Source organism: Myotis daubentonii, chromosome 7, assembly GCF_963259705.1.
Source record: "Myotis daubentonii chromosome 7, mMyoDau2.1, whole genome shotgun sequence".
Classification (NCBI taxonomy): Eukaryota; Metazoa; Chordata; class Mammalia; order Chiroptera; family Vespertilionidae; genus Myotis; species Myotis daubentonii.
In genome coordinates this window covers 36,461,239-36,583,510 of record NC_081846.1, presented here as the reverse complement: position 1 = coordinate 36,583,510, position 122,272 = coordinate 36,461,239, and the positions used below count along the sequence as shown (strand labels likewise).

The window sequence follows — 122,272 nt, the reverse complement described above, 5'->3', positions numbered from 1 at the left end:
CCCCACGGGGCCGCGCAGAGGCCAGGAGAGGACAGGAGGCCCAGGATGTGCGGCATCGTTTCACAGCCACCCGACGGCTTAGGTGGGAGACTTCTGTGAGAAGAGGGAACGGAGAGGCTTTCCCAATCTCACACGCGTTACACATTACGTTATTACACCAGCAGCACGCGCTGCACGAAACGGCGACGCACAGAATGGGTTATGATGGTATTGAAGACAGGCCTTGGGGGACTCACGGAACTTAATTAAAGCCATTGCTTAGACTGCATGGCTACTTCGGTCACACGTGGATGTGACAATGAAAGGAGGAGGGCGGACCTCCTCCCCCGAAGGGAAAAGCCTGTCTTCACTCTGGGGGATGCCTGGCCCCTCAGGGTCCCCGCTGTGTAGGTGAGGACCCTCTAGGCAAGCCACATGGTTGGCACCAGCGGCCAGCCCTCTGCACCCGGGTCCCAAGGTCGAGGATGGGGTGCAGCAGGACCCCCTATCAGGGGTGGGCAAACTTTTTGACTCGAGGGCCACAATGGGTTCTTAAACTGGACCGGAGGGCCGGAACAAAAGCATGGATGGAGTGTTTATGTGAACTAATATAAATTCAAAGTCAACATCATTACATAAAAGGGTACGGTCTTTTTTTTTTTTTTTTAGTTTTATTCATTTCAAACGGGCCGGATCCGGCCCGCGGGCCGTAGTTTGCCCACGGCTGCCCTAGATTCAAGTCACATTGTTCATCCAGCTTTGCCGTCCCATGAGTCCGTGCGTGGATCCTTCTTATCACTCGATTCCGAGTCTAGGGTGAGGAGGGGAAGAAACACAGAGCACCCCTCCGGTCTCAGGAACACTTCAAGAGGCCTGTGGCTGCGAGACTAGGGGAACGGAAGGGCCAAGGGTGGTGCCCGGGCTCAGGGTGGCTGGGAATGCCCTGAGCAGGCCCCTTCGGCTTTCTGGGCTAGGTGGCTCTTTGCCCTGGGGCTGTCCTGTATACCGCTGGCCCCTGCCCAGCAGATGCCAAACACCCTCCCCAGCCGTGACAGCCAGAGAGAGATGAGTCGGGGCACGATCCACGCTTTACAATTTGACGCAGCGGTGAGCTCCTGGCCATGTTCCCCAAACAGCCAAAGGCTGTGACCAGGAAAACTCCCCGCCTGGAACAGGGGCTCAACATCCTTGATGTGGAGTGGAAGTGTTACAACCTTCCTCGCTTACAGTGAATGAGACCTGTGGGGACAGCAAGCTTATGAGGGGCCACTGTGCCCCCACTCAGTGGTCAGCCGTGGCCAGTGCTGGGCGGGGCTTGGGCGGAGTGGGCTGAGCCTCAAGGCTGTAGCGCACGTAGCAGAGGCCCAGGAGCCCCGGGCCCAGCCGACCCAGCAAGCAGGGCTGGCTAAGGGGACAGCCTGGTCCCCAGGCTCTCGGCCACTAACCTGTCAACAGCTCAGTGCAGTGGGAGGTCCCTCCTCCATCAGACATTTTTAAAGCAGACAATCAGAGGGGATGTGAATAACTTCCCATATGTATCAAAGTAATAGGCACGTGAAAGCCTACCCCACAAAAACATCACTTCAAATCCCCTAAATTCTAACTGCAATGTTCAGTTTCCGGAGGCAGAACACTGAACACTGACATGGCTTCCAGGGAGCGAGCCCATCGTAATTAGATCTGCGCTCCTGAGTGACTGACCGTGACTGTCCAGCAGAAAGTGTGGTGAAAGTGCATTCTCCCTGCTCCTGGAAGCAGATTTCATCATTCTGAGTGGACGTGCTGGTGGACAGGCCCCATCCGCTCAGGCATGGAAGCGGAGACGGGCTTGCAAGTCCCCGCTGGGGTCCTTTCTAGTGGCGTCTCCACAGAGTGTCCCAGGCACAGGCAGACACTGGAGAAGTGCCTTGAGTACGCGACTCAGTGAAGAATGAGGAGGACCCTTTGCCATCACAGGGGGACGTGAGGAAGGAGGAAAGGGCAGAGTGAGGGTAAGAACCGTGACCCAGGCAGGAACGAGATAACAGAAGGCCGGCCTCAATGCCCAGTAGCAGCTCTGCCCCAGGGCCAGGATGAGGCTGAGCTTCAGAGGCAGACTTAGCGGGGTGCGGTGGGTCACTAGACCAGAGAGACCCTCTCTCTAGCTGAGGCAATCCCTAAAGATGCCAAGACCAGGGTGCTCAGCCCAGTGTTTTGGCAACTCCAATCCAGAGGTTGTGTTCAGGGACCTCGCAGTCTGGGGACAGGAGCCTTCCCCATGGGACCTGAGAGTCAAGAGAGCCTGGGGGACGGGCATGCACACAGGTGTTGACAGAAACATGATGACATGGTTTCTGAAAGACACCTCCATCACAAAACGGAAAGGCCTCCAGCAGTGCACCTGGGGGAACAGACAGACACCGGGACACAGACAACTGTGTGAAGATATCCAATGCAGTGTCATTTATAACACTGAGAAAGTGGGAATATCTAACAGGCATCTCATACTTTCCTCTCTCAATAAGGGGGAAAGAAAACACGTAAGCAGAGAATCAGCAAGGACCCAGCAGGCTTGAGCACCACTCTAAGCAGCAATGTTAGTTGACTTAACTAACATTCAGGGAACATCCACCCAAAAACACCGGAATAGGCATTCTCCTCACAAGCACGTTTGAATCAAGACAGACCTCACTCTGGACTGTGAAATGAGCTCAATACATTTTTAAAGATTCAGGGAATACAAAAGCATGTTGCCTAACAAAAGAGGAATTAAAATAGAAATCAATAGCAGAAGGATACTAGAAAGTTCACAAATATTTGGGAACTAAATAACACACTTCTAAACACCCCATGGTTCAAAGAAGAGATAAAAAAAGGAAGTAAGGGAAAATGTTGAACTAAATGACAATGAAAGTGAAGCCTGTCGAAACTGGATAGGATGCCGCGAAAGCAGTACTTACATAGCCCTACGTGCTTGTCTTAGAAAAGCAGCAGGACCTCACATGATGGCCTCAGCTTCCTCCTTAAAAACCAGGAAAAGAAGAGTGAGCTCACCCAGTGTAAATAGATGGGGAAGAGTCAAGATTGCAGTGAAAATCAATGGCATAGAAGAAAAGTAAATAGAGGAAATCCATGTAGCCAAGGCCGGTTCTTAGAGCAGATCAATAAACGCGGTAAACCTCTGGTTGGACCGGCCAGGGATAAAGGGGACAAGACAAATAACCAATATCGGGAATGAGGAGGTGACAGATTCTATAGTGAAAGAATAATAAGGGAATATTTGGAACAACTTTATGCTAAGCTGACAGCTTAAATGAAATGATTCAAATTCCTTGAAATCAGCAAAGCTTGCTCGAGTAGAAACACGCATCTGAATTCATAACCTTGTATCTATCAAACAAATTGAATTTGTAGTGAAAAGCCCTCCCACCAACAAAACTCCAGGCCCAGGAGGACTCACTGATGCCTTCGACCAAACAAGAAGAATAATAGTCTCTCCACAAACTCTTCCAGAAAATTGGAGACAAGGACACATGTCCCGGCTCATTCTATGAACCAACATTCCTTCGTTACCCGAACCAGACAGAGACTTTATAAGAAAACAGCAGATGAGTATCTCATGAATAGAGATATTCCTATCCGTAACTAAATGTTAGCCAATTAGGTCCGCTATCCTCAGCCTGTTGGGAAATTAAAAATCATCTCCGTAGACAATAAAAACGCATTTGACAAAACCCAGCCTCCATTTCTGTGAAAAACTGCGCAAACTTGTAATAAAACACAGCATCACCAACCTAACAAAGCCGTCTACGAACATCGCTGCTAACGTCACTCTCCATGGAAACTGGATACTTTCTCTCCAGGATCAGAAACAAGGCGGGTGCCGCTCTCACCCCCTCTTCAACATGATGTGAAAGGGCTAGTCAGTGTAGTAAGTTACGAAAGAGAAATTAAAGGGTTCCGACTGGAAAAGAAGTTGAACTGTCTTTAGATAACCTGATCACCTGTGGAGAAAAACCCACCAGGATTTACACAAAAGTTATGAGAACTAACAATTGAGTGGAGCAACGTTGCAGGGTACAAGATCAACACATTAAAATAAACATCAAAATTCTATCTCCTGCCCGGCTGGTGTGGCTCAGTGGTTGAGCCTTAACCTATGAACCAGGAGGTCGTGGTTCCATTCCCAGTCAGGGCACATGCCTGGGTTGCAGGCTTAATCCCCCCAAATCAATAAAAATATGTATATATTTAAAATTGTTTTCCATATCCTAGAAACAAACAATTGGAATTTGAAATGTAAAGAACATTTACAATAGCATCAACAATCCCATATAATAAAAGCCCAGCGACCATAACAGCAAAACAACCAGAACGACTGCTCGACCAGTCACTATGAGGTGCACTGACCACCTCTTGGTCTCTTTTCCTGGCCGGCAGGCTCCGATTGCCGATGGTGAATGGGGAACCGGAGTGCATGGCAGCAGGGGGCGGGACTGGTGAGCAGGCAAGAACTGCAGACCTCTTGGTCCCTCCCCGCGGCCCGCAGGCTCTGATCACCGATGGCAATGGTGAACAGGAACTGGGGTGGGTGGTGGGGGATGCAGGCAGTGCCAGGCCAAGACCCCTGCCCCACTGGTTGCCCCACACACAGAGGGCGACCTGCAGCAGGGGTTGGGCCGGAAAGCAGGCAGCAATGGCCAACCTCTTGGTCCATCCATTGGCCGTCAGGCTCCCATCGCTGGATGGTGAACAGGGAACTGGGGTGGGTGGCAGCAAGATGGCCCTGATCGCAGGCTAGGCCTAGGGACCACACCCACGCACGATTTCATGCACCTGGCCTCTAGCATGAAATATTTAGGGACAAACTGACAAAACCTGTTCTCTGAAAATCATAAAATAGTTGCCGAGGGAAATTGAAGAACTGGAAACGAAGTAGTATTCCGTGTTCGTGGACAGAAATATTCAACGTGGTCCAGATACATAACACTCCTCGTTTTGATGTACACTGTCAACGCAATCCCTCTCAGAAATCCCAGCGGGGTCCTTTGAAGAAAATGATGAGCCAATTCTAAAATTTGTATGGGAATGTAAAGGACCTAGAATAGCCAAAACAACTTTAAAAAGAGGAAGGAGTCCGAGGACTAAGACTATTGGTTTCCAGACTTATAAAGTTGCAGTAAGCAAGGCAGCGTGGTATTGGCATAAGGATAGATAGACCGAGGAAACAGAACAGGGTGTCCAGAGATAGGCCCAAATGTATGGACAACTTGCCGGTGACAAAGGGGCAAGTACAGTTCAGTGGTGAAAGGAGGGGTTCAGAACCAATCCTGGAACAGCTGGGTGTCCATCTGAAAAAAGGAAACCACACCAGGCAGGAGGGAGGGGCCAGGGTTGCTCAGGGCCCAGGAGACTTTCATTGGCGAAGTGTCTGCCCATTATCAGGATTGTGGTGATGATTTTACAAGTGTCAACAATGACCAATTGTACTCTCTAACTAGGTGCCGTTTATCATATGTTAGAAGTTGCCTTTAAAACTCTATGTGAGCCGAAACCGGTTTGGCTCAGTGGATAGAGCGTCGGCTTGCAGACTGAAGGGCCTCAGGTTCGATTCCGGCCAAGGGCATGTACCTGGGTTGCAGGCACATCCCCAGTAGGGGGTGTGCAGGAGGCAGCTGATCCATGTTTCTCTCTCATTGATGTTTCTAACTCTCTATCCTCTCCTTTTCTCACTGTAAAAAATCAATAAAATATATTAAAAAAATTAAAAACAAAAAAAACTCTATGTAATCTGTCCCCCATTTACTCTCTGACCTAAACTCCTATGACTCTGTCCCTTGCTCAGTCCACACTGACCACAGAGGACGCTGCTGGTTTTTGGCCATGCCCTCACCTCAGGGCCTTTGCACATGCTATTCTCAATGCCTGGGATGCCTTTCTCCTAAGGCTCATCTCTCTCTCTCTCTCATCACCATAACTTCCTTAGTCCTTGTCTCTAATGTGACCTGTCAGAGGCTTATTTGCAATCAACACTCTCCACCTGCCCCAACACACACACACACACACACACACACACACACACACACACACACACACTCCTCATGCACTTTGCTGCTTTACTCTTACCTGTATCACCCACTAACATCCTAAATGTTATATTTGTTCCTTTGCTGTTACTCCCCTGCATCCTCCCCCTCCCACTCACTCTCACCCCCCCACCCCCACCCCCACATGCTCATGTATGAGTTTCACAAGGGCAGGCACGTTTTGTCCCTTCTGCTTCCTGCTGTGTTAGAAAATCTCAGAACAGGGCTGGTCACTTTCAGACACTCAGTACGCAGGGGCTACACAAGTGAACAAATTAACCAACTCAGTGCCCCTCAGCCAGGGTCCCCAGAGATACAGTTTTACACAGTGGGATATCACACAACTATTTAAAAACAGACAAAATGGGTTTACTTATATTGACCTTCCCCTCCTCGGGAATGGGCTCACGGAAGCCTTTATTTGAAGAGCTTCTCTGGCTCCGCTGCACAGAGTCCCAGTGGTCCCGTCCCAAGAAAGCCTCAGGGAGCAGTCACAGGCCCTCCTGCCAACAGCTGAGACCGCCTCCACCTGCAGCAGCCAGGTCTGTGCCGGGGGCCCTGAGCCCTGACTCTCCTCAGCGCTGGACCCGAAGCAGACGCACCCTCACACCGTCCTCGTCCCATCTTGCCTTCCACTCTCCCAGAGCCGTTAGATCAGAAACAGGGGAGGGGCGTCCAGAGTAAGAAGGGGCAAACTTAGCATTATTTCTGGCTCAACTGATTTTTTAAAAATTTAAGCAGAAAAGTTTAACAAATCAGAAACTTGTTCTGGTTTACTTGTGATGCAGTTTGAGTCAAACTATAGTCTCTCTCTAACTCTGAACATTAGCAAGAAGAAAAAAATCTAAATAAAAAATTCCCACAATTAGCCCTAGCCAGTTTGCTTCAGTGGATAGAGCATCAACCCACAGACTGAGGGGTCCTGGGTTTGATTCCTCGGTTTTAGGCTCGATCCCAGCCCTGGTCAGGGTGCGGGCAACCAATTGGTGTGTCTCTCTCACATCAATGTTTCTCTCTCTGTGTCACTCCCCCTCCCTTCCCCTCTCTCTAAAAATCAATGGAAAAATATCCTCTGGTGAGAATTAACAAAACAAAACAAAACAAAATTCTACAATTAGATAAAAATCCACTTCCCTAATTTTTATTTCAAGTCCACATTGGGTTAACATGCTGTCTCTGTACATAGAAAGGCATCCAAAAACTAGTAAGAAAATACAGAACAAACACAGAGAGGACTTCCGTTACATAATGAACTTTGTGCACACAAAAAATATGTGAACGATTGTTGGTTGCAGTTAACTAGATGAGGGTGGCATTGTGGGGGACTTGCGCTTTTTTACGTCACACAGTTCTGTAAAGTTTAAACTCTTTGTTAAGCTTGCATTATACTTGTCATCTCAGAATAATAACAGTGTTTCCATTTTGGTGGGAAAATAAACAAAAAGTTTGCAAACTTTTCTGGACCTTCTAAATATTCCAAATAGGCCGTTTATACAAATCAACTAAAAATAAGAAGACTCTTATTTTTTGCCCCTAAAACCTCTTTGTTATTTCAAGAATGCTTGAAAAATCAGTACTGAAATCATCTCAGTTCCCCGAAATGTCTCATTTGGTACACATTCTTTTCCTCTTGGCAAATGCTCGTTTGCACTTAGCTGGCCAGGGGACACATGACTGTCAAAGATAAGCGTCGGAGCCCTGGAGGAAAGAGGGCACATGCAGAGCCCTCCTCGCAGGGCCCCTCCCTGCCGCGGGAATGTTCTGCTTAGTGGACGTTGTCCTCGTCAGCCAAGCCTGTCCCTAGTGAGCAGAGCGCACAGGCAGAGGGCCACGGTGTGACACGTGTCCCCCGTGAACCGACACTTCCACGGCGGGATGCTCAGAGTCTACCTGGAGGCCTCACTCAGGTAAACACCAGAAACTACCCTAAAGGTAGAATGCCCAGCTGCCAGAGTCTGATTCACTCATTGCCCTGAGGTCTGGATGGCCCGGGAAGTCACTGGAAGCCATGGGCACTGCCCCAGCACGGCTGCTGCAAGAGGCTGGTTCAGGACACTGGTGGGAGCTCGGCAGCCCTCGGCAGCTGGACTCCAGGGGTGTGAGTGGAGGTGGGGTGGGGTGGGCTCATCCACTCAAGGTTCCATAACCTGAGCAAAGTCTGGTTTCTGGCCCAACCCTATTGTCTACCTAAATTTATGTTAATGTTCAAAAAAAGGTTCCAAAACCATGATTGGCTCCCACTGTTCATAAAGTAAAGTTTCTCAGCCCAGCACACTCACGTTCTCAGCCTTACTTACCATTGCCCACCCCCCAACCTCCCCCCCCCCCGCCCCCGCCCTCAAACCTGGCCCTCCTGGCTGGAACTACCCCTTTACTCAGCCTGCCTCCTTTACTGTGTGTCACGGAACCTAACGTGACCCCCAGTGGGTCACACACTTGCATGATCTGCCCCTTGAGTGTGGCTGACGCTATGACTTGCTTCTAGCCCATGCATTGGAGCAAAAGTGGTGAGATTGTCACTCCTGTAACTGTGATCTTTGCAGCCTGGAGTGGAGACTCTCCTGGCCTTGAAGAAGCAGCTACTGTGAATCCTTCTGTCTCACGGAAACCAGTTCTGCAACAACCTGCATGTGTTGGAAGAAACCCTTCCCCAGACAAGCCTTCAGGTGAGACCTCAGCCCCACCAACACCTCAGTTACAACCTGGTGAGACCCTGAGTGAAGAACCCAGCTGAGCTGGGCCTGGGCTTTGGACCTACAGAAACTGTGGGATAATAAATGGGGTTGTTCGAGCTGCTGTGCTGGTGGTAATTTGTTACACAGCATAGAAAACTAATTCCTACTGCCATCCACTCATCAGGCTGTTAGTGTGCAAGCTGCCCTAGAAGAACTAACTTATTATTTCATGCACAATTAATAGCATAATTTTCTCAGTAACCCAGATGAGCACACACTCGCCTGACCCATCAATGTCTCCAGTGCACGGCGCACAGGGAACCTCAGCAACTTTGATCAGCTGGTGGACTGTATAAAACAGACTCCCTTACAGGCAGGTGTTCCATAGGAAGGGACACAATTTCTGTATTTAAGATGCAAAAAGATGGTTCGTGCCTGCAACTGGAGACTGGCCCTGAGCGCCCTTTTATGACAGCTTTCCACTTGAAAGAGGCCTCATACCTGATTCTCCAGCAGTCAGACCCCTGACACCCACCTGAGTCTCCACAAAGCCAACTTGGTTTGCACAGGACAGGCCCTGCAGCAGTCGCCCTCTGCTTAATAAAAAAGAATTTACCATTTCACGCACAATTGATAGCACAATTTTCTCTTAATAACCCAAATGAAGCCCCAGTATTTGGTTTAACATGAAATGATTAAAGGAACTACTACCAAAAACTAACACAGCAACCAAAACATAATGTGATCATAGTTGAATTATTAATCTTTTAACCAGAGCCAAGTGAATGAAGATATGTGAATAACCGATTCACCTTTCTCACGGTAAACTTAGTTACATTACCAAGCTTCTACATCAGCCCTGAAAATCAAATGCTGGACTGACTCAATAATGTTGACTGAATAAAGTAGCAAAATAAGTCTCAATTTAATAAACAACCCTGTAATCACATTTGTAACCGCATACCACTTGAGGCTAAAGAAAACGAAGCATTCTGTCTCTTCAGAAAAGCTCCGTAATCTCCCGGCATTTCTGCTCGGAGCAGAAAGACACGAGTCCTCTGGGCCGACACATTGGGTGCCCAGCCCAGCGCCTCTGAGAGGTCAGAGCCGGGTTCCGAGGACAGCAGGTCTCGAATCCTGGGATGAGGGCAGAAGGGCGGGGTGTGCGCCAAGGGGAGGTGGCTGTGCTGACACTCCTGGCCTCTCACAACAGGTTCCCACCTGGTCACCAAGTTGACATTCACATCCTAAGTGCCCACGGCCTTGGGACAACATGTAGTTCCTCACTGGCCAGGGCACTTTTGAAAGTGAAAGGGGAACCATTCACAATCCTGCCAGGACGATTGACACGCACAGGCTGCCTCCGAGAGGCCAGGATGTCCAGTCACCCTTCTCAAGCCACCTGGGAGGTCCATGTCCACCTGCCCTCTCTGGCTGGTTCCTGTTCTCTGACCCCCTGTCCCAGTCGTGTGATAGTCCAGCACCTGGCAGGGACTGTCTCAGGGCCGGGGCAGAGGGACGGAGGAGCAGGGTGTTTAAGGAGGCCCCTAATGGTCAGCCTGTGGCATCCACAGGACTCCCCAGGCCCAGGGCCCAGCCCTGGTGCTACTGTGCCAGCAGGACAGAGCTCCGTATTTCCAGGTCACTGTGCCCACCTCCTGTTCACAGGTGAGAATCCCAGGACACACAGGCCCCTGATGAGTGTGCCCAAGGCCCCTGGAGGGCACAGGTGGCCCTCCCCACAGACTGAATAACAGCCTGTGGCCACAGCCCACTGAAGCTGGGTGGGCTCCTGACGTAGGGAAGCATCAAAGTCTCTCCAAGTCGTGCAGTGACCCAGCGGGTCAGCTGTGTTTGCACCTGGAGCTGGAGTCATACAGAGTCACCTCCATGAGGGCTGGTCACAGCCATGTCCAAACCCAGTGGCCAGAGAGCAGAGACACGGTTGGGGTTGGGGCAGGGGCAGCAGTCATGGGGCGGGGGTGGGTGTGTGTGGGGGGGGGGGTGGCGGCAGAGGGAGGAGACCAGCCATCCAGAGAAAGGGAAGGGGAAGGAGGGGCAGCTGCCTGGTGACTCCCTGGTTCCCACAGGTCCCTGGAGAGTCCTGCTGCAGGATCCATCATGGGACCCCTCAGAACTGGGCTTCTTCCAGCATTTACCCTTTGTGCCCACGCTCTTTTGAAAGGGTTTCTCTTTCTTGTAACAGCGGGCCCGTCACCAGGACTGCTGCCATCTCTAAGGCTGTGCGCTGTGCCCCAGGCTTCTCCACTGAATCCACCCCCCACTGGGAGCTGCTGGGTTGTTACCTGGGATCTCAGGGCCTCTGGAAGCAGTTACCCAACAGGGTCAGGCAGGTCCCCATATGCACCCCTGTCTTCCATCAGGGTCTGCCTGGCCCCTCTCCCTCCTAGGCTGGCCTTCCGCCTTACAAACCCTGAGACTCCTCCCAGGCCCTTCCCTCTGCTGCCCCTTCTCACAGCCATGCCCAGAGGTTCTGTCTCCAATGCCTTCAACCCCAGTGGCCCTCTCCGCAAACCCCCCCACCTCCCCCCGCCTCCAGCACTCCCTCCCACTCTGCGGCTCCTCACCCAGCCCTGGCCCCTTTGGCTCCATCCCCCCACCTGGATTCCAAGGTTGACGGTCTGTGACTCAGGTCAGGACAGCAGCACAGAATCCCAGGAGGGCTGGGCTGGGGTGCTGGTGGCAGCAGGGCAGTGCACCTCCATCCATGGACACCCCAGCCCTAGGCCCCCTTCTCCAGTCCTGCCTGATCACTCCTGGAGAAAGGCCAGGCTCCAGTTTCATCAAGAAATGAGGCTATCTGTCACCATGCCACCTGGCCACTCTAGGCAGATTTGCCAGAAATCAATTCCCTGAAAGCCAATTTACTGATGGCCAAGTGAGTGATCGATTGCTGAGAGCCACCAAGCCTCCCACGGGAGGGGCACATATCTGAGATGAGAGCCTCGCAAGCCTGCAGGAGATGGGGCCTCTGTGTGCTCGGGTGGGCTTGCACTTGGCAGGCCTGGCAGTGAGGGAAGCACAGAGCCTCGAGGGGGGTGGGAGCTGACTTTTGGAAGAGCTGCCAGGGTGCAAAGACTGTCCAGCAGGCCCTGAGCACCGTGGTGGGCACGGGAGGATTCTGTGATCTTGGAACAGGCCCCACCTGCAGCCTCAGCCACCAGCCAGGGGCGGGAGCTGTGGGCAGGCAGCAGTTCCGGGCAGGCCTAGCCCCTGGGTGGCCTGGCAGTCCCACTTTACCCTTAGGCCCTGTAGTCAGAGCCAGTGCCATCTGGGCACCCCAGGCAGGGCCCTCTCCGAAATCCTTGACATATTGAGGCAGCCTCCTTCAGTGTTGAGACCTCAGGGTCTCCACTCACAAGCAGGCCGCTTTCCAGACTAAATCCGATCGCTTGGGCCGGCAGCCACCAGGCAGGGATGAGCCTGAGCGGGAAGAATATACAGCCCCAAAGATGCCCACTGCCAGTTCCAGAGCCTGAGACGTCTTCGTATGTCACACGGCAAAGGGGACTTTGTAGCTACAGTTCATTACATTAAGACCCTGAGGGTGGAGGTAACCTGGGTTGTCCAGTCCGTGCAGTGTCCTCGCAGGGTCCTGAAACGTATAGGGCTGGAGTCGAGTCAGGGAAGGGGCTGTGATGGGGCAGGCAGGTCAGAGGGAGGCACTGTGGGAAGTTCTGGACCCAACGCCATGGCCTTTGAAGATGGAGGAAGGGGTGGGCCACGACGGAGGAATGCAGTCTTCCTGGAGCTGGGAAAGGCAATGAAGGGGACCGGCCACGCTGTTTCCATAGTGGCTGCACCAGTCTGCATGCCCACCAGCAGTGAATGAGGGCTCCTTCTTCTCTACATCTTCTCCTACACTTGTTATGACCTGTCTTGTTGATGATAGCCATTCTAAAAGGTGTGAGGTGGTATCTCATTGTGGTTTTGATTTGCATTTCCCTAATCACTAGTCAAGTTGAATATCTTTTCATGTATCTGTTGGCCATTTGTTTGTCTTCTTGGAAGAAGTGTCTCTTCAGGTCCTTTGCTCATTTGTTAATTGAGTTGTTTGTTTTTTGCTGTTGTTGTTGAGTTAAATGAGTACTTGATACATTTTGGATATTAGCCCCTAATTATTATAGGTAAAAAGTTAAGAATTGAGCTACCGTATGATTCAGTAATCCCACTTCTGAGTATCTACTCAAAAAATGTCAAAACAGCCTGGCCAGTGTGGCTCAGTGGTTGAGCGTCGACCTATGAAACAGGAGGTCACAGTTCAATTCCCGGTCAGGGCACATGCCCGGGTTTCGGGCTTGATCCCCAGTGTGGGGCATGCAGGAGGCAGCCAGTCAATGGTTCGCTGTCATCATTGATGTTTCTCTCTTTCTCTCCCTCTCCCTTCCTCTCTGAAATCAATAAAAATATGTTTTTAAAATGTGAAAACACTTTTTTGTAAAGATATATGAACTCCTATATTCATTGGGGCATTATTCATAGTGGCCAAGAGATGGAAATAACCTAAATGTCCATTGACCAATGATAGGTAAAGAAGATGTGGTGCGTTGAAATACTACTCAGCCATAAAAAGGATGAAATATTGCCATTTGTGGCAACATGGGTGAATCTTGAACGTATCATGCTAAGTGAAATAAGTGAGATGGGAAAGGACAAAAACAATATAGTTTCACTCATATGTGGGATATCAGAAAGCAACAAACGAACCAAACTAAACCAACTCATAGACCCAGATAGCAGTATGGTACTCACCAGAGGGCGTGGGGGATGAAGAGGCTGAAGGGGTCAGATACATGGTGATGGAAGGAGACTAGACTATGGGTGATGAGCACACAGTACAATATTCAGATGATGTGTTGTAGATTTGTACACCCAGAACTTGTATAATCTTATTAACCAATGTTACTCTAATACATTTAATTTTTTTAAAAAAGAGCAATAAATCATTAGGTGCAGGAAAATGTTCAGCTCTTCTTTTGTTGTTGTTGTTTTGTTAATCCTCTCCCAAAGATATAATTTTTCCATTGATTTTTTTTTTAGAGAGTGTGGAAGGGAGAGAGGGAGGGAAAGAGAGAGAAACATTGATGTGGGAGAAACACATCAACTGGCTGCCTCCTGCATGCCCCCCCACAACCGGAGTTGGGTATCAAACCTACAACCCAGGCACATGCCCTTGACCAGGAATTAAACCTGAGACCCTTCGGTGCTCGGGCCAACACTTTAACCACTGGGAATCACCAGCTAGGGCTGCTCAGCTCTTCTTGAGGGACTGGATGGGGGAGTGTGTATGTGTATTGTGTGTGTGTGTATGTGTGTGCATGTGCATGCATGTGTATGGGTGTGTATGTCTGTGTTTCTGTGTGTGTGTGTGAGAGAGAGAGAGAGAGAGAGAGAGAGAGAGAGAGAGAGAGAGAAAGAGAGAGAGAGAGAGAGCGTATGTGCACAGGAACACTCCATGCAAGGCCACTGGGGGGGCAGGCTGACCCCCTGCAGCAGAAACGTCCAGTGAGGGCCCTTCCTCTTCCTGCCATGGGAGCCCTGCTCCGGAAGATTCCATCATCTGAGGACACAGTTGGTAATTAGTGTGTGGTCCTCCTCTCATCCTCCAGGGCCCATCCAGGTGCTGGTCTCCATCAGTGTGGCTGCTAGGAGCTCATCTTTCCTGCAAAAGAGGAAGAAACGGTCCCTTGCATTGTCTTGAGTGTATAAGCAGTGTCTCCCCTGTTTTTGAGGCTGAGGCCCTGCTGATCAGAGGGCGCTGGAGGATCCATGATACAGAGAGAGAGCAGCCAAGGCAGCGGCTCAGGACCAGAGACGATGCGTGCAGACGTGCTCCTGCTGGTCCCGGTGCCCGGAGCCGGGAGACAGCAGGTACAGGGGAGGGGCCTATGGAGGAACCGGATCAGCGGCTTCTCAGAAATCGATCCCAGAATGGGCAGAGAACAAGTGGGCCGTAAGCCTGGGACTGGTGTGGTCTGTGCCCAACCCATAGCCTGATATGCGGGCCCTGCTGCCTCAGCCACAGGTTCCCCTGGGCCTGCTGCCGGCCAGGGCGAGGGCCGTCTTCTTCACGCAGACTCCTGGTTCCAGTGCCACCCTCTTCGGGACGCACCCTCACAGACACCCCGAAACAGTCTTCTGCCAGCCCCTGCGCTTCCGTCAGCCCAGTCAAGTTGACAGATCAGTTAGCCCAGCCTGTGGCAGGAGAGGACTTGCCAATGCCTCGCTGAGAACTGAGCCCTCCACTTCAAACGATCTTCTGAGTTAACTTCTGGCTGTGTGCGTGTCAAGCCTTGCCTTCCTCGTCTACCCACACTTAGTTCAGGTGCCAGGCGCTGGAGGGCACCTTCGTGAGGTGGTGTGGCCTCTGTCCCCGCCCCTTTCCCAAGAGCACAGCACAGGGCTGGCAGGCCCACTGCTTCAAGCTCATCCTTGTTCCCAGGGCTGCTGATGACAACTGAGCTCCTCCCAGAAGTGACTGTTGACCTCATAAATTCGTCCCACGAGACCGCAGGTGCCCATGGCGCTGGGCACGGGCAGCAGAGCAAAGACAAGGGGCTCAGCTGGTTGCCAGTAAAAGGCAGGGTTCCGTTTTTGTATTTGGCAAATACTGCAAAGCTCTGTGACTGTAGGAACACAGCCCTGGGCTTTCCGGGGCTTAGGAGCAGGTTCTCACACGTGCTGGATGTGTGTTGCTTGCCTTTCGGGGGACACCTGTCTGGGGAGCCGATCCAGTGGAGTCTGACCCTGAGTATAGGAGACAGTTCAGAATGCGAGCTGCACCGCTGCTCAGAGAGACGAGGTCCTGGAAACAACCGGTGTTCACAGGCCGCGAGTGCCCAGCAGGTGTGGCCTCGTGCACACAAACAAACGTCCCCAGGGGCATGTGACATTTGGGGTTGTCTTAAGTTGGGGTGCTACTGGCATCTAGAGGGTGGAGGCCAGGACTGCTGCTGACCTTCCCGCCATGCCCGGGCGGCCCCACCACCAACTCCTCACCCCATGTCCGCAGTGCCGAGGTTGAAACACTCCAAGCTGCAGTCTTGCCAGCTGTTGGAAAGAACAGTGACTCTAACATAGACCTGGCAGATGTCTGAAATGCAGCATCCGACGAGAAGCTGCAGTTGTGGGTGAACATGTGGGGTCTGGGCCTGTCTCTGTAGCACGTGTAACAGTCACTGCACCCCCCTCCACACCTCCACCCCCACCCCCTCACCCTTCCGTGCTGGCACGGCAGGAAACTGCGAGGGCTGTCCACACCGGCACTGACATTGAGGACTCCCTCAGAGAAGGAGACAGAGTGGCAGGCAGGGGTGTCATCTTCTTTCTTCTTTTTACTTTAAACATCTTTCTTTACTTGCGATGCGTGCCCGTTCTTTGGCCTGCTCATGGGGAGAGAGGCCGGCGTCTCCCTGGGAGGAGCCGGAGCTGAGCTCCTGCTCTGAAGGCGGCGGCTGCCTCTAGACATCCAAGGAGACAGATTTAGCGCGTGTTTCAAAAGGCATTTCCAGCCTTTAATTCCAAAATGCCATTCTCGGCCGCCCGGCCCCTGCCGGCTGCCAGCCTCCCAGCTCCCCAGTTTCTTTCTGGGCTCACAATACCTGCTCTTGGATGAATCACGAATCTAGGACAACCAGCTGGAAGTGGGACAGGCAACCCGCTCTTAATCAACATCAGGGAAGGAAGACCAGAAAGTCAGAGGGAGGAGGTGGGCGGCCACCCGGGAAGCAGGTGGTGGTGCCCGACTCCCAGCAGGGACCTCAGGCAGGAGAGCACAGGAGCCCCCAGGGTGGCGGGACAGGCCCTGTAGCCTGGATGCTCCGCCAGGCTGAGAAACACGCGGAGCCCTGGTTCCCATAAATCCGGCTTTTATGCGGCGATGAATGAGCTGAACAATGGATCTGCCTCAGGCCGCAGAGAGCAGGCCCCGCCTGGGTCTCCCCCCCCCCCCCCCCCCCCCCCACCGCAGGAGCCTCAACAGGGTGGGTCCTGTGGTCTCGGGGCCTGTAAGCCTCATGAAGACAGACGCCTGCTTGGGAGTCAGCGAGGACAGTCCTGGTCACCGGGGGTCTGTGGTGGCCCGGCCTCCTCCGCAACCACAGGAGGAAGTGGTTTGGCGGGGCCAGCTGCCTACTGGCCCCTTCGTCCCATTGTGGTGGGCATGGATTGGCCCTTGGCCTTGGGTGGTATCTCCCAACTTTCCCCAGGATGGGAACCCCTCCACTGACCCCTCCCACACCGCGCCAGCCTCTTCACAAACCCTCCTCCCTGCTGGAGCCCACCCTGCAGACGTCTCACAAGCTGCATCTGCTCCACCAGCCACCACCACTGCCTCCCTCTGCTGTGGCCCTCAGCCCTCCCACACCCCTGAGTGGACACAGTGTGCTGGGTGCAGGGGGAGCCAGTCAGCCACTTCTCCTGGGCAGCACGCCCTGCAACACACACCATGGTCCAAAGGGCACAGATACTCTCCCCCAGATAAGTGTCCCTGTAAAGTTCATGTTCTCCGGACTGTCATCACGATGGCCCCAGCCCTTCCCCAGGTGAGGACGGCAGAGGGACCTTAGCACCCACTGCCCTCGCTCAGCTCAGGGCCTCACTGGTTTATTTGCACCAAACACCCATGGGGAGAAATGCTGCCAGCCTAATCCCCAGCTCCCAGCCTCACCCCCCAAGCAGCCGCTCTCACTTCTACAGCTGGTCTGCTCCTACACATTTCCAAAGAATAGGTTTATACTCTGTGATGGTTAACTGTATGTGTCACCTTGGCCAGGCCATGATAACCGGTTGTTTGGTGAAACACCAGTCTAGATGTCACTGTGAAGGTATTTTTTTAGATGAATGTAGATGGCCTAGCATTATGTGGGGGGGCCTTGTCTAATCAGTTGAAGTCTTTAAGAGAAAAGACTGAGGTTGCCCAAAGAAGAAAGAATTCTGCCTCCAGGCTGTCTTTGGACTCAAGACGGTACCATCAGCTCTGCCCTAGGTTGACGTCAACCTGCTCTGTAGATTTTGGACTTGCCAGCCCCCCCAATCACATGGACCAATTCCTTAAATCCTTAAAATTCTCTCTCTCTCTCTCTCTCTCTCTCTCTCTCTCTCTCTCTCTCTGTACACATACATCCTATTGGTTCTGTTTCTCTGGAGAACCTTGACTAATACACACTTTGTGATGAGCAGCCTCTGAAGTGGCCCTAGGGGCCATCCTGCTCTATCCACCGCCCCCCCCGCACTTTCCCCAACTTCACACACAGTCTCCCAAGCCTGCCTCAGACCACCGTCTTCCCCACCCACCCTGCCAACCCCCTCTCCTGGCCATCCTTCAGTGTATCTGCTCCAAGTCAGCCCCGAGACTGAATTCCCAGGAAAGACCTTTTCCCTCCAGCCTTGCAGAGACCAGACCCCATGCCCCAGCCACGGCTGCAGAAGAGAGGGGTCCAACAGGGACGCTCAGAGACCAGGCAGGCCACCCACACCGGGAGCCTGGGAGAGCGGGATGGCAGCACAGAGGGGCCTGTGGAGAAGCTTGCCCACACAGAGCTTCCAAATGCAATGAAAACACACGCCTTTGAGGACTAAACATCCCACACGGACCCACCCTGAGGGCTGCCGGTGAGCCTCTGCTCTGGCTTTGCTGCCTGGAGAGAGAGAGATACCGGGAGCTGGGCAGGGGCATCGGAGCTGGGCATGGGCATCGGAGCTGGGCAGGGGCATCGGAGCTGGGCAGGCGCATCGGAGCTGGGCAGGGGCATCGGAGATGGGCAGGGGCATCGGAGCTGGGCAGGGGCATCGGAGATGGGCAGGGGCATTGGAGCTGGGCAGGCGCATCGGAGCTGGGCATGGGCATCGGAGATGGGCAGGGGCATCGGAGCTGGGCAGGGGCATCGGAGATGGGCAGGGACATCGGAGATGGGCAGGGGCATCGGAGCTGGGCAGGGGCATCGGAGATGGGCAGGGGCATCGGAGCTGGGCAGGCGCATCGGAGCTGGGCAGGGGCATCGGAGATGGGCAGGCGCATCGGAACTGGGCAGGGGCATCGGAGATGGGCAGGGGCATCGGAGCTGGGCAGGGGCATCGGAGATGGGCAGGGGCATCGAAGATGGGCAGGAGGAGAGCGCTTCCCATCTGACCCAGGACCTCGCTGGCCCCTCTCCTCCAGGGTGAGGAGGACCTGGCGCAGGCTGCCTCCTCTGTGGCCTGGAACCCGTGGTTGGACAGATTAAACTTGAGTAACTGTCCAGTAGCTGCTGTCCTTTTCCAACTGCGGTCCATCCCAGCTGAACCGGGACTGATCAGAAATTCCCACAAGTCAGATGAAGAGAGGGGAGATTTTTAAGAAGCATCATATGGGCTGCAGACGCGTTGGCTGTGAAACCTGTACTGTATGGTACCTTCACTGTCTGGGCTTGGACCATCTATTCTTCCCAGGGATTCTGGGGGAATGGCGCCCCCTGGAGCCCACTCCTGGGATGTACAGTCCCTGCTTTCAGGTTTGGGTTTCAAAGCCTGGATCTGAAGGCTCTGAGGTCCAGATTCCTACGGCTTGGGTCCCAGCCCTTCAGAGTTGTCATACCTGCATCTAATGTGGCAGTAGTTCCTAGCAACATTCACCCCGAGCGGGCCTCTCCAAGGCAACGTGGTTTTCATCCAAAAACTCTTCGAGTTCATTAGATTTCATGACATTTAATTAAATCCTTTTCTCAAAATGACAAGTGCTGTCGGAAGTTGTGGCTTTGGGAAAAAAAAATAGGCGACTGTGAGAGGCGTCCCCTCACCTGGTGGGAGCACAGGGGCAGGCCGGGGTGGGTCGCCGGCTTTGTGGAGGGAGCAGAGGCCCCTGCCCGGATGCCCAGAGACAGCGGCGTGGGCGGCCTGAGGACCTGGCTCTCACACTGACTGGGTGAATCCGGTGACCTCATCCCTGGGCTCAGTCCATCTGGTTCTCAGTGACCCCAGGTTCTCAGTGACCTCAACAAGAGGCCGTGCTGGGTGCTCCTGAACCAGGCAGCAGGGGGCGCCCCAGACCATCTAATGCAGTGGTTCTCAACCTTCTGGCCCTTTCAATACAGTTCCTCATGTTGTGACCCAACCATAAAATTATTTTCGTTGCTACTTCATAACTGTATTGTTGCTACTGTTATGAATCATCATTTAAATATCTGATATGCAGGATGGTCTTAGGCGACCCCTGTGAAAGGGTCGTTCGACCGCCAAAGGGGTCGCGGCCCACAGGTTGAGAACCTCTGACCTAATGGGAGCATTGCAGCGCTGACTGAGGAGGACAGGCCCCAGGCCGCCCCTGGTGTAGGTGAAGCAGCAGAGAAGGTAAGGGTCCCCAGGCGGTTGCCCTGGCTGGATCCCTTCCCGCACCGCTGCTGGGCTCTGCAGCCTGCCCTTCTGTCGGTCGGCCCAGTGGACTTGGGAGGGAAACAGACAGGGTGGCCTTTGTCCTCTCTGTCCACCAAGACCAGCGCTTCTTCTCACCCAGGCAGGTGGGACCTTCGGAGGCTCTGGTGCATCCTGTGCAGGTGGGGGCAGGGCCTGGGGGAGCAGGGGAACTGACCCCTCCAGGCAGTGGTAGTCACCCAGGCTTCAGAGCAGAGCCACCTGGAGATTTTATAAACACTAACCTGGGCCCTGCCCAGACAGTTACAGTCAAATCCCACCTTAGGAGACTGGGGGCTGGAAACCCCACTGTCTAAAAGATCAGCAGGTGGTCCTGAATGGGTAGCCCGGTTGAGAACCTCTGCTTTGAAAGCCCGGCCCTGGACCTGCTCAAGCACCCTGGTAACCCGATAGAAACGCAGAGTCCCAGGCCCACCACGGAGCCCTTGAATCAGGGCTCTGAGAGATGGGGGCCCAGCGCTCTGCATTCTAAGGTGTCCCCTACGCGACTCTGACCCTGCCCAGGTTGAGAACCTGCCCAGGCCTCGTTATCCTGGCTGCTCTGGGGCCAGCAGCAGAGGCATCTCCTGGGCTGGGATCTTGTTAGGAATGCAGAGTCCAACTTGTTGAATCAGAACCAGCATTTTAACAGGACCCCTGGGTAATCTGTGGCTCTAAGTTCCCCATTGAGCAAGAACAATACAAGGCTGGTGTGTGAGCCAGCAGGGAGTGTTGGGGAGTGGCTGCTGAGTGAGGGGGCAAAGGGGTTGTCCTCCCGGGCGGGCGGAAAAGCAGGCCTCCAGGTGAGCCCTCCAGATGAGGTTCTCCAGGTGGGGCCCTCCAGGTGGGGCCCTCCAGGTAAGACCCTCCAGGCCAGTTCTTCAGGTGGGGCAAGGGAAGGTCTGCAGTCAGGCCAGTAAGGGAGAGTGGCTTGATGGGCTCAGGAAGAGAGAAAAGGCGGGGGGGGGGGGGGGGGGAGGCGGGGGGAGGGGGGGGCAGCATGAGTGGCAGTGGCTGTGGAAGACCTAGGAGGTCAACCCAGGATGGGAGGTCAGAATGCTAAGGGAGCTGGTTTTGTAAAAGTGTTTTTCCCTACATAAAAGTAATAAATTAAGGATAATATATATACCCAGAAAGAGGAAACAACAGGTATACCCCTAGCTCTACCCTCCCACACACCATCATTGCTCATTTTTCGAGGTATAGTTTTCCACTGAATAGTTATAAAGATGCAGTACATGTAATTTTATTTTCATTTCTCACTTGAATGGGGACGTGTGGGCAGACTCTGATGAAGCTGGGGACCTGAACCCTCTAAATTCTGCTGAACCTCCTTTGTCCGGAGAAGCCATCCTTCCTATCCATCTGGGGGGTCAGTCCCCCCTCACCTGAAGAACCTGCACAGTCTCCCCTGAAGTACTTGTCTTGCAAGGGGCTGCTGGTTCCCCTCGGGTCAAGCCCACCGTGTCTCTGCTTGTAGATCTAAGACCAGATCCTGAGGTTCAGATGTGACCTAGAAGATGAGGGACCCAGGAGTCACCACATGTGACCATTTATGTCAACAGAAACCCAGGGAACAGATATGGGGGCCGGGATGGAGGTGATATAAGACTGCATTGACCCGAGGGCTGGCTTGGGTCCACTCGGCAGAGATTCTGGATTCCCTGGTGACAGGGAGTGACTCGTTGACAAGGGGGCCGATGCAGAAGGAGGCTGAGAGGCCAGACTGTTTGTCCCTGGAAAGGGCAGGTGCCCAAAGGCTTGGGGAGCCCAGGTGTGTGCTGGGCGGATCTATCACCTAGGACCTGCTTGCCACCCTTCCCCACCTCCCCCAGCGACATGCCGTGCTCTGTGGCTGTGAGGAACACGTGGGCGAGGAAGCCCTCTGTGGTGACTCGCACTGATGCTGGGGACCGCTGCCCTGGACATGCTCCTGGACTCGGTGGGAGATGGGACCCCTCGGGCAGGGCCAGGAGGCATGGCTACCATCGTGGGTTTAATCAGGGCAGCCTGACCCACAGAGACCCTGGGACAGCTCCCTTCCCGACACAGATTCAATCACTGTGCTTACATAAGCAGGAGGCGCTGGTCTGCAGATGCAAAGTTGGGCTGGACACCCCCACTTCCTGCCTGCGACTCTGCTCAGCCTGTTCTGCGGTGGGGGCCCCTGATCCGGGGCTCTCTGGGGGTCCCCAGGGCAGCTCTGTGATTACCCTGCTCCTGTGAGGAGGGGGAATGTCAGCCCCAATGTCAAACTCAGAACATCTTTCTCTCTTGGCGCAGAGGGAGTGCCAGTGTGGAATTCATTCTAAAACCCTCCAAAGGGGCCTGTCCAAGCATGTTTTTCTCCCAATTTCATCTTTGGATGAGATTGCAAAAGTGCCCCCGTGGGATTCCACTGCCAGCAGGGCCACCGGCGCCCTCAGTCCTCTGGCAGGAGATGAAATACATTCAGTTTGACGGTTCCCGTAGGTGACGTCTCCGTCCTTGTCCGGCCTTTTATAAAGAGGAGCCTGTGTGCTGGTGGCTGACGCCCATCGGGCTGTGGACTGAGACTGAGGGACAGGAGCGGCCAGGTAACCTCGGACAGGCAGCTGATGGGGCAGGGGGAGGGGTGCAGTTTCTTAAATTGTTAAAATTAAGGCCAATGAAACATGGTTAGCCTCAGAATAATGGCTGGACGCCACTGAAACTGAAATTGCTGTGAAAACACTGGGAACTTGTCTTTCCACTGGAGCTTCTTCCAGGAGCTGCCACTTTGGGGGTGGCGGGAAGAGCTGGGGCCCCCGGGGGTGGGTGGCCCCACCTTCCTGGTTCCTCCTGCTGCAGGTGGACCTGACCCAGTCGGTCGGTCAGTCGCAGGGGGATGTGCCTGGGGAAGATGAAGACCTGCCTGCTGCCCGGGGTGGCCCTCTGCCTCTTGCTGGTGCCTCTGGTGGGTGAGTGGCTGCTCTGTTCCTCTTCGTGCCCCTCAGGGCAGCTGGTGCTCGACAAGGGCCCTGCTCTGAGGCTCTCCTGGCTGACCGCTCTCCTCTTTCTTTGCAGGGGCCAAGCCTGTGCAGGATGAGGGAGGTATTGCATCTGCCTCCAGTTTCTTTTCTCCTGTTGGTGGGGGCGGGGGCAGAAGAAGGGTTGGGTGGGCACTGCTTCTTATTCCGAGAAGATGAAGGGGAGCCCTGAGTCAGCTGGAGGTAAAGCCCTGTCCCCAGAGGGACTGGAGCCCCTTCCCCAGACTGTGCCCTCCAGGCCTCTGGGGACACACCAGGCAGGAGGGAGCCAGACTCTGCATGGTGTTCAACCCTCCAAGCCCCGGAGGACGCACATTCACCCTCAGTACAGTAGCATACAGACTCTGGGGGTGGGGGTGGGGAGGTGGGGTGTGGTCTCCTTTGATATCCCACCAGGAGTCCCCCATGATCCCACCACAGCGACCCCTCCCTGTTCAGTATGTCCAGGACAAGGGCTAGACTTCCCCCTTCCCCTACCCTCCTCTGTCCCCCTCACCAGGAGTCAGGGCAGGGCTAGCTCATCCCCCACCACTCCTTGGATGACCAGGCTCCAGGGAGCTTCCAGGAGGCCCCGGGATGACTCAGGCTGTGCTCCCAACTGGGAGGGTCCCTTCACTGCACTGGCCCTGCTGGGCACCTCCACCTGCCTGAGTCCCCACTGGGAGGGCAACCTGGGCAGGACCAGTGGCACAGCCCCTGAGCCAGGTTGTCATGTGTCTTTCAGACCCATATGCCGAGCTGCCGGCCATGCCCTACTGGCCCTTCTCCACCTCTGACTTCTGGAACTACGTGCAGTTCTTTCAGACAATGGGGGCCTACCCCCAGATCGAGGACATGGCCCGCACCTTCTTCGCTCACTTCCCCCTGGGAACCACCCTGGGCTTCCACGTCCCCTACCAGGAGGACTGAGGGGTCCCCAGCCTGGCGCCCTGACCTCATCAATAAACTCCTGACTTAAAATGCACAACACATGCTGTGGCTTTTTTTCAAGACACAGCTGCACTCGGGACCGGTTTGCCTTCTCACCCCATCAGAAACCAATCTAACAAGCTGCAACTAGCTTTTCCATTGAAATAAAATAATAGAAAGGACTATCTATTGAACTGCAGATACTAGTATTTGGACCAGCATCTAACTCCAGAAATTGTTACACCTGATCAGAAACGTAGGGCTTTGTGAAACGTGTGTGTTATGTGTTACGTTTTGGTGGGATGGGTGATGGAACGTGATTTCATGCTCCGAGAGGTGTGGCAGGTGGTCCTTTAAGATCACTGCTGCAGCTGCTGCTGGGAGCCTCACACAAGTTATCTCAAGAAGCAAGGAGATCACTGTGCTGGTTCTCACAGCCACAAAGGGCGGGGGTGGGAGGGGACTCTCCCAGGACCCAGGCATATGCGGTGAGGGACCTGGAAAGGGGGAGGTGGCACTGGGGCCCAGAGTGCAGGCCTGGTGCCTCCTGTGGCCACCCCACTGGCTCCATACCTCCACGAGGCTTCCTGCCCTCTCACCTTCACCTGTGGCTTCTCTCCCCGTGGCCCAGGTTAAATTCTCAAGAGGAAGACTCTGTTGGCCGAGCTGATCCTGTTGGGCAAAGCTAATACATTCTTTGTCTCTCTTTTCCTCCCTTGAGCTAGTTTGAATTTGGTTTCTGTGAATTTTTTTTAAAGTCCTGATTCCTACAATAGCTGGACATGAGGATTGGTCTTAAATTCCTACTGGGGACAACTGGGCCTCATCCAAACATATCAGAAAAAAGACACCCTGACAGGAGTATCTCCATACCAATGACTTGCCTGTCAATTCGTGTGTGTGTGTGTGTGTGTGTGTGTGTGTGTGTGTGTGTGAACATTTACGTTCCACTCAAATTCTTGTATCCCCAGTTAGGACAAGCATTACGGAATGGAGTCCCCAGCTGCCTCTCCATAGGCTGCCCTAAAGGCCGGGTGCCTTTCTAGGCAGACTCCATGGCTCCCTGGCCAGAACTATGTCCCCTCTGGGGTGTCAGCAGCACCCCAGGTGCCCAGGAACACACAGCTGGGCTGCATTTATGGGTCGTGAAAAGCCTAGCAGACCTTCCTTCTTTTCCCAGAGGAAGAACCTCTATCCCCAGGTCACCCTCAGCAGATCCCTACCTCCCCCCACCCCCACCCCAGCCAATAAATAGCAGACTGCCTACCTCACAGCCCCCTGGGATACCTCATTCTGGTGTTTAGGACTCAGATTTGGCTGTGACTCCCCCCTCACCCTAGTTCACATAACAGGTTCAGTTCCCTTCTATGCAACCCTCTCTCGGTTTCCCCTTTCAGTCAGATCCAACTCCTGGTCCATGTCCTCAGCCCCCTTCACCCCTCAACACACACAAAAAGCATTAGCCACTGCCATCATCCCTGGTACCTGATGGCCGTGGGGACCACAATCCATGGCGATGGTTACCTGAGCTGCTTCTATTTTAAGCTATTGTGACTGATGCTGCTGTGAATATGGGTGTGCAAATTATCTCAGAACTCTGCTTTCATTACTTTTGAGTCTATACTCAGAAGTGGAATTGCTGGATCTCATGGTAACTCTGTGTTTCATTTCGCAGGAGAACCGCCATACTGTTTTCCACCACTGCTGCGCCATGTAGGTTCCCACCAACAGTGCTCAGGGCTCCAGTTTCCCCACATCCTCCTGACTCTGTTATTTTCTGGGGTTTTGATAGCAGCCATCCTGATGGCTGAGGAGGTATCACTGTGGTTTGATTTGCATTCCTGGTGATCAGTGCTGTTGAGCATCTTTTCATGGGCTTTTGGCCATTCTTGTACCTTCTTCGGAGAAAGGTCTATTCAGGTCCTTTACCCATTGTCGAAGGGGGTTATTTGTTGTTGTTGTTGAATTTCAGTCCTCTGTACATCTGGATATTAATTCTAATATCAGTTATATATGATTGGCAAATCTTTTCTCCCATTCTGGGCTGCCTTTTGACTCTATTGACCATCCACATTCTTTAATGAGTATTTCTTGGGCACTCTCTGTGCCAGACCCTTTGGGCTGACCTGTCTGTGGCCGTGGGCCACCTGGACGCCACTGAGCAGCTCCCCTTGTGCCCTGACAGGCAGGCGGGAAAGCCCACAGTCCTGTGGGTCCATAGGGAAACATAGAGTCGGGGGTCCTCCGACGTCTAGAAACACCAGATAAAGAGGAGGGAAGGGAAGGGGACTACCATAGAGTCGGCGATCCTTCGGCGTCTAGACGTGCTGCGGCAGGATGCGTACCGGAAGAGGCGGGCAGATGGCCGGAAGTGGGCCAGGGACACCCGGAACGCCTTGGGGGAGATGAAGCCGGCGGTGGACGAGATGTTCCCCGAGGGCGCCGGGCCCTACGTGGACCTGGATGAGGTGAGGCGGGTGGCTGCGGGGCGAGAGAAGGCGACGGTCCAGTGAGAGGTGAGGGCCGTGCGTGTGTGGAGGCCGGCGTCCCCGGACCCGACAGTGCCCTCCATGCCGAGGACCGCCGGTGCCTGCGGCCAGATGTCGGATCGCCCTGTGTGACTACGGAGGCCGCACGTCCGGGGCCGCGGGGCACGCGAGGGGCGTCGGGGTAACGGAGGACGGTAGCGTCTCGTCTGCGGGACGGGAGACCGGAGCGAGGCCGGTACCGCACGGGAGCTGGGGGCGGGCCGTTTGGCGTTCAGTAACTCTGCACTTTGATGGGACGGTCTGCGGCGTGAGCCTCTCCTGCGATTACTAGTACCCGGGGGTACGAAGCGGCCTTGCGCGCGCCACCCCATGGCGGGAATCCAGTCTGCTGCCCGGCGCAGCTCCCGGGCCCGGCCCGCCGCCCGAGGTCAGAGCCTCGTGCTCTGAAAGTGCAGGGGGACGCGCGCCCGCAGGTCGTGGTAGTAGAGGGCCGGTTGCAGAGACCGGTGTGGTGGGAAGTTGGAGGTACCCCGACCGCAGCGCCCTCTGCCCTCTGGGCGGCCCAGTGAAGGCTTAGGAGAGCCGACCGCGGCCAAACTCTGGCCCGTGCTGGCGTCGGCCAAGTGGAGGAGGGTTCAGAAAGGAGGCCTGGCTAAAACCCAGTGAGGAGGGTTCAGAAAGGAGGGGGTCCGGAAGGTCCGAGTGTAGTTTAGCATCTTCGGGTGCCTGAGAGCTGGGCGCGAAGGGAGCTGGGGAAGGTGCCTCGCCGGTCATGAGGCGCGGGTAGCCCTGCTGGGGAGGGTTCCCTGCACCCACTCAAGGCTCTTCCACCAGCGTGGGCTGCTCAGGCCTGTGTTCAAGTCACTGCCCTGGGCAGCCTGGAACCACCGGGGGTATTGATAGGCTCCCATCCCCAGAGTTTAGGGAACAGGAGGCTTGAAGGGGGTCTGAATGAAGGTCATACCTATAGATGGAGGTAGGACAAGCCCCACACAGCACATTAGGGGGAGAGTTCACATGGCTTGTGGTGATGGGGAAGGGAGGAGGTGGAGAACCCTGGAAACGTCTCCCTGCTACTGAGAGCAGGGTGCGGGGACACATGAGATGCTTGCCTACTGGGAGCCAGGAAAGGTGCAGCAGAAGCCCTGGGAATGTTGGGGATCCAGGCGCAGCAGGGACTGGGGGCCAAGGTACAGAATGCTGCCTCGGAGCTCTCTCCAGCCCTCACCCTGGATGCTGAAGGAGACTGCTGATCCTGCGCTCATCGGGTTGCCCAGCTCTGGTTGTGGCTTGGTTTTACTGCCACCACAGAGTTCTGGCAGGAGAGGCTCTGAACCCCGGTTCGCAGGTCGGTTCCCGGGGAAATGGTTTCGTTCTCCGAAGGAGCAGGGAGCAGTCCAGAGCAGAGCAGGGCTCACACTCAGTGTTGTGGGTTTGTGGCCTCTGTGGCAACGCCCAGTAGGATTTCAGAATCCCTGCTGGAGGTTTTGGGAGAAGTGGTGCTCAGGGCAATGGCAGGGCTCTCTGAAGGGCAAGGAGGGCTTTAGGAATGTAGCACCCGAGAAGACCAAAAACATTCACACCTCCATCCACATCCACTCCTTCACCTGGAACGAAATTTGGACTCGGACCTGGGCACTTCTCTGTCCCTCGCCTTCCCCCTCGTGGAGTGGCGCGGGCCCTGTGAGGCTGTTCTCTCTGGAAATGCTGCTGGCACACCTGACCTCTCCCTTCTGCAGGCCGGAGGCAGCACCGGGCTTCTGATGGACTTGGCAGCCAATGAAAAGGCAGTTCACTCGGACTTCTTTAATGGTAAGGTGCAGGGCTGGGTGCCAGTTTTAATCAGGACATTTCTTCTGCAAGCTGTGCAGTGGAGTGACTTGGTGACACAAGTGATTTAGATCATGGAACAGTAAAACCCAGATCCTGTGCCATTCTCATAACACAGCACAGTTTGTATAAAATAAGTGTGGCTGTTACCACTGGCAGCCAGCCCTGTTTCTCAGAAGAAAAAAAAAATAGCATAAAATTGCTCCCAGTCTTACATTCCAGGCATTGAGTTGGAGCCGTAGACACGCTTTTGGACACGCGGCGGCAGCTGGGTTTGGACAGTGACCTGAGTTGCAAAGCACGAGGACCTGTCTGGCTTCCTCATCGCACTGTCTCCGGATGGCTGGTTTTCTCGCCTTTCTGTTTGCCACTGGTCCCATCCCTGCGCTGCCTTCACAGAGAAGCAGCCACTCTCCAGCCTCACCCACCCCACCCCCAAGAACAGAGGCATTGGTATTTAGACCTTCGTTGCCAAGTACACGAGCATGTGTACAGCTTTAACAAAACACAGTGAAGACTTTATATGAGATCTTCATGCACGTTAGAGGAGCTGTTTTTCTTGGTCTCACAGAGTGTTCCTAAGACCTTGTTCCTAGGTTATGTTAACTCTTACTGAGGGTTCAAGTCGTCAGTAGAAACAGATCGTTTCCTTAGGGGGGTTGAGTGGTGTTTTCTCCCTTTGTCATCCTTTATCCCGAGGAGCCTGCCACTACACAGAACGTTTGTCACTCGTTAGTGGCAGCTATGATGTTACCTTGTCCGTCACATGGTTTTCAGCATATCAAAGACCCTCGAAAGCCTGAGTCTGGGCGATTTTTTGGGCTCCTTTTCAGCCAGTCGTTGCCTAAAAGGAGAACTAGTCTGCCTAGGTAGGTACAGACTTCCCAGGGAGCCTGTCTGTTCCCCTGAAGCAACGTCCCGGCTGCCACCAACTCCTGTCAGAACTGGGGGAAGTGACACTTGAGCCAGGCCTTGAGAACAGAATAGCATTTGTCTCAATTCTCCAAGCAAGGGGGTGTGGGAAACAAATTGTGAAAGGGGCGAGGCCTTTCCTGAGCAGCCTGTGCAAAAATGCCAGCTCACATAGCACGGCTTCGGAGGCCCCTTACCCTGGCCCCGCAGAAGTGTGACCTCTCCTAACACCACACATTCTGATGATCTCCTTCGAAGCCGGACTCACCCTCCACCAGCCCATAGCTTTAAACACAACGATGTTCCAGTGTTCATGTGATTTCCAGACATAGCTCCGACGAGAAAGCATCTGTGAGAGGGGCCCAGCGAGCATTTATCAACAGCAGTTTAGGGCCCTTACCTCCTGGAGTCAGGCCAGAGAACACAGAAGAGCTTGTGCCCACGTCAGAGGCCCACTGACTGTTCACAGGTGCACACTGGCTGTCAGCTTGTGAGCATCCCGTGTTCAGAAGCCATCGCTGTAAGAGGGCCATGTGGGCTTTAGATGGGCTTCTGAGTCCTTCTGCTCATTGAGGTTCCGATGGCCTGTGTCCCACAGGCAGTTCTAACCATGGCCGAGGCTCATCCTCTTCACTGACTGCTTCACAAAACAGCAGCACCAGACAGGGCGCAGGTAGGGACAGTTCCATGGCAAGAGCCCTGACAAAGGTGGGCAGCATTGTTTCTAGGAGCTGACAGCTGAGCAGAGGTTCAGAGGCTGTGAGGATTAGGTAGGGTTGAGGATGTGAGTGCTCACAGCTACAGGATCGCTCACCAGGCCAGGCAGTGAGAGAATGCAGGCGTTGGTGGGACTGACTCAGTGTGGCTGGAGAGGTGTGAACGCAGGGTGAGGGGATGCGAGTGGGGCTGCTGTCTCCTGGCACCCCCGCCCACCCTCTAGCTCGTCACCACTGCATCTTCTCAGTGCATAGGCCACATGAATGGGCTTTGTACAAAATTTTCCCCGTTGCAAAAGGATACATGTTTGTGTTAGGGAATTTAGAAGAAAATATATATAAAAGTAAATGAAAAGGGAAAACGATTGTGACTGTCCACCCATCGCAGTGAGTAGAGTGCTGTGAGAGGGTGGCGTTTGGGCCTGTAGGAACGGGGCTTAGACTCTGTTTCTCGAGCTTGTCTGTCGGTCTGACTCCTTTAAAGAGAGTCATTCTCACATGGCTCAGGCCTTCCACTACCTCCTCCCCCTACCCCATTTTCCTTCTCATGGAGAGCGGTGAGGGGCTTGTGCCCTTCAGCTGCCTGGCCTTACCTCCATGTCACCAGGGTGGGGCCTTGGCCAAGGTGCTCACAAATGGGTGCTGGCATGTCCTGGTGCTCAGTCATGGCTGGGAGATGGTCACCATGTGGTCGGGAACACGCCCTGATGCATTTCTTCAGCTTGTCATCTGAGTAGAAACACGACAGGTTGCATTCTAGACAGCACTGCCCTTGGGCTGCATCTGAGCCTGGTGGGTAGAATCGAGTCTGTCCTAGGAGAAGCCCTTCATATAATTAGATTGTCCAGTGTTTTCTGTGTTTTGAATGACCACATAATTCATTGTGAAGTCATCTTTCAGTCATTTACCTTGTGTGCCCAACTGATGCGTGGTTCTGTTCGTTTATGTAGATTTTGAAGATCTCTTTGATGATGATGACATCCAGTGAGGCGCTGTCTCATGCTGCGTGTGGTCAAGCCTTTGCTGCGTGAGCGTGTGGTGGAGCCCTCAGGACAGTCCCATGGTTCTGCAGAACGAGTGGGAACACCTGAAATGAGGAGATGGTTAACTGAGAAAGGACTGTTTCACCCATCTGAGTGAGGTCAATCCATCTCTGAATGTGACCAACTGTTGTCCTCACTTCAATTAAAAAAGCGATGTCATCACTACATGGTGATTTTCATTCTCGCATTTCTGAGTGAATGTTGCAATCCCTAAAGCTCCCTTTGTGCATGTGCGTGCACGTGTGTGTTGGCGTGCTGAGAAGAATGCGGTGGTGGCACAGAAATCAGTGCACTGCTTCCCGTGTGCAGTGCTGAGTAATTTGGATGGTTCACGAAGGGGGAGTTGGTGTGAGACCCGTCAGAAATTTAGGGCATGCAGGGGTCCTAGTTGCACTGTGGGGACAGGCTCTGATCCCCTCCCTGCTGCACAGTCCCCCACCGGCGCCGGACTTCGTGTTTTCCCACCTTCACATTAGAGCAGCTGCTGTCCCCAAACCTGAGGTCCGAAAAATCAGGACAACTAGCTAATGACATAAGGAAACACCTTCTACCTGAGAAATGTGTGCATTGGTCCATTACTAAGGAGAATGTAACATCTAAGGGGATTAAGTTTTTTAAAGTTTCTTATTGGTCCAGCTCAGCAATTCATAATGACTATAAAAATTAAGATTACTATTTCAAATCAATCTCAAAGTAAAGACATTTCTTCGCTAGGAAATGCCCCTGCCACAGGACTTAGAGTCCCCAGAGTTAAGCAGAGCCACTTAGTAGATGAGCCAGATACGCCAACCTCTTCTATGAGAACTTGCTGACGGCATCGCCCTGATGGCCTCTTGATGAGAGACATTCTCACTGGAGACCAGGGGAGGTTTTGCACAGGGAAGTGTCACCTCGGCCTCAGTTGTGAGTGCCGAGTGGGCTTCAGTCTGTCACTGTGACAGTGCACCTGTCTTGAGGGCGTAGCAGCCCCAAGCCCCGAGAATAGTTGTCCAGTGTCCCTGGAGAAGTGCGGACTGTTGTGTCTGAAAACCCTTCACCTGAAGCTCACTTTGCCCTGGGTCGCAATGGAGACTGCTCCTCTGTGTTGGGTCTCGCCGTTCAGACCTCAGGCTAGTGTGCAGCCTGGTTTCAGAGAGTGGTGATTCTCAGCCGGGTTCTTGAGGTTACTTCATGAGCAGTTTTACAGTTTCCTAACTGGGCTCCCAAAACAGGCCTAGGAGATTCAGTAGGAGAGCAAGTAGGTATTTGGGTAAATTCTTTAGTGACCAATGATTACCCTATGGCAGCAATTTTCAACCTTTTTCATCTCATGGCACATAAACTAATGACAAACTGTTGCACATCAGAAATGTTCTTTTGGCCGAACCGGTTTGTCTCAGTGGATAGAGCATCGGCCTGGGGACTCAAGGGTCCCGGGTTCGATTCCGGTCAAGGGCATGTATCCTGGTTGCGGGCACATCCCCGGTGGGAGATGTGCAGGAGGCAGCTGATCGATGTTTCTCTCTCATCGATGTTTCTAACTCTCTGTCTCTCTTCCTTCCTCTCTGTAAAAAATCAATAAAATATATTTTTTTTAAAAAATGTTCTTTTGCAGCTCCAGTGGCGCAATCGGTTAGCGCGCGGTACTTATACAAAAATGTTCTTTGCTGATCTGACAAAAAAATAGGTATAGTTTTGATTCATTCACACTGGATGGCTATTGATTGTTGTGTTCGCTGTTGTCTTTTTTTTTTTTTTAACTTGGAAAGTAAAAGAGGTCAGTACCCTGACTAAACAGTCAGGTATTGCATGTTGTAAAAATTTTTGCAGCACACCGGTTGAAAATTGCTGCTCTACGGTCATCGTTGGGAAATTTACAAGAGTCTGAGGGTCTTGCACTGCACTGTGGATGCAGCTCAGACCTGCCAGTGGCCCCCCATTTGTCCCTGTGGGGTCCTGGGGATCAACTCCCTTCCTGCTTGGGCCTCAGTTTCCTCATTGGTAAGTGAAGCTCTTGGTCTGGGAGGTCCCTTCTAGTTCCCGGGTCTCTGGTCTACAGCAGGAAGGAGTGATCAAGGCCCTGTGTTTCCTATCCCAGACTCTGAGCGCTCCTCATTCTCACATCAGCCCCACTTGACCTCCTAGTGTCTGCCTGGGATCACAGCATTGTGCAAACATGCCCCTCTGCTGGGGCTGCCGCACACACACGTGACGCCTGCCACCACCCGGGGACAGGGAGCCCGACGGGTCCTTGATGTGCTTCCTGATCCTGGGTGAAGAGCTGCATTCCCTGTCCCCGGAGATCATAGTGCCAGGAGACGAATGGCAGACTTGGAAGGAACACAGGACACCTGGCTCACAGACAAAGGGCTGGGTGTTCATAGTTACCGATGTGAAGAACTTAGAATGGCATGAACCAAGTGACATGTGAGAAACGAATGGGCACAGGACACTGAAAAGACAGTTTACAGAGAACCAATCCCAAAGGCCAGTAACTACAGGGTGGGGTGTAGGTTTACACTTGTGAGTACAAAAAACAGAGTTTATTCTTATGTTATTATTTATTTCCACGTGAACAACTGTAGACCTATTTTGCCCAATCCTTACATATGGCATGCGCACGTATATGTACCATTCCACTCGCCTTCTCCTAGATCCCACCTTAGCCCACGGACTGTGATGATACATGTGTGTATGTGATCACGTGTTCGAATTGTTTCACAAAAGTTCAGGCTCATAGTCCCATGGGCAGGATAGTAAATGAATAGCCTGTGCAATCGCAGTGTGAAAGTTGTGAGCAGGGGGCAGGGACAGGTCCTTGGAGGTGAGCTCCAGATGGCAGGAGGAGGAGAGAGAGAATTAGGAGAGAAGCCCGACTGTGTGCACTGTTCAGTGGGGTGGCCGTGAGAGTGGGTGAGGGGGTCCCCAGCAGTGGTGAGGGGTGCTGGGGTGGAGGGATGGCCTTTCTTCCTGTCTTCTGGGTCTGCCCAAGTTTGCAGCTGAAGCAGAGAAGGAAGGCCTACCTTCCAAGGTCAAGGGCCACTAACTCACAGAGCTCCAAAGCAGGGACTGGTTGCACAGCCGAGTCCCCGAGCTTGGAGAGATTGTCAGCCAGGGTCTGGCAGACCCACAGATTGAAGTGCCGGTTTCCCTGAAGAAGATGAGCTGGGCTCTTCCAGAGATGGTGCCTCTCTTCAGCTGGAATCAGCCCTGCAGGGCAGTGATTTCTGTGCAGCTAGAATTCACCTGCGCTGTGGCACTAGAGATGAGTTTGCACAATTTGAGAGTCATTTGTGAGTCGATAGATGGAAGCGCCCTACAGGAAGGGATCTGCGTGGGGACCCAGGGTGATTTGTTCCCACCACTGTCCTTGGACGGTGGAGTTGGTTTTGTTTTGTTTGTTTGTTCTCTTTTTCCTTTTGAATCAACTTTAAACATTATTTTGCTGAGACTTAATTTATCCTGTCACTTGGAAAGCTCACCCCATCCCCAACTGTGCCCAGTGCAATTAAGTCAGTGTTGAAATAACCTGCTGGAACTTTTGCTGAAACAGGAGAACCACTGAGCCTGCCATGATAACAACATTTAGAGAGTGAGCTGTATTTTTTCCTTAACATCTTGCTGACGATTGTAATAATCCCCAAAGATCCGCTCACTGAAGGCCAACTTTGAGTCCAGCACTGTGTCCTCAGCACGTTCCAGGGGAGGGGGTGGGTGGATAGTGCACTCAGTTTGCAGATGAACCCATGACCTCACTGAGGACCGGGCAGAGCAGGACACTCAGGCCCAGGCCATGGTTCCACCCTCCAAGACGTGAGACCTGAAGGAAGTTACATAACTTCCCTGCCTCTGTTTTCTATCTACACAAATGAAGGTTACACTTAGCTCAAGAAAATAAAAATTTCTGGTCAGCAAAAACTGTCATGGAGCCCTGGCCAGTTTGGCTCAGTAGTTAGATCGTCGGCCCATGGACTGAAGGGTCGTGAGTTCAATTCTGGATCAAGGGCATGTACCTCAGTTGCAGACTCAATCCCCGGCAAGTAGGGTGCTTGTGGGAGGCAACTAGTCCATGTGTCTCTTGAACAGATGTTTCTCTCCCTCTCCCCTCGCCTTTCTTCCTCCCTTCCACTCTCTCTAACGATCCATGGAAAAGTATCCTTGGGTGAGGATTAAATAATGATAATAAAAAAAAAAGCCGAAACCAGTTTGGCTCGGTGGATAGAGCGTCGGCCTGCGGACTGAAGGGTCCCGGGTTCGATTCCGGTCAAGGGCATGTACCTGGGTTGTGGGCACTTCCCCAGTGGGGGATGTGCAGGAGGCAGCTGATCGATGTTTCTCTCTCATCGATGTTTCTAACTCTCTATCTCTCTCTCTTCCTCTCTGTAAAAATTCAATAAAATATATTAAAAAAAAAAAAAAAAGCTGTGGAGGAGTCGTCCAGCCACAGACTGAGGAGGACAGTACCCATGGGTGCATCTTGCCCTGTGTACTGAGGGCAGTAGCCAGACGAGTCCAGGTCCTCTCCCGCTTGTATGACATCCCAGTGCAGACAAAGTTCACCCTGGGGACGCAGGTCAGGGAGTGGCTGCCTTGAGTTAGTGGAGGTGGCAGGGGAGGAAACACTGGAAATGTGGGGGGATTACATGGTTGTATTTAACTGTCAACACTCATCAAACCAAATGCTTGAGTTCTGAGCATTTGCATACGTGCACATTGTACATCAATAATTTTTTTAAAAGAAAAGCGCATCAGTCAGCTCTGGCTGCCATCATGAAGTACCACAGACAGTGTGGCCTAAACAATGGAAATTTATCTCTTCAATGTTCTGGGGGCTGAAAGTCCAAGTTCAAGGTCCGGGCAGGGTTGGTTTCTGGTAAGACCTTTCTCCTTGGCTTACGGATGGCCACCTTTGTCCTGTGTCCTCTCAGAGCCTTTTCTCTGTGCAGGTGGGCTCCTGGTGTCTCTTCTTCTAATAAGGACACCAGCCCCGTTGGATGAGGAGCCTACCTGAATGACATCATTTAGCTGTAATTCCCTCTTAAAGGCCCCTTCTCTGCAACACAGTCCCATTGGGGACTGGGGTTTCAACATATCAATTTGGGGGGGAACATGATTCCATAACAAAAAGACTTATTGTCTTAATTAACCCTTTGAGTGCCAACCAATATCCTAGGAACTATGCTAAAATTGCCAAGGCATTTTTGCTGATTTTACAGCAGTTTAGGAAAAAAATTATGAATTGCAAGTAAATGAAGTTACATATTTAAAAATTTAAGGAAACCTTTACTACATTGACATATTTAGCAATATCAGCATCACTAATAAAAGCAGATTTAGAACTGGACGCCATTTTGAAGCTTTGATAGCGCTCCCGGCACTTTTGGCAAAAGACAGGAGAAGCGTGATCGTGCTCCCTGGCACTCTAGGGGTTAATCAATTAAATCTATTTTTATTGATTTCATGGAGAAAGTTGGGGATTTTAGGAAAAATAAAACAAATATAATAAAAGCCTAATATGCAAATCGACCGAACTGCAGAATGACTGGTGGAACAACCAGTCGCTATGATGTGCACTGACCACCAGGGGCAGACACTCAACTCAGGAACTGCCCCCAGCCTGCAGGCCCCAGGCCAGCCAAGGTGGGTGCCAGTGGGGGCCCTCCGATTGCCCTGCCGGTCGCCCCGCAGAGGGAGGCGATTGGCGGCGGCGATGGAGGACGGGGCCAGCCAACAGGCAGCACCAGGCCTGCCAAGGTGGGTGCCAGCGGGGGCCCTTTGATCGCCCCACCTGTTGCCCCACAGATCGTCCCTGATCACCGGCCAGGCCTAGGGACCCTACCCGTGCTCGAATTTCGTGCACTGGGCCTCTAGTAGGTTTATAATTTCACCCTGCTCTAGGTGTCCATAGTCAGAACCTAAAAGAGAAAAGATACTACTCCTACTCTGTTCACAAGGCAGAAAACAACAATTTTCAAGAGGTTATTTCCTGCCTAATTGGCAGGGCTCAGTAGTTGAGTATTGACCTATGAACCAGAAGATCACTGTTTGATTCCTGGTAAGGACACATGCCCGGGGGGAGAGGGGGGAGAGGGTGGGAGGGAGGGAGGGCGGGACATGCAGGAGACAGACAATGATTATCTTTCATCTTGATATTTCTATGTTTTTATTTCTCTCTTCCTCTCCCTGGCTCTCTGAAATCAATAAATATATATGTATTTAAAAAGAGGTTACTTCCTTGTCACTAACTTTATTGAGATGCAGTTTACATGCAGTAAAATGCACCCATTTTAAGTGTCAGGCAGTGTTTTGGCAAATGTTGGCATCCATCTAACTTCTGGCACATGGAAGTACCAGGGCATTTCCATCACTCCAAACCCAAGTGTTCTCTCTTTTATAGTAAGAAACCTCTCCATCTGGCCCTGGCCAGGTGGCTCAGTTGGTTGGAGTGTCAACCTGTACACCAAAAGGTGGGGGGTTTGATCCCTGGTCAGAGAGTGTACGGAAGGCAACTGATCAATATTTTTCTCTCTGTCTCTTCCTGAAAAATCAATTTAAAAAATATCCTCAGGTGAGGATTTAAAAAATAAAACAAACTGGTTATGGTTAACTATATCTTCTAATAAAAAAAAACACCCCAAAATGTGGATGCTGCCATCCTCTTGCTCAGTCAGAATCATGGCCATCCTTGTCTAGTTGGGAAAAGGCACCCCACAGAAGGAGGGACAATTAAAGGTCTCCCCCCAGTTTTTGAAAGCTGACCAGAAGAGCAACTCACAGCCCCTGGAAGAGGTGAACTGGGAGATGTGAAGTATGGATGGTGTTGGCAGCTTTCTCCGCTGTATAGACAAAGACCATCTGGAGGGAGAGATCAGCCTGAGCCCACAACACGTCCAACAAATGACCAAGCCACCACAAGGGTATCTCCACCAGAAGTGACTTCTCCGAAGAGCTTCCAAGTATCCCACTTAGAGCGGAATCTGCCTTCCCACGTAATACAGACGTTCTAGCTCACAATCGAGACGGCATTGCTTTCATCTGGGATCTTTGGGTTTGGTGAGACACAGATCGCCAATAAGGAATCTGAATGGATGATCGAATGTTTGATCTTGGTTGTGGTCATACTGCCCAACTATATTCATTTGACAAAGCTCATAGAACTTTACATTTATAAATAAATTATAACTTCATAAAGTTGTATCAGAAGGAACATTCCAATTAAGAAAAATCTACAGTAAACATGGTATTTGGTAAGATATTAAAAGCCCCCAAACACACGTATTTACTCTAAATTAATTTTTTAAAATTTCCATTGTTCCAGGATTATTTGTCAAAACGTCTACCCTTTCTCCACCTTGACACTTTTCTCAAAGATTAATTTACCATTTATACATGGACAATTTCTAGGTTATAGTACATTCTGTTTATATATAGTTTGTTCTGTTTATAGTATATACTATATATCTATATGCCAATTTCATGGTAACTTGATGACTGTGAATTTACAGTAGTTCTTGAATTAGGTAGTAGATACCCTTCAAATTTAGTTTCTTTTTCGAAAATGATTTTGACTCTCCTAGGACCTTTTCTTTCTATAAAAATCTTAGAGTAAGATTTTAAATTTCTAAAGCCTGCTGGGATTTTGATTGTTAATGTTTGAAATTTATAAATAAATTTGGAGAGAATTAGCATCTTGACAACATTGAAAAATTTAATCCATGAACATGGTATATCTTTCCATTTAATTGTAGGCCTTTGTTATTTTCTTTTAACAATGTGTTATATTACTTAGTGTTTCTCTTATCAGTATTTTTCAGTCTTCAGGATGAGGCCTGCAAAGGGTCAGCGTCTTCTAGCTCAACCGAAGGCATATGCATGTGTGGGATAATGGCCAGCGGGTGGAGAAAAATCTTTTCTGGTGCTTCTGGATGTGAAAGCCCAATGCTGTGGTTCCATATCCCATTGGTAAAGTCAAAATGGGAGATACAGTTGGATGGGGAGACATGGAGCTGGACTGGAAGGCTGGGATTAAGGTGGAAGTTATAAGAACTGGAATGTTTGAATGCACTTCATTGAGTGGCTGCATCTCCTCTGCATGAATGTATTGTTGAGACAGATATTATGTCTGACCAGGGAGCACGTCCCTTACCTAGTATTATAAAACAGCAGGCATGGATGTTCACCCTTCGGTCAGTATTAATTAGACATACTACACGGGAGTACATAGACTTGCCTGAGCCTGCACAGGTTGTTAATTTGAAACAGCATAGAACACCTACCTAGTGGACACAAGGAGATTAGCACTTTAATAAGCAACATGTTAGAAGCTGGAATGCGTGGAATCAGAGTCTCTGTGTAACAGTGCCATGTGGCCTGTGGGAAAGGCAGCGGCTTGTGGAGACTGACAGCAGACTCCAGATTTGGATCAGCAGTTCTCCTGTTAGCGTCAGCAGTTATCACTGTGGCTTCAATAGTGCGAAACTTACGGCACGCTAAAGGAGACTTGTATCACGGGCGCCTTTTGCAAATGCTTTTCTGCAGTCTCAGGAAGGAGCCAGCCGCAGCTTGCCTGCATGTGGGGAGGATCCCAATTCACATTTATCCAACAGCCACATAGCTCTCAGAACTCAGCAGCTTACTGTCGTAAGTTGGTTAGAAGGGATTTGGACTTGATGCAGGGTCTGAGTGTAATAAAACACTACGTTGATATCATGATATCAGAAACTGGAGAGCAGGTGGGGACTGACTTAAGTTAATGCTGATACAGGTGACTAACAGAGTCTGCTTGATAAACCAGCAAAGATCCAAGGGCCCTCCCACTGGCCGAAATTCTTAGAAATAACACAAGCAGAAGCCACCCTCAACATCCCACAGGCAACGGAAAATAACTTCATCCATCGCCTCTCCCTGGAATAAGGAAGAAACAGTGTGTGGCTGGGTTGTCTTGATTTTGGAGGTTGCATGTTTCACATCTGGGAATGTTGCCAGCACCTACCCCTCCCCAAGAGAAGGCCAAATTCGAGTGGTGGCCTGAACAGTAGGTTGTCCAAATATCTCTATGGATGCCCTTGGCCCTGATGATCCCCAAGGGATGTGATCTGGAGGAACCAGCAACTCACACTCCTGCAGACTTGCTCATAGCTAAAGCCCATGAGTGCCACCCAGCGGCAACCACTGGGATTTTGGACCAAAACATTTCCAGGTGCAGGGGTAGGGTGATCACTGATCACTATATGAGAGACAATTACTAGCTTGCTATTAGGCATTGACTGAAAGTGTCCCTAGGACTGAGGACAGAAAGTAATCTTGAAACTCAAAATAACCATCATGTCTTGGGTGATGTTAGAGACACTATGATAAGGAGAGCAGTGCCCAGGAGGCATGTGAGGGGGTTCTTCAGAACCACTTGAGGGGCTGCCAGGTTCTGCTGCCACATGGGCAGTGTCCTATGATCAGCTCTTGATTGACCAACGAGATGAGGGTTTGAGGTGGAAGGACAGCATGTTTGGAAGTTTAGCTACCCTATGACCAGCTGATGGAGAACCCTGATTGAAGAAGGCAGAAGCCAGCTAGCTCAGTGGGGCTGAATCGCATGCTGGTTTCCTTGCCGTGATGGAAGAATTAAACAACAGTGGGTGTCCTGTGTGGGAGTGTTCACTCACTCTTGGGCAGTGGCCGATAACCCGGCTCTGTGACCAGGGAGGTGGGCAATAGAAAACTGGACTCTTAAAGGGATGCCGGGATGGGGCATGGCCCTACGGAAATCTCTCTGAAATGTCACTCTTCATAACCAAATGCCTACCCATCCATCCATCCTCATCTCTTTTGGACTCCTTATTCTGTCCATTTGTCTCTCTGTCTATTCCTGCAGCAACGCTATGCTGTCGCAATTACTATAGCTTTTCATATATCTTGATATCTGGAAGTAAGTCCTCTGTCATTGTTCTTTCTCTTCACCATTGGGCTTGGTTATATTAGCATTTCCTAAGTAAAGGTGGGAGTATGCATTTTAGAATCAGCTTGTCCATTTAAACAGAAGAAAAAATTAGTTGGATTTTTATTGAGATTGTGCTGAATCTATAGACCTTCTTTGTTGTCTTTACAATTCTGAGGACAAGGCATATATCCCTCTATTCCAGTGGTTCTCAACCTTCTGGCCCTTTAAATACAGTTCCTCATGTTGTGAAGCAACCATAAAATTATTTTCGTTGCTACTTCATAACTGTAATGTTGCTACTGTTATGAATTGTAATGTAAATATCTGATACGCAGGATGGTCTTAGGCGACCCCTGTGAAAGGGTCATTCGACCGCCAAAGCGGTCATGACCCACAGGTTGAGAACCGCTGCTCTATTCATTTAGGACGCGTAAGTCCATCACCACCAAGATACTGAACAGTTCCAATACCACGGCGACTCCTCTGGCATTGGGAACTGGGAATCTGTACCGGGGCCCTGCCTGGCCAAGTGCGGAAGCGCTGCGCATCCAGCAGAAGCCGTGCTTGGAGTGTGGATCTTTCCCCAGCTAGTGATAGACGGCCCAGTGTTGTGATGCGGGCAGAGGCAGCTTCGCCAGCCATGCGATCGGGAGGGTCAACAACGAACACTGGACTGTGCTCTGTGTTCTGAGCACCTTTAAGGTGATTTAGGCGAAGCTACAATGTTCAGGGGGTTGGGGGTACTAAGTGCATTTTTGACATTTACCGGGCTGTAACCCTATTTGAGACAAGCAGGAATTATCACATCAGAGAAACATCCATCGATAGCACCGCACGTGACTGGGCGGGAAGGCCCGCCCACCGCCCCTGGTTCCGGCGGCTCAGGCGCCCTGGCTCCCTCCCCGGCCAGCCCCCGGCCGCCTGCCCAGCCTCGGTGGTCTCCGAGCTGCAGACATTTTCAAAGAGGAGATGCGGACGCCGGCTCGGAGGGGCCTGCGAGAGCGGGACGAGGCAGAGACTAAGGGTATCAGGTCGCGCGGCGCAGACGGCGGCCCCACCGCCAAGGCACGCTCTCCGCGCCTGCGCCCTGCGTGATGTTCCCAACAGGCAGCGCGAGGGCACCTTGTCGTGACGTCACGGCGGCGCGCCGGCCCCGAAAGAAGACCCCGCGCGACCGCGTCCCCTCAGGTCCTTGAGCTGGTGCTGACGGCGGAGCTATGGCCTTGACCCTGTTGAGACTGGCTCCCGTGTCCGCGTCCGCGCGGGGCCTCGCGGCGGTGGCCCAGCGCTCGGTGAGGCGGCGGCGGGCGGGGGGTCCGGCCTGCCCTCCCGGCCCCACCCCTTCCCCTGTCCCCGGGCCTCTGGGCGGCGGCTCTCCGTGTCTGTCTCGGGGGGACGCCTCTGCCCCCGGTGCCGATTCGCGGACAGACCTCAGGGGCCGCGAACTTCCCCGGCCTCTTTATCCCAGGGGCCCGAGGCGAACCGGCCGCCCGCTGCCCTGGTGTGGGAGGCCGGTCTGCAGGCCCCGTACCCCGGGCAGGTGTGCGGTGCGCGGACGCACGAGCAGGTGCGGTGCGCGCGAAGGAGCCCGGCGCGCGCTCCCCGCTGCACTGGGTCGCGTAGCGGCTCTGACACCCAGCCCGGGCGGGGCCTGACGCAGAGCCGAAGGCGTTTGGGCTGGATTTGGGAGGACGAGGGGACCCCCGTGGTCGCCAACAGGGACGGCTGGCACTGCACGCGGGGGGTCCGGAGAAGCACAACTGTGGCTGGAAACTTGGGAATACATCGCTGGGTGGCTGTGGCTTGCTAGTCACTTTGCCCTTCGATTGTATTTCTCTGTGTGCGTGTGTGCCCGCGGGCGTTGGAGGGATTGTTATGGTTTTAGTGCAAAAAATAGATTGGGGGTATTGAAGACAGGAGATGAGGCAGGTGTTTGCATTGTGGGTGAGAGAGGTGAGGACATCTGTGGATCCGTGGGATAGGAAGGTGACGCAGGATCAGTAGGATTTTGTGAGTGATTGTGGAGTTGGAGGAAGGAGGAGCATGTGAAAGATGACTCCATACGTGCGCTGTTTCCCTTGGTTGGTAGTGGAAAAGAGAGCTTCTGAGGGATCAGAGTTGGGTGCAGGGTGTGGATGCCACATCTCAGTTTTAGGTCTGTTATCTTTGAGGAATTATCAGGACACCTAGTGGAGCTGTTTGAAGACAGTGAGGCAATCCGGACAGACTAGACTGGAGAAATGTTCTTTATGTCCTTCCTACCTTTCTCCCCCCCTCCCCCCCACTCTCCCTACACTCTGCCTTACTTTCATCTATCCAATTTTTATTAAACATAATCCCCTGTCCTTAAGAATTTACCTTGGGGGTGGGACGGGGAAACCTGTAATTAAACAAATAGGTAGTAAAGTTGTAGATATTGGCATTTTTATAACCAACGGCCTTCTTGGCCTTTTACCTAATAGCTGCTCGTGCCTGCAGCAGCTAGCATGCCCACATGTGTTGTTGTGTTTTTCAGGGAGGAATCCATACGAGTGTACAGGGCCAGAGACAGTTTGGCCCTTTGGCATTCATATTTGGCGACAAAACATCAAAAAAACTGACAAAATTCAGCAAAGTGATAACCGTCGATGGCAATATATGTTCTGGAAAAGGCAAGCTTGCAAAAGCAATAGCAGAGAAACTAGGTATGAATCTGTGTCATGCAGAATGACAATATTTTCTCCGATGTATGGTTGCTTCTCTGAGGTTGATTTTACTTTAATATTGGCTAGGTAGAATTGGTCTAAGGTAGGTATTTTGCATTTAAAAATATTTATAAAAAAGCTGTTTTTAACTTTCATATTTGGAAAATTAAAAAATCCTTGCCATTCTCAGTTTGATGGAAATGGTGCACTTTGACACGAGCTGTCTTACTTGAGCTTTATAATAGCCTCTGAAACGGGGCATATAAAGGCAGTCATCACAGATGGGTAAACTCAGTATGAAGCCAACTGCACAAAGCTCTTTAGAGCAAAGCCAGGTGCCAGCCCCCTCTCCTACTCCCATACCTTCCTGTGATCCTTAACGAGCACCTGCTTGCTTGCACACGGGACTCCCATAGTTGTGGGTTGAGTTCATATGGGGTGGGGGTGCAGGGAGGCTTGTTGCAGTGAAACCTCTGAGCCGACATGCTTCTCTCACGCCTGTTTCAGACATGTATTCAGTGTCTTTAGTGCTCCCTTGAGCACACCTGTGTCTTTGGTGTGCATGTTACTGTCCCCAGGTCCTCACCAGTGAGCCTCAGTGCTGGTGTTCAGATGGGGGTTCCTGTTAGTGCATGCTGCTTGCTGATAGGGTGTGAAGCATCCACCTCTCTTTTCATGTGGTCTGTCTCTCCTCAGGCTTGAAGCACTTTCCTGAAGCAGGAATACACTATGTGGACAGCACCACGGGGGATGGAAAACCCCTGGACGTACAGTATAGTGGCAACTGCAGTTTGGAGAAGTTCTACGATGATCCCAAAAGTAATGATGGCAACAGTTACCGTCTGCAGTCCTGGCTGTATGCCAGTCGTCTCCTGCAGTACGCAGACGCCTTGGAACACTTGCTGAGCACAGGTGCAGTATCCATGGCCAGGTAGCTGGTGAGCGTGTTCTGCACTTGAACCCTGTTCTGGAACTCAGCCACTTTAGATTGCCACTAGTGAGTTTTTCCTTAAGGGCATCTGATGAAGCAACTTCTCTCTTTCCATAAGATCATAAATTTCCCAAGACCCATGTGATCGTCGTTTTAGAATAAATTCACTTCATATTATTTAACTTTTGTGTATTGGAGTGAGATTTATGGATTATATGGAATTTGTCTGGCACATTTGTCAAAACAAAGAAGGGGAAAAAAGGACCTCCAAATGACTGGGAGGAAGTGGAGCCATGTGCCAGACAGAGGTAGGGTTGCAACAAAATAGGGTTGTCACTGAAGCTCAGAGATGGGCTGGAATTAACCATCACTCCAGAGGGTGGAAGTTAACCATCTGGATGATGGCAGTGGTGGAGGAGATGGCATACACAGCAAGGGGGGGGGGGGTGCCCCTGAAAGTTACATGAAGCAGGTATGAAGTGGACAAGGGCTATGTACTGGGGCAGGCAAGGCTCAGAGTCTTGGGGGCAAGTACCAGGGATAAGTACAGGAGATGGAGGGACTCGGGACAAATGGGGCAAGACCACAGTTGTTGGGAATGCAGAATAAGGTTGGAATTCAGGCCGGGCTGCTTCATCCTCCTGGTAACTTGCACATGGGTGAGACTTGGTCCCCAGAACACCCTGAGACTCAGAAGACGGATGCAGCACTGGTACACGGCCACAGTCACAAGCCCAAGCAGTCCTGCGTTCTCGCACAGAAACAGATGCTATGTGTGAGATGGGTGGTTTGTACCAGCCACTGTACCAGTACATGGTTGCCACACCAATCGACTATCAGTTATCTGGTGAGCTTATTTACGAAGAGCCCAGCTGCCACCTAGAGCAGTGGTTCTCAACCTTCTGGCCCTTTAAATACAGTTCTTCATGTTGTGACCCAACCATAAAATTATTTTTGTTGCTACTTCATAACTGTAATGTTGCTACTGTTCTGAATCGTAATGTAAATATCTGATATGCAGGATGGTCTTAGGCGACCCCTGTGAAAGGGTCGTTCGACCACCAAAGGGGTCGCGACCCACAGGTTGAGAACCGCTGACCTAGAGGTTCTGCTTCATGGGGTCTGAGCGTGAGCACAGGTCACTGATGATGATGGTTCAGAAGCCTGCATTTGAGAGACCCTGTCTATGTTCTGGCAGGTCCCACATACACAGATTGCACAATGAGATGCAGGATAATGCTCTTTAATTGGTTTCAGAGGGCCTAGCTATTATCTTACTTTTCTAACATGTTATTAGTGATACTTTTTCTTCTATGAACGTAAGCCCTGATTTTGGTCAACTCTGCTCCTGATTAAACAATGTGGCCTTGATGCTCTGTGCCAGGACCAGCCACAGGAGCCACGTGAAGCCTGCAGGCATTAGTGACACTCCATTCACGCCAGGTTCTTCCTGAAGCATACTTCAGCCCTGCCTCAGGACTCCCCATTTCTTAAAAAGAAACCTTTTAAATGAAAACTTGTTTCCTTTTGTGCTATACTAATGTGTTCATTAAATATTTAGTGAGTGCCAGCTGTGTTCTAGGAACTAGGGGCTACCACAGGAAGTCAGTCCCCACGCCTGGGGCTTACATTTTAGTAGGTGAGACACGGAGTAAAAGGCAAAAATTGATGCCATGTCAGGTAGTGAGTGGTGGGTGCAGGGAGAAAGGGGTTTGGAGCCGGGCTGGAGGCTATTCTTCCAGATGGGAAGGTCAGGGGAGGCCTTTGTCCAGCACTGCAGGACTGGGTGCAGGGAAATGGGCCGGGAGCCCCTGGGGACCAGCACTCTGAGCATGGAGAGCCGCTGTGTGCTGTAGTGACATTCAGGAGGCCATCACGTGGGAGTGCAGTGAACGAGGCTGGGAGTTGAGGGGCAGGAGGCCAGAGAAGTAGCCTGGGCGAGATGGTCAGTTGTTGGTTTTTCCCCTGAAGGAGAGGAAGCTATTGAGAGTTTGAGTGGAGGGGTGACAGGATCTGGCTGCAGTTTGGAAATGCCTCTGTGGGTGAGTGAGAGCAGCCTGAGGCTGGCGGGCAGGTGGGCGGGAACTGAGCTGGAGCCTGGCCCGGTCAGAGGTGAGGAGGCTTGTACTGGGAGGGTCGCTGCAGGAGTGGTGCTAAGTAGTTAGATAGGAATGCCTTTGGGAGAAAGCTGGCAGTTAGCTGTGACTGGGGTATTGGCCGGAGGGGACCTGAGGAGGAGCCTGGTCTTACCAAGGTTGGGGCAGGTGCAGGATTGTGATGGGCATGGTGGGCGGGGAAATCTGTGGTTTAAAGCGGAAATACTTTCTAGTAATCAGATGCTTTTGTTGCAGCTGACACAATGAAGCAGTATGGTTTCTTGCCCAAACTAAAAAAATACTGTTTGAAAATCAGTTCCCACTTAGAAGTGTATCTATGTTCTTTTGAAAATATTTGGACTTGTAAATAACTTTTCCCCCCTTTCTAAAATGAAATTACACGTTTCCAGTGCTGTAGTCATCATGTCTGATTTTTGGTGTCTGTTTCCCTTCTTGAAACAGGGCAGGGTGTCGTGTTGGAGCGCTCCATCTACAGCGACTTTGTGTTCCTGGATGCGATGTACAAGCAGGGCTACATCCGGAGGCAGTGTGAGTCCCTTCTTGAGCCAGCTCCTGGGTCGTCAGGGCTGTGATACACCACCTTTAGCTGGTGTGCATTCTGGGAACGTCTGCCATTATTTAGTAACTCCACAGGAAACAAATGGCTCCTCCACCCTCTCTCCCTTAGGGCTACATCTGCTGTGAAAGCGGAGTGGTGTCCTGGGCCGTGAGCACACAGCTGAACCCACAACTCCTACACGGCCTTCCCCAAGAAACCCCCCCCCCCCCCCCCCGTCTCTCTACTCTGCCTAGCTGCTACCTAAGCTATTTTTCTTTGGTCAATAGATTTAATTTCCCTGAACTGCACTTTCTAGTGTATTTTGTAATTAGGTGTCTTTCATCTCTTATGCCTATACCTGGTGACAGCTGGTATTATCATCACCCTTTCTCTCCAAACAGGGTGCTGCACTGAGGCTTTTAGGAACAGTAGCTCTGTGTGGGGCATTGGTCAGAGTCTGACAAGTGGCATGTGGACAGGAATAAAGACCTGGGTAAAGGTCATCTGACCACAAGAGGTGATAGAAGCCTGCCCTGCCGGGCCAGGTTATTGTACCCAGGAGTGTGCTGGGCGGGGTGGGGCAGGGAGGGGTGGGGCTGGGGAAAGGCCATGTCAGTCTGCCCATGGACCTTTTCCTGTGTGCTCTGCCTGCTGGAGGGGAGGTGGGGGTGGCTCATCTCTGGAGGGCAGAGTAAGCATTGTTGGTTAGTGAATGGGGGAGGGCGGAGGCACGCCAGTGATGAGTGAGGCCAGGCTGTCTGCTCCTGTGTGCCTGTCTGCCCTGCTGTTGAGGGTGTCCACTGCATGCCTGTACAAGGAGCAGCCAGAGCCCTGGCCTCTGACCACGGTACCAACCCCTGCTGGACATACTGAGTGGCAGTTAGAGTCGGTCAGCAGCCTTCTGGAGGGCAGGCTGTGTGCAGGCTCTGTCTCAGGTGCCAGGGAGATGAAGATGTATCAGAGGCTCCCCTGTCCTGCAGTGGGGAGGCAGTGTTAAAGCAGCACAGGTGGCTAGTTGCAGTAAAATGCGTGTGGGTCCTTGGTATTGTTGGGGTGCTGTGGAAGCATACAGGACGTCTAACCAGCTGGGACATGGTGTGTGGTGACCTTAGAGAGTGAACCCTGGCGAGCCATGCACAGTGTAGCAGGGTGAGTGAGGACGGTGCACGAGGAGGGGCTGCCCCTCAGCTTGGTCGCTAGGACTTTTCCTGAAAGGACTGAGGAGCCCCTGTAGTGTTTTAGGCATGTGAGGGATGTGGTGAGATTTGAGTTCATGTATCTGGAGGGATGTCTGGTGAGAGGAAATTGGAGGAGGACGAGTGTACCATAGGGTGAGGGCCACACGGGGCAGTGGGGCAGCCTGCTGAGGTGGGTGGATCTGAGACAGAGCAGGTGCACATGGTAAGCTTGGGGTCAGCTCTGTGGGAGAGTAAAAGTGGACCTACCTGGACTGACGGGGTCACCAAGGGAGGAGGACCCTCAAGGGCAGCAGCTGGGCATGCCGAGTCAGATTCTTGTGAGAGAGCTGTGGTGATGTCCTTAAGGCAGCTGCGTGTCTGAGCTAAAGTCCTGAGCAGTGGTCTGGGCTGGAGATGAGTGTGGGGGGTCAGCACTACAGAGCCCACAGAGTGAGAGGTGAGGCCTGAGACTGTAATCCTTCGGGGCTTCCGGGTTCCAGGAAGGAAGGCCAGTGCAGAATTGCGACTGAATGGTCAGAAATACACACAGGACCAGTAGGGTAGTGGTGGACAGTCGTAGGGTAGTGGGGACAGTCATGAGTGCCACAGCAAGAGTCATTGCAGTGCTGGGTTGGGGGAAAGAGATCACTTGCATGTGGGTGGCGTACAAGGAGGTGAGATTTCCTAAGAAATGGGAGCAGGAACAGGAATATAGAGGAAGCAGCTGCAGGGAGCTCCAACCTGATATGGGAGTGATGGGCCTGGTTCCAGGGTGAATGGATGGGAAGCAAACTCAAGGCCGCGTGTTCTCTGCATGGACAGATGTTGGGTGGTTATGGTCAGGGGAGCAGCATCCACGGTGAGCCTTGGCCATTCACTCTGATTCCACCTCCTCACTGGCCTCTCGCGTTTCCCAGCTGCCTTGGACCAGCGGCCTGCCCTGAATTGCCTTGAAAACCGGAGCTGCCAGGAGTGGTCACCTGAGTGTTTGCTTTAGAGCAAGATAGTTTTCTTTCCATGCATCTTAGTGTGATCACAAAGTTTGCCACTTCTGGAAGTTTCCACCATGTGACAATGTGCAGACCATGCTTTCTTGATAGTGTTCCTGTGTGGGCAAGGGTGGTGTCTTTTACTCCTTAGAGAAGATCTGTTATGATGAAGAAATAAATACACATATAAGAGGTGTATATGACCCATTCCTGGTGCCTAGGAAGTAAGTAGTTTTAGTGCTAGCTTTACCCAATGGCCAGGTAAGTTTCTATTGAACTAGTACAAAAAACGTTTTACATAAATGTTAAAGGCACGCTTTAAAATTAAATACCCCTTGCATTTTGAAGTTATTTATTACATGTTCTTACAAGCTAATATCTTTTTAAAATATGCTTTGTAAAACACTGTGTAATATGAAGTGAGCATTCTCGTGATCTGTCCACAATGTGTTAAGTGTGTCCAAGATGCATTTAAAAATCCTAAGGCTGTTAAAGTCAGGGTTTGCATCCCAGCATGATCTCTCTGGGCCTGGTACTCTAGGACTGTGGAACTGCAGGGTTGCTGTGCTAGGGCCACTGGCACCTGCAGAGCCATCCCACGGCTGGTGTGCAGCTGCACTGACAGCCGACTGGCTCTGAGAAGTGCATATGCCTTTGTCCTTGTGTTTGAAGAAGGGTATGTTTTAGAAACACCTACGTTGGACTATTGGATGACAGATGGCGCCTCTCTTGTGTGTGCCAGGTGTGGACCACTACAACGAGGTGAAGAAAGTGACCATCTGCGAGTACCTACCTCCTCACGTGGTGATCTACATCGACATGCCCGTTCCAGAGGTCCAAGCTCAGATTCAGAAGAAGGGAGATGTAAGTCAGCTTTTCATTGAGGCCTATCTCTCTTCTGCACCCTCCTTGTCTCTCACAGGGACATCTGCAGGAGGCAGAAATGACTGCTGAGGCTCACAAGGTGGGGCACACATGGCCCCGAGAGAGCAGGCACTTTTACAAGGACTGAAGGCCCCTGGCCAGTTGCTGCTCTCCACCAGCGCCCTCCAGTCCCTAGTGCCAGCCCACTCTTGTCCCCTTTGCCTTCGTCTTCTAAACCAGCCGTCGCCAACCGGTGGTCCCTGGACCACTGGTGGTCCGTGAGGTCCGAAAGGTTGGCGACCACTGTTCTAAACCATTCTGTAAGACAGGTGTGCTAACAGGACTTCCCTTGGCCATGTACCTTTTGCTCTCTAATGGGGATTTCATGCCTCTTATTTTCCTATGAATCAAAACTGATTTCTGAATCCCACTACTGTCTGTTTAGCTCTTTTCCTGCTTACTGAAGAGTAAGCATCTCACACATATCCATTTACACTCTGTGGCCTTGGTTGGGACTGGGTTAGAGGCGCTGGCTCTGCAGCATAATGGGGACAAGGGTAACTGATAAGGACCACTCGCCCTGGGACTGCTTCCTGTTTGGAAATGTCACTCCCACAGGGAACATTTTCCTGGGGAAGGAGGACATTTTTTTTTTAAATGTATTTTTATTGATTTCAGAGAGGGAGAGGGAGATGATGAGAGAGAATCATTGATTGGCTGCCTCCTGCACACCTCCTACTGGGGATCGAGCCTACAACCCGGGCATGTGCCTATGCCCTTGACTGGAACCGAACTCAGGACCCTTCAGTCTGCAGGCCGACGCTCTATCCACTGAGCCAAACCAGCCAGGGCAGGACCTTCTTTTTGACACTGAGATGAAGATGAGAGTAATCCTAAGTCGTCCCAAGGCCACTTCCTATCACCCAGAGTCCCTGCAGCGCCCATCACGAGTTCTAAGAAAACACTGTCCACTGATTGTGTCCACAGTTCATACACGCACAGGTAAAAGCAGAGAAGGCTGAGCCTTCACACCTGTACTTCTGTTTGTTTAGCCACATGAGATGAAGATCACCTCTGCCTATCTTCAGGACATTGAGAACGCCTATAAGAAGACCTTCCTTCCTGAAATGAGGTGAGCCAAGGGCATGACTATGAGAGCACAGTCTTTCACACACAGGTCCTGATGCCCCGCCGCCTGGGGAGCTCTCTGTGTGTTCAGGGATGTTGTCTGAGTGTTTAATCTGCTGTTAAGCAGGAATGACAGCATACTTTTCTGTGTGATTTGGCAGGGTTTTTGGTTGGTTGGTTTGTTTTTTGGTTTGCTTATTTTGTCAAAACATTTCTTGTCTTATAGTTTTAAATTTTTTTTATGCTTTAAGTAAACCAGCTCTATTTCATCATGGGTTTCAGCATGAGAAAACTCACATATTTTTACTTTAGGTGGCAACTACACATTCACACTGACCTAGGAGGGTTGTTTGGTGGTGCTCAGGGAACTGGTACAGGCGTGAAGATAAGCTGTATCTGTGGATACTTTAAATGGAATCTAATCAGTGTTTGGGTTAAGTGGCTCCTGTAAATCCATATACCACGAGCTGCTGGGTGGAATCAACTTCATCCATGTGCAGACTGTCTGTTCAAACAACAGGGTCAGGAGTGAGAAATGCATGCAGGAGGCAAGTGTGGACAGGAGGGAGCATGAGCAACATTGTAAAATCTGGTATAGTGTGGTGTTCATCTGGAAAAGTTAGAACACACACACACACACACACACACACACGTACACGTATGCCTACAGCTAGTTCTTACACCACAGAAGTAAAACTGTGAATGAAACAGCAGCCTGTTGACCATGGTCTGCAGAGGTGGTGATGTTTGGCACCATAGTAGTGGGTCTCATGTGGATTTCAGCTTGTGAATTCTTAAGGTATTTATTCTATAGGTTACAGCCCATGAATAGGACAGTGCGCTGGTGTAGGGACACCTAAATGAGAAAATGTCCCTGTGTCTGCTCTGTGGACAATCTGTGGGAAGCATAGTCCATCTTCGGCATTCTGCTGTCCCCTTCAGGAGTGGGCTCTAATGGGTGGCCTTGCTGGCCTCTGGCCAGGTGTGGCCTAGGGTTTCCGTCTAGTTGGTCTGGAGATGGAAGCAGGCAGCCTCTTCACTGGTAAGGTATAGTCTTACCAGCCTGCAGCTTTCAGTCATCTCCTGCTGGGTGAGCAGGTCTCTAATGGCCGTGTCGAGAGGAAGTGGCAGAGTAAATGGCACTCTGTTGTCCCCTTTTCTCTGGGATCCAACCATGGCTTTTCAGTGCCAAGGACAAAGGGAAGGGAGTTGCTGTCCTGTTGCATAGTTTGATTGAAAGAGCTTATTTTGTTGGTTCATTTGCTCTGAAATTCTAGATTCTAGCAGCTCAGGTAATCTATGTGTGTGTCCACCATGACCACTGGGCTGCTGTCAGTGCACGAGTCTCACTGAGGCCCTGGCCTCCTTTGTACTTTTTTTTAAATGAGTGCAGCCTCTGGAGACAGTCTGCATAGCAGTGCAGGTGACTTGTGTGCCCTGCCTTCTGTAGACACAGGTGGCTCTGGTTTCTCACGCGTGTGGGGTGGAAGCAGCAGGGAAGGCAGGAGCAGACCTGCTGTTGTCACTGTCCGTCATGGGCACATTCTTGCTTGTAACTTGTCCTCCTGACCTAGTCAGGCCATGGTGGCCAGTGCAGGCCCAGCCCAGCGCCCAGTTCAAGAATGTGACCTGTGCCTGTTCGCAGTGGCAACTTCAAGATTAAGTGCTCGTTTGTACAGTAATGTAAGCTTGGAAAATTTACACTGGCTTTCCTCTTTATCTACAGTGAAAAATGTGAAGTTTTACAGTATAGTGTAAAGGAAGCGCAAGATGCAGAAAAGGTAAGAAAATGACTGAAAAGTTTGTGATTATTAAATCCAATTCATGTATAAGCTTCTTGCGAATCAGGTTATCAGTTCAGTTCCCAATGGTCTGGGAAACAGCTGTGTTTTACAATCAAAGGGAAGTTCCACACCCATCACACTCTCTGCACATTATTTTCTGATAAATAATTCTGCTTCTGTCATCTTCAAAGGATGGTAGTGGTGGATACAAAGAACCGCGAGTTACCTGTTTCAGAATGTATGATATAGAAGGTAACACTGAAACTTGACTTAGTTAACAAGAAAGATTTAGTATGTCAAGATACCAGCTTCCCCCAAATTAGTTGGTGCTTTTGTAAAAATTCAAGTGAATCTCAGTATAATTAATGAGTAATAGCCAAAGATTTTTGAAAAAAAGTAATATAAGAACATTTGCCCTCCCAAATACAAAAGCATATTACAAAATTATGGCAATGAAAGCACTGTGGTAGTAATACTAGAATAAATGAATAGATGAAGGGAACAGTACAGAGTCCAGAAACAGGTGCACGTGCGCGCTCACATGTGTGTGTGCTTGTGTGTGTGTGTGTGTGTGTGTGTGTGTGTGTGCGCGCACCTGCACATGTGTGAGACTTGATTTGGTAAAGACAGTATTTTAAAGGCTAATAAGGAAGTAGAGGAAAACAGCTTATTTCTTGAAAGGTATTGAGGCAGTTGACCATTCATTCATTTGCTAAAAAAGAAAAGTGCTATCTCACATCTTATATATTAAGCACAGCCCAGCCAGTGTGGCTCAGGAACCAAGAAGTCACCAGTTCAATTTCTGGTCAGGGCACATGCCTAGGTTGTGGGCTTGATCCCTGGTAGGGGTGTGCAGGAGGCAGCCGATTGATGATGTTTCTCATTATTAATGTTTCTGTCTCTCTAACCCTCTCCCTTCCTCTCTCTCTAAAAAAATCAATAAGAACATAAAAAAATAAAAAAGCATAAATTACTTAAAAAAATAAGAATTTTAGAAAAAAAACAAAACATTTTGTGATCTGGGGTTGAGCTGCAGGTGGTGACATAGCAGAAGGATCACAGAGCTGCCTGCTTCCCTATGAAACACCCTGAGCTGCCTCCTGGCTTGGAGGAGAGAGAGCAGGGCTCTCCTATGGGAGGCCTGCGTTCAGCTGGCTCTGGGCCGGCTTCAGAGTTCCTTTTAGGTTTGATTTATTTTGCTCTTCCACTGATTCAGCCACATTTCATTCCTTCCAGCCTTCTGTGTTTGTAGTGCTGACTTGTTTTAGGTTATTGTGAAATCTTTGAGAGAATAGATGGCATGTGTTTGAGAAGAGTGATGCATTTTAGCTCTAAGACTGTCATTATTTGAGTTCTTATTGAATACATCCAAATTCTTGAAACTTAGATGACTTCTCCCAGTTGGGTGTGTTTCGGGAGAGAGTGCATCCTAAAGGTGCTCCTCTGGGAGGCTAGGCTGTCCTGGCCGCAGGCTTTGGGCTGAGAACATGGGTCATGGAACTTCCCAAAGAAACACATTTACTTTCTTATTATTCTGTTGTTCCTGGAATGAAGTTGCTTGGGAGGAAATGAGTGTCTGTCACAAACTCAGGTCTCCTCCCTAGTCTGCCTCTTACCTGCCTCTTTTCTCCCAGACTGACAGGTAATGTCTCCTGTGTTAGCTGGGCAAGACGCCCACATTGAGGGGTCATCACTCATTCCCCCGCTTCACTGAAGGCCATCTGTTTGGACTTCCTTTTTCACTTTTATAGTGTGATTCTTCCTGCCAGATATTTGTAGTTTATGGTGTATTAAAATGTCGTGTCATTTAAAATGAGACTTTCCATTAAAATTGGAATTCCCACTCTCCAGGTGGTGGAGGACATCGAATACCTCAAGTTTGACAAGGGGCCGTGGCTCGACCAGAGTGACACTTCCTTCTACCATCTGCGGATGCTGTGAGTATGGGGACATTGAGAACGGCTGGAACGGGGAGGGCTGGTGTTTGAGTTGGATATGTTGCCTGCTGCAGACACGGATTTGTGAAGGAATTATGTTTCAAGTTAGGTGTTAACAGGCCAACCTGTACTGAGGCAGATTTCCTCTTTCTTTCTAAATGGTGGTCTTATATTGAATTGATTGTGTTATTAATTCAGCAGCTACTTTACTTTCACCACGTGCCAGGCACTGTTTCAGATGTTAAGGACTTAGTATCAAGTAAAACACCTCATGCCATCAAATGTATGTTTTGTTGGGGAGATAGAGTACCCACATCAATAGAACTGTGTCGGTGCTGAAGGCTGAAGGAAGGCAACCCTGGGTAACGGGACAGCAAGTGACTGAAAACGCTGTTGGGGTGGTGCGAGAAAGGCCTGTTTTCTGAAGAGGCCTGAGTGACGCAGGGAGTGGGCCTGTGCTATTTGGGAGTGAGCATGGGACAGGGAGGCCAGGTCACGGACAGGGCCTGGGCAGGAGCGTGGTGGGAGAGTGTGCCCAGCAGCCCAGCCAGTGTGGCTGGAGCAGAGGAGAGTGAAGGAGTGCGCGGTTTAACCTGGTAAGGAGGGCGAGGGACACTGAAAAGAAGGCAGATCGAGGAATCAGAGGTCGAAGTCATATCCACTCATAATGGAAAGCTGGGAAACTAAAGCCCATATTACAATGAAATCGCCTATGATTCTGCCACCACAGAAGCCAGTGCTAACAGTTTAAGGCTGGTTCTTGCAATCTTTTTTTTAAAATGTGTGTGCTTATATATTTCTAAATAAAAATTATCTTGCATATATCTTTGTATTCTATTTTTAGTATCATGAGCATGTCCCTAGTTTATTAAATATTTAGAATTTTGATTTTTCATGGCCCTTCATGTCTGCTGTTGAATCTGTTGGTTGAGATAGAAATCAGGGGTGACAAACCACAGCTTGGGAGCCAAATCCAGCACTCAGCTGCACAGAGTGGTCCTCAAACTTTTAAAGGATTGTAAGGAGAAAGGTATACATGACAGCAACCATATATAGGCCTCAAAGCCTAAAATACTTACTGTCTGGTCCTTTACTGAGAGAGTTTGTCAGCCCTGAGATACACCATCTCTTAAATATTGATCTTTCCAGTCATTTCAATTTCTTCATATCCATAGTACAGTAATGAGCATATTGTACAAGTTACTCGCTTAAGATATAAAAGTGTAGTTACTGGCCAGATTGTATGAATGCATTTTACAACTCCTGATATATTCTAAAATTATTCTCCAGAAAATGTGTACCAGTTTGCAAGCTTGTACCTATCTTCTGAAAGTCCCTATGAAGACAGTATCTATATATATATATAAAAAGCCAGGACCTGAATGCTGTAACACTGGAACTACTGGTCACTATGACTCCCACTGGTTGCTATGATGCCCACTGCGGCCAGCAAACTGGCAGATGAGGGTGGGGCCCACTGGCCAACCTCCCATTGCCCCTCCCCCCCCAGCAAGCCCCGCCCCCAATGGGCCCCCACCACCCTGATCAGCCCGCAGCCCCTTCCCCTGGCTGACCCCACCCCCAATTGCCCCCCCTTACCCCAATAGTGGGCGGGGCCAGCTGGCCAACCGCCTGTGGCCCCTCCCCCTGGATATCCCCGCCCATGATGGGCCCTCCCACCCCGATCAGGGGCAGGGCCATCCATCCAACCACCCACGGCCCCACCCCCAGCCGGCCACACCCCCAGTCAGCCCCCACCACTCCAGTCAGCCTGAGGCCCCTCCCCCAGCCAGCTCTGCCCCCCATCGGCCCCACCCCGATTGGCCCCACCCCCACCCCAATCAGGGGCGGGGCCCGGCAGCCAATCGCCCGCAGCCGCCCCCCCCCCCCCCCCCCCCCCCCCCCGCTGGCCGGGCCCTGATTGGGCCCCGATTGGGGCAGGCTGCCAGCCATCCTCTTGCGTCTCCTCCTCCCAACAGGCCCAGCCCCAATCCACCCCAATCCACCCCAATCCGGGCCAGGCAGCTGGACCCCACCTGTGCGTGAATTCATGCACTGGGATTCTAGTAGTTAAAATAAAAAGCAAACAAAATCTTGTGATTTTGATACCAGAGAAAATTATTTGCTTTATTTTGCATTTTACAAACCCTGAACTTCAAATAATTTGTATTTTTATTGGCTATTTATTAGTCCTTTATAAATTTTGTCATATTTATTGATCTTTATAAAGAATCAGCTTTTTTGTTGATGTTCTTGATTATTTTTCTGTTTTCAATGTCATTGATACTCTAGAGTTTTTATTCTTTTTCTTTAATCTGCTTCCTTTAGGCTTCAGTTGCCCTTCTCACTTTAGTTTCCTAAGGTAGAAGCTTAGAAATTGATTTCAAGTCTTCTTCTAATAGATGCCTTTAGTGCTATAAATTTCTCTAGTTTAATTGCACTGTGATCTGAGAACTTGTTTTGTATGATTTCTACTCTGTTGTATTGGGTGAGATGTTCTGTGTGATCAGGAGAGTTTTTTTTATCTTGATTGATGTTTCAGTTGAACATGAGAAGGTGGATTCTGCTGTTACTGAATGGAATGTTTTATAAATGTGAGGTGGGCTGATGGACGGGTGTTCCGGTCCCCTGTTTCCTCACTGCTCCTGTCTGCTCTGCTGGGTCTGTCAGACACAGGGAGAAGCATTTTGGTCTTCAGCTAGCATATCGGGCTTGTCTTTTTCTCTTGAGTTTTGTTCATTTTTGCCTCATGCATTTTGATGCCATGTTGTTAGGTGCATGGGTGTTCAGGGTTGTTATTTCTTCTTGAAGAATGAGCTCACTTATCATTACATAATGCCCCTCTTTATCCTGGGTAATTTTTCTAGTTCTGAAGTCTGCTTTGTCTGAAATTGATACAACTATTCCAGCCTCTGATTTGTGTAGGTAGGGTCTGTCCTCCTCCATCTCTTCACTTCCAACTGAGTCTTTGTATTTAAAGTGGGTTTCTTGTCGACGACTTGCAGGGCAAGAATGGTGGCTTTCAGGCACTTTACTTCTCAGCTGAAACTGGAAATCCTCTTGGTTTTCTAAAGCTCTGTGGTCAGCTTTCTCTTTTGTCTAAATCAGTGGTCGGCAAACCGCGGCTCGCGAGCCACATGCCCCTTGAGTGTGGCTCTTCCACAAAATAACATGTGCGGGCGCCCATGTACAGTGCGATTGAAACTTCATGGCCCATGAGCAGAAGTCGGTTTTCAGCCTGGGCGAGTCTATTTTGAAGAAGTGGCGTTAGAAGAAGTGGGGGGTGTCGGTCAGTCGGGCGACGGAAGATGTGGAGCAGGCGGGCGCGGGATACGCAGCGCGGGGGAGGTACATCGTTTTGAGGTACGTTCGCTGAGGCCGACCCCTTCCAACTCTCCCATCCACACTCGTCTATCTGAAACAAGTATATAAGGTGAGTGTGGATGGGAGAGTTGGAAGGGGTCGACCTCAGCGAACGTATCTCAATCAAGACTGAGGACGTTTTTAGCAAAGGCCAGCTTAGGAGTACCCTAATTAAATTAATAACAATGTACCTACCTATATAGTTTAAGCTTAAAAATTTTGGCTCTCAAAAGAAATTTGAATCGTTGTACTGTTGATATTTGGCTCTGTTGACTAATGAGTTTGCCGACCACTGGTCTAGATGATTATATTGTTTTGTCTAGATGTTTTTGTAAATGTCCCTAAATGATATTTTATACAGTATTATTCTGAATCTTGCTTTAAAAATCTACATCTTTTCTTTAACTGCTGCATAGTGTTCCAGCTCTAGGTCTGATGTCTTGAGATCTCAGCCTTAATCATAATCACCCTTCGTGTCAACATTGTATCTGGAAGGTGTTTCAGAAACTTTTGATTCCACAGCACTCTTGCCAGGTGGGGGCTCTCCTCATTTCACAGGTAGGGAAACAGGTCTCAGAGCTCCGATGGGCATGGTCCTGTGACAGTGGTCTGGAGGGTGTGGTGTCTGGCTCTTGGCACCTCCCTGTGGTCTTGTGCATGATCATCTTACCCCCCCTCGAGGCTCTCATCAGCTCAGGCTTGTTGAATGTCGCCTCCTAGTTCAGCTGTCACTTTCCTGAACCCTGCTTTCATCTCCTGGCCCCGTTCCTTTCCTGGAATCCCACCCTAAAGTTGTGTGTTTGTCTCCAGTGATTTCTTTCCCTGACATCCTCTTTCATTACTTCTGCTGCTGTTGGGGTTTCATCCCCTCACTCGCCACCTGCAGTCCTCCGGTCAGTTACTCCTTCATCCCACACATCCCCTGTGCACACGCCTATCAGGTCAGTTTTCATCAGAATGTCACAGGGACACTTTTCTCCTCACCCTGGGTCCTGCAGTGGCAGAGCTGTGTTTAGTCAGGGGGCCAAGTCTCATTTCTAGGACAGTTCACAGTCCTAACCCTCTGGTCTGCCCATCAGAGTGCCCCACAAGTCTCCCTCCCCCACCTGCCCAGGAAATATGTGAAAATCTGAGTGATCTTATAAGACTATAGTCACCTTTGTTTTTCCTGGAAACCTCCCCTCAACTTTTCTAGGCTATTATTGTATATGGATTTATATATGATTCTTGTTAATACCAGCTTCTGTTGGGCAAAATATGTGAAATATCAAATAGGAGGTGACTCTCCTGACATTCTGTGGAGACTGGGCCATGTGCAATCACTTTTTGAGTCCTTCCATTGGTAATACAGTGTCATTTTCTGAACACAATCTGGAATCATTCTAGACTGTGTCCAAAATTCCTGTCTTATAATCATAATTTTAGTAGTTATTTAGTTGTGTGGTTATTAGAGCATAGAGAAAGATCCTATAATTCCTGCAAAGCTCACAATTACAACATTCAATTGTTTCAATTCATTTATTGCAAACGCTCTTGTCCTATCCTTCTCCCAGTTTGCGCTCCTCTGCCCTTTCCCCAAAGATATTTCATAACAGTGTATAGTCGTAATGGTGTTTGTTTTCCAGTACTACTTCTTAATTTGGGGGACTCAAGTGAAAATTATGATCAATTTTCTGAGATAGTTACTGTAAACATGCCATTTACTAGTTATACTCATTTATCCAGAACTTGACCAAATTACTAGTTAAGAGCAATGTTGTACCGTCTCAGTTACGTGTGTCAGTGTGTAATTATGTTTGTGTGTGCTGATGCTGAATGGTAACTGGTTTTCAACCTTGAGAGCGCTCTGATCTCATCGCTGTGATCCATACCTGACTGGTGCCCGCGCTGTCGGCTTCACTCCTGTGCTGACTGGTTAGCAGCCGGGCCTCTGCCTTCCTGCTGCTCCCCCAAAGCCCTCCCTCTTTGAGTCCTGTGTTCCGTGGCTCCTGGAGATCATCTTTCTGATGTGCATGTCCAGTGCTGTAGAACTGAGTTGTGAGTGTGGGATCAGAAATGTAGTGCTTCACACAGACCTTTACACTTCAGGAAAGACTAAAAAGATGCTTTGGACATGTTTTAGGAGGAACTATAGACATTCTGTTAATTGGGGGACAGTTAAGTCACAAAACATAATTTACTGTTGTTGTTGTTTTGTCTTTTCCTGCCTCACATTTTGTTTTAAAATATGTGGTCTAGCACCTCATATTATAAACCAAACTTGAGTACATTTAATCTCATTTAAATGTACTTTGGGTCATGATGTTAAGAGGCTATATTACTCTCAGCCAGTTTGAGTTCTCCTTAATCAGATTGAGTGTTCTGTGAACAGAATGTTTTGTTTCATTGCTTTTGCTTCCTGGGTCATAAAATTATGGCTTCCTGTTGTCCTCATTCCTTATCTTCAATCTGTCTAGATGATTAGAGATAAAGATGTGGCTTTACTGGTGATAGGTACACAGGCTCTTCTGAGGTCACAATTCAGGCTCATAGTGAGGCACTGGAGGAGCAGTATAGCCAGTTTAAAGAAGTCTGAACAGTCACAGATAATTTTGTAATCTTCAAAAACAGTTTGAAGCATTTTGTCCAGATCCATCCTTTTGGGGAGGTTATGTGAAAATATAGTTCTGCCAAGTCAAACATAGATGGCGCTGTTGTTCTGTGTATTCCTCTCAAGTTCCCAGGCCACGCCAGTAAGGCCTTTCAAATTTTCCACAATTTTTTTAGGATTTTCAAGCTGTAGAGAAAACCAGATCTTATGTACCTTGATATTTGTTAACATTTAAACATACGAACTTCATTTTTACTTGAAAATGTTTATTGTGAGATCACTTTAAAAATTGTCCTTGTATAATAAGAATGAAATAATTCTATTTGTGTTAAAAATAAAAAGATGTGTATTTATGCATTATTGATACATGCTTATGAAATATATTCTAAAACCAATTACTGTTAGAAGAGAAAAATTCTGGTCTGAGTTGTGTGCACTACAGCCACGTGCATGGTAGGTGAAGTCCACATCAGGATCCTAGGCAAGCAGTCAGTTATCCTGGCAGAATTTCTGGAGTGATGTCTGGTTGGGGGATTATTTAGTCAGTGATGTGACTTTTACTGTGACACCTGGGTATGCCTTTACCTGCTGTCCACACACCTACCATGAGTTCTGGTGCTCTGTGTCCCTCTGTGGGAGAGGGACAGAGGATCACTGAGCCCTGATTCAGATTGGGCTATTCCAAACGCAGTGGGGCCTGCCCGTGGTGTGGGGACAGGCTTGGGTTTGCCTGGTAGGTCTGGACTTGCTCTCAACAAGTGGCTGAGAGCCAGAGACATTTAAAAAACTTCCATTTGGGCCATTACAAGCAGAAACATCTGCCATTATAACTCCTTAATGGGAAAGTGGCCATTTAAAATAATTATTTTCTTTGTTTTGAGCCCTTAAGAAAGGAGACTTTATTTTAATGTTTCTTTCTAAAAGCCCCAAAAATGCTTTTCATCTTCAAGTATAGTGTTTATATTCAGACTAAATTTAATTTAAGCAAATTACAGAAGTATAAATATTTTAGCATCCAGCAAAACAAAATGGAGAAACAAGGAGAGGACCCTATGATTTGTATTTATCGGTGCCAAGAAAGGCAGAGAGCTAGACCTGTTATAAGCACTGGCACAACAGCCCATCCTGTGTGGAAACTCATCCCATTCCCCACGCCCTGAGTCCCAGAGCCGTGATCCTGCAGACCCTGCAGATGGTGTCGGCCTTTGGGGGAGTGGCAGGCACGATGCTGTGCTGGCAACCTGGCGGACCCACCTGACTCAAGTCTCTTTCCTCAAGACTCATTCATTTTGCAAGTTTTTAATGAGGTCATTATGTACATGACATTGAAATATATGGTGTTTGTTGTTCCTTTTTATTCCTGCTATGCCTATATTTAAAGCACACTGTGGACTGAAGGGTCCCAGGTTCGATTCTGGCCAACGGCACATGCCTGGGTTGTGGGCTTGCTCCCCAGTAGGGGGTGTGCAGGTGGCAGACAATCAATGATTCTCTCTCATCATTGATGTTTCTATCTCTCTCCCTCTCCCTTCCTCTCTGAAATCAATAAAGAAAAATATTTAAAAAAAATAAAGCGCACTGTGGCTCTTTTTTTATGTTTCCATTTTGTATCCATTCCCAAAGGTAGTCATCCGGGCACTGAGGCTTTTGAAAGACTCCACTCAGCCTGTGAAAGTCATTCCAATAGCAGCGCCACAAAGAGCAGATGGTCTTTGAGGTGAAAGTTGTGCTTCAAGATGACTGCTTGGGAATAAATGGCATTTATTTGAATGTATTAATGTTTTAATATGGAGGTGTTTAAAAACCAGCCTTACAGCTTATTTCATTATTTATGTTGGTGGTTTAGCGTGACCCATGTTTGTCTTATTTCCTAGGGTTCAGGATAAGTTGAAGGTGCTGAATTACACAACCATTCCAATCTATCTCCCAGAAATCACGATTGGAGCGCACCAGAGTGACCGAGTCTTCCGTGAATTCTCAGAGGTGAGACCTTTGAAGCCAGAGAGCTGACCTGCTGTGGGTCTCAAACAACTGGGGACAACATTGCTTCTCTGAAAAATGGTTCTGGTCATTGTTTCTTTTCAGTGAAAGAGCTTTCGTTTCGTTGAAATGATTCTCCTTTTCTCCCTTTATCCTGGTCTTAAAGCTGACATGGCCATCAGACGGCCAGGCCATGAAGAGGAAGATGTTCTGGGCAGCGTGTGTGCTAGCGACATTCCTCATCAGCATGTTATCTTGGTGTAAAAATGTTCTGGGTTCCTTAGCTTTATCTCCATGTCATTATTATCAGCTTTAACTTCTGCTCTTCATGGCTCATAAATAGTGGAGGGGTGGCCAGTTGGACAGCAATGAGGGCAGAGGTCAGGAGGGTCACCTGCTTTATTGGTCTTATCTGATTTCCATACCTCTTTAGTGAATTATTTTCACAATGGTTTGTGGAGTCATTTCAGGCAAGATTCCATGAACTTGGAGAACATGCATCGGTTCTGGTTTGGAACCCAGTGGGTGAATGGAGAGAGAGTCTTCCCTGGAATGCTGGTGCCAGTGGAATAGTCGGGACATGAGCCATTTCTCCATCAGCTGTGGTTGGGGTTATTAATGGCAAACGTGTGAAATGATTGTATTTAAATTAGACAAGCTAAGCAGGCAGCATTTGGGTAAATTGAAAGTTAAATACTTTCGTACAACTGTAATTCTCAGATTTGAGGCTTGCAAAATGCTTGAAGTGATTGGGTGTCGCAGTCTGTCTCACTGCTTCCTTTCTTACTTGAGGTCCTTGGCATTTTCTTTTAAGTAAGTTCTTCTAGTTGTTTTGAAAGTGATTTTATTCAGTGTAGAAATTTTAGGAAACTCTGAGTTACCTCAGTGGGTGTTTCATGCTGGCCTCTGGGTGTGAGTACTTGCAGTCTGCGTCTGTTTTAGTGGAACTGTGCAGGTCCACAGTTTGGTTGTGGCAAGGCTTAGCTGTGCCACCTCTGCCACTTGCAAAGGCCAGGAAACCTGCTTGGTGATGTTCCACTCACTCTGCGTTTAATGGCTCACCAGGTCCTGTGGAGTCCATCTTACAAATGGCTTCATTTTCTTCTGGCGTCACAGCTACGCCTCTGTGCAGCCTCTATGATCTTACCTCAGTTTGTCCCACAGCTTCCTGCCTGGCGTCCTCTGTGCCCAGCCTGACCCTATAGCCCCTCTTCATAATATGCAGAGGTAGCTGACCACACAGCCCTTCCCGGACTCAGACCGAGTTCAGATCCTGTAACGTGCTCATCTGGCTCCTGCAGAGTCTGCTGTCATCACAGCCCGGAGGGCATCCATGGTCGCTCAGTGCTGTCTGTTAGTCCAGACCAGTGGGGCTTGGGGACTTAATGTGCTGGGTGGAGAGAGGATTTAAAAACATACATAAATTACTAGTGAGAAAGTTTTGCCCTTTAAATTAAATAGTTATTCTGATTACATCTTTAGCATCTGGCTCACTTCTGATAGTCTCACTTTTATACAAAGAAACAAGGCAAGCTCAGGAATTTTGTAGTCATTGATATGTATGTGGAATTAGTAACTTGGCTTCATTTTTATACGTTTTTTTCATGCTCTATTGTTCATGATGAGGGTACTGGCTTTCTACTTGTATTACTGGTGTGAAGTGTCCTTTTAAAATAAAATAAAAGGCAGTGGCACACGGGTATGGAGCCTTGGCCCCAGTGGGGAGGTGGCCTTGGATGATGTCAGCAGCCACACTCTCCTCATGTCAGGCTCTGTGGCGCCAGGCTCTCCGTCTTGTTCTGTCACGCATTGGTGCCATTTGTTCATTAGCTCAGTTACTTGTTCCACTGCATGCTTAGTGAGTGTGTGCTAGTGTCAGACTGTCCTAGACACGGGCAGCAGTGCCTACGATGGGCAAGATCTTGGCCCTTAAAGAGCTTACATCACAGTGGAAGGAAACAAAACAAAAAGTAAAACAGAATTGGTTGAACAGTGGTGACCAGTGCTGTGGACAAAAATTAAATTCCCAGCAGAGGTTAGGACAGAGCCCCTGCGAGGGGAGCTGAACTTAAAGATCTTGGTTGTGGTCCAGGAAGGCCTCACAAGAAGGAGTGTGGGCAGAGATGCAGGAGGCGGGAGTGGCTGGGGCACTGAGAGGGGAGCCCCAGATGAGGGAAGGCTTTTCCTGCACAATCAAGACACAGGAAGGAGGACTGTGCTGGAGCAGAGGGAGGGAGGGGACAGGTAGTAAGGAAGAGATGGCTTACCTGGGTAGGACATGGCAAGAAGGAGGACGTATGTGACACACTATGTCTTGGGGATATTCTGCCTCTAACTTGAAGCAGATTGGCCAAAGGTGTAGGCAAAGCAGGGGGAGCACCAGAAGGCAGTTTGCAGAGTACATGTCAGAGGGCAGCGTCATCATACAACTTTGGAAAAGTCATATTGTGGGTAGAACCTCCAGGATCTGTTGAGATTTGGTGTTGGAAAGTGGGAGAGAGAAGTGAGCTGACTGCTGCATTAGGGCTCAGAAACTGGAACTCTGGGGTGGGAATTGGCTGATACTGGACAACACAGAGGTACAGGCTTCAGGGAAAAATCAAGAATTCACTGTTGGACATGGTACGTTCAAGACACTTAGTATCCCCATGAGGAGATGTTGAGTAACAGGTCTAATGGGTTTGGAGTCTGGCAGTAAGTGAGGGTTGTAACTGAATTTAGAAGACGTCAGCATGTGGTTGACATTTGAAGTCACGGTGCCGGTGATCTCAGTAAGCACAGAGGGAGTGGAAAGCCTAAGGTCGAGAAGTTGAGGAGACCCAGCGAACCAGATTAGTCATGTCTTCACGGAGCTTATGTTTCAGTGTGTGTATTTCATTGATTATAACTGGGAACAGCTCATGCCTCCAGGAGTTTTCATTTCTTCTGTTAATATGTGCCTATTTATAAAGTATAGATTGTATTTATTTCTCTCTGTTTAGCAAGAAAGAGTGAGCCTGATTACCCCTGGGAAAGTAGGCCTGGTATCCAGAGCAGGGGAGACTCGGTCTGTCGTGGTAATCGTGTGGGTCTGCTCCCAAGAGATGCAACAGACTGAAGAGCTGAACAAGAGCCGATTATATAGATGGTGCCCTTTATGTGTGACATTTCTAGGTGACCCTGCACATAGTTGTAACGGCGCTGCTCATAGTCAGGAAAGTTCCAGTGAACCAGCAGCCGAGCCATCATCTGACAACTGTGGCAAACACAGGATGTTTCAAATGTTAACTCTGTATGGAACATGAACATTCAAAAGTCCCATGATATAAAAAGCAAAAAAAAATACAAGCCAGCAAATAACAGTTTTATCTCTCTAATCTTATCCCCCCCTTTTACTTTTCTTGCCTGACTACCCTGGATAGATGTCTAGTTCATACTGAGTGGAGGTTGTCACAGTGCTGTCCTGTCTTGTTTCTGATCTCATGGCCCACCAACCAGTGTCATGTTCGCTGTAAGTTAGTTTTATATACTCTTTCTCAGTGAGGCAGTTCCATCTTAATACTACTTTCCAAAGACTATCTTCAGGTCTGGTACTGAGTTTACCACCTTTTGACTGCCCTGGATGATCTTTCTCCTCTTTCTGTAAATATGGTCAGTTATAGTGACTGATTTTCCATGTAAGGCCACACCCTGAATCCTGGGTAGATCCCACCTGTGGGCACATCTCCCTCTTCGTGTATAGCTGGATCTAATGCACACATTTAATGTAGGGTTTTGCATCTATGTTCCTGAGAGGCTGGATGGTAATTTTCCTTTCTCACAGTATCCTTGTCAGATTTACTATCATTATCCTGCTGGCATCAGACACTAAGCTGTCACTTTTGTTCTCTGGAAAGTTGTGTAAGATGGGAGTTGCTTCTTCCTGCCGTGTTTGCAAAGATTCACTAGTGGGCTCTGTTGGAATATTTTAAATTATTAATTTATTTTCTTTAATAGACAGAATAATGTTCAAGTTGTATTTTTTGAGGCATTTGCCCCCATTTTGTTTAAATTTTCTGATTTCTTGGCATGAAGTTGTCTTTTTTTATGTTTTTAACTTGGTCACACCTGCGAATAGCCACTGCCCTGCTCTCCCTCCCCCTTGGAGGGAGCCTGTTGCCCAGGGAGCCAGCTTCTTGCTTGGTGTTATCTGCTGTACATCCAATTCACCGATCACTGCTTTTTCCTCTTTCATTTACTACTTTTCTAACTTTTTTTTTCTTTTTTTTTTTGGCGGGGTGTGGGGGAGGCTTTCCAGGAGAGGGTTGGGAACAGTTGGTGTAGTACAGAAATTTGAAGACTGGGCTGGGGTTTCCAGGAAGGTTTTAGGGGGAAAATCCTTTTCTAACTTCTTAAGGCAAAAGGTGGGTCGTTGATTTCTGGCTTGTCTTACTGTTCGATATATGCATTTGAAGCTGGACACATTGTCCTCCAAACTTAGCTTAGCTAGATTTCATAATGTCATCGTTGCATAATCATTCAATTTAAAGTATTTTCTCATTATAACCTCATTTCCTTTTTGACCAGTATGCTAATTTGAATTATTCTGGATAACTTAAAAGCAGTGGGGATCTTTCTAATTATCTTTCTGTTACTGATTTTCTGGCTTAATTCCACTCTAGTCAGAGCACACTTGTTACAATTTCAGCCCTTGCAGTGTGATTGAGGCTGACCTTCGGCTCTGCATTTGGTTAATTTTGGTAACGTTCCCTGGTCCTCAGGGAGAGGGTCTCCTTCCCACACTGTGTGCAGTTCAGTTGGTCTCATCGGGGTGAATTCTGTTCGCCACGTTCTCCACACTGTCCTCATTCTCACTGGTCTTTTCTCTCCTGTCAGCTTGTGGTCAGAGATGTGGAGATCTGCCTCCGTGTGGATGTGCCCTTCTCCGTCTGTCTAATTCTGCTCTGTGTAGATTTAGAGGCTGTGTCATTAGAGGAAGACAGATTTAAATTGCTATAAATTCTCAGTGGAGTTACCGTTTTATAGGTTCTGAACTTTTTCTCACTATCTTTGGTTCTTACCTTAAAGTTGACTTCATTCAATGCTTAGGCAGCATCTGTAGTCTTCTTTTGCTTAGTATTTGCATGGTAGAGTTGTTTTTCTGCATCTTTTAATTTCAACCTTTTTGTATCTTCATATTTCCAGTGGGCACCTTGTAACCTGAAAACAGTTGTGTTTTTAGTTCTGTTCAGTCTGAAAGTTGGGAATATTTATCTGTTCACATTTAATGCAATTACAGATACATTTATGTTTAAATAGCTTACCTTAGCCCTGGCTGGTTTGGCTCAGTGGATAGAATGTCAGCCTGCAGACTGAAGGGTCCCAGGTTCGATTCTGGTCAAGGGCACATGCCTGGGTTGCAGGCTCGATCCCCAGTAGGGGATGTGCAGGAGGCAGCCGATCAATGATTCTCTCTTATCATTGATGTTTCTATCTCTCTCTCCCTCTCCCTTCCTCTCTAAATCAATAAAAAAAAATATTTTTAAAAAATAAATAAATAGCTTACCTTACTGTATATTTTATATTGTTCTTACATGTTTTATGTATTTTTTTCCCTGTCTTCTTTTGGATGAAAATTTTAGATCCTATTTCCCCCTCTATTTGTTTACTAGTTAACGTTCTTTTTAAATGGCTTTTAGTGGCTAACCTAGTGATTAGAATAGTCATCCTTGATTTATTAAAGTCTAGCACTAGTTAGTAGTTCTCTCATTCCATAACAGTGCTGGGATCTCAGGAGACTTGTACTCCATTTACCCAGCTCTTGTCACTTGTGCTGTTTTGTCACATCGAATTCTCCGTATGTTTGAAGCCTGGAGACGTAGCCCCTGCTTGATGTGGCTGGTGCTCTTCCCTCCCTGGGCTCAGGCTTGCCCTTAGGATCGGTCCTTGGCCAGAGGGTCCCTGCTGACAGACTCACACTATGTTTTCAGTGGTCTTCATGTCTTCATTCTATCGATGTTTTATTTTAGAATGTTTCAAATTTACAAAAATAACAAGAATAGGAAAATAACTTCTCTGAACCTTTGTGATCAAATGGTGCCAGTTAGCTTCAAATACTTTTCTCAGGTGTGGCTCTTGCACAGCATCTCCTGAGCACCCAGGTCTCAGGTGTGGCTCCTGCACAGCATCTCCTGGGCACCCAGGTCTCAGGTGTGGCTCCTGCACAGCATCTCCTGGGCACCCAGGTCTCAGGTGTGGCTCCTGCACAGCATCTCCCGGCCACCCAGGTCTTAGGTGTGGCTCTTGCACAGCATCTCCTGGGCACCCAGGTCTCAGGTGTGGCTCCTGCACAGCATCTCCTGGGCACTCCTTGGGAAAGCCGGCTCTCAGGTCCCAGGGTCAGGTCCTCTTGGGTGGGCCAGGTATCCCCTGCCATGATGTGTGACTCTTAAGGTCAAGGACCTTCTCCTGCAGTTAGGGGATTGGTGTTCATATGTTGCTGCTGCTAATCCCAGACCTGGTTCCAGGGTAATCAGTCACCCCAGTAATGTTCTCTAGAACAAAAGGGCCCACCCTGGATAATGGATTGCATCTGATTGTCTTGTCTCTGTAGTCTCTTTGAATCTGATAGTTCCTCAAGCTTTCCGTGACATTTAAGACCTTGACACTTTTGAAGATCACAGGACAGGTATTTTTTAGTGTCCCTCCACCTGACTGTTCACTCGCTGCTTCCCATGATCAGATTGAGGCTGCGTTTTGTTTTTGTGGGCCTGTCACAGAACTGCTTGCATCTTGTCAGGTGGCACCTGGTTCCTGTCCGTCCTGTCATGGGTTGTATTGACTTTGGTCCCTTGACTAAGATTGTGTCTTCACTCTTTGTAATCAGTAAATGTTTGAGGGGCATACTTTGAAACTGTCAATGTCCATTTCCTCCTCAAGCGTTCACTCTACCATTTATTGATTTTCTTGGCTAAATTATGAATAGGATGGTTGCCAAATTACACTTTTCCTGATTCTGTGAGTCCTGCATCGTTAGTTAGCATTCTGCTGTGAGGACCTGCTTTCTTTTCTCCCTGCTGTGCCATCTATTTATTTATGTCACTGGGGAACCACCTGACCTTCCTCCCACACTGTTCCTGCCCCTCTGTGTCTCCAGGACTTCCTGAACCCTTGAGGCCCATGGAAGCCAGATGCAGGTGTCAGTAACATGGACCCACAGGGAGCAGCCCTTCTGGCCCAGTGACCACCTGTGGTAGCCAAAGTACTTGTTGGAATCAGAGAGCTGAAATGCGGCTCCCTGATGTCTTCCTGCCCCTTCTGGTCCTGTAGCCCCAGCACCCAGTACGAGCCTTCCCTGCACAAGGAGCGGGCCCTGCCTAGCTGGCCACCGTCACAGCCATGGTCACTGTGCTCTCATGCCGGCTCCTTTGCCCATGGGAATGCCTGGGAGCTGCTGTTCCAGGCCCACCTGCCTGTGTCCTGGGAGGCCAGACTCTGTGGACTGTGTCACAGGGCCCCTGCTCCCCAACTGCCACTAGGAGGAACGGGCATTGAGCCATCTGTCCTCCAACATCATTGCTGCCGTGATAGCCCCTCCTGCCCTCCTGCAGTGGCAGCTCTGGGTCCTGGGCAGCTAATGGCTCCCACCGTGGCTCCTCTGTTGGCTCCTTTACCCACCGCACTGACTACGGCCTTGTGTTAATTGTAGCCCGGTGCTTCTACTGTGCTTCCTGCTGGACAGTGATCACTCAGCTGGGACTTCATCAGTGGGTTTTCACATGGTGCTGGGCAGAGCATTAAGAAGGAACAAGCTGTCGCCCTGTTGTCTGCTGGGTCACCCCCCGTCCAGTTCTCACCCAGGTGTCCCCTCCATGGCCTCGTCACTCTCCTGACAGGATGCGACACTGGGTTGGTTTGCATTTATAGGCCCCCGCCAGGACGGAAGCTCTTTCAGGCAGAGCTATGCTGTGCCTGGTGCCTGTGGAGCTCGTCACTCACAGCAGGGCGTGGAGAACGCAGGGCAGTGGGCTGGGGGACCGGCCTGCTTGTAAACCCATGGTGACCTTGCCTGCTTCCTCCCACAGCTGCCGGGCCGCAAGTACTGCCCCGGGTATAATGCGGACGTGGGCGACAAATGGATCTGGCTGAAGTGACGGACCACCCTCTGCCAGAGCTGTATTGGCAGTGAAGAAGAAGCTTCCAGTCTGCACTCTCGTGGCCTCCTCGTAGCTTTAAAATTTGGGGGGAAGTAAACAGTCTGAACATCGCACCGTGGAGGCAGTGGCAGTCGTCCCTGCAGTGTAGTCGGGGTGGACAGGACCATCGGAGCCTGCGGCTTTATGTGGCAGCGATTCGTAATGACCACGGGGCAAAGGGAGTCCGCTGGGGCCAGGCTCCACTAGAAGGGTTTCTTCTCCCACCTGTGTCCGTGTTGTGCAGGCTGGTACGTGGCTTCTTCAGACTCGAGAAATAAACTGCTTCTGTGGCACTGTCTCCATTAGACTCTGCTCGCACACGGGCATGTCGCGCATGTGCCTACGCTCATTTGCCATTCTGCTCGCCGCTTACTGTGATGTGGTTTGCTTTAATTCAGAAACATACTAAGATTTAACCATTTACTCTGTTTATTCTAACAATTAGAGAAAAGTAAAAAAAGTAAAGAGGGAATACCAAAAAATGGAAGGAATTAGCATAGACTATAGAGCAGATGTTTGGGAGTCTTGTGTGATGAGCATCACCCCTGGGCTCATAAGCCCTTCCTCTGAAGGAAGATCCGAGCTCACAGTGTCGGTAGGATAAAACAAAAGCAAAATAACATGCTCTTCGTTCTCTGAGAGTCCGTTGTCAGTGGAAGAGAGGAGAGGGAGAAAATCCCATTTCCTCCTCCACCTCTAAAACAGGAAACTAGGTGACATGCCTCGCAGCTCATTGTAGAGTTTGGCATTTTAGTTCAGGGGTTAAGCTATACATTGTGAATTCTATCCAGTGAGTTTTTCTATAGAGTCCCACTGTGTTAAATGTGGCTCCTAGCCACGTGTGACCATTACATTTAATGAATTAGAATTAAATGCAGCTAATTCAGTTCCTCAGTTGACACTGGCCACAGTTCAGATGCTCAGTGGCCACGTGGCCCACGGTTCCGTGTTGCACACATCATGAGAAAGGTTCCCTCAGGCATCCCACCATGGAGCGTGCCTGCGTCCCCCCATCCCTTTCTCTCTCTCTGTGGGTTTTAAGAATTGAAAATAAAATTTCCCAGCAGTGTTAGTTGGAGTTCAGATCTAAATGGCCAAAGTTTTGCATTTCACTAAGAACAAGCAGCTTCAGTGATTGGGAGAGCAGCTAGGCTCCGGGCCAGCCAAGGGCGTGTCTTGGTCTGAATGCCTCCCAGGGCCATTAAGGAGGAGGAAGGACGGAGAAAAGCATCCACTTATCTGGGCTGCTCTCATGTCCTGTGTGGTGAGCAGGCTCCGTGCTGCGTACCGAGAGCTCCTCACAGTATGTGAGGGTCTGCTGTGCGCCAGCTTGTCAGACACAGTGCAGACCCTGGTCCAGGTACCACCTTCTAACTACCTGGTGCACCGCCCCTGGTGGCGTGGGCAGTTTGTCATTTTGCTGAGGGAGCACGTCTCTTTCATTTCATGGTGTTTTCTGAGAGCACTGGGCAGAGAAAGCAAATAGTGTCCAAGTCTCCAAACAGAAGCCCTGAGGGCTGAGGCGGCGGCCCCACCTTTTTGGTTCAGAGCAGGACGTGACTTAGTTCCCGGGAATGCTTACAACCCTTAAAAGAAACCCAGGGTTGAAATAAAACTTCATTTTAAAAAATGTTTTTATTTTTTATTTTCTTAGGAAGGGAGAGGGAGAGAGAGTGAAACATCAATTGGCTGCCTCTGGCACATATTCTGACCGAGGACTGAATCCACAATCTGGGCATGTGCCCTGACGGGGAATCAAACTGGCAACCTTTCGGTGTACGGGGTGACGCTCAACCAACAGCCACACTGGCCAGGGCAACCTGCCTTTTTGAATATCTCATGTTGGAATATTCAGTGCTTTGAGGGTCAGGAACTGAGCTTGTTGTAACATGTAGTTTTATGTCTTCCAGCCACTTGTTCACAGTCACGAGAATTTTGTATTAAGGAGAAAGCACTCATTTTTTCTAAAGTGTCTTTCTGTTCCATCAGATTTTGTAACCAGAAGTGTAAGAACACTCAGCTTCTTAGAGGGAATTATGGACAGTTAGTTATGTCCACGTCAGCAAAGCAGGGTCAACTAGGTGGGCAACCAGTGGCTTTCCCAGCCTCACCTGCTGCTGGCTGTTGTTAGCCTCATGCAGACAAGGTGTGTGGTCAAAGAGCAGGTGTCCAGAAAGCTCTGGTTATGTGGTTTTCACGAATCTTAAGTGTTGGATTCTGTAAGATGGAACCAACCCACACCCTCACATGACACCTGCTCCCTCTTCCTGTATCCTGCGTGCCTTCACTGGGGTCCAAGACCTCCTGCCCCTGTTTTGGGGGTGAGGGTACAGCTCCCCATGCTGTGCATCCCACAGAAATGGCCCTGTGACAGCAACATGAACTGGCTGGCTGCCCCTTGAAGTTCTGTAGCTGGTAGGGCCTTGTGAAGGTTTCTGAACTACCTGCGCTCTGGTGTTTCAACTTTTATGCCCCAACTGCCCTGATTGGCAGTACCGCTGTATTGCAGATGGAAAAGGAGGGGTTCAGACAGCTCTGAGGTCCCTAATCATGGTGTGCCGTCACACTAACGGCCGTGGGTACAAGGCCACCTGGGACCTCTCGTGGGTGACAGTGCTGCTGCCTCCAGGTGTGGGGAAGACAGACCCTGTGTGACCCTCTGCGTCCTGCGGCTGACAGGAGGAGCAGGATCCAGACCTGTGCGGATGGACTGGGCAGGACTGTGGTGTCTGGGCTCAAGCCCCAGCGAGACCACCAGGTCCAGGCCCAGCTAAGCAGCTGCTGGACACTGGTGATAAGCGCTTCATGGAACTTGATCTCCTTGTCCCTGCGTAAGCGTCTGGTCCTTATGCGAGGAGCCATCGTACGGAACATGGAATTACTGTGGGAGGTAGCAAATAGCCAGGCTCAGGGAGCAGGCCCCCATAGGGCACTTAGACCCACCTGCCAATGCACCCAGACTGAAGGTGCAAAGCGTAATTGTTGGTCTTTGGCAGGTAATTGCACCTCATCTCTGTTTCTGTTGCAAATGTGACATCTGTGTGGGCACTCCACACCTGTGGGGCTGACATTGTCCCCCAGCCCTGACCTCGGAGGGGCTGTCCACAAAGTGGGTGCAACATGCACTCAGGGGGACGAGATACTACCAAAGGGCCCAGCCCAGCCTGGGAGTTGGGCTTATGAACAGCCTGGCAGAGCTCGTGAGATGATCCCCTGATGCAGAATCCGCCCTGGCCTGCAGTCCCCACCTGCCCCCATCTGCCCCCCAGAGTGGCATGCCCAAGGTGCTGCGTAGTGGAACAGAGCGAGGTGTCTGGTCTGTTTAGCCCACACCCAGGAGCCCTGCGCTTTGTGGAGCTGCTCAAGCTGGTGGGCCCTGCCCACCCATCCCTCCCTCTACACGGCACCTTGGAGGGGGCTGCAGTATTCCCTACCCCCAGCCACGCCCCCTCCCACTTTCTCCTCTGTCCGTGGCACTGGGGCAGGGTTTGGACTGTCTGCTGTGCCCCTGGAACCCGGTACAGAGCTTGTGCAGCAGCTCAGGCTGTACCTGTCTAATTAATCAACCTGGAATTCCCCAGAGAAACAACCAATAGGAGAGAGTTTTAGGTTCCTAAGGAATTGGCTTACAGGGTTGTGAGGCTGGCAGGTCTGAAGTCCGTGGGTGGGGACTTCGAGCAGGACTTGATGCCAGTCTTAAGGCAGAATTCCTTTTCTCTGGAAAACCATCTTGGCTGTCTCTCCACAGCAAAGGCGCAGTCAGGACAGATGCGGGCGGAGGGCTAGGGAGATGCCTTGGGAATGTCCCGGAAGACGGCGTGAGCTAAGAAGGTGCAGGAAGAACATGCAGGTGGAGGGCAAGAAGTGGTGCAGGTCCAGGACTGAGGAGCCTGCACGTCCCTGTGTTTCATCAAGTCCCAGATGCCCAGTGTGAGATGCCTGCGCAACTGACGCAAGTTTACTGCCGGTTCGGTCACTGTGAGACCAGAAAACACGCATTGCTAAAGAGGGCTCCCGGGAGGAGTGCCTCTCACTCACTTTTGTGTTCTCACGCAGGCGCCCTAGTATTTGCAAGCAAGTCCACCCTCAGGGTCCCACCCCTGCACCACGTTCCTTCTCACATTCTCACTTATTTGAAGTCGTCAGTGTCTGCCGCCGCCGCCCCCCGCCCCCCACCTGCCCCTCCATCTCCCATGCCTCCAGCATAGGGGACGCAGTCATTGTATGGCATCATCTCCTGCCTCCAAGGCAGGGACTGTGCTGGGGCCTCTGTGCAGCTGCACGCAGGGCCCGTCCTCACTGTGTCTCCCTCTCGCTCAGAGCTTCGGGCATTCATTTTATCAACCACATGCAACACTGGCTCTACCTTTATGAAGAGCAGGGGGTGGGCACAGAGATTTGAGCAGATTGGCAGCAGGGTTTGACTTCATCTTTAAAGCTCACCAAGCAACTGGACAGTGTGCACTCGGGTGGATGGTCAGTGGCCCTGATGTCCAGGGAAGGGATGCAGTGGCTTCGGTCCAGGAGGTGGCGGGGGATGGGTGGGAACACAGCATTCTGGGGGTGTGCCTGGCAGAACCCACTCATGTGGGGCGTGAGGACAAAAAGCAGTCACACTGATTCTGAGGCGGGACCTGAGTGACCAGGAATGGCAGTGCCATTTCCCGAGACTAGAGCGAGGTTGTTCAGAAGGGTCGGAATATCCCTGCGGTAGACCGAGCTGAAGAGGAGACGCAGTGGTTGGACAGGTGCACCTGGAGCAGGTGAGATCTGGGCTGCGGGTAGAATTTGGGGATCACAGATAATAGATATTTCAGCCAGGCTCCTGGATGAGGTCACGGGGTGGAGAATGTGTTTGGAAACAAGACTCCCACTGTCGCAGCTCCCTAGGGATGGGACAGCAGGGCGCATTTAAACTCAAGCGCCAGCCTCCTGGCCATCACGCCAGCTCTCCCATCTCGCCAGAGAGGCAGCACCCAGGGGACCAGCGTAGCCTTTTGCTGTCCCCAGGAGTGGGCATGTGTGTCCCCATCAGGGAGGCATCTGTGCCTTCAGGAGAGGACGGCCTGGGGCTGCAGGGAGGGCCAGCAGATGGGAGGGCTCACTGTGAGATCACTGGGCAGTTCCCGCGCGGAGCTGGCTGCCGTTCTTGTTCTCTTGTCTCTTCCAGCCTCTATTTTGTGCCTTATTTGTCTTCTCTTCTTTGCTCTTATGGTTCATGGGGTTCATATGCTCTTTGATTTGTTTGAAAACATAGAAGTATATGAAAATACAAAGGGCCTCCTGTTTCTGAAATACAGGGGTTCCTTTACTCATGTTGGGCTACATCCCGGTAAGCCCGTTGTGAGTTAAAATGCATTTGATGCTGTACATATAGTTACAGGAAAATGCAACCATCAGAACAGTCAACTTCAGAGTGTTTCATCGTCTTATAAGGAAACCCGGCATCCTGTAGCCGTGTGTACCTGCCGTCCGAAGCGTGCTCCACAGTCCCCGTGCTTTGGTCAACGATGGTGTCAGCACACACTCCATGGTACCTCGACCTTGTGTGCCCCACTGCCCAGGTCAGCCAGGCTCAAGGGAGGCGTCAGCTTTCCTGGGGTAACGGGGCAACTCGTGTTGGGGTGAACGCTCACGTGTCCCCTCCCAAGGAGTGTGACCTCCAAGGCCAGGTGTTGGGTGGGACATGGGGCAGGACCTCCACTTTCCTAAAGCTGGACACAGTCGCTGTCTTGGGTCACGGGAATCTGTGTGCTGCCGCCCCCTGGCCCCAGGCTTCAGGGAGAACCAGGAGCACACGGCCTCTCCCTTTGGCCTTGCTGGTTTGCTGCGGCTGCTGGTGTTTGGGGAGAGTGTTGGCATCCGCTCCAGGAAGTTTGCTCTGGGGTGGACGCACTTACTCATGCAGGGGCTAGTTTAGGGAGTCAGACTCCTTGGTTGTGAATAATGGAGATACATCTGCCCATGAGAAGCTAAATTTAACAGAAGTTTCGGCCCTCGGCTTCCGCATGGCACCCCAGCCACAGGCAGACGGTGTGTTTCTGTTGGCCAGGGCCCAGGTAACATCAGCGCTGGAGAACAGTCCCCAGAAATCTGAAAAATGTTAAACAAGGAAGGAAAGTGTTCAATCAACCAAAACAAACAGAGATACAATCTCAAGCCCCTGGGTGTTTGCTCTGCTGGGTCTAGAGGCTGAAAAATGAGAGACTGCAGGAGAAATGTGATAAAAAACGCGGCCCTGATGACAGGACAGGGGTGTCATTCAGACTCTTGGTCCGGGGCTGGGGAAGGACCGCACCTGGGAGTCCCCTTCCACACGAGCTCCGTTGGGGAACCTCAGCCATGGAATCATAGTCATGTGTGTGCGATGGAGTCATCACTCAGCCACACAGTGGGACCACAGGCAGGACAAGGCCCCAGGGGGTATCATCACTCAGCCACACAGTGGGACCACATGCGGGACAAGGCCCCAGGGGATATCATCACTCAGCCACACAGTGGGACCACAGGCGGGACAAGGCTTGGTTACCTCATACAAAAGACAAAAATTGGTGTTTCCAGATCAGCAGGAGCCACTCTTTAGACCACAATGACAAAGATATTCCACGTGCACTGTCTGGAAATCTAATAATAAGTGGCAATTTAGTAGTAATGGTTACACTTATATAATCCACATTTTATGGAACACTACCCTAAAGGTTGTAATCTTAGCAAGCCTCCCTGTGAGATATTGTGAAGTCACTTACACAATAGCAATAAAACCAAAAGGAAAATGTCGAAGTTACTTTAGAAGACCAAACTCTGGCTGTGTATCTGGGTTACTTCAGTGAATTTGTTAGCAATAGCCAAGATACTGTGATTACTCTACTTACAGATAGGCTCGAACCTAAGCAACTAACATCAGAGTTGTCTAAATGTGCTGCAGTTGCAGAACATTGTCTAAGAATTATCAACCGAGTGTTTTCCATTCGGGCCATTGATTAATCACCCATGGCAATAAAACTAAGAGAAAAATCAGAATTATTCCATAGAGAAGCGTCTTGCTATGGACCTGGCCCTTCAGAAGCTCACTGGATGGTGGGGCAACTCGGAGGCAACCCACTTCTGCCTCAGGCTGTGTGGACAGCTCAGTGTGGACTCACCTGTAGCTCAGAGGGGAGGTGTGGGTGAGGGTGCCTTTGGTGGGCAGGAGTCCTAGGCAGTGTTTTCCTGGTGTCCAGTCTGGAGAAGGACAGTCCTCTTCCTGGGAGCTGCCTCTGCCTGTGGGACGGGACAGAGGGAAGACATCTAAGCAATAACCTGAGGGTGTGTGACCAGGGGCAGGGGAGGGATGGGTATCACAATTTAGTAGTAATAGTTGCATTCACATAATCCACTGGAGTGACCAGTGACCATTTCCTCTCCCCTCCCCCAGGAAGACTTTTGGGTCACTGATGGGCTGGGCCACCCAGAGAAAGGTCCCAAGCTCCTGAGAGTGAAACCAGGAAAATAACCTGTCACCAGGTCTGGAATGCCTGTTGCCCTGAAAGCCAAACTCACAAGACAGGGGCTAAGGCAGTGGTTCTCAACCTTCCTAATGCCGCGACCCTTTAACACAGTTCCTCGTGTTGTGGTGACCCCCAACCATAAAATTATTTTCATTGCTACTTCATAACTGTAATTTTGCTACTGTAAACAATATGTAATTATATATGTGTTTTCCGATGGTCTTAGGCGACCCCTGTGAAAGAGTCATTTGACCCCCAAAGGGGTCGCGACCCACAGGTTGAGAACCACTGGGCTAAGGTGAAGAAAAGAAGTTTATTCCAACTGCTGGCAACTGGGGAGGTGGGATACTTTTCTTGTCTTCAAAAGCCCATCTCCCCCTCCCAGTGCACAGTGAGATTTTTATAAGAAGGGAGAACAAAGAAATCAGGGGAAGGGAATATGGGTAGGGAGTACAAAGGGGGCTCAGGTGATTTGCAGTCCCGGAATTTGAGTCCCTGTAGGGATCTTGGGTTTATTGAATGTCTTCATTACTGGTCCCCAGCAGGTTCACCTGGGTGAGGACGGCTGCAGACACACCCTCCCTCCCACAATTCATCTTTACATTCCCCTCGAGTCAGGCAGAGGTGCACGACTCCATGTAGGTGTGCATGAGCCCAGGTGTGAGGAGGAGATGGGAGGACTGGGTCCACCACATCCCCCCTCATTCGTGTCCCATCAGCCTGACAAGGGCATCCATCACTGTCTCCTCCAGCTGCGTCCAGATGTCTCCACGATCAGGACTCAGCGACGGGCAGACAGAGGCACCATCTCCACTCTTGCTGCTGATGTTGAAGGGGGCTGTTCTCCTTGTCAGCTGGGTCAGAGGAAGGAGGGACGCATGAGGCAGAGGAAACAAGTGGGACACGAGCAGCTGACAGCAAGAAGAGTGACAGAGAGATGCTGTCGGGGGAGGAGGTGAGAGCATCTGGAGAGGGTGGGGTGGCTGAAGGGGGAGGCCACAGAGGCCGTTCATCTCCTCCTAACCACCCAGCTCTGAACACATACTACTGCCACAGAGAGCACGGAACTTCCTGTGAGGAGAGAGAAGAATCAGACTCAGGGCTGAGAGCAGCAGCACAGTTCTGTCCCAAGTCAGGGCCCACTTTAAGAAAACTGTGGGGGCAAAAGAAAGTCACTGATGACTGAAGACAAAGAATCATTTTGTCAAAATACAGAATGTGGTCTGTGCCTGTGGCACCACCCAGGGAGGCCTTGGAGGTGATATCCCCTGGAGGCCATGTTTTCCTGGAGGTCATGTCCCTCTGAGGTGGTGGCCCCTGGAGGTGAAGCCTTGGTCCACTCCGGAGCAAGCCCAGGACTGTGCCCTCTGGATGGAAGCACTGCTTCTGGGTGCCCCACAGGACAACCTGGCTGCGTGACGCTGGCAGCCCACCCCCCAGTGCAGATCTCCTGCAGTTGGCGTCCTGCTGGCCTCTGCCCACCTGCCCACACACCCTCCCAAGGCTGGAGCTCACCTGCCAAGGCCATGGAGCCCCTGGCCCAGAGCTGGTCTCTTCCTCTGACCCTGGGCTTTAGAGGCTGTGGAATCTGAGCCCTGGAGCTGGCGGATCTGAAGTAAGGCCTCCCAGCAAGTTGCCGGCACTGGCGCTCTATCCCCGGGGTGAGGCCACGCCCAGGCTGTCAGCAGGGCAGGAGAAATGGCCTCATGAGACAGTGACCTAACAATGGGCAGAGGCTGATTGGCAGTACACTCAATCCCTGACAGGGGAGAAAAGCAGGCTATCTTTCTTGGGTCCCTTTGCCGATTCTCTTTTTTGAGGCAAGAAAAGCCAGCTGTGAGTCTCACGCAGCAGGAGATGCCACTCCGCCAATCCCGCTTCGGTCAATCTGATTGGCTTTGTGGTGGTTTAGGTGGTAAAGACCTGGAAGGTCCCCTTTGCCACCCAGAGCATTGGGAACAGGGACAGTCGTGGGTGAGGGTACAATGATCTGAACTGGAAGGGAGGCATGTGCAAAGGCACCTCTCATCTGCAAGGGAGAGATTACCCTAGACCAGGGGTGGGCAAACTTTTTACTCGAGGGCCACAATGGGTTCTTAAACTGGACCGGAGGGCCGGAACAAAAGCATGGATGGAGTGTTTGTGTGAACTAATATAAATTCAAAGTAAACAGCAAGAGAACCCTCCGCTCTTTCGGCTCCGCGGGCCGGGTAGAACAGCCGAACGGGCCAGATCTGGCCCGCGGGCCGTAGTTTGCCCACGGCTGCCCTAGACTGACAGCCATGAATCTGCGTGTGACATACGAGGTAGACCAGAAGCCCAGGTGAAATCAGCGAGGAGACCACATTGACTGTGAGAACAGAAAAAGAAAAAAGAGGAAGAGACTCTCTGATAAAATGTTCCTGGTCTCTGCTAGGTGCTGACCAGTGTGAGAACTGGGGTGAGGACTGACCCAGCACACTGACCCCCACCCAGCTGGAGGGAGCCCCACCCACCAGGAATGGCCTGCTCTTCAGCAAAACAGTGAATAGTCAAGTGGCATGAAACACCTACTAATGCTTTTCTCAGTTTTATTAGGATTCTCAGTAAGGTTTTATTTTCAGTAGTGTTTGAGCTAATGGTTTGACAAATGTAGAAGCAGAGTTCACCAGCACAGACAACAGGAAGTGTCCACGCAAAACCCACAGCATTCTGTGCACTGGCAGAAACCAGTTAAAGATGATAACAGAAAAACAGACTGCATTCAGAATCCCTGCATAAACCTGTACGAAGAAACAGGCCTAAGAATAGCTTTATGGGGAACGTCACAGGACGTGGCTAACAGAAGTGAGGACCTGAGGACATTGAGAATGACATTCTGGCAAACGGGCGCTCACACCATTAACTCATCAAGTCAACGCAAGTCTAGCTGCAACCCCACGTGCACAGCAGGAAAAGATTCCTCATGCAACTTAACAGCAATGCTCAGATTTGATTTTTATGTTTTTTTTTAATCTTTATTGAATGTTTTTTTAAAAAATATATATATTTTTGATTTCAGAGAGGAAGGAGAGGGAGAGAGGGATAGAAACATCAATGATGAGAGAAAATCATTAATTGTCTGCCTTCTACATGCCTGTCACTGGGGATCAAGGCACAACCTGGGCATGTGCCCTGACCAGGAATCGAACTGTGACCTCCTGGTTCATTGGTTGATGATGTTCAACCACTGAGCCACACCGGCCCAACAGTGGTGCTCAAATCTGAGTGGAAGTGTACATTGCAAAGAATTTTTAGAAAAGGAAAGGGTTTTCCTAAGAGCTGTGAGAGCACAGGAGTCGAGGGCCATCCTTGCCGGGCCCCTTGTTGCCATGTGCTGGCCAGAGCTCCTCCTTCTTATCCCCAGTTGCCAATCTGTCGGATAGGGCCGTGAGGGCCGGCTGTGCATGGGTCACAGAGGACGGAGGGAGGCTGGTTTGAGGGTCTGAAGGCACATGTGTCAGAAAGGTTGCTTGTGGTCATCACTGGCCTCAGAGCCAATGGATCACTTCCTGGGGACACCTTCTCTGCCCACCCAGACTGGCCACACCCTCAGCCATGTGCACCCTGGAACCTGGGGGCTTTCAGAAGCCTCATGCCCAGGAGCACCCACTTAATGGTTCTCTGGGGAAACAGCTGATCTCTGGGGTGTCGGGAACTACAGCCCCAACATTTCCCAAATCTCCCTGCTGATGAAAATTCCCTGGCGTTCTCCTTAAAAAACAGATTCCTGGGCCCCTTTCTAGACTGGCTGAGTGAGAAGCTCAGTGGTCAGCCAGGGCCCATATGCTCATGGGAGAGCCTGGGACATGCTGTTTCTGCGCTCAGGTGGCCCCTCACTCCACGTGGGCTGTCCCAAGCCTTTCTGGTTCTTACTGTTCACTGCTGTCAGCCTGCATGTGGTGAGAGCCCCTGCCTTCCTCTCTGAGCCCTAAACCAGGTCTGACTTTGCTCGGCTCTGAATCTCAGCACCTGGCCTGTCGTAGGTGTTTGTTGAATGAATTAGTGACCCAGGTGTGAGTTTTAGCAATTATTTTTGTGTTCACTTTCTCAGGTTGTGGTAGGGAGCCTCCCTCATGGGATGAGGGTGAATTTGTACGTGAAAGAGCTTCATGCCTGTTAATGTTCTCACTAGGATGTTAACGGCACTAACACATAGCCTGTGCCCCTGCGCCAACCGGCCTCATCCGTCACCCACCACAGGCTGCATGTCAGCATCTGCTGTCTGCACGTAGCTCTGTGGCCAGGGGACCGTGTGCCTGGCCCAGTGAGGAGCCCTCCCTCTCCAGCACAGGAGTCCCGGGGGTCGCTCTGCAGGGGCTGGCCAGGAGAGGTCTCCCGGGGAACCAGTTCTGGCCAGGGTCTGACCCTCCCCCACCTTCCTTTCCCTTTCCCGGGTCAGTGGCCCCGTGAGGAACATGTCAGTGGGGAGGATGTGCGGCAGGGCGGGGTCCGTGTTATCAGCAGAGCCGCCCGTCTGAGGAGCCTAATCGCCCGCTTCCTGTGGACCATTGATCCTCTAATGGCCTTCCCCAGCTTCAGGACAGCTGTCTGCCATTACGGGTGCTCACAGCCTTTGAAAAAAAATTATATTTTCATGGTATCAGCAGGAAAATAGGAAATGGCTTGGAAAACAGGGCGACGTAAAACAATGGTTTAAGGAGACCCAGCTTTGGATAAACAGTCCTGGTCGCCCTTTGGAATCTAGGATTTAAACACACTCAGGAATGTGCTCTGAGCCGAGAGATAAACAACCTCAAAACAACTAGGCCAGCACTTCTGCCTGGCAAGCCTGGCTGGTTGACGCAGGGGGCGCCTGGCTGCTGGCAGAGGGAGCTCCCCCCCTCCCCCCGCCACACACACACAGCTGCTCCCGAACGCCAGGGCTCATCCTGCGGCCTCAGCAGTGCCACCCGCCCTCGGACAGGTGTGCTGCTGTCCAGGGGCCCAGCACGTGCTGCGCCCGTGTGGGGAGCCAGGTGGCTGTGGTCCATGCCCGCCATGACCTGCTGCCGAGGGGGTGTGTGTCATGGCCTGTCTGCTTCTAGGATCTATTTGCAGGCAGGCTCCAGGACTTGCTGGGGGAGAAGGGTTGGTCTTTGGACAGAGCTTCTGTGATTTTCTGTAGGATTAGGGAATTTTTGAGTTGGTGTTAAAGATCAACTTACACAAGGAATTGGCCCATTAGCTCTTCTGCAGTGAAATTTAGGATGGCCTGCACAACTGGAGCTGAAGGTGACCCCAAGTTAGCAATATATTCAATACTCATCCTGCGAGCTTTGCCCTCACCATCATATTTGACTCTTCAGTCAGCCCCACATGATGGGACCAGCATTGCAGCCTACAGGGATGTAGGTCCAGGGTTAGGGTGGGGGTGCTGCTCAGGGAGCTCAGACCCCTAAGGCTGGGCTCCTGTGGGAACCGGGTGGGTTCCCATGGGTCTTGCTTCTAGGGTTCCTTTCATCGTTGGCCACCTCTGCTGTGTAGTGAGTACCAGGCTGATGAGCTCAAGGGGCATCTTGTCAGTCTGAAGCTATGGTCTGAGCACACCTGCCCCTTCCCACCCCTCCACCCCCAACTTTCAAATCAAATTCCAGTGTCAGCCGATTCTCATCCACGCAGAAGCCTTTGCCAACAGTTTTGGGCTCCTTTCTTGTTAGGGTGCTACAACAGGTCTTGCCCCTCAGCCTGCTCTCAACCAAGTCAGCCCACCGGGCGGCCTCAGGTGCCGCGGCTCACTCAGACGCTTCACCACCTGCCTTCCCAATTCATACCCATGAACATCGTGGGGAAATATTTGCCAATAATATGTGGTACTTCTTTTAAAGCTCACAGTGGCTTGCAAATACTGCTCTGTAATATTTCTTGTCCATTCTGCAGGTAGGTATGTGGCCTTCAGTAATCTCCCCTCCCCAGTTACATTGTCGGTTCTGGGGAGGAACTAAGAAGCAGATGCTAAGGGCTGGCCTGAGCAGAGGCGCAGCGGACACGGCCCTGGCTCTCAGGCCATCAGAGGCCTGCAGGCTCTCTTGTACAGGGAGCAGCAACAGCGGCTCCTGCTCTGCAGTTCTGGCCCAGGGTTCGTTGTGACCCTTGGCGTCTGTCCACACAAGGAGGTACTGCTTCCTCTGTGAGAACTTGGCGGTTGGCTGTTGTTGCTTACAGCGGTTTGCCACATACCCTCTCACAGTCAAGTTGTTTCCGATGTTCAAATACTTGAAGATGCCCATGCACCTGAGTTCCTTCTTTAGGGTTAGTGTCCTCAGTTCTTGCCTCTGGCAGAGCCTCTGAACCTCCTCCCTGCTCCATCCCAGGTGCTCAGCTCTGGGGAGTCACAGTGGCAGCCCTGCAGCCCCAACTCACAACTGGACTACACTCCCCAGCATCCCATGCTATTAGGGATTACAATTCCCAGCATCCTCTGCTGTTAGGTACTATACTGTGTCTGGTGCTATTAGGGACTGCTGTGCCATGAGTTCTGGCCATTGGAAAGTCGGGGAGCAGTTTGGGTTCCCTGCATACCTGGCTCTGGAAGCTCCCATACCCTTCCTCCCTTCCTGAGATGGAGTCCCCAGGGTGCTCTTGGAAGCTGCCTGCTCCAGAGGGCAGACCCTCCAAGCTGGACCCCTCCCTGCCCAAACCTGGAGCAAGAACTAAGCTTTCCTGGGACAATGCGTCCCAGGCCTGGGGCTAGGTTATCACAGCCTGTCTCTGCCACAGACATGGTCCCATAACCAGTAGATGGCAGAAAGCCAGAAGTTTTGTCCCCCATCCGCCAAGACCTCCATGTCTGTTCCCAGGGTGTTGTCAACTTCACCTCACCCCAACGAAGGCCCCTCTGGTGCCATCCTGCCCTGGTGTCCTTGTGGCACTGCTGACTGTGGATGAACCTACTCCTCACCCTGGAGCCTCTCCCGGAGTTGCTGTGAGCAGGTCTGGCAGGGCCAGGAGTTGTCCCCAGAACAGGCCGTGCTGCAGCAACAGCTGTGTTCCCTGAGACTGGCGCAGCTGCGGTGTGCCCGAGGAGAGATTAAAATTACTGTCAAACCAGCTGAAGGCCTGAGCAGCAACCACATAGGCTGTGACTCCGGGAGACCGGGTGACAGCGTCCACAGTTCAGTCTCAGGCTCTCAGTAAACACTGTTCGCTCCATGCACCACTTTTTCCTAAAAGAACACATTGCCCATTGTTGGGTTTGTCCTGCATGAAAAGGAAGGTCGCCAGCAGCCTGCCAGTGCAGAAAAGCAAAGTAACACAGCCTCCCCGTCTCCCTCACCTCTCAGTACATCAGCCCCATTTTATGGCCGGTGATCTAGAGACTTCATTTCCCATTAAGTGAAAATGAGAATTGTCTTGTGTGATGCATTATCTAGACAACCCTGCCAGAAATGAAGTATGCTCAGGTTCAAAACAAAATGCACAGGTGTCCTTGAGCGTGGGCTGTCCGCGAGGGCCCAGTTTCTGAGCTGGCCTGCCTCTCCTGGGCAGGCCGGGATGAGGACAAAGGACCCAGCCTCCTGGAGAGTCCACATTGAGGGCACAGAGCTTAGAGCCACTTGAGAGCCCCCGGGGCTGTGCCAAGCTGGGATGTTGATTTCCTGTGTGGAAAGGGGAGAGCTGAATGAATTCCTGGGTTCCCAGGCTGGGCCCTGCCCCTGCCCAGATCCTGCAGCTTGGCCACAGGCAGCAAACCTCGCCAGCTCCTCCAGGCCCAAGGACGAGACAGGGGGGACTGTCCCTGCTGGCAGGACCACAGTCGGATAGGGGCAGGGCTGTGGGGGAGTGGACGTGACCTTGCTGAGTCCCCAGCTCTCTGCCTCACCCATGAAGACATCATTTCAGAGCTGGAAAGCGGTCTGTCCAATGCCACAGAGCCTGGAGCTGGAGCCCCTCTCTGCCCTGCCGGAGCCTGCGAGGCAGCCTTCACGACTGTGAGGGCCAAGGGGCTACATGGTGAGGCCCCAAGGAGGAGGCATGAGCCAGGCTGGGTGTTACGACCAAAGGGTGGGTGGGATTTGGGTTTGATCCTGTAAATGGGGGTGTGCCCAGTGGAGGTATGGACTGGGGCACATGGTCACATGGTTTTGAAGACTTCACTAGGATGGGACAGTGTTGGGTCTCCCAAGGTGGCACATGACAGAAGGGATGTGGTCAGTGGATGCGGAAATCACCCATCTGTGTCCTGACTACCGAGGCCAGGGCTCATTCATCCCCCCCAAATATCCCCCCTTCCCCATCTTCTCCCCCAACCTGTCCCTGCTTCATTCCCTGAATCGGCCTCCCCCATTCCAGGCCACCCAAGGAACCCGAATCAGGGTGGGTGCTGAGTGGTCGCTGTGGGGCAGGGAGAGGCCATGGGAACTGAGAGCCAGGTCGCAGTGCTATCTGCCCCTTTGCCATCCCTCATGCACAAGCACACTGGCCAGGCCACTGTCTTGAGGGCCCAGTTTTGCTGTGCAGACCTTTGTGGAATCGGAACCCTGTAGCAGTCTCCTCTTTGTGGCCGGGCCTCTTGCTCAGCATAAGACTTGCTCAGATTCTTCCATGTCACGTGTACCAGGATCTGTTCCTTTTCATTGCTGAGTCGTAGTCCCTTGTGGAATGTGCTGCATTTGTTCATTCACTCATTCATTGAAGGTCTGAGGTTAATACGGACATTCACACTCATCTCTCCCGGGAAAATGCCTTGGCCTGGAATTTCGGGTTCTAAGCGCTGAGTTTTCCAAGTGCCATAGCAAAATGCCGCGACCCGGGTGCCTCCACCCCAGCAGGTTGCCTTCTCACCATCTGGAGGCCGAGAGTCCAGATCAGGGTGTCAGTGGGGCCAGTTTCCTTGAGGTCGTTTGCTGACAGACCCTCACTCCTTGCTTTACCTGCACGGGGAGCCCTCCCTGTGTGCCTGTGCCCCAATCTCCCCTTTTCTAAGGACATCAGTCACATAGGATTAGAGACCCACCCTAATCCAAGATAACCTCGTCTTAACCAATCACAGCTTCGAAGACCCTATTTCCCAATAAGGCCCCATTCTAGTTCTGGGATTAGGGCTTCACAGCATGAATTTGGGGCCACTACTCAACCTACAAAAACTGAGTAGGCGAATGTGAACTTTATAAATCTGTGACCTCAGTCCTCACGAAGTGGCCTTCCTTGTTTTGTGGCTCAGGACGTCCAAGTTCGCCACCCTTCACCCTCCCTCGCTGTCCCCTGCGGCCCTCCAGACCAGCTCCCTCCCCCACCGTCCCGGCAGCTTTACTAGTAGCAGCTGGCTCCTCGTCTCTCCGCACAGGTACATTCTAGGTGTCTCCAGTCTCAATGGGCCACGTACCCACCATTTAGCTCCAGATCCCTCAACTTCCTCAAGCATACTGACCTTTATGGTTATTCAACCACACACATGGCCATGACCCTGAGCACTAACCTGGCATTTCCCAGAGCTGCAGCAGTTCTATGGTCTGAACCACAGCCTCCAACCCCTCAGCTCGCTTTCTCTGGTTGAGAGGTCAACTCTTATGCTATTCAGGCTCTTTGGGTTACAAGTAATAGAACCCAACTTAAATGACTGGCTCACCCAGCAGGCAAATCCAGGAACTGATGGTTTGAGGCACAGCAGGAGTCAGGGGCCTGGGAGGCCATCAGATCTTTCTCTATTTCCCCTTCTCTCCCCACTTCTTTCACTCTCTTTCTCAATTTGAATTGACTTTGTTTTTCAAACAGGTGTCTCCAGCCACTGTCAAGGTGCCGCAGGCCTGGATTCTTATGGCCTGTGATCTCGAAGAAAGAAAGAGGACTTTTCTTGCAGAGTCTAGACAGTGAATCTCATGGAAGAGCTCGGAGAGGCTGTGCCTGACTCATGGGAGCACAGGACAGGTCGCTGGCCCATCCCTAAAGGCCCCTCTGGAGCTGGGCCGTTTGGCTCCACCTTTTTGACCCAGCAGTTGGTTTTACCCTGAGAGAGTGTTTGACTCCAAGCACATGAACCATCGTATTAATCAGACTTATGCCAACAGCTGTTGACGTTTGTCAAGGAAGCATTTCTGACGCTAATCCCTCTAAGCCAGTTTAGTTCTTGGATCAATTTTCTACACAGTACAATCAACCAAAGTGTTTCCATTTTTATTTTCAGTGACAATCTGACTCATCCATTTTTGTAGGATTTCTGGCTTTTGTTTTTCATCCGTGCCTAATGTCAACAACTCTATCTTCTACGCTAATGAGCCTTCTTTTCTGGTTATTCTACACAGCCGCATTTCTTGGAAAATTTGCACAATTCTAAATTTTGGTAAGAATTTTAAATTCTTCTGCCAATCTGAATGTTAACAAAGTTGACCTGTATTTTAACATACTCCCAGTTTCATTTTCTGTTGATTATTTCCACTAACTCTTCCTTTTCCTGGTTCAGGTTCAAAGTTTTCAATGTTAACAGTGACTTTTCATTCCATTTTTCATCTGTAACAACTTTTACTGTGTGCGGCTTCCATTTGTGTTGGTTTTATTTGGTGTTATTTCTCCTGGTCGTATTAATGTCGAATACAAATTAACAATCTGTATTTCAATCATTCGCATTTTTTAGCTAGTCCTGGACAATGGTGAGCGACGGCTGCTAGAGAATTGCGCTTGGCCTCTCTATTTTATGGCTAATTCCATCTTTCATAAGTGTATACCAGGTGTACCGGTTAATACCGAGGATTTTGTAATCAAAGAAAACACGATAATTTCAAGAGAAACATCAAAATTGCTTTATTCAAAGTAATGTCCATCGCTAGCTACACATTGCCCCCATCTTTCAGGTAATTTGTGGATACTGTCCCAATAGAACTTTTCTTGTTTTGAAGCAAACCAATCAGAGACGCAGTTTTCCACTTCTTCGTACATCTTGAAGTGCTGCTCAGAAAGTGCGTGTGCCATCGATCAGAACAAGTGGTAATCTGAAGGAGCAAGGACTGGTGAATACGGTGGGTGGGTTAATACTTCCCAGGCAAAATATTTTAACGTGTCTTTAACTGGTTTTGAAGTGTGTGATGGTGCGTTATCATGAAGCAAAATTACTTTGCCGTGTATTCTGGACCATTCTGGTTGTTTTACGATTAAAGTGTGGTTCAAATTGATTATTCATTGTTGGTAGTGATCAGATTAATGGTTTCACCTGGTTTTGGAAGCTCGTACTACACTGCACCTTCCTGATTCCACCAAATGCAGAGCATTCATTGTCTTCTTTCCGAAGCGATTTGGCCTTGCAGTCGATGTTGATGGTTGACCTGGATCAACCCATGCTTTTCTGCGTTTGGGATTCTCAAAATAAATCCACTTTTCATCGCCAGTCACAATTCAATGCAAAAAAGGCTTTCTTTCGTGCCATTGAAGCAACATTATACTGATGACTTTTCGGTTTTCATTTGTCTTTCATTCAGTTGATGTGGCACCCATTTTCCTTCCTTTAAAATCTTTCCCATTGTTTGTAAATAATCGGAAATTGTTTGCTGAGCAACGTTTAATCTTTCTGCAAGTTGTTTTTGAGTTTGACACGCATCTTTATCCAATAATGCCTGTAATTGTTGGTCTTCAAACTTTTTCAATTGACCTGGATGTTCTTTGTCTTTCACATCGAAATCATCACTTTTAAAGCATTTAAACCAGTGTTCACAAGTATCTTGAGATGGAGCATGTTCACCATAAGCTTTCTGAAATATATGATAATTTTCAGCAGCGCTTTTCTTCAAAATAAGGTAATGAATTAAAACAGTGGTTCTCAACCTTCCTAATTCTGCAACCCTTTAATACAGTTCCTCATGTTGTGATGACCCCCAATTTCATTGTTACAAATTGAACATAATTAAAGCATAGTGATTAATCACAAAGACAATATGTAATTATATACGTGTTTTCCGATGGTCTTAGGCAACCCCTGTGAAAGGATCGTTCGACCCCCAAAGGTGTCGTGACCCACAGGTTGAGAACCTCTGAATTAAAACTTCCCTCAAATGCTCTCTTTCTTTGCATAAAATTCAACATTTTTAAGCGTAAAAAATATCTATGATGTTAACACCTTCAGAAAATTTGACATATGAACTTTTGAAGCTTGCTGTCAATACAACAAAATAGCATACATATCAAATCGCATATATATCAACATACGTATAACTCCATTTATTGAAAAAAATCCTCATTATTAACTGGTACACCTGGTAATTACTATGAACCATGGAAGAAGCATCCACTCTGACAGAACAGTGTTTACTGTGAGTCAAAATGCCTCCAGATAAATGCAGCAAGGTCAAAGCCATCCTTTGGTCCCTTGGAGCCACCTGGGGCGGTGACCCTTGAGAAGCTGGGGGATGCTCCTACAAGAAAAGCGATGAAAAAGAAAGCTTGGGGATAAAGGAATAGCTTACATGGTCTTGTCCATCCACTTCTTGAGGTCTCTCATTCCCTCCGGCTTCGCTGTTGGTTTATCCAGCTTGTGACCCACAGCGTCCCTCTGTCCACCGATGCACCCTCCCTACCCCCCGCCCCCTCGGCTGCTTGTGCCCAGGGTTATACAGGTGCAAGGCAGATGCCCAGTGGAGGACCTACCCCACTCCCTGCTTCCCTGCACCTCAGGCTGCAGGACAATGCCAATGCCAGCCCTGGGGCCTCCGAGCGGGCTGCTCTCCCAGCTGTGGCCCAGGCTGCAGGCTCCTGGCAGGTCCCTCCCTCAGCAGGGGCGCAGGCTTTCCCTCTCTGCTCAGGCACCTAATGCTTTTCCCTCGCTGTCAGCACCTGCCTTGGTTCCTCACTGGGTTCGGCAGACAGGAGCCGTCCTGTCATCTCACCGCGAGCCTTACCGGCATCCACATCTCACCCTGTGCTTACCTTCTTTTGGGGGAGTGAAGCTCAGTCGCCGCCCCTGTGCCCTGGGATGAGGCTCAGGCAGAGCCAGAGGCGGGCAGATCTGTGGCGTCTACTTTGGTCCAATGTCCGCCCTTCTAGGCCAGAGCTCGGGCTCCGTGTCAAAGGCCACCACTCACCAGCCCTGTGACCAGGATGCCCTTCACTGGGCCCTATGCTGGGGTGATGGTAGCCTCGCCCCTGAGCTGGGTTGAATGAGTTGTTGCTCTTAAAACAGTTCACGCAGAAGCCAGCCCAACCCCCGACCGTGTCGGCTGTAATTATGCGTGTTTCCTGGTCCTCCGTCAGACCCAGGCTTGTAACGGTGCCGATACACGTGTTCCCCCTCCTGAACGTGTGCGGCCGCGTGTGTTTTACACCCTCACAGCCCAGGCCTGAAATTAAAGAGGGTGGAGGCCATGAAGCAGCCCACGTCCGCTCTGACTCCATCCAAACCCGAGGGGTGTGGCCGGCCTGGCCTGGGACAGGCAGACCCCTCTCCTGACCCTCATTCCTCTCAGAGTCACAATGAAACCTACACGCATGTCCCTGAAACCCCTCCTTGCTCTTCAGGACATTTGCCGGCAGCCACAGCCTCCCCGTGGTTGAGAGTAACACACGCTTTGTCTGCACCTTCTCTGGCTCCGGGTGGCCCGGGAGGCATTGCGATGTCCCCTCTTCCGGGTTTGATGATCTATCCACAGGTCTGGGCCCGTTCGCCCCCAATGGGACAGAGCTAAAGCCCAGAGTTCCTACGCTCAATGTGTAAGTCATCGAGAAAACAAAGAAATGGTCGTTTCAACACAAGGACAGACTGAGCAAAGGTGCAGTGAGCAGCTAGCCAGGGCCTCATCGGGACGAGAAATGTCAGAGGGGACACCCCAGCCGAGTGTGGGGGGAGAGCAAAGCGAGTGAATGCACCACGGGAGAGGGCAGCAGCCCGCGCGGGCAGTGTGCGCCGAGGGGGTGAGGGAGGCCAGGTGGTGGCTGGAGAGAGAAGGCCCCTGCTTTTAGCCCGGCACCAGGAAATCAGTCGCACCTGCTCTGGGGGGGGGTTGAGGGGGGGAGGTGGGGTTCCTATTCCTGAAAAAAGGGGTCAGCATGTAACCAGACAAACAATGGGTCTGTGCTGCCTGTCACTACTCGAGCCAAATAAGCAGAGACAGGGTTGGATCATATGAGCGTTCCTTCTAGGACTGCCGCAGCCTGGGAGAGCAGCAGGTCAGCCACAGAAATCTGCTCTGCACCCACCATAAGCCAGTTGCTTATACAGCACAAGCACAAAGGAAAAGTAGGCAAAGGGCAGTTTACAGACATGCAGAAGGGCTAGGGGTCTTCAAAGGGCTTAGTGACATGCAAGGGCTGGGGTTACAGGGGAAATAAGCCAAAGGGAGTGCCAGGTGGGCAGTGAACAGGTAAGCAGGCTGGGGGGCTGCAAAAGGGCTGGGGACCTTCAAAGGGCTGGCGAGTCTGGTTTCTGCAGCGCCATTGTTCACCTTTCCATGATGACAGGCAGCTCCAAAGCGGGAGGAAGGGCTGCATCTCCAGCTCCAGCCAGGGTAGAAGTGCCTTCTTTAGTCAGAATAAAACCGTCATGGTTAGCAGAGCATGATTCATATTTCTTACATTACTAGCTGGTTCCCCAAATTCTATTGCTGCCCCCTTTCAAGCACTCTGAGGGCAGGCGGGGGAGGCCCCAGTGCAGCAGCCCCCTCTCCCAAGTCCACTGAGGCGGCTGCTGGACGACACTGTTAGCTGGACCAAATGACATCCGTCATTTTTCTAGTGTGAACTGGGGGACAGGCCTTGTTGAGGGCGGGTTTCACACAAGGCCTGACACTGAGATGGTGACCCTAGTCTGGGACGTGACTCACAACTGATACCTTCTGTCACTTTTGTCAGGGGGCAGCCGACTGCCGGGGGCACACCTGTGCCCGACACGCACCGAGATGGCTGTTGCCGTGGGGCTGACCGCATGCTGTGGCTGCCGCCGTGTGAGCCGGAGCCCGCGTGAGCCTGTGTCCATGGGGAGGTGGGTCCGGGTGCCGTGTGCACTGGGACACGTGTGCCTGCTCGTGCGGGGGCTTGCTTCTGTGTGTGTGTAGGGGGGCACGGGGGGGGGGGGGCTGTGCCATGCGTACTCTCATGCTGGATTTTAAATTAGTTTTCTTTATTGTAACTGAAAGTGGAAAATAATACACCTCTGCAATGGTATTAGCTCACCCTTCCACATAATAAATCTGTGCCGATGGCTTGTTTTTGTGCTGTTTGGTTGTCATGGCGACGGGCTGCGTTCACTAATAAGTTTGTTTTGAGAATTTTAACACTGGTTTGCCAAATGTTCTCTTTCTGCTGCGAGGGCTTAAGCTTCACAGGCTCATTCATGGGGATTAACTTGGACTTCAGAATCCTTCAAGCTCTTAAAAGGGCCGGAGCCTCCTCAACAAACAGGATGGAAATGTCTCAGGGGAGGAGCCTTTGTAAACATGTACAGATAGTGCGCTCCAGAGGGAGGAGACCACCCGGCACTGCAGCCTCGCGCTGGAGTGGGGGACCTGCCCGTGCCGGCGTCTCTTCCGCTGGGGGACCAGGGTTGGAGCCTCCCAGCCCCGGGACCAGCGCAGGCCCCCTGTCCCCCGGGCCCCATCAGCTGCCCAGAGGGGCCCCAAGACAAGGCACCCGATGAGACGCTGGGGTGGGGCGATGGGGCGCCTGGCCTGTGGCCCCGGGAGGGGTGGCCACAAGAACTCTGGCGATGAGGCCTGAGCTCCGTTTGGTGGTGAACCTCCGAGAGGGATGCTGCCTGGACTGTGGGGCGAGGAGGCAAACCTGCCCTGCCTCCCTGAAGTAAAGCTCCACACCGACGCTACTTCAGGACAACGGGGTGGGGGAGGTGGCAGGCGCCGTCGTCTCGTTGGGAGGAGGGACCAAACGCATCCCCTTAATCACTTCCACCACACCACTGCCGAGCAGCCACCGAGGCCTCCTGGACCCGAGGGAGGGCCGGCACCCCTAGGAGACCCCACACTGACCCGAGATGCAGAAATGTGGGCCCAGGGCTGGGACACAGGCCGGTGCTCAAGGACGTGGGGTGCGTCTTGGTGGGGAGAGGAGAGGAGATTGACCGGAAGGGAGAGGCCTTATACCAGAAGGACAAACAAAAGTCATGGTATAAGGGGTGAAGTCTCCATTTATGGGTGCAGAACAGAGCGGGCCCTCAGAGTGTGTCCAGTGTCCATGGACCCGGGTGCAGGGTGGCTGCATGGAGGGAGGCAGCCTTCAGGTGACACTGCTGCCCATCATCTACTTCCATTTATTTATTTTCCTAATGACCAAGTAAGGAAAACGCGCATCAGCACATTATAAAATTCAGATTCCTTCCCCCAAAAATGGAAAAAGAAGAAAACCCATAAGCCTCAAATAATAAGAAAAATCCTAAAACAGAGCCTTGTCCGAGGAGCAGCCCTGTTAGGACTGAAGCTCTGACCACAGCTCCTGTCATTGGAATTGCGTGTGCGTGGTGCCAGTTAGTGGGCAGTTGCACACTCCACCAAAAGGTGGATTTTCAAACCAAGTCGGGGAGGAGGCACATACTCCTGAATCCTGCCTGATGACTATGCCAATTGTGGGGTCACTCACTGCTAAATCCTGCTCACAGTGCTAATTCTGAGAGCAAGTTCCATCTGAAACCCTGCTTGCTGTGCCACTGCACCTGCACATAGTCCTTGGACACTTTGATTAAGATTCCCATGCTCAGAGTGGCCTTGGACATCTGGTGTATTCTCAACAAGGCTCTGTGCTCAAATTGGCCGGGACTATCAGGCATACTCTGGCATGGTTCCCACACCCAGTGAGAGGGGTTGGTTTTATTTCTCAATAAAATCTTTTGGGACAAGTGGCTTGGCACATGGAGAAAGAGGTCTGAATCCTATGCCTTTAAAGGTACATCCATCCACCCATCAAAGAATTAAACAGTCAAACCCCAAATACAAATGCTTTAGATGGAGTGATGCTGAAAAGGTCTTCTTTTGTAGGTCCAGTCCAGGATCATAAGGGGAAGTATGGATACCCGTGCCCACAGGAAAATGGGAACAGCCGTGGGAGAAGCGCATCTCTGAGAGATCCCAAAACAGTCAGAATTGGGGACCGACTTTTCACACACCCGTCTGGCAGACCCTGAGGTGTCTGGGCTTTTATGGATTAACTAGGAGATCAGTTGTCCCAGGAAGAGAAGTGGCAAAGGATGTGCACAGGCAACACAGATGCAGAGAAGAGGAAGAATGGGAGCTAAATGTGGATGTAGCAGTGAGACTAGCAATCCCTGCGGGGGGCAGAGGGATGGAGCGTGTCCTTGCGTGGTTAGCAGGTGTCTGCGATTAGAATCCTCAGGAGACAGGAGGACATAGGGATCAGTGGACGATGTCCAGTCATGGTCATTGCTGTGAAGGAGGTAATCACACAGGCTAGAATCGGAATGCACAAACATGCCCTTAGGATGTTACTGATAAAACAAAAGTAGAGAGAAAAACAAATGCTGTCAGTGGCCCGAAAGGGTCTGGCCGTGGGAGCTTTGGTGAGTGGGTTGGAATGTCACGGGACAGTGAAAAGCGTGAAAAGCCGTGGTGTGTGGCTCTGCGTTGACACTGCGCTCTTTCTATAATACATTGTTAACAACAACAACACAATGATTTCAGAGCAACATGGCGATCGTGACCCAGTTTATGTAAAATCCTAAACTTGCATTTTATGGACGAGAATAGGTTTCCTCTCACCTCGAATATCGTCTCCCCCAGGTGTGTTTGGAGTCCCCCCCCTCCCCCCATGTGTGTCCCCTCCTTAGCTCACTTGTCTCCCAAGGGGGAGGGGTGCTTCCTTCTCTGGGTTCTGATCCTCTCAGAGGGGTTCTGCCTGGCGGCTGAGCTGGGAGGAGTCTGGCTGTCTTCATTCTCTGGAGTATTTGATTTTGTTCACTTGGGCATGTTTCGTTTCTACAGAAACAAGGAATACATTTTCAGAGATAAGGCCAGAGCTGGGTGTGGTCGCTGAGCATTCCTTCCCTTGGCTGTGCCTTTGAGGAAGTCCAGACATTTATCACACCCCGGGGGGATTTGAAAAGAGCGCCTGGAGTCGGAGCCGCGGGTCCTGGGATCAGGGGCCTCTCCATCTGCTCCTGTGTTCTGACTTTCACAGCCTCACGCATCCTTACTGCCATTATCACCACTATCATCCCGGGACCCGCCGCAGCGCCTGCCGGGCAGCCACGAGACGTGGCCTTGCTCAGAGAGGCCAGCAGTGCCTCCAGGAGGCGTGGGCGCTGGGCTTGGGCCTGGCGTGGACGGCCAGCCTCAGGGATAGCCTGGCCCCACACCTTTCTGAGCTCCTTCCATCCCACTGGGACACTGAGGCGTTTCCCACGGCTCCATCCCACTTTTCTTCTTCTTCTTCTTTTAAAAATATATTTTTATTGATTTCAGAGAGGAAGGGAGACAGAGAGACAGAAACATCAAAGATGAGAGAGAATCATTGACTAACCACCTCCTGCACGCCCCCTACTGGGGATGGAGCCCGAAGCCCTGGCATGTGCCCTGACCCAGAGTCAAACTGTGACCTCCTGGGTCAGCTTTATGTCTCAGGCTCACCGTTTTCCCCGGAGGAGCCCAGCCCAGGGCCCACGGGGACAGGGGTGTGGACCCAGCAGAGGGCTGGGCTCCTTCGGGAGAAGGGGAGGCTGAGCTGAGCAGAGCACCCCTGTTTCCTGCCCCAGACTCACCCCAGACCAGGAGGGACAGTGAGAGGCGGGGCTCCCTCCTGGGGGCAGGCAGTACCAGGGGGAAAGGAGTGTGCCCGTGTGAGGCCTGGCTCGCTGTCACTTATCTGGTGGAGAAACTGATGACAAAGGCAATTCCCACCCCCGCTCAGTTCAATCCAGCTGCCCCCGCTCTGTAAGGTGGGGTCTGACCTGTCCCTGTGGGGGTTGACTCCTCCCAAGGAACCACATGGACAAGGCAGAGTGAGATGGCTTTGTCCTGGGGACTAGGGCACCCGCCACAGAGCATGGCCCTCCCCCTGCAGGTCAGGGGGCTGGAGGCCCGGCACCCCAGGAACCTCACCCTCAAATTGACTCCCTGGCGACCTAAGAGCCAAGGCCAAGTCCTGACCCACGGCCTCTGTGTGACTGTGTTCTCAGAGCTTCCAAATTGTCTGGGGCAGGAGTGCAGTCCCGCTGGGTTTATGAGCTCAGGTGAGTTCAGAGGAGCTTCTTGGGCCTGAGATGGTGTCCCTGTTGGAAACACCCTGCAGCCGGTGGCCGTGTGGTGTTAATGGTGCCGTTTATAACAGAGGTTTTAATTAGGCGACGTTCCCCGGCTGCGCGGCACCCTGCTTGGGTCCTGTCCTTCGAATGAAGTGGCTGACCATGAGGGACGCCCCTCGCTGCTGTCTCTGAGAACTCTGCTCTTCACATGCCTGGCTTTTTTTCGCAGAGAGAGATTGAGGTGTTATGTAATATTCATAGACTATTTCTGTAGTAGGGTGCTGCTGGAATCCCAGCAGGTAGGAGGTTATCTGAGGTTTGTTTCTTGAAAAGACGACTCCTCGGTTATGTCCTTCCAATGTTAGCGGAACAACGGGCTCCCATGGTTTTCTGTCTGTATCCATAGGTCACTCAGCGTGCTTAGGGGAGTGCCCCGTCCGCCTGACCCCGAGGAGGTGGGGCAGGCATCCTTGTCCTGCCAGACTCCCTCCCGGTTCCCGCAGACAGGACCCCTCCCAGCCTCAGAGTCCTCGTAGCTAGGAGGACAGTGGTCGCTGTGCCTGTAGGTCTCTGTCCCTATCTGGCGGGGTCACGGTGAGAATTAGCACACAGGTCTCCGCACCAATCTAGTCCAGCATGTGGAGTCGTTTGGGGCACAGGTAGCTTCTCTGAAGTGTGTGCTGAGTGAAGGGAGTCAGTCATTGTCACAACGATCACTTCTTCCTTATTCCCACTCAGCTGTCACCCCCCCCCTCACCTGTCACCTTGGCCTGGGCCTTGCCTCCCGCTGGCTGGTGTGGCCCCTCTGTGGCACCGCGCCCCACACTCCTTGTTTACAGCCCATCACGCTCTGGTTTATGGCGCCAAGCAGGAGCCTCTTTGCCAGGCCACTGACTATCCAGGTAACAGACACTGGGCCTCTGCCGGGCCCCTGGAAGGTTCTGAACTTACTCCATTTTCAAAATCTACAGAAACGCTGGGACACGCTGAGCACGGCCTGGGCTAGCTCAACGTGGCAGTGGCATTTCTTCCCTCCTTCATCCAGGATGTTTGTTCAGAAGCTACCATGAGCCAGCGGCCACAGAAGACTTTTAAGTATATCACCTCGCCTCCGTGTCCTCCCTGAAAATTCAGGAAACAGGCCCGGAGGGGTGCCTGCACGCCCCGCGAACGGTGCAGGAGCCCAGGGTGGCGTGGAGCCCCGTCTCCGCTGCGGTTGCACAGCCCCATCCCACAGGATTCCTGCGGGAGGCAGGGCTCAGGGGTGGTCAGGAGGGAAGGACCATGAGCGACAGTGTCACCGTCATGCCCGCCGTTACAGCCTCGGAGCGGTTCAGACGAATTAGTAGGTGGATGGTTTCCATGAAGAAAGTCCAGTCTCCGCATGTAGATTCTCCCCACAGCCTTTTAATGGCGCAGTCAGAGGGTAATTGTGGCGGGTGCTCTTTATGAGGCGGTAACCAGGCTCCCTGTGACCCGTGGAGGCCCCAGGGGAAGTACATGACTGCTGTCTTGGGAATCGGACTTTCTGGGTTAATGACAGGGTACCTAGTTCAAGATGGGGCTTGTGCTTTTGAGTTCAGAGACAAGCGGATCTGTTCCACCTGCTGCTGGCCCGGAGGCCCTGTGGGGAGCCGGCCAGCCAGTGTCTTTGCCCCTGCTGCCCTGGCCAGCTCCTCTCTGAGGTGCTCTCCTCTCTCACAGGGTGACACCATTTCAGAGTAACGCTGACCCCGCCTCTCCCAAGGGCAGGCTCCACCTTCTGCTCACAGAAGAAACTGATGGTTTTTCCTGGGCCGCCAGGAGGACAGGAGTGTTCAGACGCCATGGAGCCGAGAACACCATCGTCCACACTGAGAAACTGAGGCCGGGAGGGCTGAGCAACAGGGTCTAGGATAGCCTTGGGCAAACTACGGCCCATGGGCCGGATCCGGCCAGTTTGAAATGAATAAAACTAAAAAGAAAACAGACCGTACCCTTTTATGTAATGATGTTTACTTTGAATTTATATTAGTTCACACAAACACTCCATCCATGCTTTTGTTCCGGCCCTCCGGTCCAGTTTAAGAACCCACTGTGGCCCTCGTGTCAAAAAGTTTGCCCATCCCCTGGTCTAGGGCCAGGGGTGCCCTCTGTTCATCTGCCCACACTTTCCTCCTTCTCTGGAAGGGGAGGGCATCCAGTGCAGTCCTGCCAGGTTCTGCAGTGTTGGTCCAAGTCACAGCCCAAACGGGCCCCAGGTTGCCTGTGCCCCAGTTCTGTTGGGGCACCTAAAGCCCTGCTGCCCAGGGCCCCAGGCTCTGCGGCCACTTCCCCTGCAGGCTCCCCACACCAGCCAGCATCATCCACACCCAATGACGGCATTGCAGCCTGTCTCCCCAGTTCCACGGGGTTACACACTCGTCTCCCTCACCTCCTGGAGCGAATACACCTGGAGGGTGGAGAGCACGGAGCTCTCATCGCCTGCCCCATGAGGCGACCTCTGATCTTCTTAGGGTCACAGGCTCCTGTGATGAGGTGAACCTCAGAATGTGACCTTATTTGAAAATAGGATTTTTGCAGATGGAATTAGTGGAACATCTTGAGATGAAATCATCCTTTATTAGGGGTGGGCCCTAGATGTAAGGCCCACAACTAATGTGTGTTGAGATAACGTGTCAGGGTGCATCTGTATGTTGGGATTTGTAATTTGGGGTAATTACTGAGTGTTCACTGTTGACGGAGCAGCTGAGTGGTCAGGGAGTCCTGGGCATGTGTACCTGGCTCTCCGGAGCTCCATCACCCGTCCTCACTGTCCTCCCCGTCCTCACCGGCACACAGGGAACCAGGCCAGAGGCCCAGAGGGCAGAACCAGTGGGAGGGAGAGAGCTCCTGCAGAAATGCTGGGAAATGCCCGGCGGGGGGGGTAGGGTGGGGTGCGGGGGGGTGGTGGGAGGTCACTCCGGACATCCCAACCAGGGGCCCCATCAGAGGCCCACAAAGCTCCAGACTTCATCCACGGCCACAGTGTCTCCTGAGCCCCTCTCCCCAGCGCCGTAGGCTCAGGTGCCATCTAGAGAGGGTGGAGGGGCGATGAAGGCTCAGAGACCAAACAGCTACCTCCCAGACTGATTTAATCACAGTGTTGGATGAGACTGCAGCCTGGCGGCTGGGGCTCTTGAGCAAGACTCACACAGAGTGAAGGGCAAAGGTGTCACATCCCCGGCATGTGAGCGAGGTGGGAATATCGTACCATCTACCACACACGTGCAACATGAATATTCACGGACAAAGGCGTGAGGCTAAAATAATTGATTCTGATTCTTTTCAAACCTCCCTCTCCGCACAGACAGTATCTGATATGTGTTTCTTTTGGCCACATTTGAAACCAACCCAATGTGAAAATGTGGTTGTGCACGTCTGGGATGATTGGAGGGGGACTGGGCCAGCTACCTCCCCAAACCCTGGCTGTGGCACGCGCACCCTCTCAGTCCCCGGCTCTCACCCCGAATGAGTGCGGAGCTCCTCCCCTTGCACACAGCATTCCTGTGAGTCCAAATTCCCGTCTCTAGAGAGTGCCAAGAAAATGTCACCTACAGCGTCTGTCTCTCTTTTTGACTGAACTGGCTGCCCCAGCAGATGAGACTGTGGGGACAGATGGGAACCTTTTGGGAGCACCTGCCTCAGCGAGGGGGCCTGGGTGGACACGGAGAGAGGAAGGCAGGGTGGTGGGTCCAGTGTGCAGGCCGGGACTTGGCCACCGCCGAGCACAGCCTGCCCGAGGAAGCAGCCTTCTTCCCTGCGTCCGGCAGCAGTCGGTGCCTCTGAGAACAAGGCACACTCTCCCTTTCCATCACAACATATGCCTGTTGCTGAGCTGACTACAGTGCTCACTGAGGTCACTGCCAAGCGTGGCTGGAGCTGGGCCTGTCTCTGTGCCCTGCGGGGCTTCCTGAACAAAACCTTTGAGAACTTGCGTCACTCTGGGTCATAGGCGGGCGAGCAGATGAATCTGATATTGCCCTGCCCTTGATCTCGGAGCCAGTGCGGGAAGGTGGGGGCTGCGCCAGGAGCGGGGACCTGAAGACTGACACCCTTGGGAGCCATATAAACAAGAGAGAGAAATTGCAAAGTGTAGGTATAAAAGTGAATGTTTATTTGAAACGAGAAAAAAATTGCATCTAATAACAGTACTTGAAAAGCAGACAGGTACCTTGAGTAACATGAAAGCCTGAGAGTTGCATCATTGGTCATTAATACTAGTAATTGCCCGTCCGCGTGCTTCCTGACGGCCTCTCTGTGCAGGTGCGTGATGTCACTTTCTGTGGGGCGATCTCCTCTGGCGGGGTTGACCGACATTTTTTTATTGTCGAAAGTTTAGAAAGCTTACATTTTACTTTGCCATCACTATTGGGGATGTCAAGAGAAACTTCAGTGTTGTCAAATTTAGGAAAGCTTCCATCACATTTCTTCTACGCGTGCGCTTTCAATGCCCCCGGGTTGCACGTTTTCTTGGATGGAGGCTGCTAAACGCTCTTTGAACGGACGGTGCTGTGGCCTCGCTTTGCTCTTCGTGGTTTTAGGGAGGCAGGAGTTGCGCTTTTCTCCCCAGGATCTTCCCGTGGAGGGACCTGTGTGTGGCTGGGAGAGCTGCCCCGGGAGAGGTGAGGCGTTGATACCACCTGCCCGGGGCTGTGAGGACGCAGTGGCTCCGTGCAGGTGCCGGGCCACCCACATGTTTCATCACTGTGAGCTCCGGGGTTGTGTTATTATTATTATTTATCGTTGTTGTTGATAATCCCGCCAGATTTCCCCAGGACTTTAGGAGGGCACAGTGGTCACACGTGTTGATGCTCCTGGGTGGATTGCCTAAAACACGGGCCCCCGTGGCAGGCGCTTCTGTTCAGGCGTCCAGAGCACAGGCTCTTTGTCATTCTCCCTGTGAGGGAGCCCCAAGGGCGGTCACAGGGCCAGCCCAGGGGACTGTCCCCAGTAGGGCCGGATGCCGCCTGCGGACCGAGGGAATGATGCCATGGTACGGCCTGGCCTGTGATGATATCTGCAGCCAGGGGAACCCCAGCTCCGTCCCCAGAATGGATGAAGGCCATTGGAGCCACTCTCTCCCTGGCATTATCTCAGGGTATGTGGTGGCTCTAATTTTAGAATGTGGTTGTCATGGCAACAGGATGTGGCTTTTTGTTAAATATAGCGGCTGCTCCATTCTGTGTTGCCCTGTGGACAGGAGCACACTTTGCTTTGGAAAGTACTGAGGATGCGATCATCGTGGCCAGGATGAAAATGCTGGTTTCCCCTGAGCCCTAGGGAATGTGCGTGGGGAGCACTGTTCTCGAGGCCCTGAGAGTCTGGGGCTGAGGGCCAGGCCTCCGGTAGCTCTGAATGGAGACTGTGAGGGCAGAAGCCCTGCTACTGCAGGGCCAGGAGCCCAGGCTGGGGAGCAGGGTCACAGTCCTGGGTCCCTGCTCTGGGCACCATAAGTGAGCATTGTCTGCAGGATGGGATGGCACAGCTCCATCCCCCTGGTGCCTGGGCAGATCAATCCTACACCCAGGGCCTCTGCTGGTGCCTCTCCACAGACAGCAGCACCCTGCCCACCACACGCTGACAACGCACAATGAAGGTTGTGAGTTCATCACAGCCTTACCCCGAGCCTAGTGCTCCCCACAAAGGAAGACCAACAGACAGAGCCTCATGCAGCCTCTCCAGGAGCCACCCACTGACTCAGAGATGGGGAGGGCTGAGTTCCTTCTGGAGGCTCCAGGGGTGACTTCATTGCCTTGTCTTTTCCAGCTTCCAGAAGCTTCCTACACTCCTTGGCTTGTGGCCCTTTTTCTCAATCTTAAAGTCTATCATCATTGTGTCCATTCACCTATTGTTATGTCTCTCTCTGACTACAGCTGGGAAAGGTCCACTTTCTGATGATGGCAGCTGGGGATGTTCACAGGTGCTTCGATTCCTAATATTTCTCAAAAAATCATTGAGGGTGTGGGTGGGTGAAAGAGATTAACCAAAGAACCTATATGCATACATGCATAACCCATGGACACAGACGATAGTGTGGGGAACGCCCGGGCTGGGGAGCGAGTGCAGGTTAGAAGGGGTCAATGGGGAATTAGGGGGACATCTGTAATACTTTCAACAATAACAATGCATTTTTAAAAATTATTGACAAAAGAGCGTAATCATAAAAACTCAAGCATATCTGGCTCCCATCCTTGCCTCCACTCTTCTATTCATTTATTCTTCTATCCATCCATCCATCCATCCATACATCCATATACTTGCCCACCAATCCTCCCATTTATGCATCCATCCCCCACATATCCATTCATTCATCCATCTACCCATCCATCTATCCATCCATCTAAAGCCCTAGCATAAGGGACACATTAATCCAAAGGCATTGTGGCCAAGGAGAGATGGCCTCACCACAACCAGGAGAGCCCAGAGGCCTTCCCATGCCTGCCCCAAGTCAGAGGCCAGCAGAGCCTTCTTCATCAGAGGTCTCCTGCAAAGACCACTTGGTCTCCCAGAAGACCACCTCAGGACCTTAAACTATCCACAGACATTATTGCCTGGATGTGGCCTCCCCAGGCAGCCAGGAGCATGGCCCAGGCCTCAGGTACAGCCGAGACAAGGCTCTCCCTGAGGCCTCTGTGAATGGCGGTGGCCTCAGTGCTTCCACTGCCCAGTGGGAACCCAGAGGCAAACCATGGATGGAGATCAAGGCCTACTGACCATCACACCTGGACTGTCTTCACCCTTAGCTCTGGAATCTGCATACTAGCTGGGGGTTCACCTTGACCCTCAGGGCACACATGTGCAAGTCCAAGGAGAGCAAATGGGAGAGGGCTCCCACTGCCCAGCTGCACCTTCAGGTGCACTCCTGCTCTTCTTCCACCTCCAAATAAGAGTCCAGAGTGACCCTGGTGCCAGGGGTCCTTAGATCAGAGTGGGAAGGGTCGCTGAGGTGCCCAGATGCAGTCCTGTTCTCCAGGTGGGGCATCCTCACCCACACCACTCACTCAAACTGAGCACCCAGGGCTCTCTGCCTCCCTGCCCTGTGATGCCCAGCAAGCCATGCTCGGCCACCAGTCCAGGGGTGCCCTGCTTTTCCTGCCTGGCCTTGCCGAGGCTGCCCTGGGGTCAAGCTTTTGCATTCTCTCTGGAGATGATCCACGCTGGCCTTGGCAGAGGTGGTTAGTTCTAAACAAACCATCTGTTCCCACCAGTCAGGAGATGACTGTCTCCATGAGGCAGTGCTGGCATTAACGGGGCAGCCAGGAAACAAAGCCCAACATGATGCTGAGTGACCATGGGGCCTTGGTGCCCACCCTCTGGGAGCAGCTGCCCACAGGGCTCCGCTGGGGCAGGGTGGCACCTGCAGGGCCTCCAGGACCCTCCCATTCCAGCTGACTGCATTTCACAAACTACCAGCTGCACTGGGGGAGAGGCACGTCCTGTTTCAGTGGCACCATGTCCTTGAAGGTATATTTTATTTATCAAATGAAGCAGGAATGGCTTGGGGGAAACTCACACTATACCTGTGTGGTGGGAAGGGGAGCCATTCACCAGCTGTGTGTAGGCTTTGTGCTGTGTCCTCCATGCATCATAAGCCAGGTGGCCCCATCCGGGACACAGGTAGCTGACACTATCCAGGACCCAGGCCGGTGAGCCCATAGCCAGGACTCAGCAGGGATTCTCTGCAGGATGCAGATAATATCCATGCAGCATCCAGGAAAGCCCTGAGGCTAATACCCTTGTGACTGGTGTCAGGAGAGGCCCCGGATCCTGAGAGGGCCCTGCTGGTGGGGCGGCCATAAGTCTAACGTATGACCTCCGCCCACCAGCTGGTGCCTCACTCAGTTTTATTCTGAGGCAGCATGGGTGGCTCTGCACAGACAATGTAGCCCCCACCTGCTCATTGCCCCACTGGTGCCCACTGCCCAACAATCCCCAATCAATCTGATTTTGGGCTTGAGACACTTCAGGGTGAGATCCTTTCCCTTAGGAGGCGTCCTGCAGTCCCCCTTGGGGGTTGAACCGGTTGTCACTGCCCACGGCCTGTGGACATGCCATGAACTCAGGGCCTCCTCACATCTCCCCTGGTCTCCAGCTGCCTCAGCCTCTGCTGGGGAAATGGTGCAGGGTGCCCACGCCCTGAGCAGGAGGGCAGGAATGCATAGACCCCGCCTTTCCCAGGAACTGCTGAGAAACAATGGCCAGCCTCTGCGGTGGTTTCCCGAATTCCACCAGCAGCCAAGCCAAGGGCACACTCCAACCAGGACAATGCCATGACCTCCTGCAGAGCTCCTGAAACAGAAAACTCCTCTGGTGTGTGGGAGGCACCAATTAGCCGCACCTCTCAATGGCTCCTTTGATCCAAGTTCCTCCAGGCAAACACCTGCAATGCCCACCTGGCTCCCGGGGAGGGGATTCCCTGCCGAGCCAGGCCTGGGCTGCGGATCCCAGGGCTACAAGCCTCCTGTCGCCTTGGGAGAGCTGGAACCAGGCGCGGGCAGCCTTTCTCTGGTTTAAACTGGCCGAAAGGAGGTGCTGGGTGCCGCTCAGCCGAACTGAAGGACAGGCAGGAGCACAGTCCCCCCTCAGGGCCCCTTGGCTGCCCTTATGGCCGGGTCTGTCAGAGCGGCTGGCAGCCCCAGTGTTGGAGAGCGAAGCCAGGAGGGCAGGAAGCTGCCAGGTGTGAGTTGTCACTGAGTACCAGGCTGGACCACACCCACCGTGGGACCAGCCCAGGACAGTCGCTAGGGTACCTCACAGCAGCAGAGAGACAAGGAGGCCTTGCCGGATGGGGCAGCTCAGAGAAGCAACAGAGACGTGCCTCGAAGGCATGGGAGGCCAGGGAGCAGCCCTGCTGGGAGTCTGGCAGCAGCACCCCGGGGCTGTCACTGCCGTTTCTGAGTCCTGGGACCAGGGTCTGGACCAGGGTGACAAGCCACCTCCTAAGCCCTTTCCGTCCCCTTCCACCAAACTGTCCCCCAAGAGCAGTTTCTGGGAAGGGTGTTCCTAAAGGATGCGAAGAACAGGGTGATCAGATCGTGCCCCTGTGTGGTGGGCAACCGGCCCTGAAGGCAGGTCTCAGCCTCAGACCCCTCTGAGATGCCTCGTCCCAGGTCCCAGCCCCACGCATCTTCACTGGGCCCCCAGCTGGGCCGCAAAGCCCTGTCCTTGGGCACAGGTATTCCTGTCCCCGAGAGCAGACCCCTGCTCTAAAACCTTTCTCTAATGCTGATGGAATGGCAGCATTTTCCTTGAAGTGACAGTAACTTACAGCTTATGATGGGCACTTCAGAATATTACTCTACTTTTTGGAAATTAATGTAAAAATAAATAAGATGAGGTTGTTCAGACTTGGGGCTGCAGGGTGGTGGCAAAAGAGTTCCAACCCTCCTCCCCACCCTCCCCCCACCCCTAGCTCTGTAGCTAGAATAGCTCTTCAGGGTTGTCCCCAATTGAAGTGTGTGGCTCCAGGGGCTGTGCCTCAGTCAGTCATTGACCAAGGACAGCCCCTGGGCCACGGCCTCAGGCAAGGAAGGTTCCCTGGCCAAGGACAATCCCAGGGGTCACCCTAAGGGGTGACCTGGCGCCCTTTCTCTCTGTCAGGGCATCTTCGGGCTGACTCGGACCTGGGCGCTGGGGCTGTGCAGGCCCTGCACATAGCATTTAGCTGGAGAGCAATCGTCTCTGAAGAACTCATGTAGCAAGAACTGGAATGAATGGTTTTCCTGGAGTTTCCCACCATTGTCTGCTCTTTCCTGGTCTCCACATGAAGGGGAAGGCCTCATAAGGAGACTTCACTCCGCAAGCCTAGGTCAACACCTCCCTCACTTCCCTCAGGCAGATGGAGGCCTCCTGCAGGCTGTCCCCTCCCACCCCCCAAACACAATTCTCTCGCAGGCTGGGCCAGGCCAGAGGCCCTGCGCGGCCCTCGGATGCTCGGAGCTCCTGGAGTCCGACCCAGGGCAGCACCAGGGCAGCGCTGTTGTGGGGTTGGATGGCCCTTCCACACGGAGGAACCTCCCCCTGTACAGTCGTGGGCGGCCAGGCCTGGGGTCTACTTGGCAGTCAGTCCTCTGGGTCAGGTTCTCTCCCAGATCTGGATCGGGACTGAGACCAGGGCAGGGGTCCAATCTGAATGGAAAACCTTGACGGGCGGTGCATTTTCCCGTCTAGAACGCGCTGGAGTTGGGGGGGGGGGGCCTGGTATTGGGTTAGCCTGGTTTCCCAGCTGGAATCCAACGCTGGAACCACTTTAAAGTGCTTATAGCAAGGTTGGAAAGGAGATGCGGGGCCAGGCTGTGCAGAGTCTGCCTGCCCGGCCTGTGGGTGGGGCTGTGGGGGCTGTGGGCGGGGCCGGGTGGGGCGAGAGCTGGTGGCTGCAGGTTGGAGGCTCCTCGTTAATCTTTCCACTTTACAGACCTGCCTCCACCCAGCCTCCCCGGAGGAGAGATTCCACAGCGCCTGTCTTGTTTTTGCTTGTTTTTCCTAACCCACACTGAGCGCGTCTACCCCGGACTGCTCTGCGCCAGGCCTGTGCTGGATACTTCGGGTTCAGGGCACTCTATATAAAGTGCACTCTTTTGTCCTGTTTACAGAGGAGGCGCAAGAAGGCCCAGGACTGCTCCAAGCAGAGTCACCACCCAACCCGTTGGCTTTCCAAGTTCATGGCCTTTCTTCCAGCTCTCCACGCTCCCACCGAAGCACCTCTGATCGGTGTGACTGCCCGAGTTGAGAATCCATGTTCCCGACTGTCCCCGAGCGGAGTCAGGACTGGAAAGGGAACGTGTTCCCTGAAGACGTCTGGCTGGCAGGCATATTCCATTGTCCTGCTTCGAAGACACAGTCTCCTGTCTTTCCGTTTTCAAATATTTGAATGTGCCCTAAAACCAGTGTGCATAATTCATGCAGTAATGTTTCTGTTTGGGCATCTTTATTTTCTGAAAAATCCTCAGGGGTGTGTCCTTTAATTGAGAGCATGTTAAAGTCTTGGAATTGTGCTCGAGGGCTGGAAAGATCGCGGTTCTATCCTGGCCCTGCTGTGTGCTGCCGGTGACCTCACAAACCATCCCATCTTGCTCAACACCCTTGCCATCAACACCGCTAATTTATGTGAAAAGCAAAACGTAATGTCATTGAGAAAAGCCATCATTCCCGAGGATACAGCCCCTTCTTGGCCCCCAGGTGTCTTGCTTATGATGTCATGTGGCGCCCTACCCTGGTCATGCTGCCGCATCTCACCGGCCCTTGGCGTCCTGGGCCCACACCCCTTAGACAGCCCACCTGGGACCTCACCTCAGGCTCATGCGTGCAGGCAGCCTGGAGCCAGCAAGCTGAGTCCAGATGGGCTGGTGGAGACCCTGTAAGGATCCCCACTCTCTCTCACCTGTGGCCTCAGGCCACCACCCTGGCCCAGCGCAGTTTCCTTGGGGGAGCAGAACCACCCCCCCCCCACTCCTTCCAGCACCTGTGGTGATGATCAGAAGTGATGGATGCAAAAATGTTTCCACCGTGCCCTGACCAGTTTGGCTCAGTGGCTAGAGCGTTGGCCTGTGGACTGAAGAATCTCACGTTCGATTCCGGTCAAAGGCATGTACCTTGGTTGCGGGCACATCCCCAGTGGGGGGTGTGCAGGAGGCAGCTGATCCATGTTTCTCTCTCATGGATGTTTCTGACTCTCTATCCCTCTCCCTTCCTCTCTGTAAAAAATCAATAAAATATATATATTTTTAAAAAAGTTTCCACCACCTCAAGTCACATTGAACCGTCAGTTACTGCAGTTACCATCAATATTATTATTGGTTAGTATGGGGAGCTTGCGACCCATGGGACACTGACACCTGCCCCTGGGGCTGACCTCTGCCTCGAGGCCCTCCAGAAGAAGAGACTGAGGGTCAGACAGTCCAGGAGTGTCTAGTGGGGGTGGGAGGGGGTAGGCAGGAGTTTCAGGCGGTCTGGCTCCAGAGCCCTCCCTCCCTACTGGACCCTGACCACTAGCCACCATTCCCTCCTTTGGCTCAGGCAGGACACTGGGGTGTGCGTTGAACTTCCCACAGGCAAGCCCAGGGTCCAGCATGGAGGACTTGGCCATCGGGATGCAGGCCATGCCTGTGTCTCCTCCCTCCCTTAAAGAAAAGTGGTTCCAGAAGCGGGACCTGGGCCCAGCGAGGTCCAGTCCATAAGTGGCCATGACTGCTTCGGTATGTCCCCGCGGGGCCGAGTTCTACCGTGCCAGGAGAACGCAGCCCTGCCTTCGCGGCCTCCAGAAAAAGGAATACTCCTCTCTGAACCCATTTCTTGGCAGCCAGGCCAGCAGCTTGATTCAAAACACACCCGTGGCTTCGGAGAGAATAGCTCCAGTGCAGCCTGGGGATAGCCGGGGGCAAGACGTGCTCCTTTTAAAGCAATTATGAAAGTCATCTGGAAGTCACACACGATCCACGAAAACAGAGTTACCAGAGGGAAGGGCTGTGGGACTCGATCTGGACACGTCTGCGGGAAGTGCGGCGTCCGTCCCGTCGGGCTGGGGTCAGCCCCGAAGGTGCCACGGGCCTGGGCGAGCCTCCTCTGGGCTGGACCAGGGAACTGGTCCTGACATTTCCAGGCAAGGACAAGAATGAATGCCCAGCTGGCAAATGTCAACCTGCTTAGGAAACCATGACGCTTTAAAGAAACCCAGCTCTGGGTCTTTGGGGTAACTCTGAGGTTTGCCAGATCTAAACCCGGAGCTGTGTTTTCGGGCCCTTGAGGTTCTGGGAGCCTCCTCCTCTGAGTTTCCCGTGGTGGCATCCACCCAGGACGGTTTTATATCTGAGGCCGCTGTTTGCCCCTCACTGAAACCTGTGCATTAAGCCCAACCTTTAGGGCGGGTAGTAACGAGGGCAGGGGCACCGAGGGTCCCGGACCACCCAGTCCAGATCCCCATGTCAACATGACTGGTGCCGGCATGGATGGGAGTCTCCTCTGGCCAGTGACCCTTGGAGCGTAGTCTCCTGGTTTTGATGTTTATACGGTCGAGTTAGGGAGAACATTTCTACTCTGTGAGATCCCCTCCACTTTCCTAGTGTTTTCTCAATTACCTGTGCATGCACACACATGCACACATGTGCACATGAACACACATACTTGCACAATACACATATTACATATGTTTATCTGTACATGAATGCACACAGTACACACATGTACACAATATGTGTGTGTGTGCGCATGCGCACACACACACACACACACACACACACTCCATCTCGGGGGTGTGTAGAACAGCACCAGGCTCAGTCACTGCTGGAGAGAGGGATGGCCAGTGGACACCATGCTCTTCCTGGTGGTCCAAGAGGGGTGCACTTTAGACGTGAGCAAGCGTGTTCTCTGTACTCCAGATTCTCCCTGCACTTAATACTAAACACTTATAAAGCCAGCACGCAGGGGCTTGGGGCTTGGCCCTGGGGCCTTGAGGCTGGTTCCGAGGGCACCTGTCAGCTTCTGGGCCTGTCTCCTAGGCTAGAAAGCCAGTTGAAAAGTCTGAGTGGGAGGATCTCTGGGTTGATGCTCCGTGACCCTCAGGAAGGGCACGCAGAGGACGGAGCAGGCTGGCACAGCACAGCGGCTCTTTCCCAGCTTAGTGATTCCAGGAGGGTTCTGACCATGACCCTCACCACAGGGGCATGAGCAACCTGGGTTTCGTCACCGTTGAACTCGGCTGCATCTGAGACAGATGTCAATGCTGCCACGATGCTTGGTTTCTGTTTAATTTGTCCTTATTTCATTTACTTCCTGTCAGACTTGGAAATGAACAGGGGTTGGTTCAGGGGGGAGCAGCCTGCTGTGTTCCCTCTGCGTCTTTCCTGCCGGGTTTCAAAAACCCCATTTCCCCTTTAATACGTTTGACCACTCAGCTCAGGTAATTCCGTATTTTTCTATAGTTCTTTGGATATGTTGACTACCTTTTATAAAGCAATAAAAAAAAGAAAGGTTCCCAATAGAAAAAGAGCAAAGGATGTGAATAAATGGCAATACACGCAAAACAATGGTAATTCACCAGAATCCAAATAAATAAACAGTAGAACAAAAAGAGTTGGATAATCCCTTTTTTAAAACCCACTTCTATTGGCAGAGTGACTGGAGGACAGTCCTCCCGCTTGCCAGGATGGCGGGAGTGGGGGCCATGCTGCATGAAAACCCAGTGTCGACATGTCAGCCAGCACCGCGTCACAGCAGAGATCGGCGGAAACAAAACATGCTCTGGGCCCGGGGATTCCTATTTTTAGGAGTATGTGCTGAGAAAAGAACCCAAGGGGCAGATGCAACTTTAGTCCCGCATGGTCCCCGGGTGTAGGGGGCAGTCGCCAAATAGGCCAGCACCACTGCGGACACTGGGAAGAGTGCAGACATCCTACAAAGAGACCGTTATAGGAGCACGCTGATCAGAGTCTGTGCATCAGAGTGAAGCCAACCACACTCACGGAAAGGGTGTAAGACATGGAGAGTGTCCTGACAGGTTAGCACAGGAAATGGTCCAATGGTGCCATCCCAGACATATGCACGCACACGCACACGCACACACATATGGCCAGTCCACGAAGGGCGCGGGGGGCAGGACACAATATGTAGCACTTTCTTAATTATTGATCACTCAGCATAGTTTTAGAGTCCGTGACTCAGTTCTCTGGGCTGACAGAGTATGCAGTTGACCATTTAATGGCTTTGTTCCCGAGGCTTGTGTCAAGAAGCCTATGACCGTCACCACCAAGACAGGCCTGGGGCTCTGCGGGTGTTATATTGTGCCTTGACACTGGGGTGAATGGGACTCTTCCCAGGAGCACCAACGCCCCACAATGACGGTGATGACGGAGCAGACGCCCCGCTCCCTGGCTCTGTCTGCTGGGGAGGCCCAGAAGCTGTGACATGGCAGGAGCAGTGAGCACACCAGCACCCAGATCTCGGTTTCCACCACCACCGGCAGCAAGGAGAACACGGCTCCTTGGAGAAATGACTGATTCTGGCTCCGGGGCAGGAAGTACACGCTGTGGGCTGAGCATGGACAGTATGAAGTGGGAGAAAGAGCACTTCCTAGTGGGGAACCTGCGCGTGCTGCTGCAGCCGGCCACAGGCCACCACCCGCGAGATGGGTCGTGCTGACAGGAGGTGCCCGGCTGTGGTATGACCAGAGGGGCACTTCACCTCTGCACTCTTTTCTACCAGAACACATGGTCCAGCCTGACTAGGAGAAAAACATTGAGCCTTTCTACAAAATTCTGGCCAGTCCTCCCTAAAATTGTCATGGTTACCAAAAATAAGGGAAGTCTGAGGAACTCACAGCCAAGAGGAGCCTAAAGACACATGCTGAGTAAACATAATGGGATCGTGGGTGGGATCCTGAGGGGGAAACTGAGGAAAGCGGCCGGACCTTTGTTCTCACAGCACCACCATCCGCTCGCTGACGGGGTAAGTACACACACCGCAGGTGTGAACTGTAGAGGAAACTAGGTGTATGGGAATCTGTACTATCTTTGCAAATTCTCAGTAAATCTGAAACTATTCTAAAGTAAAAGATTTATTTTTTAAAAAGTTAAAAGTGGTTACTCCCTGATCAAATATGTGTGTGCTTCCTGGAAGCAAGCAGGACCTAAAGATAGAGAGCAGTGACGGTGTGGAGGGAAACTGGAACCAGGGCCTGGGTGGTCAGGAGGGAGGGATGGGGGTGCTGCTCCCAGGTAGGTGGGGATGGGGGCCTCAGGCAGGTAGGTGGGCTGGGTCTGAGAAGGGTTGGCCGGGTGGGCAGTGCTGGCTCCTCTCAGCTCCTCTCCTTTGGCCCCTCCTCCTACTGGCCTCTGCTTTTAACCACCAGCTCCTTCTTTCTGCTGCCCCTTCCTCCAGCGTCCAGCTCCCCTGGAAGCACCCCTCTCCCTGCAGCCCCTCTTCCCTTCCGCTGCCTCCCTTCCATGTCCCTTCTCTCCCGGGGCCACTCTTCCCTCTTATTGCTCCCAGCTGTACTGGATGCCACCACCTCTCCCAGCCTCCGCCCCGCTCCCCCTCCACATCTGCCCCTTTCACTCTCTCTTCCCCATCCCTCCCTTTCTCCACTGTCAACTAAGCATTGGAACTCACGTTTATTTTAATTACTTGTTCTCTTGCTTGAATAAGGTTTGATACTTTCAAACTTTAGAAAGCAGGTAAGATGAACAGGTCAATCGCAGGGAACAGGCGATGTGAACATTTCACTGGGACCTTGTCCTGTGTTCAGCTGGAACCAAAGGGGTCATCACTGTCACAAGTCACTCCCTGTCCTCATGTCTGTGAGGATTTATGAGTTGCCAGGTCAGAATGTCTGAGGGCAGCCACCACTGCCAACGCCCAGTCTTAGCAAACCTGCCCTCTGTGGCTCAGGTAAGGCTTTCTGCCTCTTACCTCATGGGCACAGAGAGAGCAGCACTTCTGTGCATTCACACGGAGGCCATGCCCCTTGCACAATCTTGGTCTTCACCGACTGTATGCGTTTCCTGCAGCTGCTGTAACAAATGACCACAAACAGGGTGGCTTAAAACAGCAGAGGCTGGAAGTCTGAAATCAAGGCAGAGCCATGCTCCCTCAGAGGCTCAAGGAGAGAGTCCTGCACGGCTCTCCCGGCTTCCTGTGGCTCCAGACGTTTCTTGGCTCGCGGCTGCTTCAGGCCAGTCTCAGCCTCTGTCTTCACATGGCGGCTCTGAGTGGCTCGAATCTTTCCTGCGTCTCATAAGGACACCAGTCACTGGACCCAGGACCCACCCAGATAACCAGCATGACCTCCTCTCAGGTCTTGACCTCAGTTACATCTGCAATGACCCCTATTCCCGATGAGGTCCTGCTATGAGGCCCAGGGGTGCACAGCTTTTGGGAGACCACTCTTCGCCCAGCACATCTATTAGTGTTCGGTATGTTTTTACTAATCAAATCCACTTACACGACGCCCTCAAGAACTAGACTGTGCTTTGGAGAGTACTCTTGTGGCATTCTCCTGATAAGGCAAGGGTTACAAGGTCAGGAATGGACTTCCATGATTTTTCTTGTTTTTAATGTACTGGCCTCAGGGTATCAGATATTTACAAGGATAGTTGAGCAATAATTTCTGGCAGTTTTGCAGAAATCTAATTTCATGTTAGTTTCAGCTCTGATTTCTAGAGAGAAGGCAATGTGCTTATGGTACAAATATTTATCTAGCATCCTGCATGTGCCAGGCCTGGGGGGCAATGGTGAATGAAAACAGACTGGTGTCTGCATCCAAGGACTGGGCCGTCACTGGAGGGACAAACAGCGGGTACAAGGCCCAGGCTGAACGGTCGAGCCCATGGCCCGCTCACACGGAGACCCGCTCCTCTCGTCCCTCTCTGTCCCCTCCCCTGCCACAGGATGAGGACTCCATGGGATTCCGGTCATGCTCCGTGACTCCAAGTCCAATACTGTAAGTCACAAATCACAAGGCCAGTAAGTTAACCTCCACGGCAGTCTCCACTCAAGGCCTTACCCAGCCGCCCGCGAAGTGCTGGCTCCAGGGCGCTGCCAGGCCCTGGGGTGGGGGTGGGGTGGCCGGCTGAATCATGGCCCCTGGAACCTGTGCAGAAGGGGCCTGGCTGATGGGCTCGCGACAGGGAGGGCATGCTGGGCCCAGGGCCATCACAAGGGTCCTGCCGGAGGGAGGCGGGGTCGGAGGAGGAGGAGGCAATGTGACCACATAGGCAGAGACTAGAGCAGTGGCTCTCAACCTGGGCTGCACTTTAGAACCACCTGGGAATCTTTTTTATATCCTGATTTCTGGGCCTCATCCTCCAGAAATTCTGTTTCTTTGTTACTAATGTTGTGGCCCCATCCCATAAGAAAGAAACAGAATTTCCGGAGGATGAAGCCCAGAAATCAGGATTTTAAAAAGATTCCCAGGTGATTCTAATGTGCAGCCAAGGTTGAGAGCCACTGGACTAGAGCAAGGTGGTCACAAGCCAGAGAGGTGGCTCGCAGTCCCACAAGGAGGGAGGGAGCAGGAGCTTAGGGAGGGGACCCCATGTGGGGCCCCTGGCTGCCCACAGAGATGACCCGGGCGCCCAGTGTCCACTGAGGCACCCGCAGTGGGCAAGGGACCGCAGCTCTGGGAGACTGGCTGCCCCTCTCCTGTCGCCTCCTAAACCCAGCAGAAGCCTCTCCAGGACCTGAGACCTGGCCTGCCAGCAACTGAAGGGCAGGCTCTCCCCTTCTCGCTCTTCCGCACTCAGCCACCTGCACCCGCCCCCTCCTGCCCTGGTTGCCACCTCTTCCTGACCCAGTGCTGACCCCGACGCCACCCCGTGACTCCAGCCTCCTTCCTCCTTGGCTCCAGCCCCAGACCCCAAGGCCACCCTCTCCTGTATGGCATGCTCTTTGCCCCCTTGCCCCAGGTCCCACGGGACACACCGTGGTCCTATCACTGAAGGACAACTTCTGGAGAACCAGGAGGTGCTGTGTGTGCCTGGGCCAGGGATGGAGCCCCACACCTCCCACCAGCGTGCCCCTGCCCCTCCCCCACCACCCCCCGCCCCCTCGGGCGTCCCCACCTCGGCCTTGGTCTGCAGCGAGAACATCATGAAACCGTCCCACTCCTCTTGCCAACTGGCTGTTGTGGATGGCAGTGGCCCAGGAGAGGACAAGCCATTCCGGCACCATGATGGAACGAGCTGGCATGGGCAGGAGTGAGGACAGACAAGAGCACGGCTTCCCGGCAGGCGAGGTGAGTGGCACACTTTGAAATCCCACGTAAGAAGCGAGGAGGCCGCAGGGCTGTGTGGGTGCTGGGGGTGCCAGGGAGGAAGCCAGTGGGGATGGAGGAGTTACCCAACAGCCGGCGCCGCAAGTCCTGCGGTGGGTTATCTATCTCAGGGCCTGCGCCTGAGGGATTCCAGCTGCCTCCCACGAGGGGCCGGCAGCCAGGGCTTCCAGCGGAACACTGTCATGTTCAAAACATAGACGAGAGGCAAACAGGCCCAGGTGAGCTCCGTTGTGGGCCTGACCCAGGAGACCGGGCCGTAAGGGACAGCCTGGCAGCGGCTGGGGCGTCCTCCATGGGGCTCTAAGGCGAGGAGGGGGCAGCCTTGCTATTTGCTGGGCAAGCTTGAGGGAAGCCAGTGGGGAAAGGTAAACAAAGAGCAGAATCAGCAGAGTCCCCTGGGGACACATCCAGCCCCTCAGTCTCAGGCCAGGCAGGTGGGACCTGCCCGGGGGGCACCGCGTCTCAGGACGGGAGCCCTGTCCTTGGTGAGCCTTGTTCCCTGCGGCCCACACAGCAGCCTTTCCATTTGACACTCAGCCCGGGACCTGCTGGACGGAGGTTAACAGGAAAAAAGAGGGACATGCTGACCAACCACTCTTGCACCTGTCCCCTGCCTCTGACCGGGTCAGGGAGCGGAGGGGTGGCTGGCTACAAAAGGCGGCAGAGGGCTCCTGTGCGCAGCTGCAGTCACTGCGGCGGTGGATTTGGGAGCCTACACATGTGATTAAATTGTACAGGACTAAGCACGCACACCGATGAGGGCACGTGAAACTGATGACAGCTGAATCAGGTGGGTGGGTTGTATTGCCATCAATTTCGTGGCCATGATCCTGTGCTCATTTCCTGCCGATGCTACCTCTGGGGAGCATGGGTGAAGGGGATTGTGTCTTACAACTGCATGGGAATCTGTGGTTATCTCAAATAAAAAATTTGGTTTGTTTTTTAAGACTGAGACACATCAGTGGATTTCACATCGTCTCCAGGGAGAGCCGTCAGGGCCACAGGAAAGCAGCGGTGAGCAGGACTGAAGGAATATTCTAGATCACCCAGTGGCTCAGGACTTCACTCAGTGGCTGGAAGCTTGAGCTGGGCCAGGGCTCACGATACTGAAGGTGCCCCATCTCTTGGGTAGGGCCCTGGGTCTGTGGCTGCACCTGGTGGAGTATGACAACACTGTCACCCAACACTCAAGGCTTAGCCTGGACGAGATCATGTGAGCTGGGGCTAGGGAGGGCCGGGGAGCGGGGACGGTGACTCAGGACCTGCCCTCCACAGCCCAGCAGTCCTCCCCACACCCCGTCAGCACCACCCAGACTGCACCTGAAGGCCCAGCTCTACCTGAGAACCAAGCTTCCTTATACTCGACAAACATGGTCTAGGGCCGTCTCCACATTGTCCTGTGCAGGATGCCAAGGGGGAGCTCAAACCCACTGTCTTCCTTGGTTTGCAAAGACTGAAATTGTAACGGAGTCACCCAGCAATGTTGATACTATCTTTCCTTCTGGGTTTAGAAGTTGAGGGAACCTCCCAGTGCATATGGGTTGGCCAAGCCACAAGCTCTTAAGAGCCAATTTTAGACCTTTGCCAAACCCCTAAATTCCATGGAAGAGTTGATTTCTATTAAATTCACATAAAGTCATACCACGTGTGAAGGGGCTTTCTGACCTATTTCCTCCTTCCGTGGGTATCATGTGTCCAGTCAGCAAGGCAGGGTGAGCCCGAGGGCCTGGAGACAGCCCTTGCCTGTCCCCGACGGAGCGGCCCCCAGGACCTGCCTCAGGACGCTGGGAGGCCGCCGCCCTGACTCTGGAGGGCATCCAGGCCTCGGTTTCCCCGTCTGCAGCAGAGGGAGGTGCCAGCTCCAGGCCTGGTGCATAGTGGGTTCGCAGAGAAGGACAGCTCCCCTGGGGCCCTGGGGGTTCGTGTGTGAATTTCCACTGAGAAGTTGCTCACGCACCGACGTGGAATCCCACGCGCTTGTCTCCTTTCGGGGGCACTGCGCTGCGTGAGCACCCGCTGCTGCGCTTACCGAGGGGCCTGGGAACGGCAGCCAGTGGGACAAGCCCAGGCCGAGCTGCCTGCGATGCCCGCTCCACGGCGGGCTGGTCACACGCCGCCCGAGTGGCCCACGTGGGTGATGACAAAGTAGGTGGCTCCACATGACAAAGGGACGATCCCGGACGTCGGACGGGCGCCGGTCCTACAATGTCACCGGCCAGACGCCGAAGGACAGGATGGGGTTTGTGTCTTTCTGGCTCTTCTGTCACAAATGTGGCAAACCCACGCAAAGTTGCATGGGTCTGCGGGTTCCGGAAGGGTTCCCCTGGGCCAGGCGCGGCCCTCCGCCCTCGCTCACAGCTGCTTCTCGCTGTGCGGCTGTTGGCCTCATGGCCCCGCTGCCCCGCAGCCCTGACAGCCACCTCGAGGCTCCATTTGACGCTTCTGGCTCACTTCCGGCCAACTTTCTGGATGGTCACTCCTTGGCCAGTCCCACGGCTGTGGAAGTGGGTGAGGAGGGAGGGCGCCCTCTGGCACCACATATGAGGGAAGGGCAGAGAGAAGGGCGGGCTGTTTCCCAACAGGCAGGGAACACAATTCCCAGAAGGAAGGACTGCCAAGGGAAAAGTAAACAGGGATGCGTCCGACATGCCAGACAGGAAGTTCCTGTGGCACCACCACGGGAGGCATGCAGATGGCAAGGAGCACATGTAGAGAGGCCCTCGGGAAAATGCCAATCACAGCCACGGCGAGAGGCCACTGCACAGGCAGGGGACCGCTGGACATCTGCAGCTGGGGAGGATGTGGAGAACCTGCCGCCTCATGCTGCTGGTGGGGGTGGAAAGGGGGGCAGCTGCTGTGGAAAACACGCGGCGGTTCCTCAAGGTCAACCACAAACCCACCACGTGACCCAGCAATTCTGCTCCCAGATATGTGCCCAGAGGAACAGAAAATGTGTCCACGCAGACACCTGTACACGGATGGTCAGAGCAGCACAATCTGCAATTGCCAGAAGATGGAACGGCCCAGCGTCCCTCCGTGGCTGCTGATAAACAGAGTGGTCTGTCCACGTGGGTATTGTTCACCCATAGGAAGGACTACAGCAGGTTCGCACTTAATGTGGTCAATAGGTTCCGAAACACTGTGACAGTGAGTGAAACAAAGTATTCAAAGCCAATTGTACTAGAGGTTAATTGATAGAAACAGAGTTAAGTTCCTACGACATATTTCTGGTCAAAAATACATCATTAAACCTCTAAATAAAGGCCCCAAACACTTCTAATGTTAAACATTGAAATCAATGTGAGCTACACGTACATTTGAGAAGGATTAATAAGGAAGATAGCCCAGCTGATGTGGCTCAATGGTTGAGCGTTGACCTATGAATCAGAGGTCACAGTTGATTCCCTGTCAGGGCACTTGCCTGGATTATGAGCTCTATCCCTAGTGGGGGGCATGCAAGAGGCAGTCGATCGATGATTCTCTCTCATCATTGTTGTTTCTCTCTCTCCCTCTCTCTTCCTCTCTGAAATCAATAAAAATATATGAAAAACAACAACCATGAGTAAGATAATGATTTTCCAACCCATTCACTTCAGCTCAAGGCATAAAGGTGGGACCCCCAGGAGCAGCCACGCCCCTGAAGATGGAGACAGTGTAGACAGGACATCCCCTCACGTGACATCCTTGTGATGTGAAAGGATCGCAGAGACCCTGGAGGAAACCCAGGTGGACATGGGAGACCGTGGACCCTCTACACAGGCAGTGGCCCCTCGGGAATTGTTTTCTTTTTCTTATCAGCATTATAATGGATGTCGGTGAACAAAGTGACGTTATTTGAGGACTTGCTGTAAAGTATTGATTCTTGATACAATGTGGATGAACCTTGAAAACAGTTCATTGAAAGCACCAAAGGCCACACGGTGTACAATTCCATTTACGAGAAGTGTACAGAATAGGCAAATCCACAGAGACAGAAAGAGGACTGGTGTCTGCTGGGACTTGGGGAGACCATGGGAGATTGGGGTGATGGCTAGGGTGCAGGGTTTCCTTCGGAGGTGTGAGAATGTTCTGAACAGACGGCAGTAATGGTTGCACAGCTCTGTAAATGCACTAAAGGTCATTGGCTATCATCAACAAATCAACAAACAACAAGTGCTGGAGAGGATGTGGAGAAAAAGGGAACCCTCGTGCACTGCTTGTGGGAGTGCAGACTGGTGCAGCCACTGTGGAGAACAGTATGGAGTTTCCTCAAAAAACTAAAAATGGAACTCCCATTTGACCCAGTGATCCCACTTCTAGGAATATATCCCAAGAAACCAGAAACACCAATTAAAAAGGATATATGCACCCCTATGTTCATAGCAGCACAATTCACCATAGCTAAGATTTGGAAACAGCCTAAGTGCCCATCAGCAGATGAATGGATTAGAAAACTGTGGTACATCTACACAATGGAATACTACACTGTGGTAAAAAAGAAGGAATTCTTACCATTTGCAACAGCATGGATGGAGCTGGAGAGCATTATGCTAAGTGAAATAAGCCAGTCAGAGAAAGATAAATACCACATGATCTCACTTATTAATGGAATATAATGAACAACATAAACTGATGAACAAAAATAGATCCAGAGACAGAGAAGCATTAATCAGACCGTGAAACCTTAGAGGGAAGGTAGGGGAGGGTGGGGGTAAGGGGAGAGATCAACCAAAGGACTTATATGCAAGCATATAGGCCTAACCAATGGACACAGACAACAGGGGGGTGAGGGCATGAGTGTGGGGGGGATGGGGGGTAATGTGGGGATAAGGACACATATGTAATAACTTAATAAAGACTTTTTTTAAAAAAGAAAGCTACAAGAAAAAAAAATAAAGGCCATTGAATTGTGAATGGTAAATGGGTGAATTTGTTGTGTTATCTATAATAATAAAAGCGTAATATGCTAATTAGACTGGACGTCCTTCCGGACAACCGTCTGGATGAAGCCGGGGCTGTGAGGGAAGCCCGGGTTCCAGGTGCCGGAGGGAAGCTGGTGCCGGCAGCTGGGGGAAGAAGGCCTACTCTCTCATGAATTTTGTGCACCGGGCCTCTAGTAGCTCAATAAAGCTGTTAACAAAAACAAAAGAAAACTCTATACCTGGGTTAGATGTTCGCTGGCCCCCTTAAGTCCCAGGCACAGCTGAGGTCTTGCTAGAGGTTCTGGTTCTTCCCAGAGGTCCTGGACCGTGGATGCCAAGGGAGTTCTCTCCTCAGATTTTGTGGTCTCTGTTCTTTGCTTGGCCCCATAGCCTGAGAGAATAGAACTGCCCTGGTGGGGACAGGGGAGTGTCCTCAGCACAGGGCAGATGCTCACTGGTGTGATGACCCCTTCCCTAATGGCATACTTCACTCCAGGCAGAGCTGTGTGCTTGGGAGGCAGCCCCTCCTCCTGGCAGAGACTGTACAGGGCAGGATGGACATATGCCCCTTCTCCAGAACTTGGCCTTGGGCCTTCTACATTCATGGGGGTGAGGGACATGGTTACCTGGGTTTAAAGCAATGGGTGGGATATGTCGTAGGGCAGAAAGTTGGGCAGCTGAAGGGAGTTGTCCCCTTGGGTCTCTCCCCAGAGATGAAGGGAACACCAGAGCACGTGAGCCTCCAGAATCAGGACAGACGACAGACGTGATAAGAAACCTGGCG

The 122,272-nt window shown here is 51.8% G+C and overlaps 3 protein-coding genes across 6 annotated transcripts; all 3 read left to right on the top strand.

Annotated features, from left to right (window-relative positions):
* Positions 1-22,599: 22,599 nt before the first annotated feature.
* OTOS (otospiralin) lies at positions 22,600-24,100 on the top strand. Of its 2 annotated transcripts, none has more exons than XM_059703776.1 (4): positions 22,600-22,701; positions 22,988-23,064; positions 23,171-23,197; positions 23,858-24,100. In XM_059703776.1, exons 2-4 carry the CDS (start codon positions 22,992-22,994, stop codon positions 24,040-24,042), a joined length of 285 nt encoding a protein of 94 aa, XP_059559759.1. In that variant the 5' UTR covers positions 22,600-22,701; positions 22,988-22,991; the 3' UTR covers positions 24,043-24,100. The 2 variants fall into 2 exon arrangements, with proteins under 2 accessions (XP_059559759.1, XP_059559758.1); XM_059703775.1 differs by having other exon boundaries at positions 22,955-23,064.
* A 2,258-nt stretch (positions 24,101-26,358) lies between these two features.
* On the top strand, positions 26,359-31,197 carry COPS9 (COP9 signalosome subunit 9). 2 transcript variants are annotated; one of them, XM_059703779.1, is made up of 3 exons: positions 26,359-26,510; positions 28,271-28,343; positions 30,940-31,197. In XM_059703779.1, exons 1-3 carry the CDS (start codon positions 26,448-26,450, stop codon positions 30,975-30,977), a joined length of 174 nt encoding a protein of 57 aa, XP_059559762.1. In that variant the 5' UTR covers positions 26,359-26,447; the 3' UTR covers positions 30,978-31,197. The 2 variants fall into 2 exon arrangements, with proteins under 2 accessions (XP_059559762.1, XP_059559761.1); XM_059703778.1 differs by lacking the exon at positions 30,940-31,197 and adding an exon at positions 29,061-29,818.
* A 10,877-nt stretch (positions 31,198-42,074) lies between these two features.
* Positions 42,075-71,479, top strand: NDUFA10 (NADH:ubiquinone oxidoreductase subunit A10). 2 transcript variants are annotated; one of them, XM_059703773.1, is made up of 10 exons: positions 42,079-42,237; positions 43,461-43,629; positions 44,326-44,541; positions 47,119-47,205; positions 50,125-50,246; positions 51,299-51,378; positions 53,101-53,155; positions 55,010-55,095; positions 62,923-63,031; positions 71,071-71,479. In XM_059703773.1, the coding sequence occupies exons 1-10, from the start codon at positions 42,163-42,165 to the stop codon at positions 71,137-71,139; spliced, it is 1,068 nt and encodes a 355-aa protein (XP_059559756.1). In that variant the 5' UTR covers positions 42,079-42,162; the 3' UTR covers positions 71,140-71,479. The 2 variants fall into 2 exon arrangements, with proteins under 2 accessions (XP_059559757.1, XP_059559756.1); XM_059703774.1 differs by lacking the exons at positions 62,923-63,031; positions 71,071-71,479 and adding an exon at positions 56,386-56,519 and having other exon boundaries at positions 42,075-42,237.
* The last annotated feature ends 50,793 nt before the right edge of the window (positions 71,480-122,272 follow it).

Coding starts and splice junctions, on each gene's coding strand:
- COPS9 (XM_059703778.1), top strand. CDS start 26,448: ATGAAGCCGGCGGTGGACGAGATGTTCCCCGAGGGCGCCGGGCCCTAC. Junction 26,511..28,270: donor CCTACGTGGACCTGGATGAG/GTGAGGCGGGTG, acceptor TCCCTTCTGCAG/GCCGGAGGCAGCACCGGGCT. Junction 28,344..29,060: donor TCACTCGGACTTCTTTAATG/GTAAGGTGCAGG, acceptor CTTTATCCCGAG/GAGCCTGCCACTACACAGAA.
- OTOS (XM_059703776.1), top strand. CDS start 22,992: ATGTGCCTGGGGAAGATGAAGACCTGCCTGCTGCCCGGGGTGGCCCTC. Junction 23,065..23,170: donor CTTGCTGGTGCCTCTGGTGG/GTGAGTGGCTGC, acceptor CTTTCTTTGCAG/GGGCCAAGCCTGTGCAGGAT. Junction 23,198..23,857: donor GCCTGTGCAGGATGAGGGAG/GTATTGCATCTG, acceptor TGTGTCTTTCAG/ACCCATATGCCGAGCTGCCG.
- NDUFA10 (XM_059703773.1), top strand. CDS start 42,163: ATGGCCTTGACCCTGTTGAGACTGGCTCCCGTGTCCGCGTCCGCGCGG. Junction 47,206..50,124: donor GGGCTACATCCGGAGGCAGT/GTGAGTCCCTTC, acceptor TGTGTGTGCCAG/GTGTGGACCACTACAACGAG. Junction 51,379..53,100: donor ACCTTCCTTCCTGAAATGAG/GTGAGCCAAGGG, acceptor CTTTATCTACAG/TGAAAAATGTGAAGTTTTAC.